This window comes from Heteronotia binoei, chromosome 17, assembly GCF_032191835.1.
Source record: "Heteronotia binoei isolate CCM8104 ecotype False Entrance Well chromosome 17, APGP_CSIRO_Hbin_v1, whole genome shotgun sequence".
Lineage (NCBI taxonomy): Eukaryota > Metazoa > Chordata > Lepidosauria > Squamata > Gekkonidae > Heteronotia > Heteronotia binoei.
Window position 1 is genome coordinate 12,953,273 of NC_083239.1, and position 122,414 is coordinate 13,075,686.

General features: G+C 43.7%; 2 protein-coding genes across 3 annotated transcripts; one reads left to right on the top strand and one right to left on the bottom strand.

Annotated features, from left to right (window-relative positions):
- Positions 1-32,200: 32,200 nt before the first annotated feature.
- Positions 32,201-104,959, bottom strand: KIAA0319L (KIAA0319 like). Of its 2 annotated transcripts, XM_060257581.1 has the most exons (21): positions 104,631-104,959; positions 97,794-97,960; positions 73,239-73,924; positions 64,400-64,691; positions 63,794-63,895; positions 63,250-63,347; positions 62,664-62,751; positions 59,315-59,407; positions 57,390-57,522; positions 52,823-53,051; positions 51,247-51,370; positions 49,014-49,146; positions 48,420-48,568; positions 47,574-47,725; positions 44,089-44,227; positions 43,396-43,555; positions 40,247-40,389; positions 38,474-38,596; positions 38,165-38,255; positions 36,381-36,472; positions 32,201-34,124 (listed from the first exon to the last, which is right to left on the bottom strand). In XM_060257581.1, the coding sequence occupies exons 2-21, from the start codon at positions 97,933-97,935 to the stop codon at positions 33,937-33,939; spliced, it is 3,357 nt and encodes a 1,118-aa protein (XP_060113564.1). In that variant the 5' UTR covers positions 97,936-97,960; positions 104,631-104,959; the 3' UTR covers positions 32,201-33,936. The 2 variants fall into 2 exon arrangements, with proteins under 2 accessions (XP_060113564.1, XP_060113565.1); XM_060257582.1 differs by lacking the exons at positions 73,239-73,924; positions 104,631-104,959 and having other exon boundaries at positions 97,794-97,917.
- A 33-nt stretch (positions 104,960-104,992) lies between these two features.
- NCDN (neurochondrin) lies at positions 104,993-115,937 on the top strand. The gene is made up of 7 exons (XM_060257906.1): positions 104,993-105,463; positions 107,351-107,490; positions 108,387-109,364; positions 111,537-111,769; positions 113,313-113,537; positions 114,447-114,589; positions 115,394-115,937. The coding sequence occupies exons 1-7, from the start codon at positions 105,454-105,456 to the stop codon at positions 115,828-115,830; spliced, it is 2,166 nt and encodes a 721-aa protein (XP_060113889.1). The 5' UTR covers positions 104,993-105,453; the 3' UTR covers positions 115,831-115,937.
- The last annotated feature ends 6,477 nt before the right edge of the window (positions 115,938-122,414 follow it).

Below are 122,414 nucleotides of genomic sequence, written 5' to 3' on the forward strand. Positions count from 1 at the left end.
CATTTAAAGGGATGGCACACCTTTTCAATTCCTTCCTTCCATAGGAAATAATGAAGGATAGGGGCACCTTCTTTTGGGGCTCATAGAATTGGACCCCCTGGTCCAATCTTTTTTAAACTTGGGAGATATTTTGGGGAGAGGCACTAGATACTATACTGAAAATTTGGTGCCTGTATCCCAAAAAACAGCTGCCCCAGAGCCCCAGATACCCGTGGATCAATTCTCCATGATTTTCTATGGGAATAAATCTCCATACGGAATAATAGAGTTCCCAGCAGACATTTTCCTCCCCTCCCCCCCCCCCCCAAGTTTCAAAAAGATTGGACCAGGGAGTCCAATTTGATGAGCCTTCAGAGAAGGTGCCCCATTCTCCATTATTTCCAATAGAAGGAAAGCACTTAAAAGGAACACGGCCCCTTTAAATGTGATGGCCAGAACTCCCTTCAGAGTTCAGTTGTGCTTGTCACACTCTTGCTCCTGGCTCCACCCTAAAGTCTCCTGGCCTCACCCCCAAAGTTCCTAGATATTCTTGAGTTGGACCTGGCAACCCTAACGCACACAGACACACCCTGACTTGGATGGCCCAGGGTCCAATCTAATCAGGTCTTGGTAGCTGAGCAGGGTCAGCCCTGGCTGGTATTTGGAGACCACCAAGGAAAGCCAAGGTTGCAGGGGAAGGCACTGGCAAACCCACTCTGTTAGCCTCTTGCCAAAAGTGATGCCTGGGGGGTCAGAACAGGCCCCCAGAGGGCTCCTATCAGGCCCATGAAAAGGTCTGCTTTCTTTCCCCTGTCTCTTGCTTCCTTCTATATCACAGCTTGCCTTGTCAGGCTTGCTCAATTGCACAGGAGCTACAAAGCCTCTATTTTCTCCACTGGTTGAGGCTCCTCAAGACAAACACATAGCCCTCAGTCTGTGTCATGGTGCCTTCACATGTTCTTGACCAGCACGTGAAACAATTTATGCACGAAAGCTTGCAATGCCCAGCCATTTCATGTTTTAATCTGTGTCTTAAGCTCAAAGCACTTACATTAAGATTTCTGTAATGAATATCAATAAATCAAAAGTAGGTTTGCAACTTACAGATACACACTTGAACAACACCTGAACAACATACTCAAGATTACTACAGCACGGACATTGTTTCCGGATTTTGATGTAATAATTCAGAGCAAGAGGTATAAGTTATCAGAGACTGTTAAATAAACAAAATATTGCAAGAATGCTAATATTGTAAGCATGTTATTTTAAGTTTTAAAAATATCTTTAATTGAGTTTCTCTGGGTGATACCAGATGGGCGTTTAAAGCTGCCCAGGGGATGGAAGGCAGGTGGACCAAAAAAGCGCATCCACACATGCACATCTGCCTCCTGTCCCCATACCGCTCCAGTCCCGCCCTCAGCTTGCTAGGAGCTGGCTCAAAAAGGCACCACTTTCAAAGTGGCCCCTTTTCATTGGGGCGCCTCTGAGGTGCCTTCCTGGCAATCTGGAAAGCCGGGAGGCACCCGAAGAGCACCCAGGGAGCTGCGGATGAGACACGAGAGTGTTCCAGATGCTTCCTGGGTGCCCACGGTCCACCCCTTTCGAAGTGGCCCCTTTTCATTGGGGCGCCTCTGAGGCCCCTTCCTGGCCATCTGGAAAGCCGAGAGGCACCCGAAGAGCACCCGGGGAGCTGCAGATGAGACATGAGAGCATTCCAGATGCTCCCTGGGCACCCACGGTCCACCCCTTTTCTAAGTACCGTCCGGAAGCTCCAGGGTGCTCCATTTCCGGCCAGCTCTCTGGTATTACACTCTGTGTCCTTTATAAAATTTCTATCACCACTACCAGGCATTACATTTTATGACACACGTGGCCCAGCCCAATAAGGTCTCATTTATGTCAAATCTGGCCCTAATAACAAATTAGACACCCCCATTAGAAAGCCTATTAGAAAGATAAAGTAAATAAACAGCTTCTGCAAGTTACCTTTTATTCCATTTAAGCACTGTTCCATATTCACATTCTTAGGTGCTAAAGGGGACTCCCCCTGCCTCCCAAAATGACTTAAGCATGATATTGTCTTCATGAAAACCAGGATTCGATGTTCAGGGGCCAACATTTTGTAATTGGTATAGCTGGAATTAAATTACTGTTCAGGGAGACACAAGAAGCTTCCACGGAGAACCTTGATGAATCTGAACACTGTGCATTGACCCAGGTCTTCAGTTCCATAGCATCTCTGAGGCAACATGAACATTTATGTGTATTCGTATGACTGCCATTTTATTGCGGTTACAAGCTGTGGATGCTTTTAACTTTCTTAGTAGCAGGAACTGGGGTGTGAAAATTCATATAGGTTTGTAGCACACAAGAAAATGTGACCTCTTCCGCCATCTCCTTCTTCACAGGTAGACTTCTAAACAATTATTCATTTTTCTTCAAAGGCATTTCCACTTGCTAATGAGAGGAGCCATTAACTTCAACAAGGTTGGGGCAAACTCATTAGCAAAACAGTCTAATTAGAGTTCAAAGCAAAAGAAAGGCACAGCGAAAAGGAGAACGAGCGTTGCAACCTTACAAATTGTCACAACTTTTTTCGCATAATAAAACATGTAATATTTCCAGAGCACTAAGAGTTCTTTACAATGACCGTGCAGTTTTATCATCCATTCCAGGAATAGGCTGAGACATTAAAACTCCCTCAGAACAAGCCACATGGAGTGACTGGTTGTTTCTTCACTCCTGTCCACTCATTGCTTCTAATAAGAAACTTCACAATCGAATGCTTATCAGGACAGCAGCAAAAGGCGCCCACCTGAAGCCATGTTTGGGGTTTCTGCATACTTGAGTCTTGAGGAACTATATAGTTCTTTGGGAAAATGTTTGTAAATCATTTATATTCAGTGCCACTGCCAACCTTGTGGTCATGACTGAAACCCTTATTGTTGTGGGGATGTTGAAAGCAGCAGAGAATCAGTAAAAAGGAGAGGGCAGAAAGTTGAGGAAATCAGCCTGCTGAAATCTCTGAGAACATGTAGTATCCTCCTGCAGAGAATTTTCAGTAAATGACACTGGGCTGCCAGTCTTCCATTATTACAACTGCTCTCCAGAGACTACTGATATGAGTTCCCCATGGAGAAAATGGCTGCTTTGAAGGGGAGACACTACCGCATTATAGCCTGCTGAGGTCCTTCCCCACCCCAAGCCTTACCATTCCTAGGCTCAACCCCACCCCAATCTTCAGGAATTTCCCAAGTCAGTGTCAGCAACCCTATTTATTTATTTACTAGCTTGATACCTGTGCTTTGCTATGGTACGTAGATACTATTTGCGAATTTATTTGCTGCATCTCTACATTGCTTCCTTCTTGTAGCATTGGTGTATCTTACATGATGTCTGCCAGGTGTCTGAGTTTTCTTGAGGGCTGTAAGAGGTGATGGCTGTGAGAGGTGTGTGGGAGAGCTGGCCTGAGGAAGCGGAGGTGTGGTGGTGGCATGTTCATCATGTGAGAGGTTCACTTCGAAACATCATGCAATGTCTCCCCCTGATAATTTTGAAAGCTCAGTTTCCATACTGGCTTTTATGTAAAACCCCTAGTGAATTTTTAGAGGAAGACTGGGAAGTGCATTTTACCTCAGGGCACATTCAGTGACTCCCAACAGGAAATGGGAGTCTTTAGAATGTTGTGGGTGAGGACCCATCAGGCCGCATATGCAAATGACCTCTGTGTTCCAACTGTTTTGGGGGTGGGGTGATGAGGTATGGAAAGTTAAGAACATAAGAGAAGCCATGTTGGATCAGGCCAATGGCCCATCCAGTCCAACACTCTGTGTCACACAGTGGCCAAAAAACCCCAAGTGCCATCAGGAGGTCCACCAATTGTCAGCAGTTTCCTATAACTCAGGGCTTTTTTTGAGCAGGAACACACAGGAACGCAGTTCCGAATGGCTTGGGATAAGGGGTGTGTGGCCTAATATGCAAATGAGTTCTTGCTGGACCTTTTCTGCAAAAAAGCCGTGTGTGAAACAATGGTGACATCAGAGGGCGTGATCTAATATACAAATGAATTCCTGCTGTCCCTGCTATAACTGTAACTCAGATTAGCCAAGCTCCACAGAAAGACTGGCAGGCCTAGTGAAATTTAGGATGTCGGGGGGGTGACATCCAATCAGGTGGCTTATGCAAATAACCTTTTGCTCTAGCAGGGAAGAGGCAGCAGCCTTCAAGCCACAGTGTATCCTTATGGGGAAACACATTTTACTCCTTTTTACCCCCTTAGGCAATGGCAGAAACGGCTGGTGCTTGCACAGGGGACTACCTTTACCTTTTTTACATCATGAAAGAAATGTTCTCCCCAAATTCCAAGTTTCTAGGGGGGGTTAGTTGCCACTCACCTGAAGAGTCCCACGGCAACTTACAAAGTTAAAAACAACAAGGTAAAAAATGAGCATAAAACAAATAACAAATGTAAATTATTGACATTAAAATCTTAAAATACGTGTCTGTCACTATACCACTATTAAAATAGCCCAAATGCAAGGTTACCTTCCAAAGGCGAACCTAAATAATTCAGCTTTGCATGCCCTGCAGGAACTAAACAAGTCTGGCAGGGCCTGGGTGTCATCCAAGAGTGCATTCCACAGGGTAGAGGCCAAAACTGAGAAGGCTGTGCCTCAGTGACAACTAACCAAACCATCCTGGGGCCAGGCACCTGCAAAAGATCCCTAGATGGTGACCAAAGTGAGCAACGAGGTTGTGACAGGAAATGTGGTCCCATATGTATGAGGGTCCATGGGACAAGAGGACTAAAACTCTCCAGCCTATGCCCATCTGTCAAAGATGATGATGGGTACGACTCTGGCCTACTTCACAGGGCTGGTGTAGAGAGTGCCACAATGATGCATGCAAGGTGAATGCTTGAGTCATACAAATGCAACATTATTGGGGGGCAGTTCTTCCCTATGAAACTGAATGACCTTTCCAGGAAAACCAGGTGTGTCTCCCCCACCCCAGCTCATAGCTGCTTTTGTGCACCCTTGTCTGGGCCACTGTGTTATGTTCATTTAACTGGCAGGTCAGGCAGTCTTTGTTAATCTTCTTCAAGGACTCTGCTAATTAATCAAGGTTCTTTGGCTTCATTGAGAGGCGGTGACATCATGTGCGCCAGTGTGGTTTGCTGAAGGTTGAGCCTTGACGTTTCAGCAATTTTTGCTTCCTCCCTTTGAAATCAATAGCCTTCATCTGCATCCTCCCCACTCCGTCCTGTGAGCAAAACCAAAGCAGAATCTGCTGCCACGGCTGCTTCTCAGACCAAATATCTGCTCTGAGGACTCCAGGGCTTATATGCAGCGAGTCTTTTTCTGCTGGTGGCCAGAGTTGCCAACTCTGGGTTGGGACATTCCTGGAGATTTGGGGATGGAACCTAGGGAGAGTAGGGTTTGGGGACAGAAGAGACCTTAGTGGGTATAATGCCATTGAGTGCAAGCTCCAAAGCAGCAGTTTCCTCCAGGTAACTGATCTCTGTCATCAGGAGGTCTCCAGTCTCCACCTACTGGTGGCCACACAGGCTGTCCCAAGAGAGGAATTTGCCCTGGAGGACTCGTGAATGGGACCGTTTTCGCACACAGCTTACCACGGGGTCACGTTCCTGTTCTCTCCACAGCATCCGTCAGATTTCCCACCATCTGCGCCGAAATTACAGGAAGTGCCGCGGCTTTTGCGTAGCAAACGTAAGCTGCTAAAACCCAGTTTACGTTTGCTACACAAAAGCCGCGGCATTTCCTGTAACTCTGGCACAGATAATGGGAAATCCGACAGATGCTGCGGAGAGAACAGGAACGTGACCGCGTGGTAAGCTGTGCGTGAAAACGGTCTGGGTCTTCAATATACCTGTGCAGCTCCTATCTCTGCACAGAGCTGTAGCTTACTATAAGCACACAAGAGTAGCCCTGCTGTATCAAACCACCAGTGGTCCTTCTAGTCCAACATCCTGTTTCACACAGAGGCCAAACAGTTGCCCTGGAGGACCAACAAAATAGGGCAGAGAGGGCAAGGCCTTTCCTGATGCTGCCTCATAACACCTCTCTTCAGAGGTTTGCTGCCTTTATGTGGAGGCTTCTCTTTCAAAGTGTTATGTATGTGGACTCAATTGAATTGGGTGTTCCTGCCTGGCTCATTGGAGCCAGACGACCAGAGCTTGGGGACTTGGGATTAATGCTCCAGTCACGGGCCCCTGCTGGTTTGAATGGACCAATAGAGTGCTTGAGCGGGAACCCTGATGTATATGTATAGTTGGCCCTATTGGCCCAGTCTCCAGTCTTATGCTTTTCCTTTACTATGCTGAAATCAATAAAGAGCTGATGTTTCACTACCGCCTCGTCTTATCAATCCATAGAACCCACTATATTATACAAAGGAAGGGCTTGACCTCAACCTATCAGCACCTGCTTTCTCTCCTCCTCCTCCTGTCATGAAACTTTAAAATCCAGAGGTCAGCCTCATAAGGGTGCACCATCCAAAGTCAGTTCACATAGGCTTCCCAAATCCCCCGCTTGGCCATTTCCAAATTCTTAATTGGCGGCTTACCAAAGTCCAAACTACTGCCGTTAAAACACAAACCACAGCTGTTGGACCCTGGTTTATAACAATTTTATTTAGTAACATATGGTAACAATATCTATTTCTTGCATCGTTAATAACTTCTTTTTATCTATCCCATATATTACTTTCTAACCACCCCTCCCCCTGTTACTTGACCCCCGCCGGTGTTATTTACTTAAAATACTAACATTTAAAGGTACCCTTAACTAATAAAAACAAAGATTAATATTCTTCTTCCTCCTAAGACTTAATCATTATCAAAAATTGTCCAATGTCCTTTTATTTTCCACTCTTTTTCTACATATCTTCTAAACTTTTTCCACTCCATCTTAAAAACTTCTAAGTCATAGTCTCTTAAAATTCTTGTTAATTTGTCCATTTCACTCCATGTCATAACTTTTACAATCCAATCTCATTTTTCTGGTATTTTTTCTTGCTTCCACAACTGTGCATACAGTGTCCTAGCAGCTGAAAGCAAGTACCAAATTATAGTTCTATCTTCTTTTGGAAATTTTTCCATTTGTAATCCTAACAGAAAAGTCTCCGCAACTTTCTTAAATTTGTATCCCAAGATCCTAGAAATTTCTTGTTTAATCATCTGTCAATACCTTTTTGCTCTTTCACAAGTCCATCACATACGGTAGAAAGAACCTATTGTAAATAAAGAAATACAGATGGAAACTTGGGAATATTTGTGGAAGAAGTCTATAAAGCTTTCAACGTGTCATAGTATTAAAGAGAACTGTTTTAAAATGATGTACAGATGGTATATGACTCCTAAAAAGTTGGCAAAGATGAACAATAAGATGCCAGATAGATGTTGGAAATGTAAAAAACTTCATCTTCCATAGACCATTTTAAAAGTAATTTATATAATTTTGAAATTAATTTTTCATTGTCTCCAAGCAGAACTTTTTCCATTTCTGTTTGCTCTCTTCTTATTCCTTCAGTTTTAATATCATTTCCCACCAAGCTCTTTATTTGTTGCACTTAGAACCAATCATATTTATTATTCAACTTTTCAGCAGTTTTCAATTCTATTTTGCCACTTTGTATTTTTAATAGTTGATTGTATGACAACCACTTTTCTTTACCTGTCTCAGCTGTTATTTTTATTGCTTCTGCTGGCACTATCCATAACGTTTTTCTCTCATCCCCATACTTCTTATATTTCATCCAAGTATGTAGCAAATTATTTCTTATATAATGGAGAGAGAAAAAACCATCCTTTCCCCCCCCATAGTACATACAAGCGTGCCAGCCAATTTATTTCCATGAACTTCCAACGCTAAAAGTTTTTTGTTTAACAGCATCACTCATTCTTTTATCCACACTAGATAAATTGCGTCATGATATAATTTTAAATCTGGTAAGTGGAATCCTCCTCTCTCTTTTGCATTTGTTAAAATTTTAATTTTGATCTTGGTTTCTTCCCAGCCCACACAAACTCTGAAATTTTCCTTTGCCATTTATTAAATTGTTTACTGTCTTTCACAATCAGAATAGTTTGAAACAAATACATTATTCTTGGCAAAATATTAATTTTAATTGCAGGTATTCTGCCAAGCAATGACAAATTAAGTTTATTCCATTTTACCATATCTTCATCCATTTTACGCCATAGCTTCTCATAATTGTTTTTATGAGATGGCAATCAAGGCCGCAAAGAAAACATACTTTGCGACCAAGATTGCATCCGCAAATTCGCGCCCAGCTCAATTGTTTAGAATAATTCGGAACCTCACTTCATTGCCACAGGGCAACCCAAAAGCTAAGGAATTGGAGATAGGCTGTGAGGCTTTTGCGAAGTTCTTTGCAGATAAGGTCCAATCGCTCCGCCACGACTGCCCCGCCAATTTAGACGCAGTAAGTGAACTTGAGGCCCAATGCGTGTCTTCGGACGTAATCTTGGACTGCTTCGACCTGCTCAGCTTGGAGGAAGTTGACAGAATTCTTGACACTGCACGATCCACAACCTGTGACCTGGACCCATGCCCCTCCTGGTTAATTAAGGCCTGCCAGGAGGAATTGAAATGTCCTATACGGGACATTATAAATCGATCTCTTTCGGAGGGTGTTTTCCCAACATCTCTGAAAGAGGCAGTGGTCCGCCCTCTCTTGAAAAAAGTTACATCAGACCCGTCCGTATTGGCACATTATCGGCCGGTCTCAAATTTGCCCTTTTTGGGCAAAATTATAGAGAGGGCTGTGGCGTTGCAGTTACAGGACTTTCTGGAGGACGCTTCCACCTTGGACCCATGCCAGTCCGGCTTTCGCCCGGGCCATGGGACGGAAACAGTCCAACCCATACCTCAGGGCAATCTGGGCAAGGGGGCGCATGTAGATGTTGAACAACATTGGGAAGAGAACCGCCCCTTGAGGCACCCCGCAATTAAGTGGGTGCCTCCAGGACAGTTCTTGCCCAATCGCCACCCTTTGTCCCCAACCATCAAGGAAAGAGGAAAGCCATTTCAAGGCCAACCCCCGAATCCCCGCATCGGCGAGGCGGCAGGTCAGTAACCGATGGTCGACCGTATCGAACACAGCCGATAGGTCTAACAGCATCAGCACTGCTGAGCCGTCTCGATCCAGATGCCACTGGAAGCGACCAGCACTGTCTCTGTCCCATTACCTGGGCGGAAGTCGGATTGGTGGGTGTCTAAGACGGAAGTGTCATCCAAAAAACTCTGTAACTGTAACGCGACTGCCCTCAATAATTTTACCCCAAAAGGGTAAATTCAAGACTGGCCAGTAACTTGCCAATTCGGCCGGATCTGATGTAGCTTTTTTCAAGAGGGGGTGGACCACAGCCTCTTTAAGAGGCGTTGGGAAAAGCCCCTCTGAGAGGGATCTATATACGATGTCCCATGTAGGACATCTAAGCTCCCTCTGGCAAGCTTTAATTAGCCAGGAAGGGCAAGGGTCCGGATCACAAGTTGTTGGGCGTACAGTGGAGAGGATTCTGTCAACTTCCTCCAGACTGAGAACGTTGAAGCAATCCAGAGCTGGTCCTGAAGACAGGCACGGGGCCTCTTGTTCACATACTGTTTCCAATGTGGTGGGGAGGTTGCGACGAAGAGACGAGATTTTATCTGCAAAAAATTCCACGAAAGCCTTACAGCCTATCTCCAATTCCCTAGCATTTGGCCTTCCTTGCGGCAGTGTTGTAAGAGTCTAAATTGTCCTAAACAATTGTGCCGGGGGCGGATTTGCAGACACAATCTTGGCCGCAAAGTAAGTTTTCTTTGTGGTTTTGACTGCCATCTCACAAACTCTCTATAAGATGTTCTAGTCTCTTCGTCTTGAGTACGCCGCCATTGCCTCTCTAGCCGTCTGAACCCTCGTTTCAGCTGCTGCAATTCCGGGGTGTACCACGATGCCAGCTTAACACGAGGGCACAGAGGGTGCGAGCTCATCGATGGCTCTAGAGAGCTGGACATGCCAGAACTCAACCAAGTAATCGAGAGAATCGCCAGGGGGCCAGGGATCCCGTAGAGCCATCTGGAACCGCTCATGGTCCATCAGGCTCTGTGGGCGAGCCAAAATATGCTCGCTGCCTAAATGGGCTTGGGGTGGGACATCCACACGAGCCTTAAGGGCACGGTGGTCCGACCATAGCACTTCTTCCACAATAATATCGTCCACCAAAATCCTGGCCGCAAAGATCAGTTCTAACGTGTGCTCCGCCTGGTAGGTGGGCGATGTAACAAATTGGGAGAGTCCCAATGTCGCCATGGATGACACTAGGTCCATCGCCTGGCTGGAGGCTGCATCATCAGCATGGACATTGAAGTCACCCAGGATCACTAGCCTTGGGTACTCCAATGTCTAGCCTGCTACAGCCTCCATCAGGGATGGTAAGGTGGTGGGCTGGTGCATTAGGTGGACGGTACACCAGCCATATCGCCAACCCCTCCGCTACATCCCACACCAGACCGACATATTCAATGCCATTGATTTCCGGGGCCAGGAGCGCCCAAAAGGAGTAAGCCTCTCATATGAATAGGGCCACCCCTCCCCCCTGCCTGCTAGTCCATGATTGGTGAAAGACTGAGTATCCCAGGGGAGCCGTTTGGGAGAGAGCTACAGTCTCTCCGTCTCGCACCTAGGTCTCAGTCACGCAAGCCAGGTCCATGTCCTGCTCGAGTAGAAACTCTCAGAGGACTGAGGTCTTATTATTTATGGACCTGGCATTGCATAATACCAATGACGGAGGCAAGTAATTTAACCTGACCCCACTACCCACCACCGTCGGGATGGGACACAGACTGGAAGGGGGCCGAGCACCTCCATGTCTCCATCTCCTTCCTTTATAACAATGTCTGTTCCCACCACCATTTATTTATTTATTTATATTTTGATTTATATCCCGCCCTTCCCACCCGAGTGGCTCAGGGCGGCTCACAACATATAAAACTTACATAGGTTTGGCTTAAAAACAATTACATAGCAACAATTAAAACAGTAGATTAATAAAACATGAAACATAAAAACCAGCGGTCTGTCAGAATGCACTCTAGCTCCATCCAAAATTCTCAGTGTCGGTTAGTTATAGGCCAGCCGGAAGAGGACTGTCTTGCAGGCCCTGCGGAACTGCCCTAGGTCATCCTTTCCCCAGAAGTACTGGAATCCCCAGGCCGGTCATCCCCCCCACTGGTCTCTGCAGCAGCCTCAGACCAATATATAAATAGGATGCCCTGCTTACAATCCTGTATTGTTTCTAGTTTCTAATTTCTTCTCTCCCTTCCTTTGCTAGCTAAAATACACCCACCTCACAGGGTGTCTGTTGTGGGGGAGGAAGATTAAGGAGATTGTGAGCCGCTCTGAGACTTTGTGATTCGGAGTGGAGGGTGGGATATAAATCCAATATATAAGCCCACTAAATAAAATAAAAATAAATATCTTCTTCTTCTTCTAGACCTGATAAGGGCAGAAAGGTAGGGTATAAATTTTGTAAATAAAAAGTATTAAAATGCAGCAATAACTAAAAGGACAAAATTACCCGTCTTGACCCTGCAAAACATTGGGCTAGGGATCCAAATCAAATCAACAAGTGTGGAAGGCTACTTGAGATTGAGAGTATCTGTATTTTTATTTGTTTTACTTTTGTAATTTATGTAGTTATAAAATTAATAAAATTTGAATGGGAAAGAAACCCAACCGTGGAAGGCAAAAAAACAGTTGTGCCATATGGTAGAATGTGGTCTGCCTCTCCTCCACTCTCAATAAACCTTCTTATATGGCCCGTTGAGTGCAAGAAAGTAATGGACTGAGATATAAACAGAGAAATTACAGATTCCTCATAACAGCTATTACAAAATTCAGCCACAGTATTTTAGCCACTCATCACTGATGTGATGCACACTTCTAGAGCTCCAGGATCCCTACCCCATTTCCAGTGCTAGCACTGAGGGGCAAAATGCACACTGCAGCAGTAGCCCTGTGACTTTGTGCAGGTGAAAAGTACCTGGTGGATGTGCTTCAAAGCCATAAAACATACAAATATACAACTGGAAGGGATAAGTTATCTAGTCTAACCCCTTGTGCAATGTGGGAAATTCACAACTACCTCCTACCACTCCCACAGTGTATGCCCAGAGAAGATGAAACCCTCCAGGATCCCTGGCCAATCTGGCCTGCGGGAAAATTCCTTTCTGATCCCAAAGTGGTGATTGGCATTACATTAGGTATGTAAGAAAGAGTCAAAAGAGCTAAGAACTGGCTTATCCTTTCTCACACTCTTTCTCATGATCTGCCTAAATTCAGAGTTAACATTGTTGTCAAATGGCCATCTAGTCCCTGTTCAAAAGCCTACAAAGGAGAGCCCACCACTTCCCAAGGAAGCCTGTTCCACTGAGAAACGGCCCTGTCATGAAGTTCTTCCTAATGTTTAGTCAAAAACTCTTTTGATTTAATTTCATAAGAACATAAGAGAAGCCATGTTGGATCAGGCCAATGGCCCATCCAGTCCAACACTCTGTATCACACATTGCCCAAAATATATATATACACACACACGCGCACACACACACACACTGTGGCTAATAGCCACTGATAGACCTCTACTCTATATTTTTATCCAATCCCCTCTTGAAGCTGGCTATGCTTGTCGCTGCCGCTACCTCCTGTGGCAATGAATTCCACATGTTAATCACCCTTTGGGTGAAGAAGTACTTCCTTTTATCCGTTTTAACCTGACTGCTCAGCAATTTCATTGAATGCCCACAAGTTCTTGTATTGTGAGAAAGGGATAAAAGTACTTCTTTCTCTGCTTCCTCCCTCCCATGCATTATCTTGTATACCTCTATCATGTCACCCCGCAGTCGACGTTTCTCCAAGCTAAAGAGCCCCTAGTGTTTTAACCTTTCTTCATAGGGAAAGTGTTCCAAACCTTTAATCATTCTAGTTGTCCTTTTCTGCACTTTTCCCAATGCTATAATATCCTTTTTGAGGTGCGGTGACCAGAATTGCACACAGTACTCCAAATGAGACCGCACCATCAACTTATACAGGGGCATTATGATACCTGCTGATTTGTTTTCAGTTCCCTTCCTAATAATTCCCAGCATGGCGTTGGCCTTTTTTATTGCAAACGCACACTGTCTTGACATTTTCAGTGAGTTATCTACCACGACCCCAAGATCTCTCTCTTGGTCAGTCTCTGCCAGTTCACACCCCATCAACTTGTATTTGTAGCTGGGATTTTTGACCCCAATGTGCATTACTTTGCACTTGGCCACACTGAACCTCATCTGCCATGTTGACGCCCACTCACCCAGCCTCAACAGATCCCTTTGGAGTGCCTCACAATCCGCTCGGGTTCTCATCACCCTGAACAATTTAGTGTCATCTGCAAACTTGGCCACTTACTCCCAACTGCTTACTCCCAACTCAAGATCATTAATGAACAAGTTAAACAGCATGGGACCCAGTACTGAGCCCATGGCACCCCACTGCTTACCGTCTTCCACTGTGAAGACTGCCCATTTATACTCACTCTCTGCTTCCTTTTAATTAGCCAGTTTTTGATCCACAAGAGGACCTGTCCTTTTATTCCATGACTCTCGAGCTTACTAAGGAGCCTTTGATGAGGAACTTTATCAAAAGCTTTCTGAAAGTCAAGGTAAACAACATCTATTGGGTCCCCTCTGTCCACATGCTTGTTCACCCTCTCAAACAACTGTAACAGGTTAGTGAGGCAAGATCTTCCTTTACCGAACCCAGGCTGAGTATTCCTCAATAACTTGTCTTCATCAATGTGCCTACTCATTCTGTCCTTGATAATGGTTTCTACCAACTTTCTTGGTATTGAAGTCAGACTGACTGGCCTGTAATTTCCCGGATCTCCTCTGGAACCCTTTTTAAAGATTGGGGTGACATTTACTACCTTCCAGTCCTCAGGAACGGAGGCAGATTTCAATGAAAGATTACATATCTTTGTCAGGAGATCCACAAGTTCAACTTTGAGTTCTTTCAGAACTCTTGGCTGTATGCCATCCGGACCTGGTGACTTATTAGTTTTTAATTCGTCTATCAGTTGTAGGACCTCCTCTCTTGTCACCTCAATCTGACTCAGGTCTTTCAACACCCCTTCCAAAATTAGTGGTTCTGGAGCGGGCAAACGCTTCTCATCTTCCACAGTGAAGACAGAGGCAAAAAATGCATTCAGCTTGTCAGCCATTTCCCTATCCTCCTTCAGTAATCCTTTGACCCCTTGGTCATCCAAGGGCCCCACTGCCTCCCTGGCTGGTTTCCTGCTTCTAATATATTTGAAGAAATTTTTATTGTCGGTCTTTATGTTTTTTGCAATATACTCCTCATAGCCCCTTTTTGCCTGCCTGATCATAGTCTTGCATTTGATTTGCCACAGCCTATGTTCCCTTTTATTAATCTCACTTGGACTAGCTTTCTACTGCTTAAAAGAGTCCTTCTTACCTTTTACAGCTTCCATTACTTTGTTTGTTAATAATGCAGGCCTTCTCTTATACCTGTTTGTGCCTTTCCTAACTTGTGGTATATATTTTATCTGAGCTTCTAGGATTGTAGTTTTAAATAGCCTCCAAGCTTCCCCAAGGGTTTTGACTGTATTTACCTTTCCTTTCAGTTTCCTCTTCACGTGCTTCATCTCAGAGAATGTGCCCCTTTTAAAGTTAATTGTGGTTGTGCTGGTCTTTTGGGGCAATTCCCTATTTATACAAATGGTGAAATCAATAACATTACGGTCACTGCTCCCAAGTGGTGCATCACTTTTACATCTCTCACCAAGTCTTGGGCATTACTTAGGACTAAATCCAGGCTCGCCCCATCCCTGGTAGGTTCTGTGACCATCTGCTCCATAGCACAGTCACTGAGAGCATTTGACCAACTCGTCAACAAGGATATAATGTGGAAGCTTATTAAAAGTCCAACTAAAATAAACTATGTCCACAGCATTCCCTCAAGGTAGAAACTCTCTAAAAATATATATATTTTTCAACCTGAGAAGTTTGTGGGCAACTAGAGCAGAGCATCGTTCAGGGCGACCACTGTCTACTGTGTCAAGCATGGTTCTGATGTTCCAACACGCAAGCTTTAGTCTTTGCACACTTTGGACAAGGGTATTTGGACACGACTTGTTCTTGAGGAACCTGTGCTGGCTCATAGAAATCACACCCATCCTTTCTAAATGCTCAAGGACAGACTGACTGATTTATTCTAAAATCTTTCCAGGTATAAACATCAAGCTGACAAGTCAGTAGCTGCCTGGATTCTCCTTTTCCCCCTTCTTGAAAGATGGGGTCATTTGTCTACTTCTGATCTTCTGGCACCTCACCTATTTGCCAAAAATAATAGACAGGGCTCTGATATTACATCAGCAAGTTTCTTTAGTACCTTGGGATGCAATTCATCTGTCCCTGCCTGGGCTGCAACTCCCTTCTGTCTCGTGTGTTCTCTTTTTGCCACGTCGAGCACGGTTTCCCTCACAAGAGAAGACTGAGGAAAAGTAGGAACTGAGCAGTTCTGCCGCCACCTGTTAACATTTTATTTCCCTTTTCCCGCAGTGAGCCTACCTCGTCCTTGTTCTTTTTCTTGCTCTTAACCAAAGAATCCTTTTTTGCTGTGCTTAGCATCTGTCACTAGCATGAGCTCATACTGAGCTTTAGTTTTTCTAACAGTCTTTACAAGCACTATTTGTTTATATTCTCCCTTGGTTATGTGGCACTCCTTCCATTTCCTAAATAAGTCCTTTTTAATGCTCAAATGTTTAGAAAGCTCTTTATGGAGCCACCCTGGCTTCTTTAGGTTCTTCCCATTTTTCCTTCTTATTGGAATTTTTTATGATTGTACCTTCAATATATTGCTTTTAAGAAACTCCCACCCCTCTTGGACTCCCTTCTCCATACATATTTCCAACCATGGTACTCTCCTCAGCATAACTTTAAGTTTGTTGAAACTAGGTTTCCTAAAGTCCCAACTTATATGTCTGACTACGTAGGACTTTTCCCGTCCCCAAAATCTCAAATTCTAAAATCACATGGTCACTATTACCCAGGTGCCCACTATTTTCACATCATGTTGATGAGAATCAAGTCCAAGACAGCAGACCCCCTTGTTTCCTTCTCCACCTTCTGGAAAATGGCCAGCAAGACAAGCCAGAAATTTATTCTCATTTTTGGCAGAGCTTGATTTCCAACAGATATCTGGGTAATTGAAATCTTCCATGAACAGTCTGTCCTGTCTCTTTGAGAACTTCGTAATCTGGTCTAAGAGTGTCTCATGCAAGTTGCCTGCCTGGCTTGATGGGCTATAGCAGACCCCCATCATAATATAACTATTATTTCTTCTCTCTTTTATTTTTACCCAGAGACTCTCAACTGACCCATCAAGCTCAGATTCATGTATTTCCTCACATGATGCTACTACTCTGCTCTTCCTTGTTTGATCTTTTTACACAAATTGTAACCCTCAGTCCTAATATACCAACTGTGAATGCCATCCTAACAAGTTTCAGTAATGTCTATAATGTCATAGTCCCTTTCCTGTATTGGGACTTTCAAGTTCTTCCTACTTGTTTCCTATGCTCTGTGCATTAGTGGAGAGACATCACAATTCATAATTTATGGGGCCCTGAGTGGTTCATTTCTGCTCTTACCTGTAAATTAATGGGTCCTTGTGTAGGTGCTCCTTCCTGCACATCTTCAGGCTGCTAGCCCAATCTCTAACCACTATGTTTGCTGAAAACTTTGATTCTGAACTCTGATCTTGGATCATAATAAGCTTAGCCTAAACATGATGCTGCATCCTTCTCCCAGCCAGTTCTCTCCCAACTGGAGAAATTTCTAAATGAAAAATTATCTTGGGGGATTGGAGGGAGAGAGGTAGCAGCAGGCACAGGCGTAACACCTCCCAGAGTCCCACATACATTTATAAATTTACTTTACTTATACTGTGGTTTTCTCCATAAATGGGAACCCAAAATGGCTAACAATATTCTCTTCTCCATTTTATCCTCACAACAACTCTGTGCAATAGGTTAGTCTGAGCGCTTTTGACTGGCTTATGGTCACCCAGCAAGCTTCCATGAAAGAGTGGGGATTCGAACCCAGCTCTCTAAACCCTAGACAAATAATTTTCAAGCAATATGTTTAACTGTACATATGGAGCAAATGTCCTCTCAGTATGCACAATTGCTATGTTGTCTGAAAATCCATGTGTTGCACCTCTCAGGCAAAAGGACAGTTGCACATACTGGAAAGATCATGTTGCCAACTCACATATGTTCAGACCTATTTCCTGATAAGAAGATATTGGATTTATATCCCGCCCTCCACTCCGAAGAGTCTCAGAGCGGCTCACAATCTCCTTTACCTTCCTCCCCCACAAAAGACACCCTGTGAGGTGGGTGGGGCTGAGAGGGCTCTCACAGCAGCTGCCCTTTCAAGGACAACCTCTGCCAGAGCTATGGCTGACCCAAGGCCATTCCAGCAGGTGCAAGTGGAGGAGTGGGGAATCAAACCCGGTTCTCCCAGATAAGAGTCCGCACACTTAACCACTACACCAAGGCCTACACTTCAAATGGTCTGCCAACACAAAAGATTGTTTACAGTTTCTCCCTGGGTCCTGTCAATCAGACACACTCTGGAAGTTCCATGTTGAAACTTCATTCCCAGTTTGGACTGGGAATGTATTGTGGGGGAAGAGGAGCGGTAAGTCTTCCTTCCCCCACTGTTCTCACTTTGCCAACTGAAAAAAATCCCAGAAAGCTGCTATTTGTCCTGGTGGGGAAACTCGGGGCTTTTTTCGAGCAGAAATGGCTTGCCATCAGGTGGTGTGGCCTAATATGAAAATCAGTTCCTGCTGGGCTTTTTCTAAAAAAAAAAAAAAAAGCCCCAGGGGAACATGACTTTTTATGGGCTACATATAAGGCATGCCCAACGGAGTCAAATAATAGCTCCCTGGGACCACTTCAAGTGGAAAACAGCATCCCGGTCCCACACACCACAGGATGACTTGAATTGCTTCCTCACATGTCTTACATGGAATTCCCAATGCTTGCCTGGTTGACAGGAGTTGGGGTGGACCCATGAACAAGTTGGATCAGACTCTTGCTTAGACTTTGGTCTGCTCTCTCCACATCCTTCCCAGTATACTTTGGGCTGATGCTTCTGGACTCAGACTATGGAATCTTGCCTGCACAGCCCATGCTGATGTGCCTAGCTGGACACTGCAGACTTCTGAGCTGTTTTTCATTCATTGGTTAACGTTGAATCTTCCATGCTATCCATGCCTCTTTTTCATGACGGTTTCTCTCCACTTACCTGTGTTCAAGGACACTCAATTAAGTGATAAAAGTTTATAGAATTATGCATGGAGCACGAAGAGTAATGACTTTTTCTCCCTCTCCCCAATTAGAACTTGGGGGCATACAACGAAGTTGATGGGCAGTAGATTTAAGACAAACACAAAGAAATACTTCTTTACTCAACAAGTGATTAAAATATGGAATTCACTGCCAGAGGATGTACACAGGTGGCTTTCAAAGGGGATTAGACAGATTCATGGAAGAGAGGTCTTAGCAGTGGCTGATAGCCATGGTGACTTAATAGGACCTCCACATTCAGAGGCAGTCAACCTCTGAATCCCAGTACCAGGAGGCAACATTGGGAGGCCACTTTGGCCTCTATGCCTTGCTGTTGGTCCCTCCACAGTAGCTTAGCAGCTACTGTGTAAGATGCTGGCTAGAGGGATCCAGCAGGTCCCCTCATATTTTCTTATGACATGGGCAGTTTCCATAATTTCCTCCCAGGAACAGCACTCAGTAAGTTACATCATCAACAAAACAACTTTAAACCTTTAACAACCTGTGAACTTTTGGATCAATTTAGATTTTTCTTCTTCTTTATGAGTTTAGTTTTAATTTGTGACAAAGTGTAATCTTCCATTGCATAAACTTGTTTCCATCACTACTGATGGAGCAAGAGCAATGACAGGTGAGGTTAAAGGTTTCATAGGCCTCTGTAGACAGCATGATGACTTTCCAGATTTCCTTTCTTACCACTGCATCATTCACCAGCAAGTTCTTGCAAGCAAGAGACTCAATACAAAGACTGTCATGGACATCACTTTCAAAATTGTAAATTCAGTTCATGGAAGATCACTTCAAAGACAGCTTTTCAATCTTATTCTTGATGAAGGGGCAGTGGAAATCATTTTGCACACAGATGTAAGGTGGCCAAGTAGGCACAAATTTCTGCAAAGATTTCATGATTTGCTGCATGGAATAAGGTTTTTGAAGGAGAGGGGAGATGACAAAGCAGAGTTGGAAGATGAGGAGTGGTTATATGATCTGGCAATTCTCATTGACTTTACAGGCGATCCAAGTGATATGAACATTGAACTACAAGGTAAAAACAAATGCACTGGCGAGATGATGAGAACAGTTTCACCCTACAAGAGCAAATTTGAGCTAATGATGACTGACCTTGCAAACAACACTTTTGATCATTTTCCTAATACGCAGGACCATCTGGGACAATATCCAAATTTTGTTTTTCAGAATGAGAAGTATGTGACAGAAATCTGCTTTGTTATCCAGGAATTCGAAAAGATTCTCTGACTTCCAAAGAATTGAAAAAGTTGTGGCGTACTTGTCATACTCATTCAAATCAGATATGGACATTAAGGAAACTGCAGCTGCTATCAGTAAAAATTACTCATTGAACAAGGCATCCCTTGAAAACGAAATAGTAACCCTTAAAAATTGTTGGAACCCAGTCCTAAAATGGCTGACTGACTCCATCTTAGTAATAGTAATGTTGTTTCTGCAATGTCATGCTGAGTCATGCTGCATCATGATCCAGCTGTTACCTGTTACTGAGGTAAGGTGGGATGACCTCACCTGTAATTAGGCTTTGTGCTGACTCACAGAGCTGATGCAACCCTGATGATTGGTACGTGTACTTAGGGAAGCTCAGTGAGCCTGCTCAGTCTGCCTGTAAGGATTGTGGGTACTGTGCAGCCCACTGTCTGGGTGGCAGCAGAACACTGCTGGTGTTGGATCCTATGCTACTGTGCTTGGATCGTGCTGTGTATACTTACTGCTGTATACTGTTATCTACTGAAGTGTGTACTGATTACTGTGTATGACCTTGGCCTGGCAACGACTCTGAATATTGGATACTTTCCTGGTAAATATATCTACCATTGAATACAGCTGTTTCTCTTGTCTATTAATTCCTGTGTTTTGCCTGTCCCTCTCCTTCAGCTCTTCTGCTGCGTGCAAAATACTCTAACATTGGTTCTGGGCCCAGAGCTCCCAGTGCTCCCAGTGTTTCTAGAGGTGCTGCTGTTCTGAAGACAGAGGAGGCAACACAGTGTTTTGGAAGAGACGGAGGCAGACTGCCAAGTTGCCCAGGTGTCCAGTGATAAGTAGCAGAGATGGAAGCTGCAAATGTTGTTTCCTTCTCTGGGCTCAGCATTACTAAGCTGAACGGGACTAACTATGCCACGTGGTCCCAGAAGGTCAGTCTGTTATTAAAGCACCAAGAGCTGTGGGAGGTGGTGGCTGCTCCTTTACGGGGGTTGTTAGCAGCTGCTGAAGACAGAAAAGCTGCAGACCTTTTGCGTAAAAAGGATGTTAAGGCTTTGTCTTTAATAGGTCTTTCTCTAGACGACTCCCAGCTGGTGCATATAGCAGGACTGGAGAAGGCTCATGACTGCTGGAATGCTTTGAAGGAAATTTACGTCCGAGGAACTGTCGGTTCTCAGATTCGTTTGGTGAGGAAGCTTCTGCATACCAGGCTGGCAGCTAATGCAGATATGTTATCTCATATAGAGTCTATGCGTAGGATGTTTCTAGAGCTAAGAGAGCATAACCAAATGTTTTCTGAATCACAGGAGGTGTGCATACTTTTAAGTTCCTTAGATGCATCATATGACGCTGTGATAACGAGCCTGGAGGGTTTGCCTGAGACAGGGTTGACCATGAACGTCGTAACTGGACGGCTTCTTGATGAATATGGCAAGAGACAGTCCAATTCCTCTCTACGTGCGGAGAGAAAGCCTGTCTGTAAGCCAGAGAGGGGCAGTGGATTTACTGTTAAGGAGGATCCTGACTGTCAAACAGGTAATGTAATGGCTGTAAGGAAGAAATGTTTCCGGTGTGGCTCATCTAGACATTTGTTTAGGAATTGTCAAGGCCAGAAAGGGAAAGAGAGACGGTCTGAAATGAGGTCTGCTGATAAGAGTGGTAATGTGCATCTCGTTACTACTGGTAAGTCAACTAACCACACTCAATCTTTCCTAATTGACAGCGGAGCGTCGGAGAACCTCTGTAGAGAGAGGAGTTTGTTTACTTCTTACACACCTGTTGATAACCAGTCTGTCGTTTTGGCAGATGGAGTTAAAGCAACTGTTTTTGGCAGAGGGAAAGTGTTCCTGCCAAGCCTAAAGAAGGAGCTGCTTATGGGTTTTGTTCCTTCACTTAAGATGAATCTGCTGTCTGTGTCTGCTCTGTGCAGGGAAGGTTTCAAACTGCAATTTGACACCTCGTGCTGTGAGCTGAGGACCAGTGACGGTGTGTGTGTAAAGGCAATGCTGAAGGAAGATTTATACTTCTTGCATACCAAGGTACAAACGTGTAATAACGTCTGTGTAAATAAACCAGTGCATGATAATTGCTGTCATCTTTTACACAGGAAATTAGGCCATGCTGGTTTTCCTGCTCTAAAGAAGACTGTTGAACAGGCAGAAGGCCTTAGTCTTAAACCTTGCAAGGAATTTCTTGACTGTGAAATCTGCAAGCTGGTGAAGTCTACAAAAGCTCCTGTGCGTACTCCAAGTAAATTTACTAGTAAGAAACCTCTTGACCTAGTGTTCTTAGACCTGATAGGGCCCTTTAAGGAGTCAGTGGGCGGGGCCAAATATGTCTTAAGTATAGAAGATCACTATTCAAGGTATGGTTTTGTTTACCTGTTGAAAGCTAAAACTGAAACCTTTCAAAATATGCAGAATTGGCTAAGGTTTGTTAAGAGAAAAACTGGAAATGTGCCAGCATGCATTATTTCTGATAGAGGCTCTGAGTTTGTTAATAAACGTTTTCAAAGTTTATTTGCAGAGCTCGGGATTGAGCACAGATTGACTGCTCCGTACAGACCTACCCATAATGCTTTTTGTGAGAGAAGAGGCCGTACATTGCAAGACATGTGCCAGTGTATGTTACGTGATGCAGATATGCCCTGGAGATTTTGGGCAGAGGCTATGTGCTGTGCCAACTACAACCTGAACAGAGTTTGGTGTTCATCTACTGGCAAAATACCAGCAAGCCTATGGCATGACAAGGTAACTAACTTGGCAAATTTGCATGTATTTGGAGTTACAGCTTTTGTTCATATTCCTCAACAGCTCAGACGTAAAGGCCAACTGAAGGCTAAACGTATGAGGTTTCTCGGGTATGAGAGAAACGGGAGCTGTTATCGTTTTGGCACGCTCGACAGTCGTGAGGTGGTGATTAGTGCTTCAGCCACGTTTCTGGAGAGATCAGAGGGCTGGGATCGTTGCACCCAATCGCCAGCGTTCTGTCCTGAGGATGACCAAGGAATCCGGTTACAAGTCAGCTCGATGCCTAGCAACCCAGAGGAGGGAGAGGCGGCTGAGTTAACCCCAAAAGAAGAGATGCCTGACGAGGAGGAGAAGCCTACTCGTGAGGAATCATCCGGGAGGAATGTGCCAACTGATGAGCCTGCATTGAGGAGATCTACACGTGAAAGAAGAGCTCCTGAGAGATTTAGTCCTGTAATGTCTGCTATACATGAGCCTGAGAAATATACTGACATTTTCTCTTTGTCCAAGGAAGAGCAGTGTAACTGGAAGGCTGCTATGGACGATGAACTTTCTTCCCTGAAACGTTTAAATGTTTATGTTGAGACTGATACTGTACCTGCTGGTGTAAAACCCATAGGCAGTAGATGGGTATACAAGGTGAAAACAGACCAGTCTGGGGGAAAAAAGTATAAGGCGAGGCTTGTAGCACAAGGTTGCAGACAGACTAATGAGACTTATGACGAAGTGTTTGCTCCAACGTTAAAGAGCAGTTCACTTCTGACTGCGTTAACTGTGGCAGCCAGAGAAAAACTCCATTTTACCCATTTGGATGTCTGTGTGGCATACCTAAATGCTAATTTGGAGCACCAAATTTATTTAAAGAGACCAGAAGGTATTCCTGGTACTGGAAAGGGATATTGGTTGCTAAATAAGAGCTTGTATGGTCTAAAGCAAAGTGGTCATCAATGGTCAAAATGCCTAGTGGGTACACTTAAACAGCTAGGGTTTACCCAGAGCATTGCTGATCCATGTGTGTTTACCAAGGGAAGTGGTGAAACACGATGTATTGTTCTTACTTTTGTGGATGACTTGGGGATTCTAACCAAGACAAAGAAACAAACAGATGATATTGTTTCAGCCTTAAGTAAGAAGTTTAAACTGAGAAATCTTGGTACTGTACAGACCTATGTGGGTGTAGATATTGCAAAAACTACACAAGGTTTTAAACTGTCACAAAAACCTAAAATCATAGATTTGTTGGACAAGTACAAGATGACTGATTGCAAAACTGTTTCAACCCCTATGGTGACTGGCTTTGTAAATGATGTTACTGATAGCCCACCATGTAATGTTGAAATGTACAGGTCGTTAATTGGTAGTCTGAGCTATATCAGTAATTGGACACGGCCAGACATATCAGTAGCCTGTAATCTGTTGGCAAGAGCTACCCAGAACCCTAAGCAGAATCACTGGATTGCTGCTAAGCGAGTGTTGAGATATTTAAAGAACACTGCTGACTGGTGTCTTTATATCGAACCTAGGGGGGAGCTAGCACTGAAAGTGTATACAGATGCAAGTTTTGCAAGTGACTGTGAAACCAGAAAGTCAACAACAGGTCTTTCCATATATTTGGGAGAGGTATTAGTATGCTGGAAGACACAAAAGCAGCGTGTGGTTGCCTTGTCCACCACAGAAGCAGAGTTCTGCGCCCTTTCTACTGCTTGTACTGAGGTAGAATGGTTTAGACAGCTACTAAAGGACCTGCATATAGAGGCAGAGAAGCCTGTTGAAGTTCTGGAAGACAATCAAGCTGTGATTGAGATTGCAAAAGCAGAAGGAGTAAAGACAAGGAATAGATACACTGACATAAGGTACCAGAATGTCAGATCATGTATCATGGAAGGGTTGATAAACATAAGGTATTGTGATACTGGCCACAATACAGCAGATATGTTTACCAAACCCCAGACTATGGAAAAGCATAATGAGCACTGTAAAAGGCTCGGATTGAGAAACGAACAGAACTATTAAGAGGAGAATGTTGGAACCCAGTCCTAAAATGGCTGACTGACTCCATCTTAGTAATAGTAATGTTGTTTCTGCAATGTCATGCTGAGTCATGCTGCATCATGATCCAGCTGTTACCTGTTACTGAGGTAAGGTGGGATGACCTCACCTGTAATTAGGCTTTGTGCTGACTCACAGAGCTGATGCAACCCTGATGATTGGTACGTGTACTTAGGGAAGCTCAGTGAGCCTGCTCAGTCTGCCTGTAAGGATTGTGGGTACTGTGCAGCCCACTGTCTGGGTGGCAGCAGAACACTGCTGGTGTTGGATCCTATGCTACTGTGCTTGGATCGTGCTGTGTATACTTACTGCTGTATACTGTTATCTACTGAAGTGTGTACTGATTACTGTGTATGACCTTGGCCTGGCAACGACTCTGAATATTGGATACTTTCCTGGTAAATATATCTACCATTGAATACAGCTGTTTCTCTTGTCTATTAATTCCTGTGTTTTGCCTGTCCCTCTCCTTCAGCTCTTCTGCTGCGTGCAAAATACTCTAACAAAAATGACATTCTTCTCAAGACCCTTGCTGAGCAAGAATCATTTTGGAAGCTAGTGCCTAGAGACAAATTTTCCAATTTGAGAAGATGCAGTGAAGCTGTACACTTCCGTTTCTGTTCAACTTTTGTGTGAATCTGTATTTTCCCATCTGAAAATGACAGAGTACACAGCATTCCAACATGTCAGATGAACATCTCCAGGATTCCCTGAGACTGGCCCTCACGCAATTTTCACCCAACTTCAAAAAGCTGGTGGATGAAATGCAAGCTCAGACGCCTCACTAATTAGCAAGAGCAAAGTTTTAAAGATTGCGTAAGATCAGCCTGGATCAATACTTGACCAACATTTAACACAAATTACTAGTAAAGAAAGTTATTAAGACAGTTAAAGAAAGTTTTAACAATAAAAATTTAAGAAAAACTGTTCACAGTTCTTTCTGGATCTTCGTCTCCGTTTCGTTTTTGCTTATTTTGCTTACCAATAAATGACAGAAGGTGCATTGTAAAGGGGGGGGGGCAGTGGAACCCAACTTTGGTGGGTTAAAATATAATTTGAAACTAATTTGAAACTTAATTTTCATGGTGGTAGATCACCAGCACTTTTGTCCGGAAAAAATAGATCACGGCCTGTTCGAAGTTGGACATGCCTGTTCTATGCTAAAGCCAATTAAAAAAAATGAATTTTAAAGCAAATCAACCCACCATTGTGTACTGCCTACCAGTTGCTTGAGCCCATCTGAAGTACAGCCAGGATAAAACACCATCTTTTTTGTTGTTGTTGACTGGCAGTCCCATCCAACCACCCACTCCTTGCTAGCCCTGAAAGTAACATACAAATGGAACTTTTGCTACTTGAAAAACAGAACGCTTTAACCTTTCGGCTTGTCTCTTTGGCTTCCCTGGAATATCAATGGAACCTCTGAACTAGTCTGGTAATTCTCAGAAAGTAGGTTAGTTCCCCAAAGTTGGCCATGATTCTCTTGCAGGTGAATGGGTCATGAGGCCAGGCGAAAGGATGTGGTGGGAGGTTTGGAGGTAAATTTGGTTAACCTCTACAGAATGTGCCGAATGGCCCAAAACTGCAGCCTATGCTCAATAATGCTATACATTTATCATTCTTATGTTGTATTTGAGGAGGGGGGGGAGAATAGCATGGAGTTACTTTGCAAGTGGCTCTCAATGAGCAAGTCTGAAGCATTGCTGTTGTAGCCTATTCTTTTTCTTGTGGTCTTCCAACTTGTGGCCTATTCTTGTGGTCTTCCAACTTGTTTTCATAAACTAGCTCTTTTCTCGGAGAGCTGAAGCCTGAAACATCAAGGGAATGCAAAGACACAGGGGACAAAGACTAGGCAAGATCAGAAATTAACAGAAGTATTGAAGCATCTTAAAGATGAACATGATTTTATTCCTGCACATGTTCATGAACTAGAGTCCACAACAATCAACAAAACCATAGGTGAGAATAAAATCTTGCTTATTTTTAAAGTATCACCAGACCCCTGTTTATTTTTGGTCTGTAGCAGAATGGAATGTGTGTGTGTAAGCGCTGACAGGTTGCTTCTGACTTATGGCGACCCTATGAATTAATGGCCTCCCAAACGTCCTGTTGTTAACAGCCTTGCTTAGGTTTTGCAAACTGAGGGCTGTAGCTTCCTTGACTGAGTCAGTCCATCTCATACTGCGTCTTCCTCTTTGCCTTCTGCCTTCAGCTTTTCCTTGTGTTATTGTCTTTTCCAGTGTCTCTTCTGATAGTGTGACCAAATTACAATAGCCTCAGTTTAGTCATTTGAACTTCGAGAAATTTCAGGCCTCATTTGATCTAGACGGTGGGACGGTGGCTCAGTGGTAGAGCATCTGCTTGGGAAGCAGAAGGTCCCAGGTTCAATCCCCGGCATCTCCAACTAAAAAGGGTCCAGGCAAATAGGTGTGAAAAACCTCAGCTTGAGACCCTGGAGAGCTGCTGCCAGTCTGAGAAGACAATACTGACTGTGATGGACCAAGGGTCTGATTCAGTATAAGGCAGCTTCATATGTTCATAGAACGCACTTGTCTTGTTGTCAGTTCATGGCAGGGCCTTTTTTGTAGAAAAAGCCCAGCAGGAACTCATTTGTATATTAGGCCACACCCCTGATGCCAAGCTACCCGGAACTGCATTCCTGCCCCCAAAAAGCTCAGATTCACGGTATCATTAAAACTCTCGACATTTCAAATGAATCAACTTTCTTCCTGTCTGCTTTCTTCACTGGCCAACTTCCACACCCACACATAATAGTAGGGGATTCTATAGCATGAGTTATATTGATTTTGGATGGTAGCAAAACATCCTTACCCTTAAGGTTCTAACTCCTTCATGGCTGCCCTTTCCAGCTGCAATCTCCTTCTGATTTCTTCGCTGCAGTCCTCCTTTTGGTTGATGACTGAGCCAAGGAATAACAAATCTGACATGGCTACTCATCTCAAATTATTAGGACAGATCTGAGTGGAATGGTTAAGACACTGAGTTGTGACTTGGGAAGCTCCCCATTCAAACCCCACCTTGGTGCAGGTGAACCAATATCACTATAATCCCTGCAATGCAGGGAACAATAGAAGTGATCTATAAAACTTTAAACATAATTAATATACATTTTAAAGAATATAAGGAACCTGAGATAATGGTGTGATGACATGTTTTGATGACATAGGCCATCGTAAAAAGCATTTGTTTTATAAAAAAAAAACTGGAGAAAAATAACACAAGGAAGGTCGTTGTTAATAAGCAAAGCACAAAGTGACATACAGCCTAATGGTGAGTCAGCAACCATCCATACTGGGGCAACAATATGGCAGGTGGGTAAGGATTCATTGCTTGCTGGGTTTTCCTTTAAAAAGTGTTGAAATCTACTATTTTATGAAAAAAAAAATCTAGAGAAGGTCCAACCAAGCAGGAAAACTCCATTCACTGCAGGTAAGGCTGAAGGGAAAAAAATTTAAGTTCTCACTTCTGATTTGTTGCAAGCCACAACATAATTAACCAAAAGATTAGCTTGGTTGCCCCAGAAGATAAAAGGGGTGGGGGAAGGGAGGTCTGAGGTAAAAGCGGGGAAGATATTTATGCTTTTTTTTTTTTTTTTTTAGAGAGTATAAGAATATAAGAAAAAATAGCGAGGGAAATAGAATGAAGAGGAAAAGTGAAGAAAAACGGAGGCTAGACGTTTGAGGTAAACGAGGAGCGCAGCGAGGTAAGACTATCCCGGGCGGCGGTTGGAAAGAAACTGAGTGGGTGGGGCGCCTCCCTCTCGCTCCAGGCATGCGCAGTGGATGCCTGCTCCCCAGAGCGAAAGGGAGTGCGCGCCAAAAATAACGCCTAGGCTAGCTTTTAAAATCTCCGAGGTAGGGTTCGTCCTGACGGGAAAACCCATGTGTGGGACTGCACAGAGACCACGAAGAAGATCCAAAAGATTAGCTTGGTTGCCCCAGAAGATAAAAGGAAAGAACGTAACGGGAACAGTTTTAAAACTGAATTTAACAGATTATTTTAAACTGTATCTTAAAGGTTCTACTTGCCTTTAAAAAGAATTGGACAGCAAGAAAGAAAACAAAATAGAATAAGACCTTTGACCAAGAGCAGCATAGTTAACCAAAGCAGATGTCTCTGGCATTTTTCCACATACGGGAAAATTGTAACCAATTTTCCACCTATGGGGAAGTTGTAACTATTGAATCTCTTAATTGGGAAATCATAATGCATAGCCATGCAGAACGGTTCTCAAGGTCGAAAACAGACCTTGGGTACTTGGACAGCAAGCAAAAAAGGATACAAAATTGTACAAAGAAGGGGAAGGAGGAGACCGCAAAAGCTCATACTAATGCTTTTGGTTTATATTCAAGGCTTTTGGTTTATAATCACTTTGCACTACAAAATTTTTCAAAGAGTCTGTGGCTCTTCCTGCTAATTTATACTGTAAACCAGCGGCTGGGACCTTATCTTGATTTTATTTATTTAAAAAGAACATATTACTATTATTAACAGGGCTGCCAGCCTCTAGCGATCTCCAGGAATTGCAACTGATCTCCAGACAACAGAAATCAGCTCCTCTGGAGAAAATGGCTGCTTTGGAAGGTGGACTCCAGATCATTATAGCCTGCTGAAGTCCCACCCTTCCCCAAACCTCCCCTCCAAATCTCCAGGAATTTCCCAACCCGGTAATTATTAATGTCAAGAGGCTTCGAGGAATTTTTCATCACTTGTGAAATGTGCAGGCAGAAGGGTAAGACAGCTGGGTTCTTACAGCAGCCACAGAAATTACCACCTAGAAGAGTGGCAGCATATCATGGAGGATACTGGAACACGGCACAGGATAGCCACAAGTCCATCTCTCCAGATATTCCTCGGAATGCAAAAACTTGAGGGATTTGTTTTTTAAAAATCACCACACTCTTGGAAATCATTGTGCCTCCTCCAAGCAAGACTGGAGTGCTGCTGCATCAGCTTACCGAGGGAGGTCAATGCAACTACCTCCTACTTCACAAAGGGCCAGAGAGTCAGTCCTCAACTAAAACTAAGGCACTATCAGTAGCAAATAACTTGGTAGCATTTGGTGCGGGTTTTTCTTCTCATTTTATGGAAACTAGTCACATAAATAAATTCAAATCGGAGAACTTAAAAGTGTCACTATATTAAAGCCCCTTTCATATTACAACAGGGCTTGTACCTTAATTCAGCTCAAGGAGGGACGCCTGGTCCTCTAGCAGTTCTTATGGTAGTTTTACAGTTCTTAGGGTTTGAATTTTTTTGCAACTACAAGAACTATTTAAGTCTCAAAATATCACATATTTGCTATGATTTTGTGTCTCTTGAAAAGGATGTTTTCCACACAAAGACAGACTTGTGCTGTTTCCCTGCTGTTGCTGAACAGAATGGGATTTGGCTCCCATTTTTTAAAATTAGTTATTTATATCACTATAGTGCTATACTAAAATATGCACAGACCTTATCTGAGTTCCCAGCTTTAATTTTTCTTAAAGTCTCTTTCCCATTTCATTCATGTTTCCCCCTCACATATTCTCTGCAAGAGGTTGGAGACTTACCATTTTAAGAAAATGAAAGCTGGAAACACAAGAGAACTTGATGCATATTTTGGTATAACTTGAATCCTTCGACCCATACTACACCCACCCAGGCTTTGCTGTGATCTTTCCCAAGACTTGGGAGCAAAGCAGGTGTGATAAAGACTGGAGAAAACCAAACAAACTCCTGAAGGTTCACAAATGTACCATGAGGCTGTGAGAAAGCGGGGGAGGGACCCAACTTCCCAACAGCACTGAACTTGGGCCACAGAGCCTGTAAAGAAACACCCCCCCCAGGAAATCATTCCACACATTTCTTAAAAGGAATAAATAAGCTTTGCACTGCCCATTTAGTTATCAAGACTGCTACTGATATAGACCTGAACATAATTTTATGGACTGAGACAGAGGTTTGGGAAGTTTGTATCCAAGTCAAATAATACCATCGTTCATTCCAATTTATTGGAATGCTTCTAGAAGAACTCAGTTGAGAGAAACCAACAAATTAGGTATCAACTCAAGTCATCTCCTTGTGTGGTAAGATAATAAGCGTATAAATTCAAGCAAGTTCAGATACAAAATGGGCAAGATGACTGGCCTTCTGTTGATTTGACTTCTATCAGAACATACAGTGGTGGGCTGGATCCCAGAGACCTGTCCAACTGATAGAGGTGCTCTGAGCATCCTGCGGGAGGTGGGGAGGCTCCTTCTCTTGGAGGACAGTATCTTTGCTAGCAAAGCAGATATGTGGTATCCAGGCCAAAGTTAACAGGGTTTCTGTAGGATGCAAACTGATCTTGTGCACATTTTCTGATCATGTTCATTTGACATGTTTTTACTACTTGGAGGCTGCATGAATACTTCTAGTGCTGCATGAATACTTCTACTCTCAGTTGTATTTTTAAAAATATTAAACCAGAGTTACAGAGATGAACCACAAGGACATTGGCATTGGTGTAGAGTCCTTTGCAACCTGAGCAGTTTCCTCCTCCTGGGATTCAGGGACTTATGGTCCCCTTTTTGTGGCATGCTCCACTGCACCCTCTGCTCCATCCAGGCTGTGGGGCCAATAGCCTCTTCTGGAGCTTCCTGCCTTCAGCTTCCTGGGTGAGCCAAGCCCTGAGTGTCAGACTTTGGAACGTCAAATAAGAACGTTCCAAAGTCTGACACTGAGAAGGCCCTTTCCCCCACCGTGTGTTGCCTACTGCAGAACTTGGTGTTGTCCTTGGCCTGCCCTAGGCCCAATAGACAAGTTACTTACCACCCCACATCCTACAGCAGTACACCTCTGATTGGAAAGTGAGACAGCTCCATACTTCTCTGTTATCTGGAGCAATTGACCTCCAAAGACTGCAACCAGGTTTCCTTAATAGCACTGTACATATAAGGTACCATAAGCAACATGGCAGCTGGTACTGGGCCCATATGCAATTGAGGAGAGATGTGTCCTGTATGGTTTCCATTGAGGAACAGGATCTTATATAACAACAATAATAATTACATGCCATCATGTCGCAACTGGCTCATAGCAATCCCAGGACTATGGGTTTTTCAAGGCACAAGAGATGGGTCTGTCGTTGCCTTCCTCTTCGTAGCAACCCCAGTCTTCCTTGGTGGTTTCCCACCTAAGTATTAACCAGGGCTGACCCTGCATATCTTTCCAAGCTCTGACAAGATCAGACTCAGCTGGGCTACCAGGCTGACCTCTTAAGAACAACCTAAAAGTGAAAAGAAGATTCCCCCGCAGGGCACCATTAGCAGCACACTTTCTTACAGATGTGTTTCCCTCACATGGAATGCAGGTTCTCCTGGTGTGCCTGGTCATATCTTCTGGGCTTCAGGAGCACGTGGGCTGTGTCTCTGTAGTTTCACCATCACACATTCTGGATACCATCAAGCTAGTATGTGGCAATCTAAAAAGGCCTTGCTCTCAGCGCTGTCAAAGCAGTCTCCTGACAGTGCCTGCTGGGAAGCACAGCCTCCCCGCTCTCCAAAGCAAACAGGCACCTTAGAGGCCCAACACCAGACCTGTGACCAGTTGTGTTGCTTTTGGGCAGGCTGCTGTGGGCAAGCTGTTTGTCCTTACACTGGGGCAAAATGTACATGCCCTGATAGATAGCAGCAATCAAGTGAAATGTGAACAGCATCTAGTACCCACCCCTTCCAACTACGCCGAAAAAGACAACAGGAGCCTGGACTGACAATTCATGGGGGAAATAGCCCCCTCCCCCCAAGCTGAACAGCATATTTAATTTGTATCACCTTCAACAACTCAGCAATGCAGCAATGGAAACAGAACCACCAGAACCCAATGAAAACATCTGTTCCATCTTGACTGAGGACAGCCAGCTTCTGCAGTCTTAAGGGCTGCATTAATTTTGGTTAAGGGTCACAACTGTGGCACATTCTCAGCCTTCCCCCCACCCCATGACATTAAAATGGACTAAAATTATTATTGCAAATGCTTTCTTCAGCTTTGATCTGTCAATCTTTGTGGGGCCAGAAAAGTTTTAAGAATGCTTCCTGGACTGGAATTGCCCTACGGGCAGCCAGCTGACCATCCCTAACCTAGAGAAGACTTAATTGTTAAAGCAAAGCCCCTCTGCATCGAAGCAGAAGCAGCAGAAAAGTTATGCTTTGGGGCTGGAGGACAGCAGAGCTGAATAGGGAGGGGGGGAAGTCCTTCAAAGTGCGTTTACTTTTCAGGAGAGGCACAATGTTTGCCAAGTGTGAAGGGGCGAGAGGTGGGGAGAATAAGGCGGGAGGGGGAGGGGAAGACAAGAGAAGATAAATTGCACACAATCATCACATTCCATAGACTCAAAAAGGAGGGGGGGGGGCTGGCGTGAACAGCAGAGGTATTTCTACAAAATTAGTGGTCATTCAAATGAGGCGGCTCAACAGAGGTTAGTATGGGCAAGCAAAAGATGGGACATTTCTCTGACACTGATAAAAACCAACAAGGAACAAAGAAGTGCAAAACAGAGGGGGTTGGAGGCATTGATCTACTGGGGATCAAAGCAGTCAATCAATCTAGCCATGCTTAGCTTTAGCTCCCCCACCTCTTCTTCTTTTACAGCTGTGCAAAGATTTTTCCATTATCAAAGGTATTTCTCATCAAGAAGAGGAACTTGCTACTCTAAAGGCTACAAAGATTTAAGTGTCCAACATATTGGGAACTGACGGGAAGTGTTTGGCGTGGGGGTCACAGATATGGCAGCACTGCCACCATTCCCAGTGTTGAGACTAACAATAATTTAAAACAAGGAAAAAAAAAAACCCTTTACAATCATAAACATGACCTGAAAGCATTTCCCCCACCCTTGCCCTTGCAGCCACAACACCTTGCAGTCTGCAAAGCCCGGCCTCCTCCTCCTGTTTAGAAAGACTCGGAAAACTCATCAGTGACAATGAGAGGAACCAAAATTGCTTTCCTACAGCTGGAGCGAGTGTTTTAGGAACAAAGAGACCCCGACACGCAGTCCGAGGCATCTTGGCTTTCAAGGCAGGCGAGAGCAATGTCGGGTCCTTGCAAACACGACCAACCACCCTCCACCAAAAGAAGTGTGGGGGTGAAGAGGACCATTCCCACGGCAGTCGGATTTTGGGGCCTACAGGAAGAGGTGCCTGACCCAGGCTGGCAATTTTACAATTTCAGCAGAGGAGGTAAATTCTGTGGCATTCTGGAACGAGCGCCTGCCTTTCACAGTCTTTGTTTCACAGCTTCTTTCTGCCAGTTTCCCTTGAAGTCCAAATTCAAGTACAAGCAGTTAGAAAAAGATCAGCAGTAAACAAAAGGTGTAGTCACGTCATACGTTAGCAGCATTACCCTGAACGTGGTGTGGCTGGTTTCCATTGGTTCCTCGTGCAACGGAGGGAAAGAGCAGCCTCCTATGGCCACCTGCCATAGAGCTTAGCCAATGCCAGCCTGAGGCTATAGGATTTCTTCTCGCTGACTCTTCAGCTTGGGTGGCGCCTGCCCATTGCACAGGAAACCATTCTGGCTGCGCAAGAGTTTTCCTTTCTCCCGATCCGGCCACGTGAAGATCGCTTCGTCGCTGTCCAGCTCAGATTCCGAATGCATCAGACTGGTGTTCTGGACCTGAGCTTTCTGTTTGCTGCCTTTTAAAAAAAGGAACAAACAATGCAAAACAAACAAAAGGATCCTATCAGTTAGATGTTCCTAGGCAAGCATATTCTATTTTTTTTTTTAAAAAAATACAGCACAATAAAAATTCTTGATACTTCAAAGTAATAGTATGACAGGTCCCTACCCCAAGGAATGACAAGCCAAAACATGAACATAATTATCTCACTTGTCTTCACAACGGTTCTTACTCCCCAAGGGAGGACTATGGCTCCCTGTAGGGTAAAACCCCATCACCACCATGAAACCATGAGAAACTGGACAGCATCTTTTGCTATAGCAGCATCAAACAGTTAAGGCAATGCCTGTGCGGGCAAGAAGGGAATGCCTGCTTGCTCTGGTGGCATTTCAAGCTGAGTTTCACTCTTGGCAACAGACAGAACGCATTTGCTACCGACGGGTGAGCTGGGTTATCGCCATCAGTGGCTGAACCTCAATGAAAGGGACTGTGGGAGGAGAAAGCGAGGCTGAGAGGCTGATGGGAGTTTCAGGCGCAGCTTCTCCCAGAAGGAGGAAGGCTTCCAAACTGCTGCCACAGTGCTCTCTACCGTTGTCATTAAGCGCCTGGGCTTGTTCACTTGGCTGGAACATTATTAAATGAGGTAACACCACGATAAGCAATTACTTTCAGCCAGCAAACAAGGATTAATGGCTGTGTGCCTCCCACCCACCCTCTGTTTTTGCTCAAACAAATCCTCTCTCAGAGAAGTCTATTTGTCAGGACCGCAAGAAGGAGTGAAATATTTCACACATTTCCCCCTGCTGAACTTTTTATATGTTTGTCCCTCACAAATGACATTTAAAAAAAAAATTCACAAGTTCCGCAGAGGAGTTCTTTGGAGCTGAACATCCCGTTATATAATTTTAAAGGCAAATGCCTGGATTGTAAATCATTCCTATGGCCCACCTGATAAGGAAAATGAACCCCACTGCCTGGAGCAAATCACTAATGCCCACAGCCAGCAGCCTTCAGGATGCCCCTTTTCCTACATGCCAGCTTTTCGTTGCCTGCTAAAGCAGCAACTTCTCACCATTCCCACAACTGGGGTGTGATGTAGTGTGTGCGTGTGCATGTCTCTCTCTAACTATCTACCTACCTATCTACCTATCTAAGGTAAAGAAAGAAGGGAGAGCAGTATCTTACCATTTTTGTAAAGCACAACAATGTATAAATGTCAGCTGGGCATATTCAGGAGCCTGTGCCTATGAGGCTTAGCCACACTACTATAATATGCAGGCTTACCATTTGCCAGTCTGTGGCAGGTGAACTCCCACCCCTACCCTCCTGTGCACCACTGATTGAGCAGCAGGAGAAATAATGGCCGGGGGGCGGGGGGGAGGGAGAGATATCACAGTGTCCCTGACACGCCAGGAATTCCCTCTAATATCTATGGAAGGCAGCCATAGGGTTAGCAACCCTAGAGAAATTGTCTGGGATGAATACCTTAAAAAGCAAGATTGAGACAGCCCTCCAGCCCCAACCTGCTATAAAAGTTCTCCTGAACTCTTGGAAATTCACCATCACTGAATTACACCAATTGTAGAGGGAGGAAAAGTGACTGCCTCAGTTTTAGAACAGTGCAGTAAGTCAGTGAAGACTTAGTATAAATTTCATTCAGAGTAATGATTGCTACAATTTGAATACACAGTTCCACAATGGTGTAGCAGCTTCTCAAAAGTCCCTTGTAGGCTCAAGACAAATCCAAGTGGTCCTCTCTCTATTCTGGAGTGCCAGGGAACAGCAAATTGACCATTTGGATCAATCTTGAGCCTACAAGGGACTTTTGAGAAACTGCTACACCATTGTGGAACTGTGTTGCCTTTGCATTTTTTGGAAATAATTCCATGTATAGGGTGATAACACTTAAGGTTTGCTGTGGTGTGTTTTTCATATAAATTGTATTCAAATTGTAGCAATCATTACACTGAATGAAACTTATACTAAGTCTATATTGAATCGTAGCGTGGTGTTTTTTTCTTGTACTTCTCTGGTTCAACGTGATCCCCTAGATTTATCTCTCGGTTTTAGAACCAGCATTTTCTGACAAGCAGCCACCCCGGTGGGGGGAGGGAGAACAGAAGTATCCAACAAATTCTAAGTGGAATCACTGAAAACTCAGCTTTCCAGCATATCCTCCCCTCAGATGGGAGCTTCCCTTTGGAATTAACACTCATGAATAGGAGCCTGGGCCAGCACTCTGACCAGCCTAGCCGCTTGCTTTACATTTTACCTGCTTTGGGATTTGGTTTCAACTCCAGACTCTCTTGATCTGTGGCATCCAAAATCTTGTATTTGCTCTTTCTTTTGGGTTTTCCTTTCCGTCTTACACAGGAAAAAAAAGGAAAGAAATAGGTCAGATGAGACACAATGTTCCTACGGGGAATGACTACCTAACCAAAGAGTAAAGTCAGTTACATCAACATGCAGCAATTCTGAGTCCCAGACAGCTTGTCAAAGTAACCATCCCTTGGAATCTTAAAGGAAAATTTACTGCAGCCTGGGCTTTTTTTTTTTTTTTAATGAACAGTATACTTTATCTGAAGCACAAGACTGAGGGAAATACTATTTCGCACAATGAGATTAAAAAACAAACAAAAAGCACACACAGATTGGCTTGGAGCCAGATTACAAACTTCCATGGTCCGAAAGATTTATGTCCACGAAGTGTAATTATTTTGTTTCCCTCCTCCAGCAGCAACTCCCAAAAAGATCTTCTAAGAAGACCCCCAGGATTTCCTGGGGTGCCTTTCAGGCAAGAAAACTGCATTCATGAGTGGAAATCTTTGAGACTGCTTTAATCCCTATCTAGCTGGGATTAAAGGCAGAGAAATCAGAAGTATCGTGTGCATGCCAATCGATTCAAGTACAGTAGATTCAATGGAAAAGGTTCATCAAACTGGGTCCTCACACACACAACCATTGTGAGTTGAGTCTCATACATGCAGCTCCTGACATGGCTGACTAAATACACAGCTGGAACCCCCCACAGTGAGGAAAGGAATTTACAGGGCATGCTCATTTGGAGAGGAGAAATGGTTAAGCATCTCCCCACATATTTTTTCCACTCTCAGTTTTATTCTCTTGAAGCTAGATTTGAGTCCAGAAGCACCTTAGAGACCAACAGAATTTTTGGGGTATAAGCTTTTGAGAGTAGAGATGTACATTTGGATCTGCCAGAGCTGAAAAATACCTCATCGGTATTTTCCAAGTATATTTTGGCATCCCAAAGGTATCCAGGATTTTACGAGAAAACTGGAAAAAAAAATCCTATATATATTACTAGGAAGATTGGTAAAACTCCACAAAACTAGCTGAGAGGCGGGAACAAATTGCTCCTGCCACTCCCGTGTTTTTTGGGCTTTCTTCTGCACTCCACTTAAACAGGATGCGTTTAAAGACAGCCCAAAAAACAGCTGAGCTGGCAGGGAGCAATCTCTGAGAGGTGGGAACAAACTGCAGTCTGCTCCCGCTTCTCATCTGTTTTTTGCAGTTTTGCTGCTATTTTTTTTCTTTCTCCCTTCTTTCTTCATCTCAGGTCTACTCAGCCCCCCAAAATCCAGGATTTCCAAAAAAATCTGCATAGAATAGTTTACTGATATTGGGATTCTGAATTTTTCAGGAATCTTGAAATGTTGGTGGAGTTCAATAGACCTGAACCAAAAGATACTGAGAAAAAAAAATTGCATGCCCTTATTAAAGAGTTTTCTTTGTCACACAAACACAGCCACCCTCTGAAACTATGCCCTGAAGCTGTTTTTTCTTTCCATAAAATAAGACTAGGGCCCTGTTATGCATGTCTGCATGCAAGATGTAGTCAAGATGCCAAGAAAGTTTGATCTCACTACAAATGTTAAAGCAGGATTTGAGGCTAGAGAAAGCTGTGTCAAAATCTGAAAGGAAGTTTGATCTCACTACAAATGTTAAAGCAGGATTTGAGGCTAGAGAAAGCTGTGTCAAACTCTGCAAGTGAACTCGCAAAGAAGTGCCTTTGAAGGGGCCTGCGTTGTCACTCACTTCTTGCAGCAGCAGACCACGGCCCAGGAGATGATCCCAAAGGAGACCACAATGACGAAGGAGGCGATGACAACATACAGCACGCTCCAATCTGGCAGAAAGATGGGAATGTAATCAGGAGTGTCAGGAATACCACAAGCAAACTGCTTCCCCCAAACCCTCCCCTAATTGTGGCTCCTTCTCCACAATGCTACAGGAGCAATGGGGAAAGACTTAGGCCATGCTCTTAAGAAAAAATTCTTTGCAGGATGCAGCTGCATGGCTTACTCTGTTGCCCCAAGAAGGGCAGACAAACATGAGCATACGTACCACAATTACTCTCCCCGTCGTTGATCTGCACTTTGATGAAGTTCTCCATCCAGAAAGGGTCACAGACGCAGCGCTTGGTGAAGGAGTCACAGTGCCCATGCTCTGAACAGTTCAGCTGGCATGCTGGGGGAGAAGCAGTTGAATTGACAAGTAAGAACTGTCAGAAGAAACAAAGCACCCAAGTGCCACAGTGAAGCAGAGGTGGTTAGGTATTAAAGGGAAGGCCCTACTTGCTTCAGAGCCTCAAGGGAGCAGAACTGAAGCCTCTCTTCTTCCCACTTGCTGATCATTTAGAGGGAACTTTATTGGTTAGTCAATAATTTAGCTCAGAAGTTTGCCGGTCAGCAGATTTTACCTGCAAATCGAAATGGGCCACCTTTCTCACTCCCATGCAAAGAACCCAACCCATTCGGCTGCTCTCTTACAATCAGGAGACATGGCACAGTAGCAGTGTGCCAGGCTAGGACTGGGAAGACCCAGGTTCAAAACCTCTGTCTGCTATTAAACCAAGTGGCTGAGCTTCAGCCAGTCTCACCCACCTAACTTTACCTCACAGGATTGCTGATAAAATAAAACAGGAGAGAGAAGGACCATGCATGCTACCAAGATCAGGTGGCATAAAACACAGTAGATAGACTTATAAGTGTGTACTGAGGAATGTTCACATTTCACCACTACCAAAAATTCCCTTGGATGCCTTTGAGCAGACCTCTTAACAGCCTTCAGCCACACTCCACAAATATGCAATTCTGGTCAAGCATGCAGGATTACTGTAATGATTACTGAGACAGTGGCATCTATCCAACCATCCAAGGACTCTGCAGAGTGGCACCTTCCCATTTCCCTCTCCTGCTACAGCCTCCCTCCCTCCCTCCTGAAAAAGAACCCTTTGTTCCTGGACGACCCTCAGGGACAGCATCAGTGGCAAAGTGGAGAGCTAAAATGGGGAGGGGGAATCAGCATCTGCTCCCTCTTCTACAAACAGAAATAACTTATTATTTATTTATTTTATTGGATTTATATCCCGCCCTCCCCGCTGAAGCAGGCTATTACTGGAGGATGTGCATTGATGAATACAGGCCAGAGCTGTATGACCAGCTGAAATGGTCTGGCTGCGCAGGGATAATTAATGGAGATGATGGTGTGACAAACTCATTGCTGCCCAGGTTCATACATACACTCAGATCTTTGCTTTCAGTTTCACCGAGGTGGTAAACCTGCACCTGGACTCCCAAGGCAGCAGGTAGGGGCTCAAATGATAGAATATTCTTCCTTGGGGGGGGGAAAAACTCTACCCACAGTACACTAGCTACCCGAGTTTTCTCTCTGGCATACAACATTTTTATGGCCAGGGATTTTTTTTATATGGAAGAACATTCCACCTTGTAAGAGCCCCCCCCCCCCCAATTTGTCTGGAATGCTACAGCTCAGATACAGGCTGACTACCTCAGTAAGAATTAGGCATTTGTTCCTGCACTATCCCTGGTCTAATGGTTGTTTCAAAATTCCTAACAGAGAAAAGTGAGATGAGTATGTGCACTACGAACAGTACTGCTTCTATCAACCACCATCAGCCCATCAGCTGTTTTGTCAGAACAGCTGAAAATGGAATACATCTAAGTCAGTCTCCTGAGAATTCATTCAAAAACTGCATAGAGAGCGCCCTTCTGCTTGTGATTGGTCCATTATGGGGTAGCCACAGAAGGGGAAAAGTATGATACGTCGTGACGGTATGTGGTGAAGGTAGCCGCCCTAGCCATTCCCTCAACTTACTGACTGTGTTGATCTCCAGCGCTTTGAAAATGAGGAAGTCTGACTGCTGCTTCCGCAGTTCATTCCGGAGCGTCCATGCAACATCGTGTCCTTTGAAGATCTGACGAGGGGGCTGGTTCTTCACGTAGAACACCATCTTGGTACTGCAATGAACAAGAAAACTGAATACACAGGCAGCAAAACAGAAGGTGGTTGGGCCAAATTACTACTGTGGGGTAAAGGAAGGACAAAACAAAGGCTTCTGTACTACAAAATCTTCAGCAACCTACAAAGCATTTCTTGTCCCCTGCTCTGCCTCCTCCTCCTTTCCATTAAGTCCTCATGTTTCTGCCAATAAACAAGAAGTCAAATCTGGAAGCCAAATAATTATGCAAAAACAAGGGGCTATGCGCACACGCAGCTGCTCCATTTGCATGATTTATTTACATTGCAGACTTCAGATTTTTTCCAGGGTGGAAAATGCATAGCTCTGCTTATAAGGACAATGAGTGTGAAGTCTCTTTCTCTCCCCCTGCTTTTTTTTTTTTTTTACCAGTAACCCAAACAAGTAGCTGCAAAGAGAAGTTTTGCAAAACCCCACGATGTCTTCTTGGCAAGGGTGGACCTACTCAGAGGGAGAAAGAGAGAGAGACCACTAAACAGGAAAAAAATGTTACTGTGATCCATTTACTTAATGCTTTCCTTCCTGCAGCCAAGTTTATATTGATCAGAAGCAAACTCTTCCTCTCCCGCTTGGGGAAAGATCAGTAAATGACTGACCTTAGACAAGGCCTTGTGGGTGGGAGGAGAAAGAAGAGACAGATGATAACACTAGAACTGAACTGAACACCTTCGTTTCTCAGCTCAAGCCTTTCAGGGAAAAGTTCATTTAGGCCACTGAAAAATGACCCTTGCATTAGTGCACCAGAAACTACAAAATTTGTGGCCAGCAGAACCTTAAAGAGAGCAGCAAAATTTCCCAAGGTATAAGCTTTCATGAGTCAAAGCTCGTTATGTTATATACCAAAAAGGTCACTTTTGGGGAAACCTGGAACAGACAGACAAAAGCAGCAAGGAAGACCGGGGGTGACCTCTCTCTAAACACGGAGTCAGTCAATGTGTGGCTGTTCTTGATGGATTTTTTTTTTGTCTTCCTCCACAATGCAGCCTTAAGGACCAAGGCCTTGGTTCTCCCTCTTCTTATCCCTACTCTTTGGTGGCGGAAAGTGCCATCATCTCAGAGCGGACTTATGGCAACCCCATGGGATATTCAAGGCAAGTGATAAACAGGGGTGGTTTGCCATTGCTTGCCTCTGTGTAGCCACCCTGGATTTCCTTGGTGGTCTCCCATCCAAGCTTCCAAGATCTGATGAGTCTGGCCTAGCCTGAGCTATCCCTTTCAAAGGATTTATTTGCATATGAAGTGGGGCTTAGGAGCCAAGTTTGGAGGAGGAGGTTCAGCAAAACCATGGTTAAGAACATCAGTACCATGGGACGGAGACGGTGTTGGTTGCCCTGGTAGATGACCTTCAACGGCATCTGGACCGGGGCAGCTCAGCAGTGCTGATGTTGTTGGACCTGTCGGCAGCGTTCGACACGGTTGACCATCGGCTACTGACCTGCCGCCTCACCGACGCGGGGATTCAGGGGTTGGCCTTACAATGGCTTTCCTCTTTCCTTGAGGGTCGGGGACAAAGGGTCGCGATTGGGGGTGAACTGTCCCGGAGACACACGCTTGATTGCGGAGTGCCTCAGGGAGTGGTTCTCTCCCCGATGTTATTTAACATCTATATGCGCCCCCTTCCCCAGATTGCCCGAAGGTATGGGCTGGGTTGTCACCAGTACGCTGATGACACCCAGCTCTATCTGCTTATGGACAGCCGGCATCCCAGAAAATTTGGACTGGGCGTTACAGGCCGTGGCTAGGTGGCTCAGGCTGAGCGGGCTGAGGCTAAATCTGGTGAAGACAGAGGTCCTTTGCTTGGGTCGTCGTGGTCCAGGAGGGGAAATCCCTGCCAGTTTTTGACTGTGCGCCACTGACAGCGGTGCACAAGGTCAAGAGTTTGGGGGTACTATTGGAGCCTTCCTTAACAATGGAGGCTCAGATAGCAGCCACTGCTAAGTCCGCATTTTTTCATCTTAGGCGGGCGAGGCAGTTGGCTCCTTTCCTGGAGCATGACGACCTAGCAATGGAGATCCATGCAATGGTCACCTCGAGGTTGGACTACTGTAATGCTCTCTACATGGGGCTGCCCTTGTGCCGAACCCGGAAGTTGCAGTTAGTGCAGAATGCCATGGCCCGGTTACTATTGGGCTCCCAAGATGGGAGCACATTCGGCCAGGGCTCCGGACTCTGCACTGGCTGCCAATAATATACCGAGTTCGGTACAAGGTGCTGGTTATTACCTTTAAAGCCCTATATGGCCTAGGACCTGCCTACCTTAGGGACCATCTCTCCCCACATGTTCCCCAGAGAGTACTGAGATCGGGATCTCAAAATCTGCTTGTTATCCCCGGGCCAAAGGAGGCCCGCCTGCAATCCACTAGGGACAGGGCCTTCTCTGTAACGGCTCCTCTCTGGTGGAACCAACTGCCGGAAGAGGTGAGGGCCCTGTGGGACCTTGGCCAGTTCCGCAGGGCCTGTAAGACAGCCCTCTTCCGGCTGGCTTATAATTAACTGGCATTGGAAGCTGAGTGTAGTTTTGATAGACCGCCGTTATATGTTTTATTATTTTGCTGTTTTGACTGTGTAAGATGTTTTAAATTCAAAAATTATGTTAGATTTTTATGTGTTGTGAGCTGCCCTGAGCCACTTCGGTGGGAAGGGCGGGATATAAATTTAAATAAACTTGAAACTTACTTGTGTCCACAGATTCAGCTCTTGCGATGGACTGCAAGTCATTTGATTGCATTGCCAGACCTATGCAGAGGCTTAAAAAACCTGGAGAGCTGGTGGGATACAGTAGCTGAGAAGTCTCCAATTCAAATCTTACCTCAGACAAGCTGCTGCTTTGCAGCCTCAGCCTTCCTATCTGCAATATGGGGTTAAATGATACCGACCCACCTGTTTTCCATCTCCTCAAAAAATGCCAATGATGCCTTCCAGGATTGCAACTTAGTCAACTAAATTCAAAGAGAGGGCTAAAGCTCCTTCCCCTGTGGCTTCCTACCTCTGCTCAGTATAGGGCTGAATCTTCTGCACAGTGATGTCGGAATCCAAAACGCCCAGCAGAACGCCTATCTGACGGATGAACATACCCTTCTGCCGTTCTGTCAGCTGGCTGACATTCACATCCAGGATCATCTCCACTAGGTTGTTTTTCCTTGGGTCTGGAAGAAGCAGTGATTGGAATAGGAACAGTCAGAAACAAGGAATGCCCTTTAACTACACATCTTCCTGCCTCTGCCCCCACTGATGGCTTATTAGATGTGACCTCCTTGTTTGCACACGACTGCATTTTGCTTGCCTTGCACCTGGCCCCTCAAGTTTTTGAAGTACACAAACAGCTGACTGTGAACACATAGTTCAGCCCATGTACTGTGTGCTGGAAGTAAGCCATCAGTGAATGCAGTGGGACATGCATGGGACTGGGCTTCAAGTCACTTGGGTCACATATAACCAGACCAATACAACACCTTAAGCCTGGAGAGCTGGTTAGGAGTGGGGGCAAACAGTGCAGGGAAAGTCCATAGTTCAAAAATCCACATATCAGGTAGCCTAAGGCATGCCACTGCTTTTCATCCTCAGCCTTCCTATCTGTAATATGGGGGTCATAACTCTGGCCCTCCTGTTACATGGATCATGGAGATAAAGGCTGGGAAGCAGATGAGCAGCTGAACTTTCTTCAGAGTGAGATCCTCACCAGGCTTCACTTCCACGGTGGCTCTGTCCGTGTCACTTTCTCCTTTGGCATCAGTCACTTTCAAATGAAACATGTACGTCCCTTCCACCAGGTTGGAGAGGAAAAGCACAGGGTGATGATTCGAATTATTTAACACCTCCTGTATTTAACAAAAAAGGTGCCCCCATGTGTGTTAGAAGATACAAAGGCAGCATATTTTTCATCCCAGTGCAATATATAGAGAATGCACATAGAATCATAGAGTTGGAAGGGACCTCCAGGGTCATCTAGTCCAACTCCCTGCACAATGCAGGAAACTCACAATTACCTCCCCCTAAATTCACAGGATCTTCATTACTGTCAGATGGCCATCTAGCCTCCATTTAAAAACCTCCAAGGAGAGCCCACCACCTTCCGAAGAAGCCTGTTCCATTGAAGAACCGCTCTAACAGTCAGGAATGTTGAGCTGGAAACTCTTTTGATTTAATTTCAACCCACTGGTTCTGGTCCTACCTTCTGGGGTCACAGAAAACAATTCCACACCATCCTCTATAAAACAGCCCTTCAAGTAATTGAAGATGGTGATCATATCACCTCTCAGCTGCCTCCTTTCCATTATACTACATAGTGTATAGAACGCCGGCCCAAGGAGTTCCCCCTCCTCAAACTGGTACAGAGGCAACACCCAGAAGCACTTCCCATGCAACCTCATTGATACCCACTGAAACTTCTTCATAGAGAGGAGAGCTGGAAGCAAGGGGTTGTCGCTCATGATTTCTGGAACGGATCTAAAAATGGGGCTCTAGAAAACGGAGAGAAGATTCCACCGTAGAGTCCTCGAGTTGAAGGCCCCAGGGACGTAATGTAGCCCAACCCCTGCTTGATGCAAGAATATGCACCAAAAACCTCTCTAACACAAGGCTGGTCATAAGAACATAAGAGAAGCCATGTTAGATCAGGCCAATGGCCCATCCAGTCCAACACTCTGTGTCACACAGTGGCAAAAATTTATATATATATATATATATATATATATATATATATATATATATATATATATATATATATATATATATATATATATATATATATATATATACATACATACACATACATATACATACACACACACACACACACACACACTGTGGCTAATAGCCACTGATGGACCTCTGCTCCATATTTTTATCTAAACCCCTCTTGAAGGTGGCTGTGCTTGTGGCCACCACCACCTCCTGTGGCAGTGAATTCCACATGTTAATCACCCTTTGGGTGAAGAAGGACTTCCTTTTATCCGTTTTAACCTGGCCACCAGTTCAACCTCTGTTCAAAGACCTCTGTCACAGAAATTCTAAAACCTTACTAGGGTTCAAGGGTGCCACCTAGAGCATCTAGGATCTTGGATGCCTGGGGTTTACATTAGAATTATTATTATTATGATTATTATTTATTTATATTCCGCCCATTCCCCCATTGGGGGCTCAGAGCGGAGTACAGCAAATAGAAATAAAATCACAATAAAATCATAATAAGACCAATTACAACATTCATCCAAGTGCAGCAAGATGATATGACAGCAAGGTGGTGTAGCACAAAATAGTACCGCAGTACAGCATCACAGTACAGTAGTGCAGGAGAGCAGCAGAGCAGCAGGGAGGAGGCCAACCGATTGATAAATAGATGCCTGCTGCCGTAACCCATTCATTTCCATTCTACATTGCCAAACCTAGTAACTTTTAGACAAAAGAGGCTGGTTTGAACCACACCACCTATTCATCATGGAAATCCAGGGCCATTACCAGATGCTTGAGGGATGGGGCTATTACTTTAAATAACCTTCTGCCTGGTAACAGTAGCCTCTGATATCAGAAATGGAGATCTGCACGGGATGGCCTAAATCAGCTCAAAACTCTTGGAGAGGAGGCTGGCTTAGGACCAATTCCAGGGACCATAAATATTTGGCCGTTCGGGATTTTCCTTTGTCATTAGCAGAAACTGGGATCCACCGGAGATTGGGTAGGGGTTAAAAATTCCTCCAGCATCTTGTTACTGCAAGAAACTAAGTACGTGCTCTGATGAACCTGCTACAGCCTAGGTAACATGTACCTATCTGGGTTAGAGCAGCTGCATTGCTTTTTACTTGAAAGACTGTGCACCGTGTTACTGTGTACCTTTTCATTATATTTTTGTTTCGCCCTTTTCCCACCTCTTCTTTTGAATGCAACCACCCTTTTGTTTTCCCCTCCTCTCTTATAATAAACCTTTTTAGAAAATTATTTTTGGCTTCATTTAGTACAATCCATTTTTCTGGGATATTCCTCTTAATCTCTTCCCTATATGCTAGATTGCATGGATGTTACATAGTTTATTAGGTATTTTCCAAGGTTTCTACTCTGTTACTCTGAGCTGGAATAGCACCAAGATGTTAATTTTACTGTTTTATTGTTTTTAGAATTTTAATTAATTATTAGTTACTGTTTAAATCACTGTATAATCTGTTGTATCGACTATGTTGTTAGCCACCCTGAGCCTGCCTTGGCGGAGAGGGCGGGATATAAATAAAATGTATTATTATTATTATTACTGGTCTAATACTGTACTAGAAAGATACCTTCTCGGTGTGACAGTCTAGATATTCTCATGAGATCCCTGAATGGTGGTGGCTGGGTGGCAGGGTGCTTTCCAGGAAACCCTTGGTCTAAAGGAAGGAAAGGTACCTACCCCCTACTTCCTTCCATAACAACCTCCTGTGAAGCTCCCTAGCCAATCAGTTCCAATGATGAACAGTTCTGAGGGTAGAAAGGTCTCATAAAATCTACTTCCTTTTTAATTTTCACCCATTAGCCCTAGTCCTGCTCTCTAGAGTAAGAGAAAACAAGTACAGGTCCTTCTTCCTGACAGCCCTTTAGATCTTTGAAGACAGCAACTATGGCAGCCCATAATGTTGCCCAAGCCAAACATGCCCAGCTCTTTCAATCTTTCTTCATCATGAGGTTTCCAGATCCCTCACCATCTTGGTCACCCCCTCCTCTGGACATGCTTTGTCAACCACCTTCTTAAAATGTGGGGCTCAGAATGGGGAAAAGAACTCCAGATGAGGCCTGAGCAGTGCAGAAAGCTTCCCATGAACTGGACAGCACACTTTCCTTAATGCTTCTCATCTAGGCACCCTTTCTTGTAGCCAGGACTTGTAACGAATGGAAGACTGGCTTCTCAACCTCTGAATCTGAGCAAAATTCAGCTTTTGATGTTGGGGGATTTGGGTAGCTTTCATTCAGAACTTAGATTTTAAAAATTAACTATAAAGAGACCTGGTCACCTGACAGAATTGCAGGCAGGGTAAGAAAGTTTTTGCCATGTTCTGAAGAACAATCCTAGTACACGGGACTGTACTTTCTCTATGAGCTAAGCACCAGCGACATTCTCTGAGCTTCAGCTAAGACATGATATTCTACAGGCATGTCAACACTGCAGGATACGGAAGAACACCATTTCACATTACCTACCCCAGCTGCAGGGCTGCTTTCATCCCGAGTCCACAGAAAACTGACGATTCCCTTGTCATCTGTGGATCTTGACCCATCAAGCTCAGCTGTGTTTGCTGGAAGGGTGATGACAATGTTCCCAGCGATTTTTGCAATGGGGGGCTTGTTTATCTCTGAACAAAAAGGAGTACAAAGCTGGAAGTTAGAACAATAAAGTAGCAGATGTGGGATGACCATTAGCCACATCCTTTGCCATCTGGGGGACAGTGCTGGAGCTAAGGTGCCTAGTGCCCTCCTTGCCCCTGCCACCCACCCACGGGCAAAATGTGACCTCCCCTCGGTCTCCCCACACAAGTGCCAGTCTTGCCTTGCCGCTTTACCTGAGAGGCAGCAGGGCAGAGCTCCCTTCAGCGTCGCCAGCAGTGGCCATGCTGAGTTCTCTGGCCGGCGGCACACAGCACGAGGCTGTGGGGACTGTGATCCAGATGTCTGAATCACAGCCACGCCCGCCACCTTTGCCTCCCTCCTGCACGATTTAAAATACGCAGGAGGGAGCAGGTTAAAGGGCCCACCAATCAGCAGGGCCTTTAACTGCAGAAGGGCTCACTGGCTCCCTCACCACCACTGGGAAGGAGGCTTGCCCTATTCAGCACCCCTACAGGGCTGTGCCCATAAGCAACCACCTAGGGTTGCCTAGTAGACACGCTGCTCCCGTTTGCAGGACAGTTTTTGTATGTGATAGTATTCATGCACGTGAGGTATGCCTGCAGAGCAGTACAGCCCAGACACAAATTGACCATCTCAGTGGGAAGCCCAGCCTTCACCAAAGGCCACCCCCAAAATGCCTCTGCCTCTCCAGCTACCCACCTTCCTTGACAATTACCATCACCAAACTCTGGCTCTGCAAGTTCCGCTCGTCTCTGACAGTCAACGTGAATTCATATGTTCCAACCTCCAGCCCAGTGACTGTGGCAATGCTGCTGTTGGCATTCTCCAGTTTCACTCCATCTGGGCCCCTAGTCAAAAGTCAAAAGGTTTAGCCTGGATTGTACATCACAGAAACTCTAGTCTGGAGTAAAGTAACAGTGAGATAGTGGGGATATATTAATGTAAAAGGCCAATTCCCTTGTTTGGAACATGGAGTAAATTAGAATGTAGCACTGAAAATACCAGGGGGGTGGGGGAGGGAAGGGAAAAAAGAGAAACATAAAACTGTTCTCTCAGTTCAGATCAAACCCCAGAATGTTTCCGTTATAAGGTTTTCCCAACACAACTGGAGCTCCTATAATTCTGCCAGATGTGTTGCCTGTTGGGTTGGGCAGGTCCTGCTTAAAGCAAAGATTTTTTTTTTTTGCAGACTGTGCAGACATGCATGTTTGGAGTTGGTGGAGAATGGGGTGCAGGGTTCCTCCTCTTTTTAGTGTGCAAGAGAAGGCACGTGCATGTAAGAGAGATATGTACCGTGTTTTTTCCCAAAGGTAAGAGACTATCTTCTGGTCATCTGAGCTCTTGCTGCCATCGAGAGTGGTGCTGTCCACTGGGAGGGTCAGCTCTTTGTCTGGACCTGCATCTGCCTCAGGAGGTTTGTTGTTTTCTGAGCAAAAAGTCACAAAATGATATGAGAGTAAAGGCAGACGAGGAAACACAGGGAAGGATCCAAACAAGGAGAAATCACCCAAAGCAGCCTTGCATTCCCAGGACACTGTTCCTTCTAGCTTTGTTTTGGCTGACTATGCACTGGCAAGATCTCAGGCAGAACGAAGTCCTTCCTCATCACTTGCCACCAGGGACATTTTATGTACAAAATGTCTCAATATGGATCCTTTGAACACAAACAGTAAAATAAAACAAGACTGTGCAGACTAGTTTCTTAACTAATGATTTGGAAGTGGCACTAGGATTGCACACTCCTTCCTAGCTGGCTGGCCTTGACTGTAGTGAAAGCAGAGGGTAAAGACTGCAGCCCCTGCATTGCGGCTTCCTCCGGATCTCTTAATCACCATTAAGAAACGTGATTCTCTACAATGGACCCAAAAGTTCAGAGCAGACCCTTGAAAATAGAAAGCTGAGGGCAGAGCAACCTCAGTCCGCGAATATCCTGAATTATGAGTGTACAATCCAAAGAACAGAGGAACAAGCTTCTGCATGTCCAAGCAGGGCTTTTAAACATTCTCTTTTTCCCGAACAGCAGCTTGTTATTGTGCACAGTAAGTTTCTTCTGAAACTGAAGGATTTTTTTTTGTTATGTAGATAGGGAAGGACTGCCATCTGGGAGAAAACAGGTTTCTTTGGGGGGTGGACACCAAACCACCCCCACCCCTGACTGCAAGCCTTTCCCACTGGCATCAATTGTAGTTAAGTAGCTGATTTTAACTCGTTCCAGTTCAAATCAATGGGATGTACATGGGCTCACTTTTGCCTGGATGATGCCCTTTGATGTGCACACCACTTAAACTTGGTCAAAACAGCATGTTGGATTATGGCCAAGGAGTCCAACAAAGTGCACTGGGACATGAGATAACTGGATCTGAACATTTTGGCTTCCAAACAGGTATTTGAGAGCCAGTGTGGTGTAGCGGTTTGAGTGTGGGGCTAGGATCTGGGAGACCCCGGTTAGAATTCCCACTCGTGCTATGGAAGCTCAGTGGGTGGCCTTGGGACAGTCACACATTCTCAGCCTAACCTGCCCTTCAGGGTTGCTGTGAGGACAAAATACCGGAGAATGATGTAATCCATTCTGTATCCCTATTGGAGGGAAAGGTGGGGGAGAAATGAAGTAAAATTTAAAAAATAATAATTGGGAATGAGTGGTAATTTTTCCGTCTCTGGTTTAGACTGAAAGTCTGTCCATAAGGGTTTAATTAGGTGGAAAATGTTGGGTGGGGGGACAGTAAAAACGAAGTATGTCTTGTAGATTTTTTAAAATCTAGAAATGTTTTCAAGCATTTTTATTTTATTTGCATAATAATCTGCATCTTCCCATGTGTCTGAGTGAAAGCCCACTGATTGTTGTGAGGATAAAAAGGAGGAGAGGAGAATGATGTAAGCCACATTGGGCTCCCACTGGAGAGAAAAGCAGCATAAATGAAGTAAACAAACAAATAATTTATTCATGTTCACATGATGTTCAATTGCCCTTCTCCTGATCCTACACACATGGAGCAATCTAAGCAAGCCTTTTCTGAAGTCTCATTTTGTTCAATGGGGCTTACTTGAAGGAAATTGGTCTTAAGGATTGCACTGGCCTAAACTCAGATAAGAATTTGTAGAACAGATTTAAAACTTTGAGAGCGTTATATACAATCAATAGTAAACAACTGTGCACAAAATGCTTTGTTTCCCCAAATTCTTCTCCCTTCCTGCAGCTCTTTCCAGTCCCCAGAACGACCATTACCGAGATTGCAGGATCTGTGTAGAGAACAGCTGTGAGTGTTGGTGGGCTGGAATGAGGAAGAGCAAGGGGATGAAGTCAAGTCTTTCCTTGGTAGAGCTGTGCTTGTGGAAGGAGAAGCAACTTCACCTCATCCTCCTTCTAGCTCTCCATCCCCATACTGCCCAGCTGTTCTTCTACGCAGCCCCCTCAACCCCAAGAATGATCTTTATAGTGCTTTGAAGGAGCTGCAAAGACAGAGGGAGTGGTATTCCATGCACAGAGTGGTAGGATACTGCTCCCAAACCTCTTAGTTAAGCTTACCAGGCTGCACAATCACAGTCACCTCAGCAGTGGACTGGTGGCCAGCAGAATCTGTCACCATCAGCTGGTAGGTGTAGTCACCTTCACGCATTGCGGAAAGCTGCAAAGTCGACGTCCTCACTCCCTTGGAAACAAGTCAACAAACTCAAGAATTACATTCTCCACTTTGCAAAGACAGAGACGAGTAGATGGGTGGCAGATTGCCCAGTCCATTCAGATATTATTGAGTATCTCAGACTGGCATCCTAGGTCAAGGCAGACAATAAATGCCATTTGATACAACAGTGAACAAGAGTTTATCATCTATTCAGAGCATCTGTCTTAAGACATTCAAGATTAACCCAAAGCCCTTATGTCAAAGAAATGCAGTCATCTGCTTTATCCTGAGGGCAGGAAATGTGCTTATAGGAAAGTCTGAACCTCAAAAATCTGCTTCCCCCCCCCTTCCATTTTGTTAAAAAGACCTGTAATATCTGGCTTGATGAAGAATTCTGGGGAGCACAAAAACTGGCACAATGGCTTTGTGTCCTTTTGGTCAGACCTAGCAAAGGACATTACATGGATTTTGGTTTTTTTTATTCTGGAATTCGAGTGTGCCAACACAGTTGTTTACAATGCTTTATGTATTATACCCTGCCTTTCCTTTTGGTTCAAGGTGGCTTAACAATAATCGTTAACATTTCCAATCGTATTGATAGCATAACCATCGCTATCAATAAAATAGCAAGCCCCAAGACCCCTCCCCTCAAAAGATGGCTGCTGTTCAAACCCCTTCAAATGTCCTGGCAAAGAGGCAGGCCTTGCAGCACTTCCTGAAAATCTCCGAGGAGCCCCCTCCCCGTCCCACAGACTTTGAGATACTCCAGGAGGATTCTGCCTTCTTGTTTGCCAGGACTACTTTGAAAGCAAAAAAAAAATTAAAAATTAAAAACACCTAAGCAAATGTTAGGAATATTTCAAAAGACTGGTGTGTGCGTGGGAAAATAAAAGTTGAAACATTCTTGAGGATTTGGATGAATAAGAACCAGAAGAAAATGAGCTGGAAGGGTAACAATGGCAACCTACACTTTCAGGTGGCCCTCATTTGTAGCTGACAAAGCAAACTTTGGCTCTTGAAAGTTTATACCCTGGAAATCTTGTTGGTCTTTATGGAGCTACTGGACTTGAATCTTGCTCTTGCACTGGTAATCTATGGTACTTGATAAATGACGCGCACAGGAACATGTACCCTGATTCATACAATACACTATGCAATCCTATGTAGAACAACTCTACTCTAAGGCCACTGGCTTCAATGGGTTTAGCCTGAGGTAACTCTACCTAGGACAGGCTTTCAAGCCAGCCACCAACTCAGCCACCAAAACCATTAAGAAGCCATCAGAATGGGATGTTTAGGGATATTTTTTGTATTTCAGAAAGTTAAACAAGGAAACACTGGGTGCAGTTCGAACATAGAGGTTTTCAGGAATTGGAATAATATTTTATATTAATATAATCTAAGCATATTGGGAACAATTTACAGAAACATCTTGGCTTCACTCAGAGTGGACAAGATTCAAATGCCCAACCTTCTCACCTGCATCTCCACTACTTTTCCTTTGCTGTTGGGGCTCAGGGACCATTCATAGCTGACAATGCCGTGGTCATCTGTGCTCTGGTTCCCATAAAGGGTGATGGAGTTCTGGGGCAGAGTGATCACTTGGTTAGGACCTGCATTTGCTGTAGGTGGGTAATCCACAGCTTTGTTTACCGTCAGGCTGGCGGTGGTGGAATTGCTGGCACCATCTGAGTCCACCACAGTGAGGCTAAAGAAAGAGGAAATTTAAAGTCCAGGATTGAATAATTCAAGGAGATAAACTGGGCGGATCTCAACTTGAATGGCAGAGAACTGTGGAGAAGTCTGAATCTCTGAGGGTTCATGGGGGAAAAGGTCAAGGATAAAAATCAGCCTGTTATGAAATAAATAGTTGAGGGAGGAAAAGCAAAGTTTGGAAGACCCAGGTAAACATATACACAAACATCAAAACACTGACTATATACAATACATTTATAAAACTCTATTCAGAAACAACTGTAATTAGAAATAAAGATCAGTCAGGGCCTGATGTAGTCACAGATGCTATTCCTGTTCATGAAAGCAAATCCAGCACTCTGGCCATTCATCCTGGATCAAAAATTAATTCATGAATTGCTTGGATTACAATTAGAAACATTTCCAAAGGAAGACAGGACTTTAATCTGGTATTTGCTCTCAGCTGCTAGGACATTGTATGTGCAGATGTGGAAACAGGGAAAAATACCAGAGAAATGGGATTGGATTGTGAAAGTTTTATCGTGGAGTGAGATGGACAAATTAACTAAAACTTTAAGAGACTATGATTTAGATATATTCAAAAAGGAGTGGAAGAAATTTAAAGGATATATGGAGAAAGAGTGGAATGTAAAAAGACATTGGACAATTTTTTAGTATTAATGAGAAAAGAAAAGTATTGAACTTTGATTGGTTAGTGGTACCTTATAATTTTAAATTTATAACTTCAGAGTCATATATCTTCAGATGTATTAAACTGAGACTATGGGAATCGGAGGATACGAAATTACGGCCAACTGACCCTTATATTTGCTCTCCAGCTTCCTTAGGTCTTTATGCTTTTTGTGGCAAAATGCCCAATTATCTATCAGACCTAACCACTCCAAGTCATCGCAGGGCATTTATGTTGGCTAGACTAAACGCGTTTCCCTCCAAAGTTTTACAAGGGAGATATCAGCGAGTCCCTTTAGCCGACAGACTTTGCTCCTGTGGAGCAAATACCCCTGACTCAATCCAGCATATATTGCTTGATTGTTCTTTATACCATAACCTCCGTAAAGATTTATTTGGCAAGCTTTCTTTTTCTCCAGATTTGTCTATTCTGCCACCCTGTTATTATTTATTGAGTGATACTGAGGGGGTGGTTAGTGAGGCTGTGGCAAAATTTCTGGCTGACATCCTTAAATTTAATTCTGACCATGTTTGAATGCATCTGTAAGCTCGGTTTTATCTTGATTTTATCTCCAATGTTTAAATTTTTATATTCTGTGTATTTTTATCTGAATCTATTATGACATTAAAGGTTTGGTATGGTATGGTAACTTCAGGGAAGTCAAATATTGGAGGGAGGGGGGGTTGAAATATCATATGGGTTAGTATAGAAAAGAGACAATTAAATATTGTAACAATATGTTATTAATAAATTGTTAAAACGAAAAAAATTAATTCATGAATTGACTACTTATAAATCAGTTACATTCAGCACCACTTAATCTAAGTTCCCAACATATTCTGAACAAGATGCAGGCAGTCCTTTCAACATGGCCTGAAGAAAAAAAAAATTCCCCTCCCCTTTCTTTTCCCAATCAGATTGACCATGAGTTCTGAAGAATCTAGAAGCTTGCATAACGTGTGAAATTTTTGTTAGTTTGAATAAAAGGTATCATGCAAGTTTTTTGATTTTAGGTATTCTGCGGACAAACATGCCTGTCTCCAACCTCTACACACTCGGTGGACTCTCTCTACTCTCTGTGCATGCACACTTGCAGATTACCACTTGATACCGCAGCTCTACCAGGGAATAAATAAACACGCACACGAGAACCAGCCTTCTCTGAGGAAACGGCAAGGAACTGGGAGGAGTCACGAGATATGAATGTAGGAAGTGCTGTAAGAACTGAGTCAGACCCATAGTCTACCTAGAGCAGTACTCCATCTGCATGCCGCGGCAGGTCAAATAGCTTAGGTGGGCCCATAAAATTAAGTAGGCCATTATTGATTCTCTGTTATTCTTGGAATCTGGCAGCTGGAAAAAATCTGGGTCTGAAGAGACACACTAGTCTTTCTGACACTCATGGTTCCTGACAGAGCTGCCGCACAGACTGAATCCCTTTTCATTATAATTTGTTCTAGTGGCCACCAGAACATCCTAGGTCAACTGTGTACTACACACTTCCTGCCAATGTCTTACACAAACTGCCTGACAAGCAGCAATGCGACTTATTTAAAATACTTAGGAGCCACCTTCCCTCCTAGCTCCTTTGTGCTGTGTTGTTTGGGGACCACAGAGTAATCGTCAAGCCCTTTAACTTCCGTTTGCTGACTGGGAGGGTGTGGGGGCTGGGGGGCAAACTGGAGCCACTAGATAAAGCCCACAGGGGAAAAAACAACTTTGGAACTGAACCAGCCATTTGGTTGCTCTTTGCAACAGAGAGAACCTCTACATAAGGAGGGGGCCAAAAGCTCACTGGCAGAGAAGCTGATTTACAGGCAGAAGGTCCCAGGCTGAATCCTTGTGTTCAACATGAAAAGGATGTAAGATAGCAAGTCTGAGCAAGATTTTTCTCTGAATCTTTGGCAAGCTGCAGCAAGTAGGGAGGCTACTGGACCAAGGGTCTGACTCAGGATAAGGCAGGTTTCCAAGGATGGGTGGTATTTACAGCGTTTCCCATTTCCCCATTACTGCTGCTGAGCCAGGCAATATGCTTTATGTTTCTGGGGATGAAATTCACAGTTCCATATGCTGCATTAGCCCCCTGGTATGGGCAGCTCTGCCTTCTGGAATTTGACAGGATTCTTTTCTAAGTGTGTTTACCAAATTCCCTGCAAAGTGGGAGCAACAATCAGACTATTTGAAATGTGTAACAGCAGCTTGCAGTTATAAACAACTGGTTTTGAAGCCAGCATTCATTGCTGAATGTAGCATGTTTCACATGGCTTTCAGAGCACTAAAAGAAATCCTTTATCATAAAACAAAGGACAAATTTTAACAAACATTTTAACACGAGCATCATGGAGAATGCCTAGAGATGGAGACAACCAAAATGCAAGCCTCAGTCCAGGGCACTTAGCAAATATGAATGTCCTTGAAACATGGACTCACATTGTTTTCCTGCACAACAGAGGCTCTACTTCCCCTCGCTCTAGGAGATCTAGAATGATAGACCAAGCAAGGCGTTAACAGTTAGTGTGTCAGCCTAGGACCTGGGAGACTCCAGGTTCAAATCCCTGTTCTGCCATGGAAGCTCTTGCCAGTCACACACATTCAGTCTAACCTATCTCACATGGCTGTTGTGAGAACACAATGAAAAAGAGGAGAATAATATATAAGTTGCTTTGGGTTCTTACTGGAGAGAAAGGTGGGCATAAATGAAGGAAATAAAGAGCCTCAAAATGGTCTATTATTTGAAACAGTTAACCAAGCAACCCTGGAAACAGCTTTTGAGATTAGGAGTCATTTCAAAGGTGCAACACAAACCTAGGGACCATACAATTCGACCAGTTATACTCTACACAGTGTACATTGGGGGGGGGGGGGGAGGTTTTTTTCAAGCTAGCTTTTGCTCTGTCTTCCCCTTTTCATGATTTGAATATTTCTGCCACAAAGAAAACAGCAGATGTGCTGATAACCCTCACTCCAACTGATGCTGGCTACACTAAACTAAACACAGAGAAAATTGAATTATAACAGGACTTAGAACAATCCTTCTAGCATACTTGAACCTTTTACAAGAGGAAAAAAAGAATCTCATCTCAAGCTATCCACAAATGTACTCATATATTAGGACTTTCAGAATAATCAGTTAGCTCTTGAACCTTTTATCCCCATCCAGTAATCCATTTATGATATCCATGGTGCAGTTTAATAGGCATTTTATACCAAATCTCATTTTTAAATGATGTAGCCTGGGGAAGAAAATGTTCAGAGAGAAAAAAAATTAAGGCCAATTTATGTTACATTTTTCCACTCCCCCCCCACCCCTGATCACTTGCACAGTCTACATATTTGTTCTATTTAATGCAAGAGCTTGCTAGGTTATGAATACAGCACAGCTTCTCTGATCAGAGGAGACAAATGATAGCCTGAAAATGTTATTTGAAGTTTATTTTGAAAACTATTAGCCAGCACAAGAAAACCATCTGTGTGTGATAAGGAAAAATAAGCAAAAAGACTGTGAATTGGCCCCTAACCTCTCCATTCTACACACAGGAACAAAGAACACAAAATAAATCTGATTTCATTCACTGTTTTTTTTGCAATCTGGACTGACATTGGGTTCCGGACCTGAGAGTCTAGCAAACCAGAGGTGCAATCCCACACTTGGCACTTTACCTGAATGTGTAGTTTCCAGGTACCAAATTGGTCAGTTTCAAAATAGGAGTATCTGCGGATACCTTCTCTTCCCGCAAAGGTCCTTTCAATTCTTCCCAGTGGTAGCTGACAATCCGGTCATCATCAGTGCTTTCTAATGAATTAAAAACATCTAATTAGGGTTTGCTTTGAACAAAAACAGTCCTGGTAAATGCAAATTTTGGTGTAGTGGTTAAGTGCGCGGACTCTTATCTGGAAGAACCCGGTTTGATTCCCCACTCCTCCACTTACAGCTGCTGGAATGGCCTTGGGTCAGCCATAGCTCTGGCAGAGGTTGTCCTTGAAAGGGCAGCTGCTGTGAGAGCCCTCTCAGCCCCACCCACCTCACAGGGTGTCTGTTGTGGGGGGAGAAGATATAGGAGATTGTAAGCTGCTCTGAGTCTCTGATTCAGAAAGAAGGGCAGGGTATAAATCCACAGTCATCTTCTTCTTCAAATAAGGAAACCAGAGGAGAGCTTAAAATGTACTTAAGACCAATACAAGGCTGTTTGCAGGCATGTCCACTTTTGACAAATGGCCAAATGTAAATGTGTTTAAACTGAGACTCTATGGTTAATGTCACAAATAATGTGAGAAAGAGAGACTTTTAATTTCACTATAATGAGTGCGGTTATAGTTCAGTGGTAAAGTACCAAGTTCAGTTCCTGGCAACTCTAAATAAAAGGGGACCAGAGAGCAGGACTGGGAAAAACTCTTTGCCTGAGACTTCAGTGAGAGCACAGAAAACTGAGCTGGTCTGAGCAAGGATCTAACTCAGCATTAAAGCAGTTTAAAGTGGTCAGAATGATTCTGTGAACGTGGCTTTCCATGTGCACCAAAACATACTGGCCGTTTTCCCACTGACCTTACCCCGGAGCGACGTCCCTCTTCACCGCGCAGCGTCTGCGCGGATTTCCCACCAACTGCTGCGCAGAACCAGGAAGAGCCGGGGCTTTTGTGTCGCAGATGTAAACTGGTTTTTAGCTGTTTACATCTGCGACGCAAAAGCCGCGGCACTTCCTGGTTCTGTGCAGCAGTTGGTGGGAAATCCGCGCAGACGCTGCGCGGTGAAGAGGGACGTTGCTCCGGGGTAAGGTCAATGGGAGAACGGCCACAATCTTCAAAATGCACCTAGCCATCTTTACCAGAAAGAAGCACAGGATCCAAGCCATATCTTTCTCCCACAAGCCCGCTAACACTAAAAATGAAAAAAGGAGATTCACATTTGAACAAGCATGAGCAGTTATTAAAAACATGCCACAAAGACACAGCATCATGCTGCAGACCTGGGAAATTCAAAAGCAGTATTTATACATTTACTGTAAAAAATGTTAACTGCCTAAATATTGGGTTAAGTATTCTGCACTTGGTAGTGAAGACCAGCAGAGGCCCAAGGAAGTTAGGAAGCCACACTTCTGTCATCCAGCAAACAAAATAAAACAGAATGATTCAGGAGGGCAATTTTACAAAGTAAACAGGGCTAGAGTCTTAACAGAACAGGTCAGGAAAGGGCTTTTGTAAAGGGCACAGGACTAGGCATGGTATTTATTGTGTGTACTCTGCTCTTACTGCATCGTTTTCTACTTTGGAACTCTGCATCACTTGACAAACTTGAACTCTCTAATTTCTGTAATCTTAGTCCTGATGTTTCATTAATTAGACCCTCCCCATGTTGTTTGACTCCCTTGTTTTACATCATCTGCCTTGAGTCTCAGTGAGAAAGGAAGGCCATGACAGAAGACAAACTGATTTGAGAATGATAGAAATGCATTTCAAATAAATAAATGTTCTAATGAGATAACAGTCAAGGTCCTTTAGAACTCTTTTCCTTAACATGCACTCTGCCTTTCCCCGTCCCTCTTTCTTGCTGCTGCACAACATAGATGATGCTGACTGAGAGTACTTACGGCTGCCATCAATTACCGTAGAGGTGGTTGGCAATGAGATCTCCAGGAATGGGGGAGACACAATAGCCATGGGGGGCTGATTTACTCGTGGTTCTGAAAAAAGGACAACAGAAGCATGACAGTCACAGCAAAGTTACCATAGCATTCTGGCACAGCACAGCAGCTACAAGACTGAATTATGACTCAGAAGTCCCCAGTTTCAGACTTTGACTTGGATCCCAGGGTAAAGTGTTTTCATCAGTGGAATGAGACTTCCTCCCCCCCCCCCCCCCATGCAACTTGAAATGCTGCTCCTAAGGGACAGGGAATCCTCAGGAATGGCACAAATTGGAAGTATACAGTAGGATGGAAGAACTTTGAAAAATATTACTGGAAGCTTATTGTGGGCTAAAAGGCCATGCCTCTTCCACAAACTCATTAGGAAGCCTTAAACAAACCACTCTTTCTGAACCCCTGCTTCATATCAGCACTATGCCATGTCAGCAGTAATACTGATCTACCCTAAAGGGTTGTTGTAAATGCGTGTGAGGTATTCTGAACACTCAGAGAACACTATAGAAATGCTCTTAATTTACTGTTTGCGGTTCAAGCTTGTTTCAGCCATGAATCAGCCATTCTTCTCAGCATCAGCTATTCCATCTGCAATGTGGGCACAAAAACTACTAACCTAGATTGCTGGTGAAGCTATTTGAGTTCTCATGGGGAAACAAACATTATGACTATACTCTTCTTGGCACAACTGTTCCCACAAAAGCCACTAGGTGCTGCTAAAACAGCAGCAATGCTATGTTAAGTGAGCTGGTGTTTTCTCACATAGATCCAAGTGGGCAGCCGTGTTGGTCTGAAGCAGTTGAACAAAGCAGGAGTCAAGTTTCACCTTTAAGACCAACAAAGTTTTATTCAGAACGTAAGCTTTTGTGTGTGCTTTTAGCACACGAAAGCTTATGTTCCAAATGATACTTTGTTGGTCCTAAAGGTGACACTTGATTCCTGCTTTGGTCTTTCCCCACAGGCATGCCCTGTAGATCTTTTGTTGGTCTTCCTGTAAATGGAGTGGGAATGTGCCTATAGCAATCAGTGGCGGTCTTTCCAAAGTGGGTGGGGTGGGGTCAGGTGAAACTCTTGCAGAGAAAAGCTTCTGACTGGCTACTTGAGAGCTGATTGGCCATACAAATTAAAATAACATTGTTTTAGCAGCAGCTTTCACCACACCATTGGCTTTATTCCCCTTTTTCTCTCTCTCTTTTAATTACCCCTCTTCTCCTCTGCACTTGAGCTTCCTCTATATGTATGGTCCTATGCCACAACAGTCATACTGTGGGTTGGCTTCACTTCCTGCAGCAGCCATTTTGTGCCAACCACCAACCTATGTCAGAATTCCACAGTCTGAAAGAGGCTGGGAATCCCTATCTTAACTTTTCCCTGTTCCTCACTTTGCAAAGGGATCCCCGCCTGATGAACAGAAACAGGCTTCCAACCATTGGAAGTGTCGTCCTGATACCGATCAAAGCAACAAAAGAGCTGTGCTAAGAGAAAGCACAACTGATGTCAAATGCCGTCAAGCGTCAAAGAAAAGTGGAAAGCAAAAAAGTGAGCACAACTGCCCCTTCCACCAACACAGTGTTAAACTGTGGAATTTTCATCTAGGAGAACATTACAAATCCATCTCCCACAACTTACCACCCACACAACAGTGTGCTTTGGTCTTTTAGTCCACCTAGACTCAAGCCTTTTTAATACTTTCAAGAAAAAATATCTAGTCCATGGCACACCCTTTCAAAGACATGTTCCACTTTACTCGCTAACTTGTTAAGATCTGCTCTTCTGCCAGTGCGGCCTAGTGGACAGAGTGTTGGGTTAGGAGCTGGGAGAATCACACTCAAATCCTCCCACTGCCATGAAATCTGCAGTTTAATACTGTTTAACACAGTTTAAGACTATGTTGGTGAAAGGGGCAGTTGTGCACGCATTGCTTTCCATTTTTCTTTGATGCTTTGGCCAGACACACTCTCTCAGCCTAACCTACCTCAAAGGGCTGTTGTGAGGATAAAAGAGGACAAGGGAGAATTACATATGCTACCTTGAACTCCTTGGAGGAAAAGTGCTAGATACACAGATGATCAATGTGACTGCAGCCCTGCCTTGCAAGATTTCATCTTCCTCTTCTCAAAGAAACAATCCATTACACAGAGTGTCCGGCGAGTGGTTGGGGACAGAGGCCATCTCCACACAGGTTATCTGCCCCTACTGGGGAAGGGGGGTTGCTCTACCCCACAACGCTGTGATGTATTCATGCACTTTGTCAGGTCTCCCTTACTTTGCTTTGATCTTTCTCAAACCTGCTTTGCTCCCAAGTCGTGCAGGTGGGAAAGTTCAGATTTTCCCACCCACATGGCAGCCACTCTTCCCCCTGGCATATTTTTTTTAAAAACTGGCACTTTTGTATCATGATAACAGTTAAGTGTGTAACAAGTTTTTTAAATTCCTAGCTTTCATTTGAAAAGAAGTAAGTCTCTAACCTCTCCCCCTGAGAGAAGTGGAATGGCCGGGATGGTGGTGGCTGCTGCTGGGTGACTAAGACAAGAAACAGTGAGAAAACTGCCATGCAGAAGATGTCCTACTGCTGCACTTTAATAACAGCCACACCAGCAACAGGTGAAACCGCACAAGCTTATCCCCATGTGAAAACCACCAGTGATGCTTCCAGGAAGGAGAAAGTGGGACACCACCAGTACCCTACCCATAGTGTGCACACTCATACCACTGCTGGTTCTGTTCACTGGTTTTGCAAGCTTCAGAAACCACTGTGTGACCAAAGACAGTGGGGCAAAGAAGAAATGACTAAGGGCAGCATTAGAAATAAGTAGTTCTACCACTCTAAAGATAAAGTTGCAAGCACTGAGTCGTTACTGACCCATGGGGTGATGTCACATCATTACGCTTTCTTGGCAGACTTTTTACAGGGTGGTTTGCTATTGACTTCATCTACACTTTACCCCCAGCAAGCTGGGTATTCATTTTACCAACCTTGGAAGGATGGAAGGTTGAGTCAACCTTGAGCCAGCTACCTGAATTCAACTTCTGCTGGGACTGAAGCTTGGACTGCAGTATTGCAGCTTACCACTCTGCGTCACGGGGCTCCTTCTACCACCCCACCCCCTTTTTTAATAGCAGCAACCAAAGACTTCTGTATAGCTAAAATGCATTAGCATTTAGAAGACCATGATTTCAAAATGGCAGACAGCTTGCTTGTCTCTCAAGCCCAGGTGGAGAGTTACTTCTTCTAGGTTAAGCCCAGAAGATATCTAGTTTGTGAGACAAAGGGATGAAATGCTGATGCGGGGTGTACCTGGCTTCACTGTCACGTTCACTCTTCCTTCACCATGTGCATTATCACCCTCAACTATTACCTTGAATTCATACAGGCCAACTGTAAGCTGAAAAAGAACAGAAGCAGGGGACATCAGACTTTTCAATGTAAAATTGCCAGTCAAGTATTACATTGTTCAGAAGATGCTAGTAGCTCAGTGATTAATTCCAAAGAGGGATATGTCCAAAACCGTGCAGACACATAAGAAAAACACATAGGAGTATTGTAGCAGCACAAGCATATGAGGAACACATGTTTAACTTGCATGCAACCTCCCTCACTGCACACACTAGAGCTCCACCAACTCCAAAACTCTCCAGAAGCCATTATGCAGTTTGAAATTCTCTTCACAATGCCTCCTCCACTTAATTGCATATTTAATAGTAATTGTAGCTAAAGAGCTGACATGCTACTTACAAATAGAGTATTTTAATGTAGTATCCTCAATCTTCCACTATAGCACAGATTACCCTCTGCTATATTTGCCTCCTCCACAGCTACAGGTGCCAAGCTAGTCTCTCTCACACTGCCTCTTGTACTGAAGCAAAAGTAGCAAGACACCTACCTTGGATAACTTGAGGATCTGTGAATGCTTGCCCTCCATCTCTCCACTATAATCCGTGGGATGGGTGATTAGTCTCCAGTCATAGGAATAGGGGTTTCCTACAAAGAGGAAAAAATCACAATTACAAAAATAAAAGAGAGCAGAATAATCACTTAAATTTCATTTCAAAGAGCCATAAGAGTGCTCTCCCCCCCCACCCCATTTGTGCCTATTTCCACAACTGTTTTCAACCCATGGGCACTTCTGGAAAGAGTCATCCCATGGAGGTTGCTGTAAGCCATTCAAAAGGCACATCCAGCACAAGGGAAGAGGCAGTTTGCAAAATGACAGATCAGAAACAGGCTGTTATGTGTGGAATACTGACTTCTTCCTGAAGCTGCCATGGCCATACAACTAGATCCTGGCAGCAAAAGCAAGGCTGGTTAACAGGTCTCAATTTCATTATTCAGTCCTGTATGGTTATTATATTGGCATCCATAGCAGCACCAATGGCATTTTCAAGGGCTTCCTGCACCATAATGTGAGGCATGGATTTAAATCCTACCTTCAGTTGGTGGAGGTAAGACATAAGCATTCAGCTCCACTTCATTCTTTGGAAGGGTCACCTGTACACTATCTCCAGCAGAAACCGCTAGTTTCTTAATAACTGTGAAAAAGAATCAGAATAAAAAAGGTAAAGGTGGGGACAACTCATGCAACGTTTTTCATCCCTACATCTGGATAAAGGGTGAAAGAGTTACTGTTGTGGGTCAACTTGCCTCACACTTCAGTTTCACAAACTGAAATATTCTGGAGTTTGGAATAGTGCAATATATGGATTTTGATGAGAAGGAAGTTGTACATTATCCCATTATATTGTAAATCTCACAGGTGACTCACAAAATCTTGGTCTGGCTCATAAAAGCTTCTGCCAAAATAAATCAGTTAATATTTAAGATGTGACAAGACTCTCTTGATTGCAAGAGATACATACACTTGATTGCAAGAGATACATACACCACTGAAATGGTGATCTGTGTTATTCCATCTGACAAATGATCAGAAAGATCTCTTGGCAAGGGAACAATCAGATTAAGAGAAGTGGAAGTGCCCAGGCAACATCACTGAGAGAAGGGTTTAAAGCACCTCCTAAGAAAATGACTCCTCTTACCCGGTGTTGGGGCAGCAGTGCTAGGTAATGCGGCAGGATTAGTCGGGGCCACAGTACCACTGTTGTTGGCGGGAACACCAGTGGGAACAGAGGTCACCTGCTGAACTGTCACAGTATCTTTCCCCTGAAGAGTGCTGGAACTTGGAATGGCCTCTTCCAAGGATGAAGGCTGAATGGAAGGGCTGGATGGTTTGGATTTCTCAGAGTCCCCAACAGGCATCAACTCTGGTACAGCAGGACTGGAGAACGAAGCCACAGGAGACGGTTCTGGAGTGGCAGCTCCTGTAGGGGCCTAGTTAGAAAAATCAGAGACTGATTGTTCACAGGCAAGCACAATCAAAATCAATTGGAGGAAATGCTCTGAAACATGCTTGAATGCTTCTTCCACATCTGTTCCAGTATTATTAATAACAGCACCAGTGCTCATATTTGTTTTCTGCAGGAACAAAAGCCATTCCTGTGCAGCTTAGCCACTTTGATACCATGCCCATTTCTCTCCAAGCAAGCGAAACGCGACTTTCTTTTGCCATCAGACACAAAATCCCTCCTTGCTGCCTTTAACATCCCTTGCTAAATATTGTTCATTCTGAGCCTTTGTCTTCCTAGTGTTGTCTAGACATAGCCCAACCTTTCCTCCACTTCCTGATAGCTCTTTGCATAGCGACACTGGTCTTCTGTGCTTCTTCCCATTCTCCCTGACTAGCAAATGTGACCCAATTCTGGATCATTTTTTTTTACTTCCAAATTCTCGCCAACGTACATGGGGGTTTTGCTAGCTCACTCCACCGAGAACTTCTGCGGCTGCAGAACTGAAGTGCCTAGGAGGCCTGAGCTGAAGCAATTGTCTTCAAGCTTACTGGACACCAGAGCCACCATTAATCTCAGACCGTAACATGGAACCTAACTTAAAAATTCAATTCTGGATATGGCCTCATCCTGGAAAGAGAGAAGGTGATATGAAAAAAGGAGAATAGCAGGCATTTTAGCAGCTGTGGAGAAGGAGGAATTTATGGCAGGTGTTAACAGTATGCATAAAAGGGAGAAAAGATGCATCTTGCTGAGATATCCCTAAATAGCATAATAGCCTTTGTCCTTCTTTTGCCATGGGGAATTCTCTGTTTCTTTCCCTGCCCATTTCATGTTTCTTTTAAAATATGAACACAGGCCTCACCAAATCTTCTTTGGCCACAGGAACCAGCCCAAAAATGTAGGCGTCATACCCATTTATCATTCTTCAGGGTTTTGGATTAATGATCATATTTTCAAGTCACTGCTACCTGAAAACCTAATCCTGAATTCTTCACTATTTCTTCTATGTTTATTAAAGCTATGACAAAAGGGTTGTAGCATATAATAAATATAGGGGTAACACTAGTTGTCATCACCAAAACAAAAAGCTAAGCTCTAACCCTATATCCTAGCTTCTCCCTAATTTTTCATAATTTCACCCTTGCTTTCAAAAGTTGAATATTGCTTTCAAAAGTTGAATATTGGAGCTAGTACAGAAGGCAACAGCTTAAGAAATTCTTTCCTTATTACACAGCTCCCACTCCACATGGCTTTTGTCTATGCGATTGCATAATTCCAAACACAGCCCTTTCGGTGGTCAAACGAAACCCCTTCCTCCCTTTTTCAGCAGCAGAAAATCTGGTTGGAGCCTTCATACTTGCACTGAAAATTGTTGAGGCACACTACAATAAAATCATTGCTGAAAATACTAGGTGCCACAGCAACCTGATACTTGGGATTTGCCTAATCGGTAACAAAAAGTAAGTTATTGCAAGTGCCACCAGTGGAACATGACTGAGATCAGCTTCCAACCCACTTCTCAGTTGAAGAACAATGTTTTAAAGGAAAGGCAGCCATGTGCATGCACATAAATGTTGCTGTCTGGATGAGAGTACATCTAATACATGGGCTGTGTGCAATTCTGGTCACCGCACCTCAAAAAGAATATTATAGCACTGGAAAAAGTGCAGAAAAGGGCAACTATGATTACAGGTTTGGAACACTTTCCCTATGAAGAAAGGTTAAAAACCTTGGGGGTCTTTAGCTTGGAGAAATATTGACTGCGGGATGACATGATAGAGGTTTACAAGATTATGCATGGGATGGAGAAGGTAGAGAAAGAAGTACTTTTCTCCCTTTCTCACAATACAAGAACTCGTGGGCATTCCATGAAATTGCTGAGCGTCGGGTTAGAACGGATAAAAGAAGGTAATTCTTCACCCAAAGGGTGATTAACATGTGGAATTCACTGCCACAGGAGGTGGTGGTGGCTACAAGCATAGCCAGCTTCAAGAGGGGGTTAGATAAAAATATGGAGCAGAGGTCCATCAGTGGCTATTAGCCACAGTGTGTATATATATATGTGTGTGTGTGTGTGTGTGTGTATAAATAAATAAATAAATAAATAAAATTTTTGGCCACTGTGTGATACAGAGTGTTGGACTGGATGGGCCATTGGCCTGATCCAACATGGCTTCTCTTATGTTCTTATGGGCTCACTCATTTACGTTCACCATGGCTAGACTGTAATACTTCAGGTAGAGAAATTCTTCAGTTTGAAATACTCCAAAACTGTTGGTTATTTTCATATGTTTAGTTGACTTTTTTCTTCTTTATTTAGACTTTTCCTTAGCCTTTTTTGCCAGTGAGGGAGTCCAGATAAGTAACAATTAGGAGCCATACACAAGGTGTTATAAGCTCCTCACAGTGGATAGATATTTAATACAAAATGTACAAACCATCTTATCTGAGGAAAGGGTGTTGACACTCCCTTCAGATTCTCAAACCGTATTATCAAGATAGTGATCAGATGCTGAAGTGTTTTAGCTAAAGATCTTTGTTAACAGCCTGAAATGTTCGTAAAGATGCCATGACCAAATCTGATTTCAATAGTCAGACAAAAGTACCTGCTTCACATAAGCAGAATCTCCAGGTTCATGGCAGAGAAGATAGTGGAGGAAGGGGTCATTTTACTTCCCTCTTTTCAGTGTCGTGAGAGACAGATCAGACCAGGCCAAACAAAACCAACAGAGCAGATGAAAACAATTTCCTTCCTTTCATCAGAAAATTCTTTTGCCAGGCTCTCTCCATTCCAGGGGGTAGCCTGGAGCAGAAAGAACCGGACATTTCAGCTTTCACTGAGCTTATCTTTATATGCTGCATATTTTCTTGAGCCAGTCTCCTTTGTACAGCATCAGCTGAACGTTTCAGTTATAGCATGCAGAAATCTTCTCAGTCTACTTTTTTGTAGCACAGATTCCTGCAGCTGGGTCAGTGGTGAAATGTAAAAGGTCAAGTTGAGGGTGAGGAATTCATAACTTATCACAATATGAAATTTGGGAAGGGGGAACAGATCAGTGTACGGAGCTCTGAGTTTGCACTCTGGTCTCAGGTCTCTAGCTGGCAAACCTTGGATAGCAGGGATATGGAACCGGCTTGCCTCTACTCAAGGACAACTGGATTTAAAGTGCTGAACAACATAGACCTTCAACCCCAGACCACGAAGTGGCGGAGACCTTTACCCAAGAGCCAATGACAGACAGAGCTGGCAATGCTGGTTTATAGGGACCACAGGCTTGATTCACCCTTGATTCCTTATGTTGCCAAAATCTGTAACTTCCCAGTACAATATTCAAATCTGTTTAGCCGGTAATACTGAGATGTATTATGAATTTAGCAATGGACTTAGAAGGGGAATTTTTTTGCACTGGAAGTTCCCAAAAGTTAGCTGTTTCTTTTATGTGAAAAAGTTCTTTAATCACTTGTTCTTGGCGAAACTCTCTTTAACTGCTGCAAACATGACCAGACCACTCAACCAAAAAGCCTGTTACTTTGGGAGCAATACCTTTATTTTGGATGGTCAGTTTTCTTGCAAACATTTTATGTGGATCATGTTCCCATCTGAATATGAACAAGACTTTCTTCGATCTTGCACCCATGTTTGTTATTCTGACTAGCAACCTGAAAAAAGCCCATAGGAAAAAAGCTCACAGGAATAACCCCACGGTCATAAAAGCTCACGGGGGAAAAGCCCACGCGGAAAAATTCCATGTAAAGCACCATAGATATTTATAATTGTGGATAACCATTCACCCCCATTTATGAGAATGAACAGGTATTACCTATTTTTGATGTTGTTATTGTAGGATTAAAATATGTCATATTCACATGCAACAATTTGTGTTGTGATTTTATCAAGTATAATTGAATAATTTTGCTAAATTATTTGTATATTTGATGGATTGCAGAGGGACCTGGCTTGCCCATGGCTAGAGTGTGGGAATAGGTGAGGCAGGCGGCGGCCTGGGGTGCTACCTCACGTAAGGGGAACCGCTAGGCACCCCCTCCCCCCACTGCTCTCGGCTTTCTGGGTCACAGACCTGGGAAGCTGAGAGTGGCTGGAAAGTGCATGGGCTCAGAGAACACACCCCGCGTGGCTGCTCTCACCTTGTAAGTGAGAGCCGCCAAGCAGGGCACCTTCTTCCCCTCCTGGAGGAGAAGAACACACCAGGCCCCGCCCACTCTCACTTTCAAGGCAAGAGCAGCTGAGTGGGGTGTGTTCGACCCCAACTTCCCTTGCAAGGTCAGGCGAATACCTGCAAGTGCACTATCAGAGGTGCTCCAAAACTGCTCAGGTCCTCCTGGCTCACCCAGAGTCCTCCCTGCACTCCCCTGCTGCACCACTGTGCCTGCCCTCCCCACAGGCGGGGGTGCAGCAGCGGGGCAGGAACAGGTGAGGGGTTTGTGTGGGGGCAGGTGCCAGCCTGGGGCACCTGAGACCCTAGCACTGGGCCTGGGCTTGGCACAAACTAACACTGGCTAATGCAGGCAGGTCACCTAGAGATGAAAAAGAGGAACTATGAAGCACTACATGACATAGTTGCCACTTCTGTGCAGCAATATGAGCAGGTGGAAGAGAAACTTAATTACTCAAGGAGACTGGCTAATTTGCAATGAAGAATTATAACTGAGCTAATATTGTTGTTATTACTGTTCTTAAATAATTGTTGCTTTTAGTCTTTTGCTGTGGTCACTGGGTGTACCACAGTGTATTTGTTAAAATACAAGTGAAAGGAAATTGAGCTAGGAAATGGATTTATTTTAATATTCTCTTATGATTTTGTTATCTTATGGTTTTTAATTCTTAATAACAAAATAAGTAAATAATATTATTTGAAAAATTTTAAGCCATAGTTGGTCAAAAGCTGTGAGTACTAGGCAGTACTTTAGAAATTACTTCATACCAACATTAAGGTTGACAAATTGTAAATTAATACATTTAAAATATTTAATTTTATTTAAAATGTTTCTATATGGAGTTTCATTTCTGTTATTGTTTTACCTTCTTAATAAAGTTCATTGACAATAAAATGGTCGCTTTTATTTCCTGTATTTTCTCTCCTAAACCTTTATACCCAAAAGCATTAAAGCCCTCTTCATACAGACCACTTTTGTATAGTAATAAATTAATATAGTAATATAGCAAAATTATTATTTAATTAGACTTGATAAAATCACAAATTGTTGCATGTGAATATGACATATTTTAATCTTACAATAGCAACATCAAATATAGGTAATACCTGTTCATTTTCATAACTGGAGATGAATGGTTATTCACAATTATAAATATCTATGGTGCTTTACATGGTATTTTTCCATGTGGGCTTCTTTCTGCATGGGCTTTTTTCTGTGTGGGTTTTTTTCGTATGGACTTTTTCCCACGTGGGCCTTTTTCCACGCGGGCTTTTTTCATGTGAGCATTTATGACCGTGGGATTTTTTCCTGTGAGCTTTTTTCCTGTGGGCTTTTTTCCTGGAACCATTCTGACCATCTCTTGAAGAATCATCCAAGAACCTTCACAAAACTGAGCATTTTATTGTCAGGAAATGCAAGCATACTCAACATAAAAGAATCCCAGAATGATCACTAGAGGCACTCTTGCCAAGAATCCAAGAAAGATAACTGCAACCCAATGAAGAGAGCTTCACAAAGAGTCCATCTTCTCTGCTCTGCTGAAGCATCAGAAGAGTTACAAAATACAGCATCAGATATCTGAATCTGCAGGAAACTGCTACCCATCAATCCAGGGCAGACTGGAATGAACCTCAGCAGAGACCGTAGAGCAACCTTTGCTACACTGGATCATTTCCTAGGTGACAGCCTGCTGAGAGGAGGCCAGAGGATTTAAGCTTTGAGAAAGCATTATTATTGGCTATGAAAGTAAATAAAAATCAAACAGCAGTTCCTAAATAAAGTCAGGATGCCAAGAACGAAGGGCCAGCTGAATCAGCAAAGACAAAGTTAAGCCACGTGGTTCTTTCACACATAAACTAGGCCATTCCCAAGTTTCCTAGCGGTGTCCTTTGGCTCACAGCCATATCCTGTTCGACAAGGCTGGCAGTTCTCAGATCACAGGTGTGGTGTGATCTGGCACTTGTAAACTTTGCACAGCTACATGGAAATATTAGCTTTCAAGAACTACAACCAACTTTACACTCTAACTCGCCCAACAAGGGGACTTCTGAGCAGAGAGAGAATTCTTTCACTTGGGGTTGTATGCAGTGCTTATGAAAAGACCTGTTGATGCATGCTTGCCTTTGAGTAAACAGCATCCAGCAGGACCCATGTCCACTCTGGCTGAACATCCGTAAAGGATGAAACAACATGCCAATTAAATGAAGACATATGAACAAACGTTAGAAAACTTAGAAACTGTGTCATACTGGCACAACATCCTTCACTGAAGTGAGATCTGCTTCCTCATGTAGATGCCGGAGAAAACGTAGCTTGTGAATGAGTAACAACATACGGGTCCAACTTGCCAACAAAACTGACATCTCCAGAATTCCCAAGAAGGCTCATCCTTAGGTTTTCAAGCAAGTCAAGCATGCCAAGTTCATATATTCAGACAAAAATGTGAGTTAGTGGCCATGACCAACTACCGCTCTGTGTCTAACTTGCCATTCCTGAGAAAGGTAGCTGAGAGGGTGGCAGCTGAACAACTTCAGGTTTTCCTGGATGAAACATCCTGGATCCATTCCAGTCTGATATCTGCCCTGCCCTGGGACGAAGATGGCACTGGTCACCCTCATGGATGATCTCTAGAGACAGCTGGATTGGGGTGGATCAGTGGTGTTGTTGCTTTTGGATCTGACGGCAGTGTTAGACATGGTTGATTACAATCTGAGAAAGGCATTAGAGGCCATGACTAGGTGGTTACAACAGAGTCAATTGAAACTGAATCCATCAAAGATGGAAGTCCTGTGCCTGAGTGGTGCAGGTTCAGGAATTAGGCTCCTGGCCCTTGATGGGGTGCCACTGGTACCTAGGGGTGATCCTGAATACCTCACTTTCTATGAAGGCCCAAATAACTGCCATTGTCAGGTCTGCCTTCTACCATCTTAGGCAGATCAGGCAATTGGCTACTTATCTCTCTGCCCAGGATCTAGCTCCAGCGAACCAGGCAACAGTCCCTTCAAAGTTAGATTACTGTAATTTGCTCTACATGGGCTCACACTTGAACCTGACACAGAAACTCCAGCTGGTACAAAATGTGGCATTTCACCTGCCGACTGTGACACCTATGCAGGCACATATTCAGCCAGTGTTCTACCATTTGCACTGACTACCAATTGGGTACCGGATGCAATTCAAGATGCTGGTATTAATCTTTAAAGTCCTTAGCTGCCTGGGACCTGCATATCTAATGGACCACCTCAGAGAGCCTTGCGCTCCACTGATCTACTGGTTATCCCGGGCCCAAAGGACATCTGCTTAGCCTCAACCAGAGCCAGGGTATATTCTGTCCTAGTGGAACATGCTCCCTCCTGAGATCAGAGCCTTGCAGAATTTATTGCAGTTCTGCAGAGCCTGTAAAACAGAGCTGTTCTGCCAGGCATTGGTTGAGGCAGTGAACACCCACCTATTTGGCCTCCCTGCATGGAAGCTGCCCTGACTATCTGCCCTATGCGGAGTTCCATGTTACATGAGCTTGTGTGATTCCAGTTACCATCAGTCCAGCTTGAGGGGAGCTTGGGCTTGCTGTGTTTTTTGGGGTTCTTTGGCAATCTTTTAACTGTTTAATGGGTTTTAGCTGTTTTAATAATTATAAAAACTGTTTTTTAATTGTTTAATACACTTTAATGTTACCTGCCCTGAGCCTGTCTGGGAGGATAGGCTATACATGTAAGTAAGTGTAAATAAATAAATGCAAAGGCAGATCAAATGTATAGGAAGTGAAACTGGAGAGTCCACCATTAATAATAGTAGGGAGACAAAAACCAAAAAGAGATTGTCCAGCTGATCTCCCTTTCTTCTCCCCCCTATCATTGGCCAAAATAACTGCACAGCTACTGTCACCACAGAAAGAGAGAGGCACTCCCTTCACTTGATGCACAGACAAAACCACCATCTTTTTAACTGCCCCTCCTTCACTAACAAAACGTGGTTCAGTTTAGTTAGTGAAGATGGGACCGTAACTCGGTAGTAATTAAGGTGGTATTGAAACTGTTGAATGATGCATCATCAAATTCCCAGAAGCAGGTTTTCTGCTGATAAGAAGTCACACGTACCTGACCATGCAGCTGTGTCATGCAGCCCACTAAATGTATTTTTGGAAACAGGGCTTATACCCCAGCTAAGCCACTTAATTACTGTGGGAGTTTGGGGCATGTTACTCTCCCCTTATCCAGTTTTCCTGTCTGCCACAGAAGACAGAGTACAACCAGTTTCTCAGAGATGTTGTGACCACACAGAAATAAGTATACTGTATATCAGAATCAGTATTACTGTTGGTATTAATGATGCTACCACTGTAGACAACACTTACCCCTCCGTCATCACTTCCAGCAAGATTGCTTGGGTTGTTCACATTATTGGCCACAGGAAGAGTTGGGCTTTGAGATTCTGAACTCCTTTGATCTTCACTGTTATGCAGTAAGACCCTATCTGGATTCACAAGGTCTCTGGGAAGGTTGGTGTCTTGCCCTGAAAACTGAGACTCCGCCAAGTCCTTACTATCCAAGGCCTGAGATGGAGAAGGAGGGCTCACAGGATTTCCACTGCTGGAGCTTACATCCCTCTTCAGATAGCTCCTTATATCATCTGCTTTGTGAACTCTCTGAGTCCGCAGCTCTTGGAAGGACCTCTGCATCCTTGTATTACTTCTTGCACTGCTCTCCCTCCAGTCCAACCATTTACGAAGTGGAGTTTTCCTCTCTGCTGCAGGATGGGAGGAGAATGCATTATCACGCTTCTTTACAAACACCAAGATGGAATCTGTAGTGTTGGTCTGTACTGCTTGACACCCAGAAGGACTGATGCAGTTCACCTGGATGCACATTTTGCTCATAAGCCAAAAAGCATCACAGTCAGGGTTCTGACAACAAGCGGCTTGACAAGAATGGACAGAGTGAAATCCATCTAGCTGCCAGAGGTGGACTCCATCCAACGACCTCAAGTGCCCCCCCACCAGAGGCCTCCTGAGCTGGCATGCTCTTCTGTTCCAGCTTGCATCTGAACAAACAGAAGTAAAACCATTAACAGTTTTTTAAAAAGCATAAATTTGCAACTCCAATAGAACAGAGACTATGGCTCCAAAGACAGAAGGTGCCTTCCATCTCAATGATAAATGTATGAACTAAATAGTGAATGTGCTGCACTTCAACGGGATAAAAAACTGCCATCCAAAGTGGGTCCTCTTACCACAAAACCACTGAGGTGCAGCAATCAGGAGTGTCAAATTAGGAACCAGGAGATCCAGGTTCAAACCTCTACTGGGCCATAGAAGCTTGCTGGGGGACCTTGCGCTAGTTGTGAGGATAAAATGGCAAACAATGTAAGACACTTTTGATTCCTAGTGTAGAGAAATAATGAAGTAAACAAATAATACCTAATGGAAGGTCCAGCTCTGTAACAGAATCAGCTGGGTTCTACCCAGAAAGCAAACTCAGATCAAGAAATGAGAAAGAGTCATCCCATGGATCCTTGTCCAACTCTAAGACAGCTAGTGCATATGTTATACCACCTTGTCAGGATAAAACTGGGTTGGCTGAAGAATGGCATGAAACCACTCTCCTGTCCTCTGCAGGAGTTTCAACAAGTCTCCTGCGCTGACTTATTTCATCCTCACCTGAAGACCACAACAAGGGTGGCATGATGTCATTATTACAGCAATTGCCAGGGGAGGGCTATTTTATATCAGGCTTATGGGCCTTAAGACAGGGGAGGAAGCAACACCAATAGCAGCCGGCTGAGCAATGCTGTCCCAGCTCTCATTCTGCAGGTGGAAATCATGCCAATTCTACTCATGGGAGAGGCCGTTATGAATACTAGCAAAAAGAACCCACGGTTCATTTATTTCCCAAGTGCCGTGGTTTGCCAAGCTGCCACATCACAAGAAGTTCAAGGAGAGATTTACCACAGTGGGGTACAAATATTTCAAAAGATGAACATGGAGACTTAGAATCCTTGAAATGAGGTGTGCCCCTTCTTTTTTGTTACAGACACAGCGCCACCTCACCCCCACGTGCCCATGCCTCTGTTCTGCTTTTACTAAGCAATAATGATGCTTCATCCTCCTCTGCTCTGAAGACACTTAAAGACTATACTCGAAGAATATTACACTGTGAAATGCTTGCAGCAGGAATTACCACCACTGATAATGCTCCATAATGGTACAGTTTTAATTTGGCTGTGTCTTTCCTACTGCACCTGGATCCAGTCCCTGCTGAGAAACACCCCTCCTCTCCATTTACCCACAGGTTATCAGAGAAAGAGATGGCAGCAGCTGGGTGCCTGGATCCGGACCTTGCTGAGAACACCTTAATCAAGCAGCAATTTGAACTCCATTTTAATTGGGTTTGGACTATGATCAGGAAGATCCAGATCCAGGTCCCCACTCTGCAATGGAAGCTTGCAGGGTAAACCCGGGCCTGTCGGACTCTTTCTCAGCATAACACACTTCATGGGGCTGCTGTTGTGAGCACAGAAGAGAGGATGGGAGAGTGGTGGTGCTAATCATGTTGGGTCCCAATTTGGGGAGGAAAGCAAGATACAAATATCTAAGTAAATAAATGTAAGCACTTTTGAGTCCTGTTAGTCATTTCAGGAGCCCAACCTTGACTCAGAACCAGGGTATGGGGCAGTGAAAAATTGAACAGGAACTGGGTAAAAAATGGTTTCTTTAAGAGGAAGTTTTTCCTGGTGGACAACAGCTATAAAAAAGTACATTTACTCCCAGAAAACTGCCTCAAGAAAAACAGATCTCCCAAGCCTCAAGGGAAGAGCTCCACTGCTGAGCCAGGTTTTCTGTGCTTCCTGGTCCTTTTCTGTTGCTCAACAGACTTTTTACAGTTCCACAGGGAGCTCTTCCACCAAGCCTTTGACTGTTAAATCAGATACCATTGTCTTGAATGAACAGAATGGAGTCACCATGAAGCTCAGACCTTCTACTTTATCTGCAAGACTGTTTAAATAATATGAAGAAAGTCAGCTGCACTTTGCCATCTTGGACTTAGCACCGTTAATGTTGACGTAGTAATTATTTTGTTGGTTTTATTGTTTTTATTATCTCAGATGATCTGTAAGCTGCTCTGAGCTCACTTAGGTGGGGAGAGCGGGATATAAACTGAATAAATAAAAAGTCTCCTATCCCAACCCAACCTGGTCAGTTTCCTCTCAAACACTATCCAGCTTCAGTGCTACTGAGGGTTCAAATACTAGATATGCCTGACCCATGTTGGATCACTGGCACACAACTGGAATCACAGTCAGACATAAATCAGGGGAACTCACCTTCAACAGTGCTTTTTCACTCAAAGCCGCAAGGGAGCCCTGTGGTACCCCTCCTTCTTTTGCCAGAGAAAACTGTAGTGGTGGCGGCACTTTTTTATCCCTTTCCTCTGGCTCCACGTGTCCTTGCACTGGCAGAAATAGGGTGAGAGGAAAACTGGAAGCTCCTTCTCCCCCCTTGTACCACTGAGCAAACAAGTGCTGTTTAAGGTAAGTTACTCTGATAGACAGATGTTTGAATGCAAGTCCAGTTGTGCACTTGTGACCCAATGTGTCAGGAGTAGTGTGTATTTGAGCTTTAAGAAAAGCTTGCACAAGAGTTAACTGTTCAGACTGGAAGTTAAGATAAGCACTTAAGCTCAGCTACCTGATGTAAATGATCATGGAAATTTTTTTTCAAGCAAAGCAGAACAAAACATACAAAAAGGGCTGACATATTGCAATTTTTTTTTGTTCTCTAGATACTAAAAAAAAACTCATAATGATTCTAGCGACTGTACATTCTGACCAGGCCAAAGAATGGGGGACATCTGGATCAAATTGGTGAGCAGTGATGGAGACAAAATCTCGACTGTCCAGAGGAGATTTTTTTAAAAATAATTCTCAGCTTTTCTGGATCAGGCAATCGTTACACAAGTTAAATACCAGAACATAAGAACATAAGATAAGCCATGTTAGATCAGGCCAATGGCCCATCCAGTCCAACAGTCTGTGTCACACAGTGGCAAAAAATTTTACATACACACACACACACACACACACACACTGTGGCTATTAGCCACTGATGGACCTCTGCTCCATATTTTTATCTAACCCTCTCTTGAAGCTGGCTATGCTTGTGGCCGCCACTATCTCCTGTGGCAGTGAATTCCACATGTTAATCACCCTTTGGGTGAAGAAGTACTTCCTTTTATCCATTTTAACCTGTCTGCTCAGCAATTTCATCGAATGCCCACAAGTTCTTGTATTGTGAGAAAGGGAGAAAAGTACTTCTTTCTCTACTTTCTCGATCCCATGCATTATCTTGTAAACCTCTATCATGTCACCCTGCAGTCGATGTTTCTCCAAGCTAAAGAGTCCCAAGCGTTTCAACCTTTCTTCATAGGGAAAGTGTTCCAGCCCTTTAATCATTCTAGTTGCCCTTTTCTGGACTTTCTCCAATGCTATAATATCCTTTTTGAGGTGCAGCGACCAGAACTGCACACAGTACTCCAAATGAGACCGCACCATCGATTTATACAGGGGCATTATGATACTGGCTGATTTGTTTTCAATTCCCTTCCTAATAATTCCCAGCATGGCGTTGGCCTTTTTTTTATTGCAAACGCACACTGTCTTGACATTTTCAGTGAGTTATCTACCACGACCCCAAGATCTCTCTCTTGGTCAGTCTCTGCCAGTTCACACCCCACCAACTTGTATTTGTAGCTGGGATTTTTGGCCCCAATGTGCATTACTTTGCACTTGGCCACACTGAACCGCATCTGCCACGTTGACGCCCACTCACCCAGCCTCAACAGATCCAACAGAAGATGTATGGAAGGACAATTTCTAAATGTTTTACCCTCATGAAGGCACTGGTCTCCTTAATGGGGCAGCTACTTCCTTTAGGAAAAGTTACACCTTCTGTCTATTGAGTTTACAGGTTTCCCACAGCATACAACTGGACCTGAAGCGAAGGAGCATCAAGGAGGGATTCAGCCGTCACTGCACTCTGGCCAAGGAAGGGAGCTAAGCAGTTAAACCATCTAAGTCAACCGGCTTAAACAGCATAAAAACGTCTTGAACAAATCAGACCATGACAGTATCTTCCAGGTCAGCTTTGTTCTCTTGCTTGGACTTCAAAGGGGACTCTGCAGAGGCACCTTGATGAGAACTGAAAAAGGGGTGGGTGGGTCTCAGTCACAGCTAACTACCCTGAAAAGCTTAAGCCAGCAAATGACTCTGGCTATGGGAGGGAGAGGGCACTAGTTTCTGTCTTGGGTTTTAACAGCTCCAAGATCAGGCAGCATTCCCCAAGAAGAATGGATGTTAGAAACTGTTGTTTTCTACTACAGCTACCACCCACTACAAAGTCTGCTAGAGCAATCACAAGATTTCCTACCCTTTTGGATCAAACCTCTTGGTTTGTGGGGGGAGTCTTAACACAACAAGGCACCTGCCCCACAAGCTTGCTAATCAAATTTCAGCCTGAAGCACATTTTAATGACTAACTTTTAAAAAGGAGGTTTTTGAATGGAAACAGCAGAGAGAAAACACGTAGAACCATGAGTAATGACCTGCTTGTAACACTGCCATCTGTTCAGGCCTGAAGAGCCTGGAACTACACAACAGCAATTACAAAACTACATACATTGCTCTCTTCTCCCTTGATACTGGAGTACATTATTGGCTCAGATTCAACCCTAACTATTAGTCATGCAAAATGTGCAAATGCACGCCTCCTCCAAGAGACTTTGCTTAATGAAAGCGTTCTTCATAGCACTCCAAGAACCTGAACTACCTTTTAAAAAGCCAAAGTTAAATAACCAAACTTCACAGATCAGAATCCACGAGCACATAAAAGTTGTTTCCCTAAACGCATAGGAGGGATACTGTTCCGAGTTCCTCTTCAAGTGGCAGCCCCTTGTGTCTAATTGAATGCTGTTTTAATATCCTTCAGCCTTCAAGGGTACAGGTTTTAAGAGGCACAAGAACTGCCACTAGAAGATGGTGTCTGAAAAGCCTGCAGTCCCACACAATCCAGCAAGTCCCAGAAAATTAACACACATTTATTTATTTGCTTCATTTAAATTCTGCCATTCTCTCCAGTGGAGACCCAAAGCAGCTTACAATGTTGTTCTTGCCTCGCTTTATCCTTGAAACAACCCTATAAGGTCTGTTAGGCTGAGAGCCTGTGACAGGTACAGGCTCACCCAACAAGCTTCCATCGCAGAGCAACAATTCAAACTCAGCTGTTCCAAATCCTAGTCTGCCGCTCTAACCATTACATCACACTGACTCTATCACATAGTGCACCATTTATTAAACATCGCCCTCAATGTTATTAAAAACTAAAACTGGAAAAAAATTGAAGAACAAGGTATGCTAGGCAAGAATGATAATTACTTCTACAAAGAGAAATCTGAGGGTGTCAATAAGCACATGAGTAGGGGTAATCAGGTTAAACATTATACAAATGAAAGACTGAAGACAACTCTTGTTAAAAGTCCCTTTCCACAGTTCCTAAGAAAATCCAGGTATTTCCTGAAGTAATAGTAACTAGAAGAAATGAATAGGAATAAATTGTTTTCACAATGAAGGCAAAACAATGACCCCCTCCCCCCCCCCAACTCCAAGATCCTTATTGTTCTCATTTATGCAGCTTACTAAAAATGACCTGGAATCAGCTTTCCTCTAATTCCTGGATGAGACCAAAAACAAGGGAAATCTGTCTCAAGCTTCCCTGGTTTGCAAACCTCCCAAGGGAATCCAGCTGACCCTTCATCTAATCCAGTAAAACAACATCAAGATAAAAGCTACAAATTGCTTTATGAAAGCCTTGTGAGTTTTCCCACTGGAAATCCCACTGGGAGATCTTCTAGCTATCTGAACTTCTTTTTGTTCTGTTTTCTTTTAAACTTGCCTCAAACAGAATAGTTATAACTGCCAAGTGTTGAATGAGGATAAAAATAGTCAGAGGAAGAAATGTGGAATCAATCGAATTACAAGAGAAAAATCACCCCATAGTATTCCAGTCCCAAAAGTTTATTGTAGGTTTATTCTATAAAGAAAACAAATTCTGAAGTCTCCAGGGACCTTTTAAAAAAAGGGGGGAAAAGCACATCACACAATTGCTGGGGCCAACAGATTTGATTTTAACATAATCCTTACCAATCTCTGTACCAATAGATTCAATTCATAAATTCAATGTCACAAGGTTTAGGGAGCTCTAGGACAAATAACCTGCCTATGAGATGGGACAGAGAAGGCCTCTGGAAGATTTCTATGTAAACCATGTTTCTTGAGATTAGAACACCTTTACTTATTTACCTTAAATTTCTATCCCGCCCTCTCCGCAAGCGGCCTCAGGGCGGCTAATGGTCACTTCCGACATTTACATTTATAGTTTAAAACCAATAAAATACAATTTCAATTAAAACATTCTAAAAAAACATTCTATGGTGCTTTAGAGAAAGCTCCCAGACTTGTTCAGGATGCTGAGCTGTTCTGAAGAAAGATTATTAACTCAATGACAGAGGATGCAATAAGTTGTTTAAAACTACAGGCAAAAATTGCAAGAACATAAAATGATCAAGCGGTCTTTGTACATCTCAAAAGACTGCCCCCCCCAAAAAAAACTTTCTTTGACTGTAACACTTTCACTTCTGAGGATTTTATGGTGTGGAGTTAGATCCCTTGATTCATTTAAATCAATGGGCTTTGAGTTGCCCTGTTTAATAAAGCATGGGTACTTTACTCAAGATCTGATTCCTGTTAAGCTTTAATTTTGTGGTTGGGCACTACATACACTCCCTTGCTCCCATTTTGTGTTCTGTCCTTCCTTCCCTTTCATTCTCTTTAATACTCCATGCCTTTCTCAGTCTATTTATTTTAACTGAGTCAGTCCTATCAGTTACAGTGCAGCCATCTTCCTTGTACCCATATCTGGATGTGGAAGTAACTAAACTGGCACAGTTACAGGCTGAGAGACTTCACTCTCATTTCAGGGGGAAGAACACACGAGCCCAACAATAAATCAGGTTCATGCTCATCTCAAACACACAGATTTGTTTCCGAGATGCAAATAAAACTTACATGTATGAACTGGAATGTTCCTGGTTCCTACCAGCCAACTCACTAAGCAAACCACTATCCCATAAGCAAACCCACTATCCCTCAAATTCAGCCCTCATTCTCAACACAGGGATAATACTATGAAGAGTGCCTTATCAGGGATGCCAGACTCATTTGTTATGAGGACAGGACCTGACATAAATGAGACCTTGTGACCATGTGTATCATAAAATGTAATGCCAGGTAGCAGAGTATAGCAGCGCCCGCCTCACGGCCTCACTGGATCTCTTTATTTCAGTCTCTTCGGGGTATTTTACTTGTTTATTTGATGGGACCACAGCAGCTTTGTTTGTTCTTCCCACAAAATATAGGCTCTTGAGAACTTTAACTTAAACCACAGATTTATTGTAACACAAAGTCTTAACTTGGGGATATGGGAGATATTTACACAGGTTAATACGTTGCTCAGTTGTTTCAGGCTTTACAATCACTTTGTCTTTTCTTGAGGCTCTCACAGTTACACAGTTCACAGTTTTCCTGTAACTCACTCTCCACCTCTAGCCAAGGTCTGGCCTCTTGGGAATGATGTGCCAAGTCTCACCCCTCGACTGGAGTCTCTCCTCTCAGCCCTCTTGGTGTCTCAGACCCACATCCACTCCCTCAACCACCTCACTAGATCTTCAGAGTCGTCTACAGGTGTTTGTGACCGTTCAGGTCTTAACTGACTCACACACACACAGCCCTCTTGGCTGGTTTTGTCGAGCTTGCAGTCTCTGGAAGACTTCCCCGTCTCCGTCTCAAGCTCCTTCACAGGATCAGCTGCCCTCTCAGCCCTTCTGGCAGGCTCGAACTGACCCTCTCAGTCTCTGTCAGGTCCCCACTGACAGACTTCTCTGACAGGCACCTTCTCTGTCGGAAGCCAACTTGACTGACTGCCTCAGCAGTTTTTCCTTCTCCCACCTTCTTTTCCCTCCCTGAGAGCTCTGAGCACTTTGCCCCCACCCTCAGGTCACCTGACGCAGCCCTGTGCGTCTTCAGTTTATGGTTAACCCATTGCTTTCCGTCACACAGAGATATAAACTTTATAAAGGGCACAGACAAAGATAATTAAAGATTTTTTTACTTAAAATCAAACATGCTTAAAATATTACCACACTTGTAATATTTTGTTTAACATCTCTGATAACTGGCACCTCTTGCTCTAAATTATTACATCAAAATCTGGAGACAATGTCTGTGCTGTAGTAATATTGAGTATGTTGTTCAGGTGTGTATCTGTAAGCTGCAAATCTACTTTTGATTTGACATTAATTACAGAAATCTATTATCAATGCTCTGTGCCCTAGCACCCAGGGAAAACATTACATGTCTAGGCATTGTGAGCTTTTGTATATAAGTTGCTTTCTGTGCTGGTCAAGAACATGTGAAGGCACCATGACACAGACTGAGGGTTATATGTTTATCTACAAAATCCCCAACCTACAAAGGAAATGAATTAAGCCTAACTGGCTTGTTGTTATTCATCATCTAAATAGTTTACATTGCTTTCTTGAGAAAGACTGGACCATGCGGGCATGAATACAGTGCAAAAAAAAATAGTTCACATTGCTTTCCTACTGAGAAAGACTGGGTCACAAGGGCATGAATACAGTGAAAAGGGAGAGGGAACCAAGCTGCACCCAGGAGAGCTCTGGCAATATGAGCTTAACAAAACATACACAAACAGCAGCAAGGCAAAAAGCTCTTACCTTTAATAAAAATTGTTGGTCTTATAGGTGCTTTTTGTATTTCTCCCATGCGATTGAGGCAGCCAAGCAAAGCATCTGCTCACTCTTTCCCTCTTCCCAAAGGGAGGAGGAGGAGGGAGGAGGAACCTCAGCCAATGGAGGACCATGGCACAGAGCCCTTCCTTACATCATTAATTTAAGAAATTACTGAGAAAATCTAGGTGAACAAATTTGAAGATTCTAAGACTAGGATCTGGGAGACCCAGGTTCAGATCCCTGTTCTACTGTGTAAACTTGGGCCAGTTATGTGCTCTCAGCCTACCTTACCTCACAGGGTTGTTGTGAGGATAAAAATGGACAAGAGGAGAACAATGCAAACTGCTTTGGGTCCCCACTTTGGAGAAAGGCAGGGCAAACATGAAATAATTAATTTTTTTGTTTAAAATTATGTTATCTTCCTACAAAAGAGTGCAGTATTAACTCAATGGTTGCTGCTACTGAACCCATTAGTTCACTGAGCACTTGACATCTTTGTGAGGTGGACGTTTGAAGAACTAAATCCCATGGGAGGGGGAACTAGGTGTTGGGCAAGGGACATCATAATATGCTCCACACAGCAGTTTTATGTTACACATTGGTCTACATTGGGGCCTGGCTACTCCACATTCTGCTGTGAGACGGAAAAGCTCCTAGGTACTGTCTGCAAATACTTAGAGAAAGGACAGGTGCTAATAAAACTACTTGGTGATGTCAGTCAAAGCCAGAGTTTCCATGATACTTTCAATGTGCTATGGAAAATATACTGGCAGCTCTAAAGAAAAAAAAAACATTTAATGGTGTTTTGATGGCTCTTATGAAGCATGAAGTTAACAGCTGAGGCTCCCTTCCCCAAAAAAAGAAAGTTCACCTAAAAGGTGGCAATAAACACGCTTTTCAAATGAAAAGGGGCCCAGAGCCAACTTTCAGAGGTTTATTTCATCAGAACTCAAGAGCACCCAGATGGGTTCCTCCAGCAGATGTATTTAAAAAAACAACAACAGTAAATTTAATTGAAAGCAAATCACAGCTTAGAATCTAACAGAATTTGGTACTGGTCTTTCAGGCTGATTAATTTGCTGGGCATCATAAAAACATGGCATAATTAAACAGGTGACACAATGTACTTGCCAATCTTAGGAAGGGAGAGAATTTAATTCTTGAGAACTAGCAAAGATTATATATATATATATATATATATATATATATATATATATATATATATATATATATATATATATATATATATATATATAATCTTTGCTAGTTCTCAAGAATTAAATTCTCTCCCTTCCTAACGTTGGCAAGTACATTGTGTCATATAATCTTTGCTAGTTCTCAAGAATTAAATTCTCTCCCTTCCTAACGTTGGCAAGTACACTGTGTCACCTGTTTAATCATGCCATGTTTTTATGATGCCCAGCAAATTAATCAGCCTGAAACACCAGCACCAAACTGTATATATATGCCTTGCAATGTAGCTTCCATCAAAATTGCATCCCTTCCTATCACACACAGTCAGTTAAAACGTGCTTAACTCCAGTTCCTAAATTCCAGCCTAAACAAATTTCTTTTACTCTTTCCTGAAGCTGATGGAGCTTTGGCAAGCCTCCAAGAAAAACTATCTCCATCTTTATGGAACAGACAAGCAGTTTCTCTCTAGGTGGAGCTTTGGGATTTAAGGGGCTTTGGTGGAAGCATTGAAGTTATACCAGGGAGAACCAAGTGCTAGAGAGTCTCTTGGGCCTGAACTGGTACTCTCACAGCCTGTGGCTGGGACAACCTGGTGAGCCAGGATTGTGTATTCAAGCCTCAGCACCTTCTTCAGACACAGAAAAGGCATGCAACATCAGTCCTACCTGCAAGCAATGTAATGCCTCTGGACTGGTCAGAACTAGAATCGGTATTAGAAGTCTGGCTTCCTGACCCATCTGATGAAATAGCAGTATCATCTGCCTATTGTGCTCCAGTTACAGCAAAGGAACCAGGAAGTTAGAGTCATACTTCAAACCTGAGAGCTGGGTACCACTAGTCCACAACCCCAGCCTGTCCTTGACACCAATTAATGTAAGGACTCATAGGTTAATGCTCGTGTGGCAGTGGCACTGCTCCTTGATTTAGATGCAAAAAGTCAAAGTTAAAATCACAGCTAACTTATGAAGATAACTTAGTGATCGGCTAGCTGAGAATACTGAAGGCTGCCCAACAGCAGGCAGAAAACAGAAGGGGTCAGAAGTCACACATACACACTGGACAAGAGTCACCAGCTGCCTCTTTCAGATGTTATCTGTCTTCACTTATTGATTGGCTAAGGGAAATTAACTTAACAGGAAATGATCAAACACACTGAAAAGAAAAGCCAGCAGCTCCTCCGGCACTGCGGGCTTGATTCCATACAGTTTTGGCCTGATTTTAAGATGCTGGCAAGGCAAAAACACTCACCAGTGGGACTTTGCACTCATACACTCTGCTGCTTTTTAGAGGTAACAGCAGCCCAGATTAAATAAGGCCACTGGGCGAGTGCAAAGTCCAAGAGGCAAAAGCTTTTGCCTCGAGCAGTACCATGGTTAAAAAATCAAGCCTTTTTTTAGACTGTTAGAATTCTCCGGAGGCACAGCTCTGAGGTGCAGGTGTAGCTCATAGCCAGGATCTTGAGCCTGGTTCATACACACACAGAGGAGAATGAGGTGGTAGAATGGGCACAGTCACTTCAGACTGCAGGAGGAGGAGAGTAGCTGTGTTAATCAGTTGCAGCGAAAATAAACAGGTCTAACAGCTGCTTAAAAACAAACAAAAGTTTGTTCCAGCATAACCTCTGTGAATTCTGAGAAAGGCGGTTATAGCAGCGCCAACCTCACGGCCTCACTGGATCTCTTTATTTCAGTCTCTTCGGGGTATTTTACTTTGTTATTTGATGGAAATAGAATTCTCTTCATAGGGGACCACAGCAGCTTTGTAGTTTTTCCCCAAAAATATAGGCTCTCAAGAGCTTTAACTCAAACCACAGATTTATTATAACACAAAGTCTTAAACTGGGGATATGGGAGATATTTACACAGGCTAACACGTTGCTCAGTTGTTTCAGGCTTTACATTAACTTTTTCCTTCTTGAGTCTCTCAGGTTTCAGTTCACAGTTTCCCTATAACTTGCTCTCTCCACCTCTAGCCAAGGTCTGGCCTCTTGGGAATGATGTGCCAAGTCTCACCCCTCGACTGGAGTCTCTCCTCTCAGCCCTTCTGGTGTCTCAGACCCACATCCACTCCCTCAACCACCTCACTAGATCTTCAGAGTTGTCTATAGGTGTCTGTGACCGTTCAGGTCTTGACTGACTCACACTTGTTCCTCACACACAACCCTCTTGGCTAGTTTTGTCGAGCTTGCAGTCTCTGGAAGACTTTCCCGTCACTGTCTCAAGCTCCTTCACAGGATCAGCTGTCCCCTCAGCCTTCTGTCAGGCACGAACTGACCCACTCAGTCTCTGTCAGGCCCCAACACTGACAGACTTCTGACAGGCACCAACTCTGTCAGACACCAACTGACTGAACGACTGCCTCAGCAGTTTCCGTCACTCAACCACTTTCCCTCCCTGAGAGCTCTGAGCACTTTGCCCCCACCCTCAGGTCACCTGACGCAGGCCCTGTGCGTCTTCAGTTTCTGGTTAACCCCTAGCTTTCCGTCACAGCGGTATATAAATCTAAATTATAAACAAACTTTTGCGGACTAAAGCACATTTCACCAGATTGCTAAATTTATTTATTACATTTGTAACTCTATGTTTCTCCAATTACCCAATACAGCTTACAAAAGCAATGCTAAGTTGCAAAGAAGGAAGTTGCAAAAAACAGCATCCAATACTCATCAATCCTCTATTTTTAAAAAAGGCCAACTATAATTATCTTCCTTAAAAAGGCTCTTTACATGTTTTACATTTTCTACCAATTAAAGCTTCTGGACAGTTTTCAAGAAAAACCTCAAATAGAATACATTATAACAGTCTAGTCTATCAGTTACAGTGGCATGTATCAACACAGCTAGGTAAGCAGGGTCAAGGTAGAGAGCAAGATGCAACTGAAAGGAAATGCTCCTAGCAATGCCACCAACTTGTTTTTCCATTAACAAGGTTGAATCCAGGAGCACCCCTATCTACAGTTAGCACATCAGTCTTCACCAGCTTTTCCTCCATCTTGCCTGGATTCAGTTTCAGTTTGTTGACCTTCAACCACAAATCCCCAACATCAAGACATTGGCCCATACAGCAGCTTCTGGAGATTTAAGTAAAGAAATTACAGATACACACCTGAACAGTATACTTAACAGTATACTATAGCACATTTCATTTCATACAACATGTATGAGTTGTAAATCATCTACATCCAGATTACAGCCAACCCCAAAAGCTATGGATGATCTCAGTGGTTTACCATAAATATTAAAGAGCATGTGGGGAATGGGACAGGCCTTTGTTGAGCTCTACAGCGAATCCTAACCTCCTGAGTCTGTCTCTGCCAATAGTAATTCTAACTCCTATCTTTTAGGCAAGAATGAAACCACTGAAGCTCTGTCCTTTTACCTCCTACTACAGACTGTAGACACCCCCCCCCCCCCACAATAATCATGGTCAACTGGAAGAAATGCAGGTGGCCAATCTAACAAGATCCAACCGGGACATGCTGCATTGTCCTTACCCATTGGTGAACAGAGATTGTCCACCAGAGCTATTAAGGTCAATTCTGTCTCATACCCTGAAGTTTGACTGAAATGGGTCATTGGCGGCTGCTTCACTGAAGAGTGTGTGTAGTACATCCACATTAGGCAGGCATTTATATATGAGGTGTGAAAAAGAAACAAACAGTTGAAGGACTGTGAAATACAGTATTGTTGTTGTTCAGTCGCACAGTCGAGTCCAACTCTTTGCGACCCCATACACAAAGTCACGCCAGGCCCTCCTGTGTTCCACCATTCTCCGAAGTCTGCTCAAATTCGTGTTTGTTACATCAGTAACACTGTCCAGCCATCTCACCTTTTGCTGTCCCCGTCTTCTTTTGCCTTCTGTCTTTCCCAGCATCAGGATCTTCTCCAATGAGTGTTCCCTTCTCACTTGGTGGCCAAAATGAGCTTCAGCTCCAGCATCTGACCTTCCAGAGAACAGTCTGGGTTGATTTCCCTTAGGACTGACTGATCTGATCTTCTTGCAGTCCAAGGGACTCTCAAGATTCTTCTCCAGCACCACAGCTCAAAAGCATCTATTCTTCTGCGCTTGGCTTGGCCTTCCTTATGGTCCAGCTCTCACAGCCATACATTACTACTGGGAATACCATCGCTTTAACTATACAGACTTTTGTTGGCAGGGTGATGTCTCTACTTTTTATTATACTGCCCAGGTTCACCATAGCTGTCCTCCCAAGGAGCAAACGTCTTATAATTTCATGGCTACAGTCACCATCTGCAGTGATCTTGGATCCCAGAAATGTGAAGTCCATCACTACTTCCATGTCTTCCCCTTCTATTTGCCATGGTGTGATGGGGCTGGATGCCATGATCTTAGCTTTTTTGATGTTGAGTCTCAAGTCTACTTTTGTGCTCTTCTCTTTCACCCTCATCAAGAGGTTCTTAAGGTCCTCCTCACTTTCCACAATTAGAGTGGTATCATCTGCATATCTGAGGTTGTTGATGTTTTCCCCGGCAATCTTAATTCCGGCTTCTGCTTCATCCAAGCCAGCATTCCACATGATGTATTCTGCATATAAATTAAATAAGCAGGGTGACAAAATACATCCTTGTCGAACTCCTTTTCCTATTCTAAACCAATCAGTTGTTCCATATCCCGTTCTGACCGCTGCTTCTTGACCCTTATACAGGTTTCTCAGGAGACATATGAGGTGGGCTGGTACTCCCATCTCTTTAAGGACTTGCTACAGTTTGTTGTGATCCACACAGTCAAAGGCTTTAGCGTAGTCAATGAAACAGAAATAGAAGTTTTTCTGGTACTCTTGTGCTTTCTCCATAATCCAGTGAATGTTGGCAATTTGATCTCTAGTTCTTCTACCTCTCCGAAATCCAGCTTGAACTTCTGGTAGTTCCCGATCTACATACTGCTGAAGCCTAGCTTGTATGATCTTTAACATGACCTTGCTGGCATGCAGTATCAGTCAACTTCAAATGTAAATCTAGAAAGAGCACAACTTTGTCGGTCTTAAAGGCACCACCAGACGCAAACTCTGTTCTAAAAGCAGTAACAGTAATTTCATACATTCTGAATGGAACGGACTGATTACTCTTCGATTGGCCTCTTGTAAATTCTCCCCGCTCGCTTTTCTGCTGCTGAACTCTTGGATGGTTGCTCAATGCATCTGGATGGTTGCTCAATGCATCTGATGAAGTCAACTCTGACTCACAAAAGATTGTGCTTGAATAAACGTTGTTAGTTTTTATGGTGTCACAGTGGTTGTTTTTCTACTTGGCTACACACCATTTAGTACAAGGGTGTCAAACTCATTTATTATGAGTTCTGGCATAATGATCTAGCATAAATGAGACCTTGTGGGGCTGGGCCATGCGTGTCATAAAATGTAATGCCAGGTAGCGGAGATGTAAATTTTACAGGGGACAGACAAAAACAACTGAAGATTTTTTTACTTAAAATAAAACATGCTTAAAACATAAGCATGCCTGCAATAGTTTAACAGTCTCTAATAATGGACACCTCTTGCTCTGAATTATTGCATCAAAACCTGGAGACAATGTCTGTGCTGTAGTATACTGTTCAGGTGTGTATCTGTAAGTTGCAAACTTACTTTTGATTTACTTACATTCATTACAGAAATCTCAAGGTCAATGCTCTGTGGCCTAGCACCCAGGGGAAAACATGAAAAGACTGGGCATCATGAGCTTTTGTACATAAGTTGCTTTGTGTGCTGGTCAAGAACATGTGAAAGCACTATGACACAGACTGAGGCTTTGTGTTTATCTACAAAACTATAGTATTCCCTAGAAAAATTACTGCAACTCCTATGAGGCAGTATAAGAACAGAGAACGTGCAATGTACAGTATTCAGTATCAGCCTACTGGTAAGCCTAGGTTCAAAATCCCCAGTCTATAAAGGAAATGTGCTAGACATGCACAGTCAGCCTAATCCACCTTGTTGTTACTCCTCATCTAAATATTTCATATTGTTTTCCTACTGAAAAGACTGGATCATGAGGGTGAAGGGAAACCGGTTGCATCCAGGAGAGTCCTGGCAAAATGAGCTTAATAAAACAAACACACACACGTTAGCAAAGCAAAAAGCTCTTACCTTGAATAAAGCTGTGTTTATCTTAAAGGTGCTTTTTGCATTTCTCCCCTGCTTTTGAGACAACCCTGCAAAGTAGTCTCTCTTTGCTTTTTCTCTTCCTCCCTCCCTATTCTCCAAGGCAGGAGGAACCTCAGACAATGGAGGAGCTTGGCTCTGTAGCTCTGCTGTTTGATTAAGAGAGCCTGGTACAGCTCTAGCCTTGATTGAGACAGCTCTAACTGTGCTAGGCTCTCTCAATCACACAGCAGAGCAACAGAGCCAAGCTCCCCCACTGGCTGGGGCTCCTCCTCCCTTGGAGAAGAGGGAGGGGGGAAGAGGGAAAGAGGCAGAGGCTGCTTTGCTCAGCTGCATGGACTGAAGAAAAACAAAAATGGTGAGAAGAGAGAGAGGAGGCGGCAGAGGACAGCCACTTACTAGCGGGCCTGATTGGAGCCCTGTGAGGGCCAGATCAGGCCTGCAGGCCACAAATTTGACACCCTGATTTAGTAGGTTCTACTTAGTTAACTAAAAAAATGCAACTTTTTATAGCAAGGGGACAGGAGAGATTGTGTCAAACCTCTTGCTGAATTCTAATTATGAATGGATTTAAGACTTTTATCAATTTATGTAAATAAATAATACCAGCAGTTTCAAGTAGGCATTTTCCTTCGAAGTTATTTGGCTGGTGACTCCTGATTCTCAATGAGTTCAAATGGTTTCCCACTGATTTCTGAATATTGCCTTTTTTAGTGGCAGATCTGTGTCCATCTATCATTTTGCACAGCCTTTGCAGATAATTTTTTATTTTCTTTAGCCTGCCTTTCCAATGGGGACCCAAAGCATCTTATATCATTCTTCTCTCCTTTGTTTTATCCTCACAACAAGCCTGTGAGGTAGGTTAGACTGACCATGTGACTGGTCCAAGGTCACCCAGCAAGCTTCCACAACAGAATGCGAATCTGAACCTGGGTCTCCCAGGTCCTAGTCCAACACTTTAACAGCTACACCACCCTGGCTCTCCTAGAATAAAAGTGTCCTGCTCATGCAAGACGGCAGGGAACTTTTTATGTGATTCCTACAATCTGAAACTGTGCTCACTGGACTTCCTTACAGCTTTACCACCTGATTACTACCTCATTCTCCTGAATGTGTAAACCAGGTCTTGATCTCAGAGATGTGCCATTGCTCTGAACTTCTGGAAGGAAGGGTGAGGTACAAATGCCAAAATTTTAAAAATGTCTGGACTCCAATGGAAAGTAACTGAAAAGTTTGCACAAGCCATTTCCTTTCCAGGCTCCCTGAGAATATGGTCAAACAAAGCAAACAACTCACTAGTCAAATAAAGCCACTTTCCCAGCCTTATACTGAAGTGTTTATTTTGTTATCCAAATACGCAGAAAACAATGGCTTTTAATCCTTCATTATTCTGAGTACTGCAGTCACATGGCAGCTTGTTAAATGTTGGAACAACAACTGAGCAGGAAGCAAACTATCTCTACCAAGATCCACATTATAAGACTATCCATGGAGGGGGGGGGGGGGGAAGCCAAGGATATTTGCATATTTCAGATTACATTAACTGAAAGGAGAAATGCTTTCGATGCTGAGAGTTGATTTAGCAAAAAGTCCTTGTGGGGTGCAGCTTAAGAGGCCATTTGGTGTTAAAGGATTCTTTAACCCAGTGGAGCCAGAAAATGCATGTTCAAAAGGAGACACATTTTCAACCAAGAGAATGAATACCCATTAGAACAGTATGTGAAAAATGTGCATCAGGGATTGGGTTACGGAAGGGAACAAAGGAAGAAAATGCCCAAATCAGGCCAGTCTGCTGTTGGACATCAATATATCTTGAGAAAGATCAGGTCAGTCGCATGCTTTGTAGACTTTTTACATATAGGTATACAAGCCACTAGCCACAAAGGATCACAAATGACATGAAAGATCTCTATTCAAGAACCTGGAAAGCCACTGCTAGTCAGAGTAAACAAGACTGGTGTTGATAGACCAAGGGTTTTCTCAGTATATGGCAGCTTCACAGAAGTATTTCTGTGCAGAGCATAAGAACTTGTTAACTCTTCCCATGATCAAAATACACATTTTTTTCAATTTAGATTTAAGTGCTACAGAGACATATGCATTAGGGTGAAAAAAAGAAAGATTGGAAGTAAAGAAGGTTGCTGAAAAGAAGCCCAGAGTCATTCTGTAACCCAAGTCTCACAATTACAATCTTTCCAGAATTTGCTGTGCATTACTTACACTTGTGGGTAACAACTTCCAAAGCAAAACAGCATTATAAAATAAAAGGTGGGTTTGCAATGGTACACAGTACAGCACTCAGATGGCCATTTACCACACAAGAGATTTAATCAAAGCTAATGAAGCCATCGTACACTGAATGTGGTCTATGATAAAATGCTCTGAATCACCTGCAAGCTCAAAATTGTTAAGAGCACATGATATGTGCCTAGATCCCATTATTTCAAACCTCAAGCAGCCTACCATATATGTAATACTTGGATGGTAATACTGGGCCTATTTTACAGGGTTATTTCCTGAATAAGTTAATAACTAATATACAAGAAGTGCTTCAAGCACTTAAATATTTATGCAGTACTTTCTTAATAGCATGGGACAACATTTTTCTAAACCTTTCATTTTCTGCCTTTCTGAAGATTCATTGTTTTATAAAATTTGTAACAATGAATGGCAATGAACACAATTTTAGGCAAGCTTGGCAGTTTCAGAATTGATATTTTCTAGGTGATTACTCCTAGACTTCATGGAAGAGTACATGCATGCTTTACTGATTTGTAAGCAGGGTAGGGTAGGGGATACAACCACAAATATAATGATCCAATTAAAAAAAATCAAATTATGAATTTCCTTACTGGCTATACAGGTCACATCGAAACCAAAGTTAAAATTCTCATTTATGTGTCTCCCCACACACTGGGGAAGTGATAATGTAATCACCAATGTGATGTGGAAATAACCACTAATGCAAGTGATGCCAGCAGTGAAACTGAGATGCCAGTTTCCTCTATAGAACAGTTGTATTCTGATCAAACATGAGCAGACAGTGATAACCAAAGCACATAATGCACAATTATTTGTATGTTCCTAAAGTTCCAGTACAATCCAAAGCAGGGGTATACTCTTTTAAATCCATTTAAATCAAGGGGCTTACTTTGAAGGGTGTAACTCTTTTAGGATTGCACTTTTAGTGTATATCAATTTTCAGTGCCTTTGGTATTTCCCTTAATTTATACACTATTTAACATAGGCTGTTTTGAAATCGTTGTTTACGAAATATAAATATTCAAAATCACATCATGTTCTAATTATGGCACTGGAAAATTTCTGATTTATATTCTTCAGGAAAACCCACATTGCTGCAGTCCACTCTGCTCAAGACAGAGCTGTGTGTACTCTATTAAATACAAGTAACGTCAACATCAGCATCAGCTACAGACCTCTGGTTCGAAATGAATTCCCAGAGCAGTCCTGAGTGCTGAACCAGCTGTCCATCCCAGATTTCAGTACTGCATGATAGCCTTATGTGAACTCTAGCTCCCAATAAAATCAGCTATGTGCAAAGGAAAGCCAGCCAAATCATTTTCATGAACTGCTTCTCTATAACCAGCCACCACACAGTTGAGAGAAACAAAATGGGGGTGAAGCCTATTTAACAGAAACCATTCGCAACTGCATTATTGTTTCAAAACAATACAAGCTTTTAAAACTTCAGCAACGTAAAAGCTAGACAATATCTTCTTGTCCACATACTAGAACAAAATGTTTCTCTGGGGTAGTAAGACTTTCTTCAGAACATGAATATTCAACCTGGGGTGGGGGAGATAAGAAGAGACTAGTTGTGCTGGCCTACTTTGGAATGAATCTCTCAAACACAGAGCTATTTCACAAGTTGTGAATAGAGCCACAATCATCCATCTAAGAAATCTTTGGGACTAGTTTAGTTTTGTGTACAAAACAGAACATGGCAATCTCAGATTTCTTGGGCAAAATACTTGCTTTTAAAATAATGGCTTTAAAACTGTGTTGTGTAGTGGGTACAGTCCTGTACTAGGATCCAGGAGGCCCAGGTTCAAATCCCAGTTCTATCCTGCCCACAGTTGCCCAGCAACTTTCAATCTAAATCACCTTATGGGGTTTTCATGAGGATATAACAGAAGAGTAAGAACATGCATCCCATTCTGACCTCCCTGGAAGAAAGCAAAAATAAAATGCACTTAATAAACAGAACTGAAGGACATGATCCTGTCAACAATTTCCACAGCAGGGGAGGGGTGGTGGTGAAGAGCAAGAACATTTGGTTGCAAGCTAACCCACCTCCCTTAAATACAAACATAACCTATATTCCATATAATCTAACTCATGCCTGTCTTTACAGTCCTCCTGAAATGCAGCTACGGTTAAAGAGACTAACCCCCACCCAAGAAAGCCAGTGGTTTTTGAAACACAATTCTGGAAAGAACAAATCAGGAAACTGATCTCAGAAAAGCAAAACAAGCCAGCAGATAAACAGTGCCTTAACACATGACTGTGCTCTGCAAATCAACCCATCCTCCTTCCTGAAACATAAATCCAGGGTCTTAAATCAACTGTGCATGCATGCCCGCCAAACTGGGGATTAATGATTCACGTACAGCACATCGGCTTAATCAAATTTCCCACTTGCCAACCCTCAGACAAACAGGACAATTATGGAGACTACAGTAATAGCTGGGGTGAGAGAGGGGGAGGCTTTGCTACCTGCTACCACACTGAGCTCAAAAGCAGCCGCCCCAGTGTAAGTGATCAGGAAAATATCCCTTAAGAGAGCTACTCTCTACAAATAGTAATCTTAATAATTTGCAGAATGGGAGTTTTATTTTACAAAGTATATTTTGCAGGAGCAAGCTGAGCTTTAACTGAGAAAACCTGTCTGTGGAATGACTGACTGCAGAACGCCACCCCTCCACCTTCTCAGATTTCCAACTAAGAGGCCAAATATTCTTAATGTGAATAAATTAATATACCTGTTTCAGGCATGGGACAGAAATTTCAGTGAAGATTTCTGGTGTTGTGTTTTTCTATGAAATTATTTGTTTCAAAAGATTTGCTGTTAATAGATTCCTCATTACATGAGATTAGTAACAATGAAATGGATTCCATGGCCAACACAGTGTCAAGGAGTTTCAAACTTGGAATTAAAGTGTTTCAGATTATTATCCCTAAGAACTGTGAAACTGTACACATATGCTTTATCAATTTTTAAAGGGGGATGGTGGTGGAATACAGCCAGAAAGATGTATATTAATCAAATTTGTAAAATTATATTATGAATTCACCTGATTGGTTTTTATTTGACCTAGTACATCAGCTTATTTTCAATGCCTTTAGTTTTCTCTTAAATGTATACAATGTAAGGAAAGTACATGCTTGGTGTCTTTATGTTATTCCAATTAGAGCTTTTTTCCTGGGGGAACATGGTAGAACAGAGTTCCGGAACCTCTTTCTAGAAACAAATTTTTCAAAAAATGTTTAAAAGTTATGAGGGGCCCCCATGTGTTTTTCCTTAATTTCCCCCTTAAGAGTTCTGGCACCTCTTTTTTCCAGAAAAAAAGCCCTGATTCCAATAAAAACAATTTCCATATAACGCATTGCATTTAGTTGATTATAACATTTAAACCACACTTGACATTTTTTTTTAACTAGCCATGTTTCAGTTCAGGTATTTGCTGCTATTGGAAGATAAAAACTAACAGGGGGTATTTTTAAAATTCTGTTTACTGAAGTCAGTAAATATAAATACATATCTTACTTTATTTCAGCATCAGAAAATTTTCTGATTTATTCTTCCACTAAAAATTACTGTTGAAAACTTGCAAACCAGATATCCTGAATGAAGGACTATTTGATGGAAAGTGGCTTCTAATGCTACTTTCTGCACAAAACTGCACATATATATTCAAAGTTCAAAAGGCACACAGACTGCATCAAAGATGAACATGACAGACATGTGGATTCACCATTTTTCCTTTCCAAAGGCACGCAAGCAGTGGCAGGAGAAGATCAGCACTGAGAAGGGTGAAGTAGCAAATAATATAAACATGCAACCATATCTGGCAGGGTCCTTATATTTCTGTATTTGAAGATGTGTACCTAAAGGAGCCATAAGAAACAGAAGGCTTGCTTTTTAAAAAATGGAATGCTACAGTCTGAAAGTTCAACACCCAAAGATAGTCATAGTCTGATAAAAGCAGACACCTTCAGAAGGACAAAAACCAGGCAAGATAGCACCTTTTACCCCTGATTAGTCTGCATGATTGGCATGGAAAATGTACATGCATTCAAAAGTACATGAAAAACGACAAGAGTGATACACAAGAAACTGGCATCAAGGTTACTGCCACTTTGATCAACATTTCAAAATAAACTTCTGTTTGAACATTAAAATGCAAGTTACTAGAATGCTATTAAGATCTGGAACCAGACTGATAAAATCATATTGCAAATACTATCTCAAGCTGCACCAGATCTATTGTATAACCAGCATGATTTTTTATGTGATATGTTTCCATACTATGGTGCAACTTAAGAAGCAATATTTACCATTTATTTTTGTTTATAGGGAACCATTTTGTCACTGGATTTTTGTAGCATCCTAACAAAGCTTTCTGATATTCAGGGGAAAAATTCATTTCAAGCTTTATTCTCTCATCTTAATTTATACCTCACTTTTCTCCCCAGTGAGGACCAGAGTGGTTTATAACAACATTCTCCCCTTCTCCACTTTATCCTCCCAACAAACCTGTCAGGTAGATTAGGCCGAGAGTTTGTGACTGACCCAAGGTCACCCTGTATGCTTTTAAGATAAAATGGGCATTCAAACCTGGACCTCACATATCCTAGTTCGACACTCTAACCGCTACAACATGATGGGTCTTCATTTGTAGATCCATTTATTTCTAATTTGGTAAACAGTAACACCTTTAAGACTAACAATTTTTATTGTCACATACGCTTTCGAGAAACATAGCTCTTTTTGTCAGATGCATGGAGGGTATGTAGAAACTGGCCAGAGATTTTATAGGTGGTATATATAGGTGGTAAGTGGAGGGGAGGAGTGGATGCAGGAAGTGAACGCCATGTAAATGCAAAGCAGTTTCAAAAGTCATGAATAAGAAAAGGCAGAATGCACAATCCAGGCTGGGTGTGATTCACTTCCTGCATCCACTTCACCCTCCCCTTACCACCTACACATCTCTGGTCAGTTTCTACATGCCCTCCATGCATCTGATGAGGAGAGCTGTGTTTCTTGAAAGCTTATGCTACAATAAAATTTGTTAGTCTTAAAGGTGCTACTGAGCTCTTAGCTATTTTGCAGCAACAGACTAACATGGCTAATTTCTAATTTGGGTTCACCTATTAAAAATTATTTTTAACAGCTGCCATCAACTAAAAGCATTTTGAGTGTTTGCAACCACTATTCTGGGCATGCTCAGAAACATGGGAAATAACCTCAACATCCAAGATGACCATGTCACTAATCTTGATGGACCATCATTCACCTTTTTTTTAAAAAAAAAATAATAATAATTTTAGGGAGCAGTCCTAAGCAGATTTACCCAAAAATAAATCCCATTCAATTCAAAGGTGCTTACACCCTGTAAAGTGTTTTTAGGATTACAACCTTTGAGTGGCCCACTGTTTGAAAACCTGAACGAAGGATTCAAATAGCATTACTTAAAACAGCTTAGAAAGATAACTGTCACCTGTATAAGAACAGAAAACGTTGAGGCAGACACACACGTAGAGCAGGTGAAACTGGCCCAGCCACTTGGCAGCTTTTCCAAGAAAATCTCCCAAAATTTGCAAAGAACTGATGCTGTAATTGTCTTCCAATCTCTTCTCCATGACCTTTGTGGGTAGATCCACAGTTCTATAAATACAAGACAGAAAGTTCACTTTACAGAATGCAAGATCCCATTTGCATATCCAAGACCACTCTTAGTTAGCAGCTCTAACAAGAGAGGGGTGTGTGTGTGTGTGAATCAAAATGCATAGAGCAGAAAAGCCAATTTATTATTATGCCTCAAGATTGCCACATGTACCCCAGAGAGTACTGAGATCGGGAACTCAAAATCTCCTTGTTGTCCCCGGGCCAAAGGAAGCCCGCTTGAAATCTACTAGGGATAGGGCCTTCTCCGTAATGGCCCCTTCCTGGTGGAACCAGCTGCCGGAGGAGGTAAGGGCCCTGCGGGATCTCGCTCAATTCCGCAGGGCCTGTAAGACAGTCCTCTTCCGGCTGGCTTACAACTAACCGGCACTTGAAACTTGAAACTGAGTGTTTTTATAAGATTGCTGTATGTTAATGTTTTAACTATGTAAATTCTGTGAAATGTCCAGATTTTTAACTATGTAAACTATGTGAAACATTTAATTTTATATTCTTATGTTAAATTTTATATGTTGTAAGCCGCCCTGAGCCACCTGGTGGGAAGGGCTGGATACAAATTACAAATAAACTAAACTAAAGATTTGCAGCTTATTTCACTCAGGAATAGTTTAACCAAACTGTTGCGATCAGGGAAAGTGCCCTCCAGAGCCATTTTCTGAGGAATAAAAATCAGCTTGCCTTGAGGCATGGAACCACTAAACACAGATTCAAGTCACTCTTTGTGCCTCCACAACATATATTTGGGATTTAAAAAACCATCAAGAAACATTCCAGGCAATATGAACAAAAACCCAAGTAATTCAATGGCTTCTGGAAAAGAGCGCATTTTGAGAACACTGTTTCAAAAGTTCCCAGGGGCAGCTCTATCTGGGTATGCCCAACAAATTCAGTCCACCCGCTAAACAAATGGAACTAAATGACTACTTGCTTATTTGTGTGGCCTGGCACTGCCACTGGCCAGAGGGCAAAAGAGAAACAGGAGCTCAACAGGCCAGATGAACCTCTTTGTTTACCAGTCATTCTGCTCTGAAAGTATCCCAGCGTTATTAGGAAAGCTAAGCGTTTCCCGACTCTGCCAGGAGAAAGAAAACTACTGTTCAGAATGAAATTTCTGCAGTCCTCTATAAACGTACCCCAGAGTGAGCTGTGCTGAACACAATGGTATTTATTTCAGAGTAGACATGCACAGGAGTGGCAAACTAAGGTTGCAACCATGTAGTGTAGACTTAAAAGAATCGCTGATATTTGAACAGAATTGCCAAGAGTTCTTCTAAAATTCATCTCCAGCTTACAAAGGCTATTTTGTTTTGCCTTTTCTATTCTTTGCTTCAAAAGGGTTCGAAGACACATGAATAGCACAAAGGCCATACAAGACTCAAGTCATTACATTTTCACTTGTCACAGATTTTTCTCTTTACTCCTTTGTTAACAGAGGGCCTGTGTAACTCACACAGTAAAGGAACAACCAGAGTGATAAAGATCCCTATACTTTAGGTAACAAATAAAAACTTGTGTTATTTATTTTTAACACACACACAGCTGGGATCCCACAGATTTCTAATGATGGAAGTTCTTCTGTCAGCAAAAAACAAAACAAAACCTTTGTGGGATCCAAACCTTATGGTGGATTATCTATCTATTTAAAAAATGTAAGTGTTTCCTCTCCAGGCCTGCTCAAGGCAGCTCAAAGTTTTAAAAAGTACAAAGAACTTAGACCACCAATCAACAGGAACAAATAAAAAGCACCCAATGAGATCAATAACCCTTGCCTGGATAGCACAGGCAAACCCAGTCTCATCAGATCCTGGAAGTTAGGCAGGGCCGACCCTGACAAACACTTGGAAGAAAGACCTCCTTGGAAATCCGGTTGCAGCACGCAGATGCAGCTTGTATCAACATCTCTGAGCGTCCTCCATCCCCCCAGTAGGGGTTGCCAGAATTCATCTTGACTTCCAAGCTTGCGCACACACACACAGAGAGAAAAATAATACATACACACACAAACCAGAGTCTTTTAAAAAAATAATTTGTGCAGTCTGAAATGTTGATAAAACAGTCTGTGGGCTAGGATCAGGCCACAAGTAAAAAACCCACAAGAAAAAGCAGAGAATGGTCAGCACCAAGCCTCCACACAGGCTGCTGCCTCCCCCCCACCCCATGTTGTTATGGAGATCAACTCATCAATACCACTCAGGTGGATCCCCCCCCCCCCTCAGTTTTAGGCCATACGCAAGACAAAGGCTGAGAGCTAGCAAAGAGAAAGCCAGGCCAGGTGTACCTACCTCAATTTCATCCTAGCTCCCTGGAAAATGATGACAGCCTCAGAGAAATCCAGGCTCATTTGGCATTAGGGCTTTCAGGCCATTCATCAAAGATTTCCCTTTTATTATTATAAGCATCTGCGCTGTTTAAAATATTATGTCTGATACTTTTTCCTGCACTGTTTCTAATTTGTATTTCTAGTCCTATTGTACTGCTTATTAGATGTCTCATGCCATTACAATTGGATTGTTTTACATTGTGAAATGCCACTTGAGTCTCAGAAAAAGCAGGCTGTAAAAGAAAGAAAGAAAATGCACCTAGTGGAAAATATAAAAACTCACTTCTAACTACTACTCAGCAGCATTCCTAGAGAAAACCCTCCTTTAAAAAGGACTATCTGCAGGTTAGAAAATATCAGCAAAGATGAATGCAGGTGGGACTTCTTACAGGAGAGAGTTCCAAGGCCACTGCACTGCTACTGAGAAGACCTTCCCTTTCTCTCATGACTATTCCCCATACTATAGACAGCACACAAAGAAGAATTTCCTGAAGTTACTACTCTCCCAGACTAGTTAGGGTCCTAAAGGCTATAGCTGCATAAACACTTTCCTGGGAGTAGTCACCACAGAACTGTGGGACTAATTTTTGAGCAAACATGCATAGGATCCGTTGCAAAGATTATAACAAAAAATCTGAATAGTGCCCAGACTCCAGAAACAAAATGGCAAAAAATGTAGATTGAACAATACAGGAGTAATATGCTCCCAGTGGTTTATAACCACATATTTAGTTCCAACATAGTTTCTACAGATTTTTTTTAAAATAGCAATAAAGTACCCTACAGCAACTTGAGTCAGGATGCCAAAAGGGCCTGTGTAATCAGGGCCAGACCCCTCCTGTATAGGTAAAGGTCCAGCTGGAAAACCAACCAAAAGTCATTCTCCCTCCCCTCCCCACCCCCACTTCTCTATGGTACAAGCCCAGGCTTACATAATAGTGAATACAAATGGAACATTCATATTACACAAACTGCAATGCTGCATGCAGCTCTAGGAGTGCAATCTCTGTTTGCACTTAGAGCTGTCTATGGTGAAAGCAACATGATGGCCTAGACTCTTGGGCTGCTTCCAACACGACAGCTACCCTTTGAACTGTGTCAGGCGACTGCCTTATCTGGCCGTAGGTTGGGGTCAACCTTGTTATCTTCCTACGTGTAGCATCTGTTTCTATGTTTTTCTCTGAACACTTATGCTGCATGACAAATACAATAAGACTGTCACCATACTCATCTTCTCCAAAACATTTTCAAGCAGTGGGAACAGACCAAAGTTCAGATATCAACGTGGAAGTCTGACTTTACAGAGAACTATGAACAGCTGTTTGATTAAGTACTTAGCCATTGTGAAATAGGACATTCAGCTGCAATAACAAGCAGTAAACACACATAGGTTAAGTGAAACAGGCCGCATCAAATGTCAATTGAGAATGTGTACTCAAAGGTCTCAGGGCACTCAGTGCAAGTTTGAATACCATCTGTGTCCTTCCTACTAGACTCTTATCGGAACCTGCATGACACTCAATTTGAATCTTTCAAAGGGGAGGGAGGAAATGGTGCTGCCATCGCAAAGTGAAGACGATATGATGCAGCATTTGCCAAAAGGCAGAAAACCCAGGGAGAACACGAATGTTTTAAAACCCATACACAAAACTGTAGTGTTCTGTTACAATCTTTAGAATAAAACTGTACAATGCTCCTAACCTGGAGTCTACCTGGCAAGACGATTATGCTTAATTTGCATATCACAGTGTGTTCCCAGTATGGCTCTTGGCAATCAGCATAGTACTTGCTTCTGAATCAGATGGGCTGTTAAACATATTCACTAGTGGTCGTTTCATACCATTTAATGATAGGGTCTTAATTTTTTCCAGTTAGCTTTTGGACTGTATTCATACAATATATGCAGTTTATTCACCTTATAGGAAAAATTAACATATTAAAAAGTCACCTTTATCAAAATAGTATTTTAAGTCCAACTCATTTAATTTAAAGCACAAAGATTTTAAAAGGCAACTAGCTGCATGTTTTTAAGAACTTATAACCAATGTCTAAAGACACTGAATTCATGGGAAATGAACCTAACATTTCCCACTTTATGCACCTGCATTTGGTGGCTTATTATAGCTGTACATCTATATATACTATTAGCCACCTGTGGTCCCCATCTGCAGATAGCTAAATTCACAGATCAAAGCCACATTGAGGCTGAAGAGATTTTTCTGCAAACTTGGGGGACTCCCCAGGTTTGCAGAAAAATCTGAAATAATTTTTAAAAATACATGGGGGGTGTTATACATTCTTCCAAAAGTCAGTAGCGCTCTCTGTGCTTGTGAAGAGAATACAAACTTCAGTAGTTGCTGCAGTCTCTGAGTTGCACTGGCCCAGGTGGTGGCAGCCACACAGCCTAGGAACCAGGCAGGGCATGCTGCTGGCAGTGGCGCAGCTTGGAAGCCCTGCTGGGCCCAACAGTGGTGGTGCAGCCAGGAAGCCACATGGGGCATGCAACTGGCAGCAGCGCAGTCACACTGGGCCTGGTGTGGCAGCTGCACAGGTCAGGAGACACGCAGGCCATGCTGCCAGCAGTATGCTGGGAATCACGCTGCAGTCACTGAATCTGGGGCAGCCCCCTGGCCTAGCAAAAAAGGGGGGAAATCTTCCCAAGTGAGTATTGCAGGCCCACACTTGTAACTGTCCTATTTTGCATCTGTTGAGCTCTTGTTCAAACATATAATTAACTTTAACACCACTGTTACAGCTGTAGGCAGATAACACACCAAAGTCCTTAAGCAAAGGATTTCACGGCATTAGAAGTTCTAATTTCATGAGGCACTGGGACAAAAATTGGATTTATGTAGTCAACAAGATGACTACTGCAAAGCTTCCCAAACAACTTAATATCTGTTTCTCATACTTCTGATCACTGATGCATGCTTTTCCTCAAGATTAAAACTGGAATTGCACTTGACCATCACAATATGTTTCCTTGCAAATTTAGCGTAAGAATCATCCACCTTTAAGTGCTTTGGAGTGCACCACTTTCCTGGACCCAATCAGAAGGCTAACAAGCCAGAGCACTAACATGTGCAAAGATGGAAAAGACAGTATTCTCTGAAGGAGGACAGTTCTATTACAACTGTAGATCAGAAACGGTTGGATAACCCAGTTAAGCAAAATGCAAAGGTGCACCAAAGTTATGTCCTTTGGAAATTGATTGAAAGGAGGAAGACCAAAATATTAAACCAGAGCATGCAGTCTTCTTGGGTGGTGCACAGCACCCTGACACACACTATGGGAATGTTGGTATCAAGAAGGAATACACATTTACATGATGCACAAAATCAGGGCTGCAAGATCTAGACCAGAATATTCTAGTCTGAGGCACTCATCCAGAAATACATGAACAAAACTGTTGCAAGCAGCTCTGTTCCTTCTCTAACTCCTGACATGCTTTTCCCACTAGAACTAGTAATCCCTATTCCTCTAAATTTCTAAAGGGCATTACAAAAACAGAAAGTCTCCCTTCTCCCCTTTGTTGTGACAAATAACCAGTTCTACAAGATACAATTTCAAAGAGTACAGGATATGTTTGAAGCTCCCACACATATCCTGACTTGCTAGAGAACTAAAATGCGAACACAACATGTAAGCAAACAATACATAGAAAATTATTTTCATATCACCCACAACTCTCATCCCATCTCACAGTCAAGATTCATAAAGGCTCTCACTCTAATTGATGATTTTATCCGATTACGTGTGTGTGAGAGGCAACTTCTCAACCCCTTTTATTTTAGTGATATCAGATGGACATAGAAGGAAACAGGATTAAACTGCTCTTAGGCCACAAGCAGACATAGCTCTCCTCTAATCTGTGCCCTAGCAGCCTAACATAGGAACTGACGACAAACCCAGCCACAAATTCACACCCTCAACAATACTCCCAAGAAAACAGTCTTGTAAATTGGGGGATCTGCCAGTTTCTTTATACTTTCAACCAACAGGTCCAGCTTTGTACAGAAGCCTCTACAATTGCCAGGCAGACAAGTGGTTCGCTCTGGACTTCCACTTTCCCACTTGCTTGCTCTGGTCCTATGGAAACATTTTTCAGTCAGGTTAGGATACTGCAAAGAAGAAGAAAAAATCAAACAGGAGTCCAATGGTCCTTTCAAGACTAAGAATACATATTCCACAGTAAGCTTTTGTACACCCTGAGCTCACCACCAGATGCATAACAGTGCCCCCCCCCCAATAGCAGAAACAGTGACTCTTAAAGGTACAAGCAACACACACTGTTCTGCTGCTCATAACCCAAGCGCAGCAGACACCACTCACCAGGGGCACATGGCGAACGAAGCCCCCCTGGTACGGAGAGGTCACGGCGTCTTTTCGGCTGAGGAAGCTGGAAATGATAGGGCTCCTCGGGTAAAAGGCGGAGAAGGGTCTTGTAGGGGGAAAGGCGGGTCCGACAGCCTCGGTTAGGGGGATGGGGGGTCAGCCTGTCAGCACCCCGCTCAGGCCCAAGTCAGAGAGCCTCTCCGTCGTCATGGTGACCGCGAAGGCCGCAGGTCCTCCTCGTCGGCCGCAGGTCTTCAACTCAGCCCGCGCAACCACACGCAGAAGGCAACGTCGCGCTCCAGTCCGCCCCGCCTCCATCCGGAAACAACAGACCTGAGCCGAACGAACCAATCAGAGCCAACCCGCCTCTTCCGGAAGCGGAAGGACGCCATGCATCATTGCTACGGCGAAGCTCGAGATAATAAAAAGCACGAGGGTTTTGTCGTCAGTTCCTATGTCAGGCTGCCGCGGCGTTGACTAGAGGAAGGTCTCGCAAGAGAGATACTAGGCGATAGTGAGACCTCCCCAACTCTGGGTGTCGGGAGTGGTTTCGCCTGTGGGTCACGCTGGCGGGATAAAACCGCTGTTCCGAATTAAGGGGGTGGGGCAGTTGCCCTCACATGGCATGTCGGCGAGGGTTTCCAGAACGGGGTTGGGGAAGCGCAACGTCGTCCTTTCGAATAGAAAGGAGAGGAGATTGCCCTCACTCAACATGGCGAGGGCGTCCGAAGCAAGCTTTCCCGGTTGCATGCTCCAGCGAAGCGCGCGTTGATTGGCTTAGAAAGCAACCGCGAGCTGGTGAAGTTAGGGAACGCACGACATGGCAGAAGGTAAGAATGAGGTCGTCGTTGACATGGCAGAAGGTAAGGATGAGGAAGGGGCTGTCGCTGCCACTGGCTGAGGAGAGCTGGTGGGGTCTTGTAGGGCCAAGGGGATGGGAGGAGTGGGGATTACTAAGGCAGGGCTGTTAGGAGGCCTTCTGGCCCCTGGTTGGTTGAATAACTTACCTCTTCCCTGTAGACTCGCCAAAGCTGAAGCCTATGTAACGAGGCCAGAAACAAAGAAAGGTGGGGAGATGCACTAAGTGGGACCCCTTGACACCGCCTCCAATCCCTTTCCCTATGAAGAAAGGTTGAAACGCTTGGGGCTCTTTAGCTTGGAGAAACGTCGACTGTGGGGTCACATGATAGAGGTTTACAAGATTATGCATGGCATGGAGAAAGTAGAGAAAGAGGTACTTTTCTCCCTTTCTCACAATACAAGAACTCGTGGGCATTCGATGAAATTGCTGAGCAGACAGGTTAAAACGGATAAAAGGAAGTACTTCTTCACCCAAAGGGTGATTAACCTGTGGAATTCACTGCCACAGGAGGTGGTGGCAGCTACAAGCATAGCCAGCTTCAAGAGGGGGTTAGATAAAAATATGGAGCAGTGTGTGTGTATATATATGTTAGCCACAGTGTGTGTATATATGCATATGTGTGTATATATTTAGTAGGTGTCCAATCTGTGTTGTACCTTCCCATCTGACCTAATAAGAATTCAGTCTCAGACAGACTTCTTGGTAGGGTTGCTAACTTCATGGTGGAAACTGGAGATCTCCCAGTATTATAACTGGAGAAATTTGCTGTTTTGGAAGATTGACTCTATGGCATTGTTTCCTGCTGAGATTTTTCTCCCTCCACCCTCAGGCTTTACCCCCAAATCTCCAGAAATTTCCCAGTCTGGGCTTGGCAATTGTACATGTTTGAATCTTTCAGCACCTTGAAGCCTGACAAGATTCCCAAGATATAAACTTTGAAGAGCCAAAGCTCCGTTTTTCAAAGACGATGACTTATCTGACAAAGCAAGCTTGGCGCTTCAAAAGTTTATAGCCTGAAAATCTTGTTGGGCTTTAAAAGGCTAACAGACTTGCATCTTGCACAAATAAGAAGCCTGTTTGCCTATTTAGTAGATCAATTGTCAGGGTTATTTATGTATTATCTTTAAGTGATGCATGCATGCCATAACACACTAGATATTCTATGAGTTTAAATATAGTATGTTGTCTGCAGAAGGAGGACCCCAAGATTATGTTCTGCTCCACTTTAATTGTCTGGGGCTCGGTAGTTACTATACTGTTCTGTTGCTCCTTGCCTTTAGTTCAGGAAGTTTAGAAAGTGAAATAAATTGAATCAAAATAGAAGATCTTGCTTCAAGATTCAGAATTTTATCTTGCAGAACACAAACGGAGTACATTAATTCTTGAACATCAGTCTCTGGTTTCTATGTACCAGCCCAGTACAGGGTGGAAAAAAGTTTTAGATTCTTTCATGCTAACAGGTAACAGGGTAGAGTTGAAAGGTGTATAATACATAAGCTGTTCTACTTAGATGTAAGTCACATGTTATTCAATGGGTCTTACATCCAGGATAGTGTCCTTTGGGTTGCAGCCAGAGTGCCTTTGTTGCTGATAAGAAAGTTAGAGTCTGGTTAGTGCCTAAATGGGAAATTGTTTCTGTCATGGAAAAAAAGACAGAATATAAATGTAATATTTGATCTTAAAGTGTCTTGGCTACTGGGAGCCTTTTCTGCTTTACCAGTAATACAAAAAAATTCAACCCATGTTCTTCTATGCCCAATATAGCAACCCCCTGTTGCACATAAACAGTACTGTCAGGACAGGTGGCTCAGAGCCAGTCCTATTTAGTGATAACAATTATGGTCTTTACTTACAGATAGAGCGAATGTCATGGCTTCAGATATAGGCACCACCCCTGATGACAATGAAACCAGCAAGAACCCCACACTGGAGAGATGCCTCAATGTGCTGAGAGATGCAAGAAATGATAGTGAACAGTTTGCTGCTCTACTTCTGGTAAGGATCTAACTTTGCATCTCTAGAAGCAGGTTTGGAAGTAAAGAGAATCTCTTTGGAAGTAAAGAGGCACTGGCTTTTCCTAGAAGTTGGCTGGCTATGTTCAGGGCTGAATTCTCAGTCTGCTGTAATATATGACTAATTTTTAGTTAGCATTGATGTACTGCTTCTTGGAAGTGAATCTAGAATAAGCATCTTGGTAGGTACAAGGGTTCTCACCCTGCAGGTTAATATTTTCCACATCCCCATCTTCCAGGAATGGAATATTGGGGTTTCAGGCTGTCATGGGGAGCAGAAACAAGAAATTCACATGCTATGAGTAGAACTTCTAATGCACATGGAAATGCTGTTCTAAATCCAAGCCTTTGAGTTCTCAGAGTATTTAGAATAAAAAATTATGTGGCGCAGTGGAAGAGCCTTCTCTCGGCATGCAGAAGGTTCCAGGTTCAATCCCCAGTACCTCCAGTTAAAGAGACTAGGCAGTAGGTGATGTGAAAGACCTCTGTCTGGGATCCTGGAGACCTCCTGCCAGTATGAGCAGATGATACTGACCTTGAGGGACAACACACTGATTCCTTATAAGGTGCTGTCAACGTATTCATATGTCATCTGGTGTGATTTATGATCTGGCAACATTTGTTTGAGGTATAAAAGGCTGAGGTTGGAGAGATCAATGTTAATGGGGAGAAAGCAAAGAGTTGAATAACATTTGCATGCTTGAAGAACCCAGGAGGCTTGCAGGCAAAGGTCTTATTGATTCCTAGCCCCATCAGACATCCTGACAAGTGGGCAGCTTTCCAGCTGAGGTGGAAGGGAATCGCCCATACATTTTCTGAATCAGTCATGATATACAGGGCACCATATGATCCTCTGATGCCTGCCATTTTATTTTGCAGGTAACCAAAGTGGCTAAAGCTGGAGACATAGACTCTAAAACCCGTCGGAGAATCTTCGATGCAGTCGGTTTCATGTTCCCAAATCGGCTTCTGGCTTCCAAGGATCCCCCCGAGGGCTGTCCGGGGCACATGTTCCAAGCCCTTGGCCTTACCCTGGTGGCCTGTTTCTGCACCGATCCTGATTTAGCTGAGCACCCTCAGGTCCTTAACAAGATTCCAACTTTCAGCGATGTGATTTCAGCTTGTGATCCTGGTGACGCGTCTTGTGGCTCCATGATCGATGAGGCTTACCAGTGTCTTGGTGCTATTCTGGCCACTCCCAAGGGACCCAGAGAGCTGGTGAACAGGGGAGCCCTAGTAGCATTGTGTCAGGCCTATGTGAGCCACAACTATGGCTATGATCAGGCCCTTCGTCTGCTGGTGGGGCTTCTGACAGCAGCAGAAGCAAAATGTTGGCAGAGAGCTCCTTCTGCCCTCATGGGTGTACTTGACACACTCAGTGCAGAGTTCCAGAAGGCTGAAGACATGACAAAATTCCAGCTGTGTGAAGCCCTGCGCCATTTTATGCCTCCTCTTCTCCCACCAGGCTCCGAGTGCCTGCAGTCTCTCTACCAAGGTCTATCAAGCATCCTCTCCAGCAAGCTGAGTGCCTCCCAGAGGGAACCGGCCTTGAAACTGGCAGCCTGCCTGACGCAAGCCTGTGGCTCAGAGTGGATACCCACAGGGAGGTCTGGCAGCAAGTTCTTTGCCTTGCTGGCCAACCTGGCATGTGTGGAAGTTCGTCTGTCTCTGGAAGTGCTTGACCTGGCAGAGGTAGATAAGAAGCAGGAGCTGGTGGCAGCTTGCTACATCCTGATGGAGCATGCCATCCTGGAGTGCACAAAAGAGGAGGGGTCTCTGCTGCGGGAGGTGCAAAAAGTGCAGCTGGTGGGGATCCTGGCAGAAGCCTTTGCAGCTGTGGTTTACTACCTCAGGCAGGTAAAGTAAAAGCTCCCCAAATCTCCCAGTGCTGGCATTTTCCACAGACCTGGTGTCATCATTGGTAGCACTAGGGTTTGCCCAGATTATGTCAGGGCCTGTGCATCAAGCAGGCCACATGCTGGATTTGGTCTTTGGCATGGTGCGGTAGATACGGAACTGATGGCCAAGATGTTGGTGCCATGGTCTGATCATTGCACCCTGAAGGTCCAACTGGGTGTTCCTGTCCCCCACCCAGGCAACGAGCAGATTTATGCTTGCCTGCAGAGACTAATTGGATTCCAGAATGATCTGCAGGATCTGATGCCCCCTGGTGATTTCTTAGATGAGCTGATGGAGGACAGGAACTCACGGCTCTCTGAAGCCATTGACAAAATTGCCCCCAATGTCCTCTCCATCCCCAACAGAAAGCATCCCCCGGAACACTATGGAACTCAGCAGGATGAAACAGGAACTCAAGACGACTGGAGCAAATCTGGTGACAAGTCTGCAACAAAGCCACAAGAACATCTTGTTTATGAAATTCTGTAAGATGCCAGTGAAGGCAGCTGAAAAGATTTTTATGTGGCCTCCATTGCATCTGCTAGTTCTCACCCAGCTCAGTTATTTCGGATACTCTAGTCAAGAGTGATCCGACTGTCTTTGACTGGGGCCACGGCCTTTTTGGCCCTGGTCTCCACCTGGTGGAACTCCCTGCCTGAGGACACCCACACCTTATGGGATTTGTTACCTTTCTGTAGGGCTTACAAGGCAGAGATGTTCTGCCAACATTTGGTTGAGGACAGCGATGGTCTGGCACTCTCACATCTCACATTCTCCTCTACCCCAGGTGCCAAGTGGGTACTGAAATTTTTATTGCCATCTTGGACAGCATATTGTATTATTCTTAAGTATTTAAAATGTTGTTTTATTTCTATTTATTGCATTTCCCCTTGATGTAAGCTGCCCTGAGCACTGCTCACAGGGAAGGGCGGCCTAACAAACCTAATTTAATAAACAAACCTCGTGTCCATTAGTAACCTAGCTGGACAAGGCTGGCAGCTGCACCAGGCTGGTAGAGCTCATGAGGGCAGCAGTTTCCAAAGGTGACATTTTGTGTGAGTAGGAGGAAGCTGAAGCTGTTATTCAAGGTACATGGTTCAAATAGAGAAAAAGCAGAAGGAGAGAGCCAGAAATGAAGGAGCCAGGAAAATTGGGAAGGTCTGCCAACAGGGTAAGGAGCAATTTGTTTGAAAGGAGCAACCGTTGGGATGGATCCATTCTAACCAGGTGGCTTTTTTACTTTGTTGTAAGAGTTTGATAGTGCTTGCCTGATGAGGAACATAAACTTGGACCCCTTGGGGTGTCTCCCTGGCAGAAGGATTTCTGTATGTAAAGAATCACTTTCTCACCTCCCGCCACAACACTAAATCCCCTCTCCCATCGCTGTGTTTCAGGGAGGGGGATCTGCTGCAGCAGGACAGACATGTTCTGTGGGCAAAATCTTTCTGTCTTTGGATGTGCCCCATTAGATGGATCCAAACTGCTTTGTCCTCCTCTGTTTCTTTCTGTTTAGCTAGTGCTTTGAAGAATATCCAAATAAAGCGCAGCTGATTACATATTTTTAAGATATCACTGGTGATGTACATGGCTCAAAATACAATCTTTTTGACACATAATTCACTATGATAGTCATGCTCAAAATATTTATTTTACTTTAGGATCTTCATTATCTTACCGTGATATCTTTGTATATTTTCAAAAATACTTTCTCAAAGTTTAGTTACGGTCCATGAAACGACAGGAATGTAACTTTCCCCCCACCTGGAATATTAAAACCACATAGCAGCCAACTTCAAAGAGTATAAATAAATGTAAGAAATAATGACATAAATCTGTGATAACTGTGGCTTATGTATGACTTTTTTCTAAAAGGCAGGGCTTAGAGCCAATTGAGGAATCCCTTTAGGCAGTAGGAAATGTACTTCTTGTTTTTCAGATACCTTGTGTTAGCTGAATAGTTGCAACATCTACCTTTGGATCTGCAGGGTGTTGTGCTGTGGCCCTGAAGAGGCCAAGCTGCACAGGCCTTGTGGCAACAGAAGGCTTAGTGACTCATTCTCCATTCTAGTTTGCTGTGCCTGTTTGTCTCCTTTCTTCAGGGGGCTCATAATAGTTTTCTCTCTTCTCCAGGCAAGGTCGGAGAAGCTAGGAGATCCTTTCATCTTTGCTTCCGTTCGAGTCTTGGGAGCCTGGCTGGCAGAAGAGACTTCTTCCCTGAAGCAGGAGATTTGTGACCTCCTTCCTTTTCTCCTGCATTATGCCAAGTTGCAGTTTGAGGTGGGGAAGAAAGGTGGAAGTAGCTTACAGAAGACTGGATGCAGTGATGGCAGCCAGAAACCCATTTGGCATGGGGATGCTCTAAGGTGAATCCTGTATGTGGTTACTGACGTTCATGCCCAGTGTTGGGCATGAAGCTGGTTTGAGTTCAGCATGCATTTAAAACCTGGCAGATAAGAAATGGCTATGGGAGAGGGACAGGGAAACCTTGTCATAGGCCTCCTATTGAATACATATTGCTTATTGGTGGGGTTTAAATTATTGGGTATTTAACCATATTCACAAACTGTCATATGTTACATGGCCATACAAAGCACAGTGTTCCTTGATGTTGGTATAAGGATTCTATCAAGTTCCTGAGCAAATGTAATGAAAGAGACAGTCTTTGTATTTATTAGCAGGTTTGGAATGGGGACACATTGGTGTATACCGTATGTTTCGCACCATAAGACGCACTTTTTCCTCCAAAAAAAATGGGGAGAAAAGTGTGTGCGTCTTATGGAGCGAAGGTACGTACCTTCTTGGGGGGGGGGATCCGCTGCCTCCGCCTCGGATCCCGGCACTTCCCCCGCGCCTGCCTGCCTGGCTCCAGCTTCTTCCAGCAAGCGCTGGGATCGCTGCACCTGCCCCCACCGCAAACCCAGCGCTTTGCGAGCGCCGGCTGTGGAGAGGGCAGCCTCCTTCCTCCGTGCCTGTCTGCCTGGCTCCAGCTCTGACACTTACAGCAAGTGCCAGGATCGCTCCCTCTGCCCTCCGATCCCGGCGCTTGCTGTAAGCATCAGAGCTGGAGCCAGGCAGACAGGCACGGAGGAAGGAGGCTGCCCTCTCCACAGCCAGCGCTCGCAAAGTGCTGGGTTTGCGGTGGGGGCAGCATGGAGCGATCCCAGCGCTTGCTGGAAGAAGCTGGAGCCAGGCAGGCAGGCGCGGGGGAAGCGCCGGGATTGGAGGCGGAGGCAGCGGATCGCCCCCCAGGCGGAAGGTGCGTCCTATGGTCCGGAGCGCCTTATGGTGCGAAAAATACAGTAGTTGCTTAAGACACTTCTTGAATACACTCAGTGATAACCAGACAGTAAGGAAAGGTGGGGTCATTCACCTTCATGCCTGTCTACTAATCTGACTTTATATTTGTTTGCTGTCAAGTGCCAGCTGACTTATGGCAGTTCCTCATGGGATGAGCAGAGGTGGCTAGCCATTGCCTTCCCCGCATGGCAACCCTGTCTTGGTGGCTGCTCATCCAGGTACTTACTAACCATGGCCGACCTGTTTAGTGTCTGAGCTCTGATGAGCTTGAGTTAGCCTGGGCTACTCAGGCTGCTATATAGATGTAAAATCATTTCTAATTTTGACTCTAGCTAGGAATGTGAATTTCTACATTAAAAGCAATGTAAGACTTTCTTGTTTCCTTCCAATGTGGCAAGAGGCAGTTGGGTATCGCCAGCAGGTAGATGGGCAGAAGATGGCAATACCAAGGTGGAAGGGTAGTATTAGGAGCTTTCTATCAGTGCATATAGTAGCTTTCAGAACCAACAACGTGAGAGATCTAGAGACTTCATGCTGGGTAGTGACATGTTCACAATCTGGTGTCTGAACTGACCATTAAACTTTCTCATTCTTTTGCTTCCCTCTTAGATTTCTGTTGCCTGGCTTAAGCCACTTAACAGCAGAGGATCGACCTCGTGCAATCCTCATTTCAGCAGGTGCACCAGCTCTCCTTTGCCAGTATTTCTCACACCAGTGGGAGGTGTTCATTTCAGATTTGGAAGCCCCATTTGCATTCGATGCTGTAGAATCCACTCTGCAAACCACTTGTGCGATCTTTCTGAATTTTGTTGTGGCCGTTCCAGAGTTGATCAGGTAATGTTCCAACTGGAAGAGATGATGCTTGATTTAATAGCTTCACTGAGAAATAGGCTGGGGGAGGGAGATCTTTCTAGTCTATGGCATAAATGAAAGCAGTCTGTTCGTTACCAGTAAAGAGAGAGAGAGAATAGTTTTTAGATTTCTGCTAGTAGGTTAAAACAAGATGTTAGGGATTGAGAGTATAGAGTGCATCTGCATGTGGAATCATCTCGGATAATCAGAGACTGTATCACCTTGGACAGGGTGCTTTTTCCTTTGGCTAGCAAAGGGTGGGATATAAATCCAATCTCCTTGTCTCCTTCTCCGTCTCCTCCTCCTCTGATTGCCTTTCCAGAGTCTCAGGTAAAAGTCTTACATATCACGTATTACCTGATCCTTTCACCTGGAGATGCCAAGGATTGAACCTGAAGTTTTCTGCATGCCAAACAGATACTCTGCCTCTGAGCTGTGGCCCCTCCCCAAATGACTTGTAACTTTATGGTGGAATAAACTGGATACAGGATCTGTACTCAAGGCTCTTTTATGGCCTTTGCCCCCAAGCATATGCTCAAGTGGGTATTCGCAGCCAGGTGACTCCTTGAGAGATGTTATGTGATCTGTTTCATACATTCACGCATTGTATCTTTAGGAGCATGCCCATCTGAAGCATACACCTAAAAATGCAATGTGTAGAGTTGTGCTTGGGCTGGAGAGACATGGGTTCAAATTCCTATTCAGCTTCAGAGCAAACTGAGTGGGTGGTTCTCAGTCAAGACACCGTCCCACAGCCGTACCTCTACTCCTGGTGAGAACAAAAAATGCTAAAAAAAAAAAGTCCACATAAGCCTCTCTGTGCTCCTGAGGCAGAGTTTGTTCAAACTCACAAGTATCTCCCTGTTCTGTTTTGTCCTTCTCCATCTGTAGTCATGAAGATTGTTTCACAGCATTGATGGACATGGTGATGAAGTTTCTTCCTTCTTTGCGGCCGCAGAAAGAACACCTCGGCCTCGTGGCTGGCCTAACGACACTGGGGCTCATGATGGCCAGGAAGCTGTCTGCTCACCCAGGCAAGAAGTAGCTCAGCTGTTAAAGCCAATGGCATTCAGTAGGTCCAAGCAGAAACAGAGTGACCGGACTGCAGTTAGTTCTCATTGAGATAATAGGTCTAGGCTGCTGATGAGGGCTTGCTACGTTGCCCTGTGGGTTTTGGACTGGTCTGTTTCATATCATTATAGTTGTATTTATTATAATTATAGATGGCCTGCATGGCGGAGGCTAACCTGATTTTGTCAGATCTGGGAAGCTAGGCAGGGTCAACCCTGGTTAGTACTTGGATGGAAGTCTGGGGTTGCTGTGCGTAACAGGCAGTGGCAAACCGTTTCTTTGGCTCTTTTCTTGAAAACGCTATGGGGTTGCCATAAGTTGGCTACGGTTTGCTGTTTTTCACCCCCACCAAGATTTCTCCCTGAGAGAACAGTGGAAGGGAGCTGTCCCACACTCAGACCCTGAGGAAGGTGGAAAATGTGGTGTAGCCATGTTATTCCACACAGAATCTCCAAACAATGTAAAATCCATGCAGTCTCTTTCATTAGGGCTAGCAAGATTGGTATAAAGCAGGGGTGGCCAACGGTAGCTCTCCAGATGTTTTTTTTGCTTACAACTCCCATCAGCCCCAGCCGTTAGCCATGCTGGCTGGGGCTGATGGGAGTTGTAGGCAAAAAAAAACATCTGGAGAGCTACCATTGGCCACCCCTGGTATAAAGCTCTGTGCAAGCTTTCGAACTCACCAGAGCTCTTCACCAAGCCTGATCTGAAGAAAAACAGACTGTTGGCCCATTCCTTATCTACATGATTTCATTTCCCTCTTTCAGGTCTCCAGAGGACTCCAGAAGCCAAGAGATTCTTCTCCACCACCATTACTTTCCTGGCAGAAGCGCATGTGGCCCAACCCGACCCTGGTGGTGACAGCATGATCCTCCAACTTGCACCAGCCTATGAGGCAGCATGGCCAGCTGTCTGTGAACTGTGGCTGCTGGGGATGCAGGCCTTTGCCAGCTGTGTGCCACTTTTCCTGTGGCTGCCAGAGGTTGTCCTCTTCTCTGATTGGCTCCAGAATCTTTTGGAATTGCTGAGCCATGTGGCCCCAACATCTGTGGACTTGGAGCTGGTCACTGCTTTCCAAGGTGTCTTAGTGGAGCTGGCCAGAACCAGCCGCCCATGTCGAGAGGTGATTCAGCAGCACCAAGGTGCTGAACTAGCTAATCTGTATGGTATGGCAGCTTTAGAGCAATGTCTAAGTCAACAGTGAGGATATACAGGACAATCGTTTAAAATATATCTATCTGTCTCAATCTGATTGGTATGGTCATGAGATATGCCGTGTATTATAATTGAATAAAATACCAAAAAAGCCAATTTTCTCCATTTTATCAAAAGAAATACACAGCAATGAAACCAGTGCAATGTAGTGGTTAGAATGCCAAGCTGTGAGACCCAGGTTCAAAACCCTATTCTGCCATGAATCCTCTCTGGGTAGCTTTGGGCCTGCTAGTTGTGCACTTTCAGCCTAACCTACCTCACAGCTGTTGTGAGGATAAAATGGAGGCAAGGAGACTAAGCTGCTTTTGGTTCCCACTAGGGAGAAAGGCAGGGTATAAATGTAGCCTTCCATCCTTCCGAGGTCAATAAAATGAGTACTCAGCTTGCTGGGGGGAAAGTGTAGATGACTGGGGAAGGCAATGGCAAACCACCCCGTAAAAAGCCTGCTGTGAAAACATTGTGAAAGCGATGTCACCCCAGAGTCGAAAACGACTGGTGCTTGCACAGGGGACTACCTTTACTGTAATTCTATTATCAATTGTTGAAGACTACTTACATTATACAGAGAAATTGTTTTGTAAATGAAGAGAGTTTGTTGTTTTTCCCAATGAATCCTCTCTTGGCAGATTTGGGCCTGCCGGTCGTGCACTTTCAGCCTAACCTACCTGACAGAGCTGTTGTGAGGATAAAATGGAGGCAAGGAGACTAAGCTGCTTTTGGTTCCCACTAGGGAGAAAGGCAGGGTATAAATGAAGTTAAATAAATGAAATAATTGTTGAGCATGCCAGTACGCTATTAAGTTGACTTCTGTGCCCTGGAATGGACAGGGGCTTTAGCACATGGGACTATCTGCTAGAGAAGAAAATGAATGCTGAACTTGGATAGCATTGTGGTGGAGATGCAAAGTGAAGCTGTCCTGCAAGTGGATTGTTGAACTGATGGTGTCCTGATGCTTCCCTTGTTTGGATTCTTGGGGTGACGTTACGCCTGTTGAAGGGAGACAGAAGGCAACATTGCTAGATGTCAGGCTATTTAATGCCATTGTCCCATAGGGGCCACTGAGACAGCAAGGGCCAAAATTAATTTGCTGAAAAAAGAATGGACCCCTTTTAACTCTGCTGCCCTTCCAGATCTCCCTAACCGCACCTGACAGGGGATTTAAGCCCCTCTGGACAGTAAACATGTAACTTGGCCTCTGTCATTCAGCAGTTGATGGCCAATAAATATCCCTTCTTGGATTGTAGAACTTGTTCACCCCTTAAAAACTTGGTTTTGTCTCATTCTCCTGGTGTATGCTCTTTGATAAATTAATCCCCTTGTTTATAATAATGCACGCTTAAACCTAACAGACAAAGCAAGTAATATGTGACCAGTGTAAAGAAAAACGTGTGGTTATCCCTTCTGAGAGAGAGCTCTGCAAATAGCTTTTGTAATATATTAATAGATCTTCAATTGTTTTTTGGCTGAAGAGCAGGTTCAAGTGCTTGTGGGGAGGGGGAAACAGAACCACAAAAAGAATCAGAGTTTTTCCAAATGGTGGTTCCTTTGTGCCTGGACCCTTCTGCAGTCTTCTAGATAATGACCCACACACACAAACGCACTCCTTGGCTTGCACTTCTGTTTTAAGGAGAAATTGAAGTCAGGGCCAGCACTAGAGGTTCTGCTGCTCCAGGCAAGGACCCCCCCCCCCCCCCGCTGGCCGCATGGTGGAGGCAACAAGGGCAAGTGCACACATTGCTGCCATGCTGCGCTGTTGCTTTTGCGTGCAGACCCAGGCAGCGAAAGCAGAGGGGCAGAGGCTGTGCCACTCAGAGCCTGGCTTGCCTGCAAGGGAAGAAAGGTTCAGAGTGGCTTGCATGTGTGCCCAGGTCTGTGCACAGAGGAGGGGCAGCGCCTTTGCCTGCCCAAGTCTGTGCACAGGCGAGGGCAGGCTTGGAACAGCACACACATTGGGGAATGGGCTGGTGCATTGGGGAGGGGGTGCCTGGTGGTACCCCTGTAGGCCAGGTGATGCCCTAGGTAGCCAGCTACTTGGCCTACTCCTGCGTGCTGGCCCTGTTTGCAGTGCCTTCCTAAGGCATGTTAAAAAAAGTAAAGGTCCCCTGTGCAAGCACCAGTCGTTTTTGCCTCTGGGGTGATGTTGTTTCCACAACGTTTTCACGGCAGGCTTTTTACGGGATGGTTTGCCATTGCCTTCCCCAGTCGTCTACACGTCCCCTCCAGCAAGCTGGGTACTCGTTTTACCAACCTTGGAAGGATGAGTTGACCTGGAGCTGGCGACCTGAACCAGCTTTTGCTGGAATCGAACACAGGTCGTGAGCAGAGGGCTCCGACTGCAGTACTGCAGCTTTACCACTCTGCACTCATGTTAAACCTCTTTAAAACTTGTAGTGTAATCACAAAAGGTGCAACTTTGGCTTTTCATCAGGTATAGAGGGGTGTCCTTTGCAAAGATGTCATTTTCTTGTTAATCCATCCTGTGTATGAATCATGGGAAGTGCCCCACCAATCATTGAGAAAATGGGACAATGAAACATTTGTACAATTCATTCTACAAGAAGGCAGTGTCCATTGCTCAGACTTGTGGTGGAGAAGAATTGCTGTCATGCATCTAATTAAAGGTTACAATTCGAGAAAGGGAGAAGGCTTTAAATTCTATTCCCCAGGCATCTAACCTGCTCTAACCAATAAATAAAGCTGCTCTAACCAATAGAGCAAGCTATTCTAGGGAATGTGACTAAAACGGTATTTAAACTACATAGCCTATACACCTTCCTCTTAAGACAGAAAAATAAATAGTGGCCCAACCTGGATAGCCCAGGCAAGCCTGGTCTTGTTAGATCTTGGAAGCTAAGCAGCGTTGACTGTGGTTAGTACTTGGATGGGAGACTGTGCTTGAAATACCCAGTTGAGAGGGCAGGCAGACTTTCAGCCACCTCTTTAAATATATTCCAGGCCCCCCATAGGGGTCAGTCATCAGAGATCAACATAACTTCCAGATGCAGATACACACACACCTAAAATATATACACACAGAGGTAGAAAAATAAGTACTGTTTCTTTAACTCAGACAGCTATATGCCTGCTGTAGGAGTTTCAATGTCCAGTTGTTTTATTGTCTAATTGTCTCATAGTTCAGTTGTCCAACTGTCTCATGGGTCCAGTTGTTTCATGTGTCCATTTGTCTCATCTGTCCAATAGTTTCATTATCCAATTGTCCAATTATTTCATTGTTTCACTGTCCCATTTTTTAATTGTCTCATCAACTCATCTTCCCATTGTCGTTTCATTGTTTCTTTGGACATTGAAACTCCTACAGCAGGCATATAGCTGTCTGAGTTAAAGAAACAGTACAATTGTCTCATTTTCCAATTGTCCAATATTTACATTTTTAAGTTTTTTCATTGTCTCATTGTCCAATTTTTTCATTCTCCAGTTGTCCCATTGTCCAATCTTTTTTATTGTCCATGTGTTGGAAGCAAGTGGCTACAGTGCTGGACTTCCCATCATTTCTGCAATGTGACCTTTCATGTAGAGCCATACTCCAGGCAACAGAAGTGTCAAAGCCCATCTGCTCCTGTCAAAGACCAGTCTTCTATAATTGCCTCTCCAGGGCCTCAGGTAAGGTCTTAAAGGTGTATGACCTTTACCTCAGGGAAAGGTCTTACACAACACCTGTTACCTGATCCTTTCACCTGGAGAAGCCAGGGATTGAACCTGGAGCTTTTGGCATTCCAAGCAGATGCTCTATCCCTGAGTTGTAGCACATCCCCAAATGCCTTATAAAGTTGTGATGGAATGTCGTATTTCTTCTTTCTGCCTCCATCTGGCTGGTATGGGCATGGGGTATGACATGACCTGCCCTGCTGCAGTTATTCTGTATTATAATATTGCATAAAATACCCAGCAATAATGAAACCAGCGTAATCTAGTGGTTAGTGTACCAAGCTAGTTGCGTCCCAACTAAATACTGACGGATAGAAATTGGCAGTGACGTTCCACAGAAAAATAAATAAAAATAACCATAGGAAGCCAAGAATAAGAATTGTTGTGGCACTTCAAGTCTACCAAACCTATGAATATGGAAGACGGTTCCTAGAAGAAGGATAGTTCATATCTGAAATGAAATTGCACTGGTTCTTTTTATTGTCGGACTGGATTCAGAAAGCATGATTTACGGACAGTAGCTATGCTGTGCACTGGATGGTTTTCTAATTGCATTATTGTACTGTAATTCTAGAGTCCCATGCCGCAGAGTGGTAAAGCTGCAGTCGGAGCCCTCTGCACATGACCTGAGTTCGATCCCAGCGGAAGCTGGTTCAGGTAGCCGGCTCAGGTTGACTCAACCTTCCATCCTTCCGAGGTTTATAAAATGAGTCCCCAGCTTGCTGGGGGGGAAGTGTAGATGACTGGGGAAGACAGTGGCAAACCACCCCATAAAAAGTCTGCCGTGAAAACATTGTGAAAGCGACGTCACCCCAGAGTCGAAAACAACTGGTGCTTGCACAGGGGGACTACCTTTACTGTAACTCTATTATCAGTTGTTGAAGACTACTTACATTATACAGAGAAATTGTTTTGTAAATGAAGAGAGTTTGTTGTTTTTCCCAATGAATCCTCTCTTGGCAGATTTGGGCCTGCCAGTCGTGCACTTTCAGCCTAACCTACCTCACAGAGCTGTTCTGAGGATAAAATGGAGCAGAGAAGGTTGATCTAAGCTGCTTTAGGTTCCAAATTAGAAAGGCGGGCTATAAATGAAGTTAAATAAATAAATACAGCTGTAGGCAGGTTGAAGAAGTAATTATTGTGCAAGCCAGTGCACTAGTAAGTTGACAGCTATGCCCTGGGAAGGACAGGGCCTTCTAAAACATGTGAATATCTCTCCTAGAGAAGTAAATGCATGCTGAACTTTGATAGCATTGTGATGGAGATGCAAAGTGAAGCTGTCCTGCAAGAGGGTTGTTTAACTGATTGCGTCCTGATACTTCTCTTATTCGGATGCCTGGGGTGGCATTGCTCCTGTTGTCAGAAGGCTTCATTGCTAGATGTCAGGCCATTTAATGTCACTGTCCTACAGGGGCCACTGAGGTAGCTTGGTTTAGACAACAAGGACGAAAATTAATTTGCTGTAAAAAGAATGGACCCTTTTAACTCTGCTGCCCTTCCAGATCTCCCTCACCGCAAGTGAGAGGGGATTTAAGCCCCTCTGGACAATAAACATATCACTTGGCCTCTGACGTTCAGGAGTTAATAGCAGTAAATATCACTTCTCTGAGCATAGAACTTCTTCACCCTTCGAAAACTTGGTCTTGTCTCATTCGTCTGGTTTTTACTCTTTGATAAATCAGTATCCTTGCTTGTAATAGTAAAGGCTTGCGCTTAACAATCCAAGGAAGTAATTTATACGACAGTAAAAAGAAAAAGATGATGTGGTTATACTTTCTGAAGGCAAATTCTGCAAATAAACAGCCTTTTGTAAAATATTAATTGATCTTCAATTGTTTCTCTCTTGGCCTCAAGAGTAGGTTTAGGTGCTTGCAGGAAGGGGGAAAGAGAACCACAAAAAGAACCAATTCGAGTTTTTCCAGATGGTGGACCCTTCTTGCAGTCTCCCAGATAATGACCCCCCCCCCCCCCACACACACACACAGACCCAGCTAGGATTACATCTCTGTATCAAGGAGATCTTGCAGCGCATTCCTAAGGTGTGTTGTAGTGGAATTACAAGGGGTGTAACTTTGGCTTTCCATCACAGTTTCCATCTCTTTGAAAAGGGGATTTTTCTTCGATGTGTGTCTGGCAGGTGCATCATCTAAAAGACCTCCCAATGCATCGTTCTGTCACTGGACAAGCCTCTTATTCCACAGGCCTGTCTTCTTCCTCTCTAGCATCGCAGCATGCTGTTCTGGCTCAAGACCAGAGCAGATAGTTCCTATATCACCAGTAAGTAGTCAACACACTAGTCCAAGAATGGAACTCATATGAAACTAATTTTATTTCAGTGCACAAAAGTTCAGAGATAAAAACTCACATTGCTTCAGCTGTTGAAAAATAGAATTTACCTTATAAGACAGCATTCAGCATTGCAGTGGAGAGGAATCGCTCTCATGTATCTAGTAGTTAAGGATTACAATTTAAAAAGGGGGGTGGGGGGAGGCGTTAAATCCTATTTCCCAGGCATCTAACCACAGGAAATAAAGCTGCTCGAACCAATAGAGTAAGCGATACTAGGCCATGTGACTTAAAATGTACTTAAACTACATTTCCCATTAGCCTTCATCTTAAAGGAACAGTGCTTATTTTTCCACCTTAACACAGATTGATCATTATATGCCTGCTGAGGCAGTACACTTGCAAACATGATTGAAGTAGGGTTTCCAAGTCCAATTCAAGAAATATCTGGGGACTTTGGGGGTGGAGCCAGGAGACTTTGGGGTGGGGCCAGGAGACATGGGGGCGGAGCCAGGAGCAAGGGTGTGACAAGCATAATTGAACTCCAAGGGAGTTCTGGCTGTCATATTTAAAGGGACAGCACACCTTTTAAAATGCCTTCCTTCCATAGAAAATAATGAA

Excerpts from the sequence above, each read along its gene's own strand:
- KIAA0319L (XM_060257581.1), bottom strand. The coding sequence starts at position 97,935 with ATGGAGAAGAGATTGGAAGACAATTACAGCATCAGTTCTTTGCAAATT. Across the intron at positions 59,408-62,663 it reads GAACGTGACAGTGAAGCCAG|AACCACGAGTAAATCAGCCC; the intron begins GTACACCCCGCA and ends TCCTTTTTTCAG. Across the intron at positions 48,569-49,013 it reads TACCTTTGGGAAAAAACACG|GGGCCCAGATGGAGTGAAAC; the intron begins GTACATATCTCT and ends ACTTTTGACTAG.
- NCDN (XM_060257906.1), top strand. Across the intron at positions 107,491-108,386 it reads AGTTTGCTGCTCTACTTCTG|GTAACCAAAGTGGCTAAAGC; the intron begins GTAAGGATCTAA and ends TTTATTTTGCAG. Across the intron at positions 109,365-111,536 it reads TGGTTTACTACCTCAGGCAG|GCAAGGTCGGAGAAGCTAGG; the intron begins GTAAAGTAAAAG and ends TCTCTTCTCCAG.